Source organism: Harpia harpyja, chromosome Z, assembly GCF_026419915.1.
Source record: "Harpia harpyja isolate bHarHar1 chromosome Z, bHarHar1 primary haplotype, whole genome shotgun sequence".
NCBI classification, from domain to species: domain Eukaryota; kingdom Metazoa; phylum Chordata; class Aves; order Accipitriformes; family Accipitridae; genus Harpia; species Harpia harpyja.
In genome coordinates, this window is record NC_068969.1 from 60,110,954 (window position 1) to 60,247,532 (window position 136,579).

Here is a 136,579-nt window from a genome sequence, read left to right on the forward strand (position 1 = left end):
ACAGTGATTAATATAGCACAAGGGAAAATTATAAAAGAACTGTATTAAACTGACAATTAAAAAAGTATGCAATATCACTGGCAAGTGATACCACAATAAACGAGACCAGTGGCAAAAGCAAAAGCATAAAGTCCCTGGGAACGCAGGACTCAATGTTAGCATTTTTCGTGTTTCTGCTTTCAATGCCATTCCATGCTTAAACACACAAGCTTAAAAGCACTCAAACAGGCATAAGCTGATACTCAATGAAATAACAAAGTTATCCAGAATGCCGTTCCTGGAGGGGATGTTTTGGTGGTTCTGACAAGAGATTAATTTCTCCCTGAGAATCAACAATCATTTCTCTGGCTGCTGGCTGCTGTGCAGGCCTTTGGACAAGAGTTTCTCTTCCCTTCAGAAGAGAAGAATTCTTCTCCTTCTCTTGCAGAGCTGATATGATAAGGCCACTGGGCTTGCTTAGTTTTTTCTTTGCATTTAGGAAATAACTATCTTTCACCTGCTTGCAAACACAACTAAGTTCCTACATCTTTCAAACAACGCATGTATGTTCTTTGTCAAAACCTCTTGCAACTGTCAATCACAGGGCAAAAGCTAATCTTTTCCCAAAAGGAAACTGCTTCCCAAACACATGCTGAAGAAACTGTCTCACAGAGCAGGTGCAGAGGAGACCAAAAAGATCTTGGTACACCCGCACATAAACTGTGCATCAGGCTACTTGAGAACCAAGGAATGATTTAATCAGTGAATCATAGAACAATTAAAGTTGGGAGACACCTCTGGAGGTCTACAGTCCAACTATCTTTTCAAATCAGGGTCATTTTCAAAGCTAGATCATAGATTCTCCTATGCCTTCTCTTCTTCAGGCTAAATAAACACATTTCCCTCAGTCTCTTCTTGAACATCAAGCGCTCAGGCTCTCTAGCCATTTGATAACAGATTGTGCTGGACTCACTCCATTTTCCCAATATCTGTCTTGTAACAGAGAGCCCAGCCCTGGACAAACTGCTCCAAATGCAGCCTCGCAAGTGCTTAATACAGGGAAATAGTCATCTACCTCAATCAGCTACTTATACTTCACTAATTCAGCCCACCACAGGATGGGCCTGCATTGCTGTAAGGATATGCCGCTGACTTGTGCATTGCCAGGAACTGGGCCTCAACAGAAGAGTCGCAGGTAAGACCTGCACAGCTGAGCAAAAGGAAAATACATTTTTTTGTGAACAGGAAACCTGGGACTTAGGTTAAAAGCAGGCTGGAGTCTTTCTACCGTGAGAAACACACGTTTTGTGAATCACTCAGAAAAAGTGCTCTATCGCATTGTAAAAGCACTTGCAGCCCATGTATGTGAGGACCAACAGCAAACATCTGATGGCAACTCTATTTCAGCAAGATTTCCTGCTAGGCTCATTCTCACTGAAGTCCACAAGACCTACCCAGCCTGTGCCTGTAGACCAAGGACAGGTAAACCTGTGCTGCTGCTCCTCCAAAAGCAAAAGAAAAGCCTCTTGCCTTACAATCACTTCACCTAAGAATCAGGTGCAGGAGAAGGATGAGGCACACTGAGACCTCATCTCTGCCACATGGTGATGCACAGCCTACAACAGGTTCAGAATCACCATTTCCAGGTGACTTTTCATTCTGAACTAGGAAAAGAATAAATTCCAACACCAGACCAGACTAAATGAGCAAAGGTTCTCAATTATTGATCATCAAGGGAGAAGCAAATTTGCCTCACAAGCAGAGGAAACCAAACTAGCCAAAGAGAAATCCTCCTGCAGCCAAATACAAAACATTCCCCATATTTATACTCATCATTGGGCAAATATCCATTCTTGGAGAAAGGAGAGCACCTGTCCTAATGCCAGAGAGGAACCTCAAAATAAAATCCTTAAAAAAAAATATTCTCTAAGGGCCCACTTCTCCAGTCTGCTGTTGTTATCTGTGACCACAAGAAAAAAAAACTCATTCCGCTCACTACTCTGATTCACGTAACACCAACTGGATGGCCACTCTGAACAGGTTTCACCATTTGGCCAGGCAGGAATAATCTCTGTTACTAATCTGGACACTTGAGTAGCAAGTATAATGACCACACATATGTCCCTCACACATCTGCAAATGCGTAAGAAGCCAAAAGAAAACCCCAGAAAATGCTGAGGTTTTGTCTCATTGACTGTGATGCATCCAGGAAAGGGTAGCAAGACCACATGTATGGAGAAAAAGTTGAGAGATTCCCACACATTTCCATAATCCCCCTTAAGACATCCCACAGTAAGTTTGCACAGTTCCACAAGCCCACTCAAACATCTCATAATGAATTTACTTATTCCCAGGAGACCCTAGATAGTTTTGTTTCCCCTTTTTTTATTAAGTGGAAAGTCCTTAGTTGAAGGTCTCTGAGGCTACGCTTGGTTCCTGCAAAGACCTGTCCTTCATGGACCTAACAGCTCTGACCAACTTAGAATCATAGAATCATAGAATCATTTAGATCGGAAAAGACCTTCAAGATCATTGAGTCCAACCATCATCCATGCCCCCTAAACCATGTTCTGGAGTACCCCATCTACTTGGTTTTTGAATACCTCCAGGGATGGTAACTCAACCACTTCCCTGGGCAGCCCATTCCAATGTCTGACAACCCTCTCAGTAAAGAAATTTTTCCTAATATCTAACCTAAATCTCCCTTGCTGCAACTTAAGGCCATTTCCTCTCATCCTATCTCCAGCCACCTGACAGAAGACACCAGCACCCACCTCACTACAACCCCCCTTCGGGTAGTTGTAGAGAGCTATAAGGTCTCCCCTCAGCCTCCTTTTCTCCAGATTAAACAACCCCAGTCCCCTCAGCCGCTCCTCATAAGACTTGTGCTTCAAGTCCTTCACCAGCTTTCTTGCCCTTCTCTGGACACGCTCCAACACCTCAATGTCTTTGTTGTAGTGAGGCGCCCAAAACTGAACACAGTACTCAAGCTGCAGCCTCACCAGTGCCGAGTACAGGGGAACAATCACCTCCCTGCTTCTGCTGGCCACACTATTTCTGATGCAGGCCAGGGTGCCATTGGCCTTCTTGGCCACCTGGGCACACTGCTGGCTCATATCCAGCCGGCTGTCAACCAGCACACCCAGGTCTTTCTCTGCCGGGCAGCTTTCCAGCCACTCTTCCCCAAGCCTGTAGTGCTGCATGGGGTTGCTGTGACCAAAGTGCAGGACCTGGCGCTTGGTCTTGTCGAGCTTCATACGATTGGCCTCAGCCCATCGATCCAGCCTGTCCAGATCTCTCTGTAGAGCCTCCCTACCCTCAAGCAGATCAACACTCCTGCCCAACTTGGTGTCATCTGCAAACTTGCTGAGGGTCCACTCGATCCCCTCATCCAAATCATTGATAAAGATATTAAACAGAACGGGGCCCAACACCGAGCCCTGGGGAACACCACTTGTGACCCGTCGCCAACTGGATTTCACCCCATTCACCACAACCCTCTGGGCTCATCCATCCAGCCAGTTTTTCACCCAGGGAAGACTACACTTGTCCAAGCCAACTTATTAAGGCTTGCGCATCCATCTGTTTATTACTCTTCCTACCTCTTGAATTTGTCTCTTAGGCTCAATAGCCCTTAAACACATACCACTATAAACCAGATATACTTATGTTCCACACGTTAGTTAGAATGCTGTGAGCTGATAATGCTGTTGTAACACTGTGAATCATGCAGATAATCTTGCAAACCTTTGGAAGGTGGAAATCTTTTTACTTTAAGGTAAAACCCTGGCTGACAAACCTGTACTTAACATTTTGGGTTTCAGTTTATATAGCTTAATCTATATACAGAAAAATCCTGTTTTCTCAGCCAACCACCCAGCTTCTTTGACTGGAGGGAGGCGAGGAGAGTGTAAGTTTGATTTCTTGTGTAAGTTTGATTTCTTGTTTATGTGACCATGCGTTTTAGAACAGCATTTCATTTCCACAGTGAATTAGATAAAATAGGAAGAATAAGATAAAATAGGAAAGTTATATATGAGGGGGTTAAAAAAAATGAAGACATTTCACCAGATGAAAACAATGTTTTGCAAATTGGCAGGCCCATCTGCTGCTCTTTGTGTTCATGGATTTAATTACATAATGCAAGGCTGGATCCTGCACAGAAAATCAAGAAAAAGCAGAATTGATTCACTAGAACTGCTGAATAAGATACAGTTTTCACAGCTGTGTAGAGCCAATGACAAAACAGGTGCAGCAAGCTGGTAGGGTAACACAGATATAAATGTCTGATCCACAGCCCGGAGCTTTGGTCAGCTGCCTGTGGAAAGGCCGCCTTCACCAAATTTGCTGAGCTTCTTTATATGAGTATCTGGACTCACAGAGAGCCACAGAAAATGATGATTAATGGATGTTCTCCACCCCAAGTCAATGCAGAGGCTTATTTTTTCTGACAGCATATTACTTAACTAAGGATTCAGCTTTCTGCTGCCCATACCAACAATACCAAGGATGCTGTCCTGCAGTGCACCAGACTTACCATTCAAATGCTCATGTTTCTAAATGGCTCCCATTGTTCATTATTTCCCACAAATTCCTGTATGTCATGGCAAAGCGACTTTCCCTGACCCACCATAAAGGAGGTTCTGACATTAAGTTGGGTAGGTTGTATAGGTTGCCCACAGTTCATAGTTGTAAGTGGGCTCAGATGTTCCTGTAGGACTCTTCTCTCCACTCATCAACTCCCAATCCCCAAAGCACATCTTGTACCTATGGTAAGAAGCAAAATTCCACATCAACAGAGGCTGGCAGTTCACTTGAGGATAACAGATACAATAGCATGGCAACTGGCATCTACTCATGAGCATTTCCCCAGGATCACTGCTATGAAAACAGCCCAAACTGCCAGAAGGCTTCTGAAGACAAAGCTTGTTGCTAGAAACAGCTCCATATTGATGCAGAGCCAGATTTTCTCTGCTTCTTTCATCTTAATTCATAATTTCATTATACAAAGTTACAAAAAATTAAATACAGCCAATTACAGAATTTCAAAATGCATCCAGAAATAGGAAGGGGGCAAGCCCACAATTAGCACAGTCCTTAATGCTGTTTCATAAAGCCCATAGCAATTAAGTTGCAAAGTACTGTAATTTACATAAACAAATAAAACCAGGGGTTGGTGTAGAAATGTTTTCTTCAGAAACAAAATAGATGTCACAAACAGCTCTAATACAAGACTGTACAACAAGCTGCAGCATGGATAACATTACTTAGTGATTCTGGCTGCTGCCTGCACAGACTCGGTTTCCTTCCAGATGGGACTGCATTTGAGAAAGAGAGGCTGGAAAAGGATGGACTGTTTCTATCAGAGGTTCCCACTCCAGGCACAACAGCTAAAATATGCCGAGAGCTATGGGACAGCTAAGAAAAATCTCTTCCACATCAGTGTCTGGCCCCAGAAAGAGGATCAAAGAAACAAGATGCAAAATGGGAACATCACACCCACATTTTAAGTGACAGCCTATGACAACACTCCTGAAACTTCAGCAGTAATGTTAAAAATCTCAGCATTTACACAATTTGCTGAACAGCAAATCACTACAGTGAAAGGGTGCTCACAGGAGTCCTACAAATGCCAGCCATCCCTGCTACCTGCCACCACAGTAAGAGGTGTCTGGGCCCCGTGAGAGGAGGGAAGCATAAATCACTCTTTGAAGCCCTCTTTGAGGAATAACAGCCCTTAACTGTGCTGGGAAAAGCTATGCTGCACCCTCATTGAATATTTTGTCAACTGCCCAGTTGGTGTTGTGCCTGCTCAAGACAATGGGACTAGTTAATATCAGAGCTCCCTTACAGCCTTTGGGCCATGCTGTCTATTTTGAGTGTGTAGGGGTCAGTCCTGGCCCCAATGGCCGAAGTTTTCCTATGAACAACTGGTCTTTCAGGAGCTAGGGAGAACATGCCAGTCCTTCAGACATTTTTCAGCTAACTGCCTGACAGGTAGGGGCTCTGAGGCTTCCAGCTTACTTCAGACAGGCTGCTGAACACTAGGAGAAACTTGCCTCAAAAGTATATTCATAGGCTGCAGAGAAATGTGTCATTTCCCCTTTGCGTAAGTGAAAAATATGTGGAAATGTCACAATATCGCCACAGGAGAGAAATCCCAGTTTTAACCAGCTCGCCTCTGAAATTCATCAGCATTCTGGTGTGCTTGCTGCCACTCCAGACAAAACAAGTGCAGCTCATTTTTTCCATCTGTGCATGCAAGCCACAACAGCCAAGGCTGGAGAGAGGAATTACAAAGTGATTCTATCTCCTATCTCTTCAGCTCCCTCTCCTTAAAGTTTTAGCAGATCACAGAAAACGTACAGTATCATCAACCACAAGGAAGGCTTCAACTGGTGAAAAAGTGTGAATATTGGCATTTAAGAATAGTAAATGGCCTTTAGAAGAATTAAATTCCCCAACAATTTCACAGCTTAAAAACTGGAACAGATTCAGTTCTGCTAAAGTTCTGTAAATATCACATCATCAATTTCAAAAAAGTTTTCCAGCTGTTTTCCTCATAGAACTGTAAATACCCTACATTTTAAGTAATATTAGGCAGTCAAAGACCTGAAACACTTGCAGATGTCATGCTTCCCCAGAAGGGTCAAAATATTCCAGGGAAATGGTTTAATTATTTCTAAGTCCTGTATAATCTCTCAACAGTTTTCAAAACATGCATTGTGAATGGTGAACAACACAAGATGTGCCTGACCAGCTTCCCTATTCTGCTGGTGCCTTGCGTTTCATACCAGAATCCTCCACCACTGCAAAGAAGGCCTTCTGAGCAGAGGACGAAGCATGGTGGTATTGAGGAGCACCGTCACTTTTCACACACAGAAATCAGTCCTACTGCTTCAGTCTAGGATAGAAAAGGGGCTCTACTTTAAATTACAGATAGTCCTTAAGATAACATCAAGAAAATACCAAGCAATTTTGCCAAGATGTTTTAAGTTCAGTGTCTTCTCTGTGCTTAATTCTGTTGCTGTGCTCTTCAGAGACGTTGGATGTGTGCATGCAGTGAGTCTACTATTTCTGCTTGCATCCAGAGCCAGAAATATCTATGATCCACGCATGCTAATACCCACCTCCTGTGATCATTAAATTCTACCAAGAACCTTTCTGCTGGGGAAAAGGATCCTTTCTAGCTTTCATGGATGCAAAGAAAAGTGGGTGCCCTGTTCAGTCTTCCTGGGGTTGCAAGAGAGAGGAAAACCTTCTTCACACTTTCACAGATTTTGTAACTTGAAGACCATTGCTTTAGGCTTCCCACCACCACTGACAGCAGCGCCGGTCCCACAGGGAGTCTGTCTAGGGGTTGAACACTGGGCCTACAGTATGATTGGAGGTGACCGGACCATAGGAAACACTTGTTACAGCATGGCTAAAAATCCCCAAATGTACACATACACAGTCATTCAGTCTTCTAGAAGGGAATGGTGAGAGTCACCTATATGTGTCAGTCACAGCCTCTTCTGGAGGAAACTATGAATAGCCAAAACACAGACCTGCTTTGCTCAGGTCATTTGAACTCTGTTGTTTTTAACTTTCCTGCCACAGCTTTTGTGGCAGGCACATCTGTTTCCCCAAATCATAAAAGTCAGCAGCAGCCAAGTTCCTCCATCCCTGCCTTGCTGGTGCAGTTGCTAATCTGCTGTGGGTGAGGACAAACCTGCCTTTACAGAGCCATCATTGCATCCTCAACCAAACCAAAGAAAAACCAACCATGTACCTTCTCCCCACCTCAGGTAACAGCTAGCTGTGCAGTTCTGCTCCTGTTACATGCCAGAGGACTGTTCAAGAAGACCTCAGCCAGTCAATCTCTACACAAGGAAAACGTGCCCTACCTGGGATCACCAAAGCATGTTCAACATGTTCCCAGTTGCTCTGAATTTGTTGGCCCACGGTCACTGTCAAGGCAGGCAGCATAGGTGTTGTCTCTGTATTCTGAGTCAGCAGGCCAAGAGTCTGAGTAGTGTGTGTCCTCCAGGGGGATATCCAACCATCACTGTCCTGACTGCATGGCTCCCACAGCAGCCATTGCATTCACTGGGAGATGTCCACCACAGTGCATTCACAACTCACTCCTCTTAACTCTGAGGAGCAACATGGGGGCCCCACAGCCAAATCCTACTGGGAGCACCCAAGAGCTGGTCCCAAAGGAGAGTTTGCCTGGTAACTCACTTCTCTGGAAGACAGCCAGCAACTAGAATATTAGAAGCCATTTGGGATCTGGCTGCAGGTGGGTCCCTCACAGCTCTTCACACATCAACACTTGCATACATCCTCTCAGAGAAGCAGTTGGGTCCTGGCTGACATTAACAGGCATAAATTTCCATCCTGTCCCTGGCACTGCCATCTGCTGAGTAGAAGTATGAAGTCAGCACATGCCAATGCACCTCAAGCTCAACCAAAACCAAAGTACCAGTATGGATCTTATAATCCTTTAAAGTCTTTTCTTCTCTTCCCCCTGTGCACTGGATGGAAATTACTGTAAAAATTTAATGCTCTGAAATGTTAGAAAAAGTCAAAATCATTTAGAAGTAAATCACTGAACAGACTATAAAGCCCCTCTGCTCATGAGCTGACATGTCTGGCAGGAAGCACAGCTACAGAACTCACAGTTGTACTGGCCATCGCAACAAGTGAAGACTAAAACAAATATTTGGGACTTTTATCTTCAAAACACTTCTACAAGCATTAAAACAGTCAGAAAAGCAAAGGTCCTGGGCAGGCCTGTATCTCCTTACTGCAAATCAGTGCAAATCCAGTGGCAAAAGAACTGACCTCCTCCCTGATAGCAGTTTGGCTCCTTGCGAGAGGTAGAATTCCTGCCAATTTAAGCAGTGGATGGACATTGCTGTAGGATTCGATTTGCTGTTGGCATGGATTGAGTAAATTTTTGTATCGACTACAATGTTTAAGCAGTTCTGCTGAAGCAGTTGTATTTGAGCCTGTATCTCCCTCCTGCAAGTTTTCACACATTTGCTGAGTGTGGCAGCTGGAAAGATGCTCCACAGCACCTTCTATCAACAAATCAGCTGCATTCACACTTGATGCCTATGGACCTTCCCTCATCAGTGTGGATTAGAACTTTTTTAACCTAGACTTACTAGGCTTGAGAAGATTTATAGCCCTTAAAGGACTGAGTAACTACAATTTCAAATCCGACCTCCTTGGCACTGAACTACTTACAGGTAGTTACCTACTTGTTAGCAAGCTTCCTATTTATGGAAACTTTTCTTGGGCACAAATCATGTAAGAGGCTACCAAGCCTTTCACTATCTTTACAAGCATGGTTACAGATGAATGTAGGAGTTCATACAGTCTAGCCCTCCTGCCGTATTGGTTAATTTAGTTGGGAATTTTGCTTTGCATTTATCCACAAGACTTGGGATTGTGCAATGCTGAATTTCAACTACTAGTACCACCTGCTGGTTTGATTGGATTTTTTAAACTTCTCAGATTTATTTATCTCATTTTGGGCTGACATTTTCTGTGATTCATTTCATTCCCAAGGTGGTCTGAGAAAAGAAGTCTGATCATGGTTGTTTCTGAATTCTGTTTCCGTATAAGCTATACCATTTCTTCACATTTCAACTGCAAACTGGTAACTCACTAGCTAAACCATTACACGCTGTTTACTTTTTAACTCTCCTGTATGCCATGGACCGAGCTGAGACCACTCCACTAAACGTTAGAGGTTATATAAAGGGAATTCATATAATGAATATGCTTTTCACTATTTGTGATTGACTGAACAGCAAGTTTGCTAAACTGCCTTCGTATCACCTATTCATACACTGTCTGGCTCCAATAACACCACCTCCATATGAAAACATTAAGGTCTGCATTGCTCTTTAACCTCCAGCTCTCTCTGACTGCAGATTCTGTGGTCCTTAGGATACACTGCAAAGTTCCTAATAGCTCACATGGGAAAAGCTGGGCACTTGGGTGTCCACGGGTACGAGAGGTCTCGCCTATGAACACTTGTGCTTCTCCAGCTGAGGAAGGAGAGACTTTACAGGCTCCTATTTCTATTCCTTTTAGGGAATTTCTATCCGAAACTCTTCTCTGAATTACTTTGTTAAATCCAGAGTTAAAAATCAGGAAATGTATCGTTAGATGGATTTGGATTAAATCAACACATCTGCACACATCAACTTTATTCACTGCCTCAAAATTTGACAGAAGTCTTCAGAAAAGAGACACAGAGAATGTTTCACAGTCCTGAGGCTGTTGGGTTAAACAAAAATTCTCTTCTAATGTCTTTGAAACAGAAACTGTGCCTTCACACATAATAAAAGACCAATGAAGAGCAAAGCCACAAGTCAAATCTGCTTTTTTCCACTCCAGTGTACTTTCACATAAAAGGAAATCAATAGTAGTTGTGAGAGTCACATCAGAAAGATCTGCTTATTTAGGTATGAGCACAGCTTTCCAACACCCTGAGGATGTCTGTGCTCTCCCTAGGAGCAAGTCAGCCCAGCACGAGGGCAAGAAAAGCCCACCACAGAGTACTCAGAAGTGACATAAGCCTTTGATCTCTGATAAAGTGAAAACTTGGTGGAAGCAGAGGAAAGGGATGCAGATAGTTTTGTTATTCGCTATAGCTGAAGAACCTATCTTTAAATTCCTTTCTGTGCAGCAGTACTCAGAGAAGATATCCCTTTTTGTAGCTTGCTTTGTTCTGCAAAATTCGTTTTTCTGCTTGAGAAGTTTTCCTCCTCACAGCAGAATGGGGATCTCTTCCTTCGGAACAATATACCAAGCAATAGACAGTATAATTGTTTACCAAGGTACTCGAAATTGCTGAATGACACATATTTGGATTTCTGTCCCGCACTAAAGTCTCAAAGCAGAGGCCAGACATTTGCAGCAAACGCAGGCAGCTTTAGCATCGTTCCACAAGGCACGTGCTGACACATGGATCTCACTGTTGGCCTGCTACCGCAGTACCCATGGACAAGCCCACAGAGAAACTCACAAGCAGGCTGAGCCTAGGAACCAGAAGAGGACATGAAGTGTCAGACTTTGAGAAGGTACCCAGTCCTTCACAAGACTACACTAAATTGCAGAGGTAAGGAACTGGGACACACCTTCCTCAACTGTGCATGAGAGCTAGAGACACAAATACTGGTCATATAATGCATACCAAACTAGGACCATCCTTTCTCAAATATTTGACTGATAGGAAGAACATTTTACGTTAAAGGGCCAGACTCTCATCTTCACTCACTTTACTGGTGCAAGCATTGACCACTGCCAGCAGCTCTTCCTTGTCATATTTCTGCATTAGAAAAAATGCCAGTTCACTTCAAAAATCTATTTTCAGATCCAAATTCATTATGAATCCAAGCTCCATCTCCAATTCACAGATACTAAATGCTGTTTAAGATACTTGGCACACAAAACTAGGAGACTGAACTGGAGGAAGACCAAGAGATCTTCTCATCTTCCAGACTGCCTGAATTTTCTTTCAGAAAAGGAAATACTTCCATTTTTACAATGGAATCACTCATGACAGACATCATAAACCACGAACACCTGGGCAGGGCTTTGTACAGAGTACACAGAGCAATTAATATCTGTTACTTTTTTCTCCCTTCAGTTTCCAGAGCTCTCCTTGAACAAATGGTGCACATCCTGAAGATGATCTCTCCATGACCACTTTAGTTGTGACAGGACTGTTGATTCTGACAAGCTTTGTTACATTTTATTTGGAAATTTATGAGCTGCATCTCACTGACTGTAAAGTTACAAGCACAAGCACTGACATAAATTTTGCTGCAATATAAAACAGATTGCATAAGAAGTAAACAGAAGTTTAAATACCAGATAGTACTGAGACACTCACATCAACATTAAAGCACACTAGCTGCATTGGTAAACACTGTAATAAGCAATAGACAGTATAATTATGTTTACCAAGGTACTCTGCTGAGATCTTCCCTGGCTGTCCATAAAATGTTGCAGCCTTTGCTTTAGGTTATAGCAAATTTCATCTAGAAGGAACCAACTGAGACTGTTCAGTTTCATAAACCACCTGTGGGAAAGCAGGCAGAACACGATTCTTCCATTCCTTTATTTCTAGGAATTGAAGATAATTATTTCGGGAAGTACAGTATTTTTTCAAATGTTTCTTAACAGAGAAATTGCAAGACAAAAGAAACATCCTTTACCAAATATGTAACAAATGGGTTTAGAAAATCATGTGTTGTTCACACTTCTGTATAAAATTTGACCTGCTGGGGTGCCAGAAAAGTCCTCAGTCATAAGTATATGTCTACATCTATTCTCTGCCAAATACCAAACTCTAGAACTTCAACTGAATGAGAATGGCACAACTTTACACATGGTCTGACCTCCCTCTAACCCATTAAAATCCTGGAGGTGCTGAAGAAAACATTATCAGAATGATACACAAATTATCTGGGGAAATCTCTGTATAACCCCTTACAGGCCTTTTATGCCTTTTTTTGTATGTAGTATATGATGAAAGACAGACCAGGTGTTCACAGGTGCTGTCTTCTCTCAGCATACATCTAACAGGTAAAATAAAATGTTTTAAAAACTAAGGTGAGAGAAGAACATACAGTTTGGGGTTAGGAAGGACCACTTGCTAGCAGACATCTTTGTCCTTTGGTGAGTTGTAAGGGAGTTAAGCTGGGAGGGACACAGTTTACTGGTAAAGGCAGGAATTGCTTCACCAGTGTAAGCTGACTCAAAAATCTAGATGTGGAAACATGGACCACATAACTGAATGTTAATGCCTCTCTCACAGCTTCATACCTCAAAGCCACCTGCTGGCTTGAGGGGGCACTGCAGGGGAAATCTATTACCCTGATGCTCTGCTAACGGCAGTGGAAAGCTTTCAAAGGGCTTCCTGAAGATGATGCCTCACTGGTGCGAACAGCGGCTGTGGAGGCTTGACTCCACTTAGCAAGAGGCAGTCAGCTGGCAAAACTCAACACAAAGGGGCATGCACCTCACCTGTGCAACTTACCCCAACTGTCTCACGACAGGCTCAACACCTTTGAAATTCTCCTTTGGGAATCACCACTGGGCCAGTGTGATGAGAAATGAGGAGAATCCTGGTGAGGCTGGGAACTCTGTAGGAAAAGGAACTTGCATAAGAAAAGCAGACGAATGAAAATAAAACAGGTTGTATGTCCCCAGAAAGACAGCATGGAAAAGGCAGTGTGGAAAGGAGGTAGTACCTCCCCCCATCTGCACATGCACGTGGCACAAGGCAGACCCATCCAAAACATAAAATTCAGGGAAAAAATAAAAAAAAAAAAAATCATTGCCAATGATGAGGGTGAGGGGGAATCTCTTCATTTCCTGATGAGGAAAGTGGTGCAAGTCTTAAGGAAGACCAATAGCAGATTAATCAACAATTGCAACAACTAGCCAAAGGGTAAGTACTAAAGGACTAGTCCCATGGGATCAGTCAGCCAAACACAAGTGTTGGAATGAACAGTGGATGCCAGAGAAGGATAAATACACCCAGAAAGAGTCATCAGCTTGCAGCCTGTAGTAAAAGCTCAATTTCTGCCCATGGTCCCCACAAAGACTTTTTAAGAAAACAGCAGGTTTATGATTTTTGTTTTAAAAATATTTCTAACTCAGTTTTAGTACCAAATTCACTTCTTCTTTTGAAATGTGTGTGTGCAGAGAGGCTGATGGTTCTTTTTTTTCCATTTTCAGTCCATGGTTTATTTTTAGACCTAACCTTTTGTTCTGAGCCAGGAGGGGAAAAAAAAAAAAGCAGTGAAAATTCCCACAAGGCAGGAAAAAAAAAGGTGTTGGAGAACACCAGTTCTTGAGGAAGACCCAGAGTTACATAAGCCCTTCTTCAAGTCTGCACAAGATGATCCCTCTAACTCTGCCCATGGCATGACTTTGCCCCTCCTCCTTCCCCACAGACTGCTACAGCCCAGCCCTTCTGAAGCCTTCCTCCCTGACCCAAGATCCTTGTTCCCAAAGTTGCCAAGATCATTGCAGGTTGCTGCAATGTGCAAAAGCCCCATAGCAGGCAAGGCAGCTCAAACTTTACCTATCTATAATTGCCATCATTGCATAGATCAGTGGAAACTGGTACAGTACCTTAGAAAATTTAATTGTTTAGAAAACACTACAATCTCGAAACACCCTTTAGTGACTGTTGAGGCTTAAGCCCAGCCAGTAACATAGCACCACAAAGCTGCTCACTCACTCCTCCCGCCCACCGGTGGGATGAAGCGAAAATATAAAGAAAAGCTCGTGGGTTGAGACAAGGACAGGGAGGGATCACTCACTACTTATGGTCACAGGCAAAAGACAGGCTCAACTTGTGAAAAAAAATGAAAACAAATATAATTTGTTACCAGTCAAATCAAAGCAGGATAACAAGTAAACCCAAGTCTTAAAACACCTTCCCCCCAACCCTCCCTCCTTCCCAGGCTCAACTCCACTCCCAATTTTCTCCACCTCCTCCCCCCAGCAGCACAGGGGCATGGGGAATGGGAGTTGGGGTCAGCTCGCCACACCTTGTCTCTGCTGCTCCTTCCTCCTCAGGGCGGAGGACTCCTCATTCTTCCCCCGCTCCACTGTGGGGTCCCTCCCATGGCAGACAGTTGTCCATGAACTTCTCCAGCATGGGTCCTTCCCACAGCGTGCAGTCCTCCAGGCACAGGCTGCTCCAGCACAGGCTTTCCCATGGAGTCACGGCCATCTTCGGGGGCATGGGGTCCTCCACGGGCTGCAGGTGGGCATCTGCTCCCCCACTCCCCTCCATGGGCTGGGGGGGGACAGCCTGCCGTCTCACCATGGGCTGCAGGGGCATCCCCTCCTCTGGCATACCTCCTCCCCCTCCTTCTTCACTTACTTTGCTGTCTGCAGAGGGGTTTCTCTCACATTCCAGTCTCCTCCCCCACTGCAGGTTCCCCTTCTTAAATCTGTTCTCCCTGAGGTGCTACCACCGTTGCTGATTGGGTTGGCCTTGGCCAGAGGTGGGTCCGACTTGGAGCTGGGGAAACTTCTGTCAGCTTCTCACAGGAGCCACCCCTACAGCCCCCTGCCCGCTACTAAAACCCCACCACACAAACCCAACACAGTGACATAGGGAAAGGGGGAAATATTTCACAGAAATAACACCAAATTAAGAAAACTGCTTTACACAAAACCCACTCAAGCACTTCTGTGTACAACTGATGTCACCACTGACAAGTTAAGCTGCTTATATTGCAAGAAAAAGAAAGCAGGTTTTCACTTGCAGCTGGAGTTTAGCTTGATTCCAGGATAATACCATGGACACAAGAAGTTTCTCATTTTGGCTTCCTTAGTCTCTCATTTCAAAAAACATTTTTCACAAAGAGACTGATCCCTCTTAGTTTACAGTGCAACAGGCACTTAAAATTTCGCAGGGCAACAGATGCTGGCATTAGAAAGCTAGACTGCGGCTTGTATCAAAATTTGAATATGCATAACTACTCTAAATCACAACCTGCTTTGGCCTTCCAGGTTCTCTTCAAACCCACAAACTGCATCAAAAGCCACTTACTACCATGTGCTTGCAAAACTCGATTGGCTCTGAAGCACTTACCCAGCATGTTTTGAAAGAAGCAACATTGGCTAGGGATGGACAAAAACACACACTGCACATGGATTGTGATTACTCAAGTCCTTTCCCTTGGAAGAACAGCAACTTTCACAGTCTTGGCTCTTTCAGAAAGGTACTGCCCAGGTGATAAGGTCTGTCAACTCATTTGCTGCTTTGCACATGCTGACTTAAAGCCTTTATAAGCACAGGTGTTTGGCAGTGCAGCAAATGCTGGTTGCTAAGCTGCACGTTTCCTCTAACACACTAACTGGGAAACAGCTGCATGAGTGGAGCAACCCATTGCTCTCCCTCCTCTCCAAAAGATCCCCCACAGTCCTCACAGGCAACCAGCATGGGAAGCTACCCTCTCAAGGGCAGCTCCCAGGGAATGCAGTATTGCAGGCCATAATGCAATCCCAAAAAAGCAAAAATCTGATGAGAAGCAGCATCCCTTTTCTTGCTAGTGAGCACCCTAAGATGCCCAGTTCCAGTGCTGTGCTACCAGAACAGAAAGACAATCAACTAAGTCACCTTATGACTGAGCAAAATTCTGCCAGTGGAGACAGACTGAAGAAAAGTGTTTGTAAACACTGCTTTTCTAGCAGAGGGACATCCATTTCTCCGGCCATATTCCCAACCACCGTCAGTGGCTTCCCGAGCTGAAAGAGTCCCACAGCATCCCCAGAAAAGTCTCTCTCTTTGTCCCTGGCCCTCTTCAGGTTGTCCAGTTTCCTCTATCAGCTGCACACTGAAACTCTTGGAACAGTCAAGTGGAGCCCTTACTGCCCATCTGCTGGAAAAGTACTGTTTTAAAGCAATAACAACGTTACTGAATTTTGCAAATACTTTTTTCTCCTCATATAATCAAGCAAGCTGAGCATATGGACAAGGCACTTCAAGAGTGTTGCAGTCAGGGCCAGGAGGCTGCATTTGTTTCTGTTCAGTGTGAAGTTCTGTCAACAGAGAGCCAGCAGAAAGCACCATGCCTATGGCTTGCCTCTCCCATGGCACAACCTGACAACTTCTGGTTCACAGTCTTCAGACACATTAGGAGAGACTCCAGCTCCTGGCATCTAGACACAATGAAGCTTTTGAAGAAGGATTTCCAGTGCTTTGCTGAAACTTGCTGCATATCATCCATCAGCATCCGGTTTTTCATCTACAACAGAAGTAGGCTCAAAGACCCTTTTTACCAGTTCTTTCAGATGGTTTATATGAATTTCAGAAAGCTTTGGGAAGTACACACATTTTTCCCATTGATACGTATATGGCTGAAAAGATTTTTTTTTTCCTCAAACAGCTCTCCAACTATTTTTTTCCAAGTGGGATATGACATGGGATGGCCCAAAAGAGCAGAATCTTTCCCAGTTGGTGAACTCCTATTCTATAACACTCTTGTGCAGATACAGATTTTGCACTTTGGCTGGCTTTCCTCCTATGCTTTCAAAGGTTCCCAGTTTCCATTTGATTAAAGCACAGAAGAGGCTAGAAGTATTTTTTTTTTCCTGAGTATTAGATGGTGCATCTTTGAAAGGACTTCATAATCCTCTTCTCCAATTTACAGACTCCACTTGCTGGTGCATGCACCACAGCAGTTTTTCTTTATAATCTCTTTTCACCTCTGTAGCATTTGCCCTTTTCTTTGTGTCACGACAATGCACAGAGGCTGCCCTATGCTGCTTATGTGAACACTGCAAGAAGAAGAGCAATAAGACCATTCTGAATCACATGCTGCTAATTCAAACCAACACTAGAGCACAGCACAACATGGTTCTTAAAACAAGGGAGATGAAGAGGTGTGACAAATCAAGTGCATTTCTACATCTGTTTCCAGGATGTCATAGGGCCTTGTCATGGAGGGAGTAATGGAAACTGTGAATCTGACTACCACCACAGAGGTCCCTATGAAGAACTGTGGTTCAGCTTATTAATTCTCAGAGGCTTGGGAATTGCAAAAGAGCAGATGCTGTCATGAAAAGGCTGTGACTGTGAATTCATCATTTTAGCACCACTACCCATCCACATCTTTAGAGAAAGTCAACCCTACTCTACAGAGAAAGAATAATCTGGTACCTAAAAATTCTTATGTTGACCTTAAGAATGACTTTTGGTGGAGGGTGTGGGGCGTGGATCTTAATACATCTGTACATGTACACTGGTCATTTAATGAATATATAGAGGAAGGATTTATGGTGCTGTTACAACTCTTTTTCAGTCACCTAAAGGAAAATGCCTTTGTTACTATAAAAGCAACACTGCTGAAAACTGAGTAGAAAATTATAGAATCAGTGATAACAGCTTTGGAGAGGGGGGAATTCACAGCATTACATTTTAGGACTTTGGAAGCTTTTGTGATCTGGAGACAAGGTTACCATTTTTCTATTACATCAACACAGAAATCATCACAAGGTGTTGAATAGTAAATGCATGTCTAGGCCATAACCTTTTCAAGGTAGCATTCATTACTTTTTCCTGCCTGTATAGCCTCTAGTATAATGAATCCTTCACTCTATTAGTCACACCTAAAAGGAAAATGTTCTGCTATTACTACTGATGATTGCACTAGGCTTTTGGCCAAGTTTTGTACTATGAGAAAAGTTTAATGTCGTATTCTTGGGGCAAGAATGGTACAGGAAGGTTTCGCACAAGATGTACTGTTCCCTGAACAGCAGCTGCTGGAAGCTGTCCTGGAGGGCAAGAACAACTGAGGCAGTCTTTGGGCAGATGGGATAAGCAGTCATGATGAGCAAAGGTGAATGTAAAAACTATTCTTGATGCAACTCTGTGATTAATAGCCAAGTCACATCTCCCAAGCATGTGTTTGCTTGTGCACAGGGAGAGAATTAGCTGTACAAACACAAGCTTGCACTGCCATGGTTTATTTTTTCTGTCTGCCAGAGTAGTTCTGCACCTATCAAACACCACCACAACTGCAGATAAAGTCCTCAAACAGACTTAAACAAATGGTTAGAAGAGAAGAGATAAAGAGTGGGAGAAAGCAGTAAATTTTTCCGACAGAGGAAAATCTCCAGAGACATGTGTGTTAGTGACCTTTGCTGTTCAACACAGTCTCAGATAAGCTGTAAAAGGTCAGGAGACACATAGAGAGGCCAGAGACTTCACTAGCCTAATCAGACTTATCCAGACAAGAACCAACTTTGCATAACTATCTGGTAATACTGAGTGACTAGGCAATAAAATAGCAGATGAAATTCCACATAGATAAGCATAAAGTGATGTACATGGGTGGGAATAAAAATGCCATCGATTTCATGTATAAAATGATGGTGTCTGAGCTAATCATAACCACACAGGAATGAGATCTTGGGTGATAATACACCAAAAACACCAGCTCTGTGCTCAGCAGTAGTCAAAAACATCACATATTCAGAATTATTATGAAAACGGTAGAAGACCCTGGAGAGAACCTTATCATTATCTTCCTGTACAAAGGAATAAAACTTGAATGCTCTGTACCAATTTTTTTCTGGCACTCAGGAAAATATAATGGATTTACAAAAGGTTCCAAGATCTCTGAGACAGCTTCTGCCTAAGGAATATCCCCCCAAAATGGTTGGAACAGAGGAAGGGGATTATGACATTGGCTGCAGAGTGTTATGACACAGAATCAAGAAAAGGGGAGCTACACGAAATGACAAGAATCTCAGAGAGAGTGACCAGGAAAAACTCATTCAACTGTCTCCTCTGGTAAAAAGTTGGGGACAAAGATTAATCTGTCTGTGATACATTCAAAACAAATGAAAAGAAGTGACTTTTGAAACACGTAGTTCATCTGTGTGACTCCCTGCTACAGGATGCCAGAGGTTTACACAAGTTCAAAAAGAAACCTGGAGAAATTTACCAGTAAAAGTCAGTCCAGGGCAGCTAACTTTTAGATCTGCCATCTGCAAGAGCCCAGGAGAGAGTACTAGGAAAGAATCCTGCTTGACCCATTCTTACACATGTCTCTTGGCAATAGTTGCTGACCAGGGCCAGGGCCAGACCTTTGGTCTAACTCAGGTCAGTTGAACTTGCCTTCTTAGGCTGACAAAACTGTAAAGCTTCTATGAGGATCAAAGCACTACCCACCTTAGCAACAGGACAAGGGTTTCAGATCTGCCAGAGCCCCTTAGCAAGTTCCAAATGGTTCTCTCTGTTCTTATGTCCCATCTAAAGCTGAAGTTGAAATTGTTTTAACTGGTGGATAAGCACAAGTTGCAATGGTAACTCACTACAGCTATTGACCTATAGTTAGATAAGTATATAACTATATAACTATAGTCTAACTGTGGACTATAACTTGCTTCCCTGACCTGTTAAATGTTGTCATTGCATTTATTCCTTATGCATCAGCATAGTACAGTATCTTAGAGAAGGGGGTACAGAACGTGAAGGAAGTAGAGCTAAAAGCTGGAGGAAGGAAGAATTTACAGGGTTAAATAACTTCGGGAACACTGATGTTTTTGCAGCATGTTTTCTAGGCCATGTGCAAACCTATCTAATTAAAGATTATAATCATAAAGTCTAGCATGCTGGAACACTAGCACCTGCCAAAATCAATAATGTCAAAAAGGTGGACATAATTAAAAGCAATATAATTGTAATCCTGCCAAGAATCGGCTATGGCACACTGTACTAAGCAACTCGGAACAGAGCTGTTCCAGTGGGTTCATCAACATCCTAACTGAGCTACAGCCATTTTCTAAGGTTTGTAATTACTGCAATCAAACAATGCTATTGTCCTCTTATTCACTCTTTCCTCTAAAGAAAAAAGTGCTCAATCCGACTTAACCTCAAAGTGCACAGGTTCCATGTCTTATGAGTAATTTCAGGCTGTAGCCTGACCACAAATCAAACTGTCTTCCCTCTTGCTATGCACCCCATTTCCACTAGAAGTTTCAAAGTCTTCCACTTGGATTGTTTCAGCTTGTGCCAGAGACAGGCTTAAAGCAGAAGTGGAGCTGTGAGCAGCTGAGGTCTTTAGCAGTCTCTCCATCTCTTTTACTTCCATTTTCAGGTGCACTTTATGCTGCCTTGTGTTAGTAGTGATGGACCATGCATAGCATAGGTTATCATACCATGAGGGAGGCTGAAATCTTTACTTCTTCTAGCTGAACCAGGAAAATTTCCTTTTCTCCCTCTCAGTTTCTACCTTCCAGAAGTGGGAGAGAAGCATATTCAAGCAGATCTCATCAGCATGATCACAAATGAAATTCACTTACCAGACCAAAGAATAACAAACTTGCACAGGCCAAATGATGAGAGGTCTTCTGAAGCCCCCCCTGCAGAGTTATCAGTGAAATGTGTAGGTATTTGCCCTCATCCATAACACTGCCTTGCACACCTATGTTGCGCAATGAATCTGAGGGATCAGACTGCTGCGTTAGGGTCCTTGTCAGGGAGAGGAAAATGTCTGCTTGAGTTTGCTGATTAAAGTTCTTGCCTGTTGATATGTCTATCAAGATTTCCAAGTAGCCTTCTGTCTACCTCCCCTTTCCCAGTTCCAGGAGAGCCATCCCAGGCAGCCCTCTCCAACTTCTTGGCCTCAGGAGCCTTACACATGCAGAACAGAGCTGCTGGTGACTAACCAAAATGTTTGCGAGAGGGATCATACAGTTTGTGGCTCCAACTGCTAGGCTGCATACCAGGCATCATTCCAGGTTACATTGCTATGAACTCTGGGATGCAATCTGTTACCCACTGAGACAGAGAAGCAGGCAGGCAGGGCCTTGCGACAGCTTTCTCAGAAACCTCTTCCCAGCCTCTGGCTCACAGGCTGGTCCTACAGACCTGAAGAATACCAGTGGCAGCCATGTCTCCATAAAGTGGAAAGGGCTGTTTCTGTACAAGATGTTAATTAACATCTTTCTTACTTCTTCAGTATGGAGGGGTAGGAGGGTGAGGGGGTATGTGGAATTTAAAGCCAGTCAGACCTAAGTAAGTGCAGTGTTAGTGTCTGACCCTTTGTCCCTCAGCCTGCAGACGCTGGAAGGATTTCATTCTGTACCAGTCCAAAGGGACATAGTTTGCTTACCGTGCTCGACAAAGCTTCTGTGGATTCAGAGCAAAGAAGCAATTCATGTTTTAGCACAGCTGGACCCAAAGGATGTTCCTCTCCCCCTCGCCCCAAGTCTTTTCTGTCCCCACTGGGGTCAATTTCCCTAGCCAGAGCTTGTGATGTGTCCAGCCATTCCCTCAGCAAGGCTTCTCTGTGATGTGAAAACAACCTTGCTGTCTTTCTGGAGATGGAATAAGAGGCTGCTGGAATGCCCCACTGCAAATTGCTGCAGGTTAGGCCATGCTGCTCAGCCAAGGCTGACATCACTGAATTGCTCTCTTAGCCAAAAGCCATGTTGGGATTTCAGGTGCTCCAAGCCAAGGATCCATCAAGCAATAGCCAAAGATGTGTGAAATATAGTATTTTGCTCAGAGCCACCCCACAAGACTAGACCCATCTGTAAAATTCATGATCTGCTGAAGAGAACGTACATGCAGATGTGTGACAGGGATATCACTTCCCCATAACTTTTAAATTTATTCTGTCATAATGATATGCTCTCTCTCTCCCCCCAGCAGAGAGCTGTCAACAGCTCAAACACTTGTCCCCCATTAATCCTCACTGTGACCAATCTTTTTTACGCTTTTCTCTGGTGAGGAAACAGGGCTCCGAACAACAGCACTCAAAACTCTTCACCAGTACTTACCGAGTTTGCAGACTTAGTAAAGAGTGGTTATTTCTGCCCCAAATCAGTCTGATGGTCAAAAGCAGAAAAGATTTGTCCTTCCAATCTGTAAGCTTCTTTCTCTGTCTCTTGTCCAGGCTAAGATGCAGACAAGCTTCGTAGGCAATATGAGGATCCCATCCATTCTATTGCAAATTCTATACAAGGACATAGAAAAGAAGACAAACACTATTCGTAGCCAGAGAAAAATGTTTTCTCTGAAAGTCTAGGAGCTGTATGTTTTAGTTCAAAGTCTAGTGTAACTTTTTGTAAAAAACAGATATTTCCACTCATTTTCTAGAGCTTGGCAGTACATTAAGAATTACCTACTCCGATACTCAATTTTTCCAAGGCATGTAACTGTAATAAACCATAGAGAAATAAGAAGACAAATCAAAATATGTAGTGGTACTTTCCCCTCTACAAAATCATCTGCATGACTTCCTTGGTCTCAGTAGGCTAAAAAGTTTAATTAAAAAAAGAACACACTTATCAGAGACCACTTGCAGAAAACTCATTTTGGCATGCATTTCAAGGTAGAACCTGGCTCTCCTGGGGGCAGCTGTAATTCACTTTTTTGACCTGACTTCTGGAAGCAGATTAAGCGAAGGTATAAAGGAGTTACACGAAAGAAGATAGCTGGGAAATGTGCAGTGCCATTCTCTGCACTAAAAAAGCAATGAGACAAGGACTTGCACTCTCAAAAAAGGTACATATGCAGCAAGTTTGCAGGAAACTAAATTAAGTCTAGATTAATAAACTTTATTCTGCATTGAATTAACAGATATTTTAGTATATTCCGTAGCATTACACAGAATAGACATTTCCTGAATATTTGTAGGGGTGGTATTATTATTATTGTTGTTATTATTATCATCATCATCACCCACCCTAGTTACATGACTGCAGTTTGAATTTAAGGCCGTGGTCTGCAAAATGAAGGAATGGCATTTAAGCGAGGAACAAAATCACTGAACGATGCTGGAGTATTTGGGGTAATTTTGCCAGCTGGCCCGGTTCGCGCTGCGAATCAGAGCCGACGGAGGGCACCTCGCCGCCCTCCCCGGAGTCCTGCCAGCCAAGCCCTCCGAAACCAGCACCCAAGGCTCACAGCGTGAACAACGCTCCGCCGGAGGGTCTCGCCGCCTCCGGCCCGCCGCGGACCCGCCGCCGGCGCCGGCCCCCCGTGCCCCGCGCCGCTGCGCCGTCGCGCCCGGCAGCGGGGCGGAGGCGGGCAGCGCGCGAGCGCCACCGGGCGGCGAGAGAGGCCGGTGGCTCCCCCCTCCCCCCGCGGCAAGGCCGTCGGCGTGGGCAGCCACCCGGCGCAGGGCGTTTGGATTTCGCCGTTCGAAAGGCGCTGGCTTCCACTTTCTGGGTCGGACGGGGCTGGTCGGGGCTGTTAAAGTTCAAAGAAAGCACGGCGGTTTTGTCCGCGGTGAGCCGGGGGGGTGTAAGGCAGGTGGAGAAGGAGGGGGTCTTGTAAGAAAGTAGTCTTGTTCCGGCGCAGAGGGGAAAGTCCGGGACTGCAGGGTTTCCCCAGAACTGGATAAGGTAATTCCTGTGTAACAACTTTGCCAGGCCTGAAATGCCTCGTGCACTGAAAACGTGTCATCCAGAGGAGGTTGTATGGGTGTGAAAAGTGAAGTGCGAGTCACTACACTGCCATTATACGTGTATCTCATTAAACACGCTGCTCTCCCAAGAGGAGCTATGAGGATTCTTGTGAGAACTGTAAGGAGTGGATATGTAGCAAGAAAGACTGAAGATTTTGAAAGAACTAGAAGCTAAGCTAATCACTGAAAGCTAAATGATTGGCTTTCTCTTTTGGACCACCTTTTTGCTTAACAAAAGGTGTTTTATTTAATGAGAAGTTGATCCAAAAGACAAGGATAATTTTTTGAGAACTCAATATATTACTCAGAAACACTTGTATCATTTGCTTTATCTTAATTTAAAAAACAGCTATAGGCTGCCAAAAGAAATACATGTTTAATACTACAGCTCGGGTCAGAAATTCTCAGTAGCAGTTAGTACTTGGCAGGTCAGGGAATGCAGAAGAAACAGTAATACTGAAACTGTTTGGGTGCTGAGCTATCAGTTTCAGCTGCCTTTCTAAAAGAAATCCAACACAAATTTTTTGTTCAAGTAACCCATGACAATACTACAGCAGATTTGAATTAATGAAATGGCCTAGAAACCAAGTTCAGAAAAGATGCTCATGCCAACAATACTTCAGTCATTAGGACTGATTTACCTGTCTACCTCCACACACTTGGAAAGCAACACTAACCAGAATGTGCAGGGCCATGGGAGAAATCTATCAGCAACGCCAGTGCACATACAAAGCTCCCAGGTTACTTCTGTTAGACTCCATTGAGGCACCTTAAGTCGTCGCGGCCACAGTCTGAAAAGCACAGTCTGCGTGGAATGAAGAAGATGCAAATCTGTAATGACAGAGGAGGAGTTTTACTCAGCCTTCAATCCTCCTGCACCTGCCTGCTGGCCCAGGCCCTGGAGCTCTCTGCATGGTGACACTGGCTGCTGATGGCACCAGGCTGCTGGGCAACTGGACAGACACTCAAGTCAAAGGCCTGTTTTCTTCTGAAAATCTGAAGTAGCCACATGCCAGTCAGCTTATCAAAGCACAGCATTGCCTAGAGCATAGTTGTCTGAAAGACAAGGCAAAGGGAGGAAAGGATAAAAGGACAATTCCTTCTGCAATTTAGCTAACTGGTTACTCAAAAAAAGCGCTGCTGTGAGTGGCCTCAGAGTCACTAAGAAATACAGCAGGTGACTCCACAGTTCAAAAGCTGTGCTATGGCCAACCTACTGGTGCCTTCCCTCTAGCAGGCATGTGTTGGCTGTTTACCATCAAGCTACAGGCAGAGGTCAAACAGGCAGTGAACAGAGATGACCATGGAGATGACTGGTGTTTGATCGATTTGGAGAATGCTAAGGCTCATCCCAGTGGCCTGCAAAAGGAGAAGCTGTGAAATAAATGTGCCCTGGGGCTGAAGCGGAATCTCCTCTCTCTCTCAGAAAGAATCTAAGTCAGTGTCTGATGCCCTGCAGATTTGGCAGTGCCATGTTGCATCTCACTTGTAATAGTACTGGACTGCACCACCAGATCACGGTGCAAAACATGAGACACATCTTTAATTTTGCAGGTGTCAGTCCCTCATGAGCATGCCTGACAGTTCTGATTTTTTTGCAAAGACGAAAAGGCTTTCCAGAAGAAGTGAAAAAAGAAGAGAAAAACCTGGAATGTTCACATGCCATCTCTGTGTTGTAGCTTCTGACACAGGAAAAGCCTTTCAAAGGCACTGCAGGAAGGAACCTTCTGAATTATCTGTGCTCTGGGAGAGGTATTGAAGGGCAAAAAGTGGAAGAAACCAGTGAGTCTTTCTGCCATTACATGCCTTTTGCTAAAACTTGAACAGAAGCGACACGCCCAGAGCATTCTGGTTCAGAATTCATGCAGTGACACATAAAGGTAACTTGCAGCCTTGGCAATTAAGACATATGCTCCACCACACTGTCCCATCAGATTATCAGTCTGTTTGTGAATTTGCCTATACCGGGGCTGCAGAGCAGACTTGGCTTCTCATTGCTTTCCAACAGTGCCACTTCCCGGTTTAATTGAACCAGTGCACTTCTTCAACCACTGATTTGTAAGAAAAGCTAGGATGTGGACTAGACATGTTGTCCTAGGCAGGAATCAGTCCAGGAACCCAGCTTGCCCTACTGTAATGGGCTAAAGTCCTAGGTCTGAAAGTGAGGGTGCTTGAACCAGGAGAAAGTCTGATATTCTCCTTTCAAAGTTTGTTCATATCCTGAGGAAAGTTACAGTAACTGTTTTGGGAGCACCCCAACCAGTTCCAAATCCTCCATTTACTCTTCTTGACTAAATATGATTAACAGCCACCAAGCTACAGCATGCTTCAAATGTCCCCAGCTAGCTCCCCAGGACAGATGGGAGGATCTCTACTCATTACAAAGCTAATGTATTACTAGATTAGCCTCCTGAATTTTACACCCTTCTACTATGTTCTCATTGCTCCAAATATGCCTCTGGAAAGTTAAATAAAATTCACCACTATGAAATACCCAGGAGTTGCTGCTGGCTTCCCATAGCTGAGTGCACTGCAGACATCTAAATCGAACGTTTCCTAGGGACAACAGTTAATTTACTTCAGATATTAGCTGTGAAGTCTCACAGAATCCTGCAGTCCTCCAGTGTCTCTCTAAGGCAGGCAATGGTCAGCTGCAAGCTTAAAAAAGAAATGCTGGAATGTGAAGGGACACCGTGAATATTTAATCACTTGCATGCATCGCTCCTTAGGGTACTACAAATATTTAGAGAACATCATCTCTGTCTTTCTCCAAATGTAAGATACATGGTGGTAATGAAACTGCAGTGGGTGAGTATTAAAAATACCTCCCTGCAGAGATTTTTAGAAGCGGTTTATGTGACTTTCACACAGCTTTCTCTGGTACTGTTTATAACCAGCCCAGCCCTCTGAGGTGCCCTTGAAATATTTCATTATATCAGCATGTACCATTCTGCATACACTGCTGGTTCCCTCAGGCACAAAGCAGTTAAAAGACATCATCCTGCAAAGAGTGCATATTTTTCAGCTTTAGTTTATGTTCCAGAAAGCCCATGAAAGCCTGGAAGGAGCTCCAAAATGATCCAGAGCTCCAGGACTGACCTGACTTAGACCTCCAATCAGTTGTGCAGCCCAGTAAAAGGATATTTTCCTCATCTCTCTCTGTACTATGACATCTTTTCTGTGTTAATGTAATAACATATTGGAAATTTTTCAATAAAATATTGCTCTGGAGAGGTCTGCGAATGGTAAATCCAAGAATCCCAGGTGTCGACCACCCATATTCCCTTGCTCTCCTAGAGCTGTTGCCTTGAGCCCTGTAAATACTACTTTGTATGCAAAAGCATACAAAAAAACCCTCAGAACCTTTCTACGTTTGTAAATCTCTGACATGAAACACAAAAGTTGAAATAGGCAAAGGGTCTGAAGTAGAGCTTTAGAATACGAAGTCAATAGCCATTTTGCCCTCAAACTCAACTGGTTAACAGTGACTGTGCCCTCTGCATGACAGGCAACATAAACTCCTGTGTGACGCCAATACCTCTACTTGAAAACATTGTCTGGGAGTCCTTCAGTCAGAAACATGTGAAAGAAAGTACTGCTCCAGACAGCTGATCAGATCAGTCCTCTCCACATCCAGCATGGGCAGATGGCCAAGCATGGGAGAAAAGACCCCAGGTGAGGGTGAGGACAGGAGAAATGTGGAGTGCTTTCTGAAGAGAAGTTACCTCCAAAAATGTATTTGAGCATACAGAACCAATGGTCCTTTAGCTCACAAACAGTTTGAAATTAGTTTGTACAGGAACCAGAAAAGCCATTAATACCCTAAAGTTGAATGCCACGGAAGTGCACCATGGAAGGAATTGCCAGGTAGGCTGAGAAACAACATCCCTCATCCCAACATCAGACAGTTTACATCAGCTGTGAGCTCCTTTGAGCAGTTGTGTTCCAGTTCCCAATGTCCCATACACAGCCTTGGGATTATCAAGCATTATTCACAGCTTTCTCTCCAAGGCTTTTCTTGCACAAAGGATTGCATTTAGGTGACAGCAAATAGATTTCTTTAAAATGCTCCAGGACCTCAAGAGCAGGCAGGTGCACTGCCAAAGTATTTCACTGGAAAAATTTAACATAGGCATGCCCAGGAGGGTTTTAAAATTAATTCGCTTCCCCTTCCCTACAAAGTAGGTGGAGGCCTTAAACAAAGTTTATTCAAAATGCCTTGGAAATTTCATAATCTAGCTTCAAAATGAAAAAATAAAAAAAAAGGCAAAAAAGAAAAAAGCTACCTGATTTAAGGATTCGTGATAAAAACAGTACTAAGGCTGAGGGAACTTGGTGGTGCTTGAGTCACGAGACAAAACACATATCCCCTTAGGGCCAGCAACATTTTTGTGATGCAGCACCTGCCTGCCCAGCCCTCACTTCTCTGCATATTTTATAAGCTTCAGGGTCACAGGTGCAAAACAAGACAATAGCTTATTCAAAATGGCATCAGGCAGCAGGAAAAACAGGTGGTGGTGTGTTCCCAGCACCCTGAGGAATGGTGACAGTAAGGTAATTGGGCCAACTGATGAAGGAAATGGGGTCCATCCCTGGCTCTGGCACTTCCTCTCTGTGGTTACCTAGTTAATTATCTCCAGATAAAAGCCAGGCAAGTGCTTTGTTCATGAAACACAAAGGCTGTGTGATGGATGGTTAATCCCATGTTGGCAGCCATTACCTCTGCAGAATAACCACAAAGTCTGACTGCCCCACATGCGGCTGAAAATGTTCTTCATCATCATCCATGCAAGGACAGACTGTCCAGTCTTTCCAATGTGAGAAGTGGGCAAGGCCTGCAACCAGCTCTCCTCTACTACCCCTCCTGCTATTCTGCACACCCACAGCAGCAAAACTGAATCACTTTTGCACCAGGAGGATTTTTGTTCTTCTCTATTTAATTCTGAACAGAGGCAAGTATACCCTCGGAGCATACTTATTTGCTCTTCAGGTCCAGTCATAGGGATGCTTGAAGGGAAAGGAACTCACTAGTAGCCACATTATTTGCATTAGTATTCCTTAAAAATAAATAGGCTGGGGGATGGTAGCAAGGGCAAAGCAGTAGGAATGCAGAATTTGTTTTGTACTGTAGTTAAAGGTTATAATTTGGCACTTGACACCATCATTTGAGCACTTCAGTCATATCATAGCTGCCCCAGGAAGCCTTGAGCAAGATGGCATTCTCTAAGCTAGGTCTAGTGGGGCAAACAAGCAGTCTGTGTGGCCAGGACATGCCATGCAACTTTGCCATGCTTGCACGTCACATGTGAGACCTGCTGTTACAGCCCATCTCATACTCCAACAGCATTCTTCTGTGTCAGGAAGACGACTGTCATGTCAGATGCACATAGCCCGAGACTGGCATGACCCTGACACTGCCACATGGGTTGGACCTCATGCCTCAGTCTTTCTATGTCGCTTCACCTAACACATAGTTGTTAGGTTATGTGCTCATAGCTTTAGCTCATCTGCACACCCACAAAGGAGCACAGAAAGACACCGACGGGGGCAAACAGTACCAAGACTAGAGGAGCACAGGGGCACAATGGCAGGCAAATTAAGGACTCCTGAGGACCCTTGTCCAGCCCTTCCCAGGGCTGTCCCAGGAGAACCATCAGCCCAATGACTAGGTGCAATACCCACCACGATAAGTCATGGGGAGCAGCTCTCCAGATCAGGTGTCTGAGGGGGTCTGCTGCCTAGGGCTATGGGATATATTATGGGATGCAAGGGAAAAGCAGTTCTGGATTGCCACAGGACTTATTATGGGATGTTTAGGGGAGTAACCAAAGGCAGGAAGAGGGAGAGGCTTAGGTGATCTGGGGAGGAAAATACATGGGGAAAAAGAGGGTTAAGGGGACTAAAAGGGCCAGTTTTCTGTAAATACTTGGCTGTTCAGTACCCATGTCTAACCATGACCTGCACCTGAGCAGTGCCTGTCTTATCTTCATAGTGAATTCCTGTCTAACTCCTTCCGGGGTGAGGGGCGTCCTGTTCAGTGTGCTTGTTGGTCTGCAGGGACCTGAGTGTCAGCAACTGCAAGTCAGACCACAGGTCGGAGGGCCTGGGGTGCCAGCAGCGGCAGCAAGTGTGGCTGTGTGAGTGAGTGTGTGAGCACTAGAGAAGGTCAAGCCAGACGAGATGGTGAATAGGTAAAGTGGCCTGGGAACAAGGGGCTGAATGGGCCAGCTCTGACTGTAAGAGTGCCTGGGTGTCTCTAGGAGCGAGAGCACAGGGGATCGTCTATGGGACATGGGGATTCCTGGCAAGTTCTGTCTGTGTGATGGTCTGTACCAGCAACTGGAGTGGACCTGTGGCCTCGGAGGCATGTATGTCCAAGTGACAGCAACTGGGGAGACTGGGTTACAGGGGTCAGCTACTGGGCAGTCTGGGGGTCTGAGCCCAGCTGCTGGAGAGATCCACCTTGTACCAATTAAATTTTTCCTGTGAATGACTACAGGTGAAGTTTGGAGGCCCCAACACACGCAGACATACACAAGCACGTGCAGTCTGCGTGTTTTGTTACTGGTGCCAGTTCTGAGCTTTTGTTTCATCTTTGGATTCTAGATAGAAGAGCCTGTGTTTCTCAAAACTTTGCTCTATCCTAGATCCCTAAAGACCAATACCATCAATCTGTTCTTTGATTAACAAAATAAACTAAAATCCATGACTTCATCCACTTTCTGCTTTGTCAAGCATATACATCTCACTTGGTGCTGTCAGAGCACAACCTCTTCCATTTGGAACCAAGTGCTGGGAATTGAGCACAGCTTTGCAGGCTGGACTGCACTGATCAATTTAGCAGCAGATTAAGAAAGATGAGGATAAACACTGACTAGCCCCAACAGCAGGACTGCATGAGGATGTTAAAGAATGGCAGCTAAAGAGAGCTTTTCTCCAATATTGACAGACAGAGGAAGCTGACAGTATTCAACAAGCGTCACTAAGCCTGAAATCTGGCTGTGCTACATGGAAGCAACACTGAAAACAAACACACTTTTGTGAGCAGAGTGCTGTTCAGCATCTGGTTCTTTTGCTATATAGCATGGATATCTTTTGCTGTTCTAAAGCAAGCTGCAAATGGATCACCAGCTGGCAAGGAACACAGTTTTGGAATAGAAACCCTTTTGCACAGTAAGACAAAACACAGATGCATGAGCTTCAAGGAAAGCCAATAGCTCATATAGCTCAGCTTTCATGCCCATTAAGCAAGAAGCTGGGCTTAAGCATGGTGGAGGACAAAACCAAGACGCTTCCTGAATTACAATTCTTATGGCAAAAAAGATGTCTTGGCATACAACCCAGTGTACATGTGACAAAATTAACTGTCACTGGTGTGCATCAGATTATCTGCAGCCACCACCTACCTCATCCACTTCTCTGCAGATGTCTAGACCCTGTAGTTATAAGGGAATTTCTAACTGCTTCTGTACTGTAGTTCAGAGTATGGATCCACCATGCCTTGGCCTAACTGCTTGCTCCCACGGTGGGTTTTTTTGTCACCTGAGCAGTCCAACACTGTCCTGTTACCATTAATAATCCCCAAATGAACCAGACAAAAAAATCTTTGGAAGGAGCTGCCATTGCGTGATGCAAGATTCTCTAAAGTAAAACAGAAGGAGATAAGGGAAAGCCAACCAAAGTGTTCTTTGACAGATAAAGAAAGAAAAACTGCAGTTAAAGCAGGAAAGTCCATTTCTAAAATAAACAGAGCTGTTTCTGGAGTCCAAGACCAAGAAGACTTACAAAAGGTGGAACGAGCAAGGAGCCTGAACATGGTGTAAACCTATAAGCACTTTGACTGCAGGAGCTGAGTCTGCTGTCATGTTGTAATCTGTCAGCACAGTGCTCCCAAGACACCAATGAGTCCCTGCCAGCAGATGGGTGGGTTCTAACTGACAGTGGCTATGCATCAGTGCTAAGTTTAGCATAGTTGCATGCATCTCTGATAAAACTGATCTGTCAGAGAACAGATGGATAGATGAACCATTGACTTGTCAGTTAATGACTGCACCCTAGCTGTCACTTTGATGGTGTGTCATGGCCATTCTCTGAAAGATACGGCTTCTCTGCCCTGATGCTGTCTGGCCAGTGGCCATTCATCAAGCTATGTGTTGTCCCCGTCTTTGGATGCCCTTCTTGTTACTTCAGGGCTTGCCTCTCCCACTGGTTGTTTCATCATCGCAGAGGTGCTCCAACGACCCTGGAACACCCCAGGACACAGCTTCTTCCCCACCAGCTGTGACTGGCCACCTCAGAGTTTCTAACCAAGACTCCCTCACAGCCACATGACTCAATACTGGTCGTCTTGCACTAGCTTCTGCATTAGGGCAGTTGGGTCACTGGGACATGCTCAGCACCCAGCAACATGCAAGGGAAAATTAAGAGATATTCAATACAAAATCCAAATACCCTCATGTACTGCAGCAGGCATTTCCCTACTAGTGTCTTCCATTGTGCGCTTCTCCAATTAGCTAATTACTTTACACACATACAACGCATAGACTTCTCAGTCATCCTAAGTACCCCCTGCGAACCCTGTGCTTTTTATGTTGTCCAAGCACAACTTCAGTGTTTCCCAGTCAGCTCACCCTTCCTGATGGTCTTCAGAACCTCCTGTAGAATTCTGTTTTTTCTTTGACAGATAACAAACAGCCTTCAGATTAAGTCTATTATTAGTATGTAACAAGCAGCTGTCCTTTCAGCTCCACAGCCACAATAATTACATTTTGTATTTTCCAGGCACTTAGTGCGTTAGTCTACACGCAATTCCTACCTCTTTCCATGAACTGTGGACAATAATTCATTGGTAATAAAACCAGCCTCTGCTCCCAATTCCAATCACCAAAACCAGACAACTGTAAGTCATTTGTACTGTTACCAGTACCTATGTATGCAATTTGTACAAACGAAACTGATCATGACTAGCTTTCCTGCACCTGACTGCCTCTTCTTCCCAAACACCCCATCACTTATAACAGGCAGTTGCATGGGCCATGCTCTGTCCCACAGCTACTCAGAATGCCACAGAACATTTTCATTCAGCATTTGTTTAGCAGCAAGATGCTTATTCCCCGCTGCCCTTGGGAAAATTGAGTGAGGTGGCTGCTTGGCTGCAAAAGCCTGTGGGTTGCAATCCAGTGTGATCAGGGAGGAATTTTGCCTTGAAGCCCGGCAGTTGTTGAAGCAAAGACACACATGTGGATGCCTGACCCTGCTCTAACCAGGCACTGCACGACAGCAGGCACCTATGCTAGGAAGGTCTCTTGTTTTTCTGGGACAGTCATACACACAGATTAAACTGTACCCCGGCAATTAAAATCTACAGGAACATGCCAGTGCTCTGGCCAGCAAGGACATAGGCACCTCAGAGACCAGCCACCAGGTGATCTCTGCACTGTGTCAGAAACACAGGGCTGTGCTTAAGGTGCCTCTGCATCTCACACCCCCTCTGCAGTGTTGGGCTTCCTTGTCACAGCAGGGCACTAGTACTTCCCATGTGGAGAGCCACTGCACCAAGCACCTCCGGCTCCTAGCACAAAGCAGAAAGCTGAACTGTCATCTGCACCACTTAGCTATGCTTCATATCAAAGTTCTCTCGTTTCCCTATTTTTCTTTCTCAGCATGCCCATGTGAATGTCTGCCTTATGCAACTCTGGTTTAACTTAACCAAGGCACTACTGAACACTGAGCAGTCAAACTCAGAACAGAGCTTTCTGCAGGGCAATGTGAGATATCACAGTTGCCCATCACAGAATCCAAACTCACCTGCTAGCAACTCTTTCCATGTGTTTAGCTTCCAGCCATTCTGACTAAAACTAGCAAAGTTTCTGTAAGACTTTGTGAACCAGAGTAGAACTTTGTAAACCTTGTCTGAACATGGGGATCCTCTAATCCTGAAATCTCCGGACAAGAGCAATGGTGAAGCAGTCCCTGTCATATCAAAATGCACGCACACTTGTTTTCTACGGAAAGAGGAGACTTTCTCCAGAATGAGAAGCCAGTTGTCCTCAAGTCAGAACACACAATATCTGTTGAGGTGCCAGTGGCAGAGGGTCCAGAAACAACTACTCAGTATCTTTGTTTCAAACCAGCATGATCACCATTTTCAGGCAATGCTCACTGCTGCAATAAAATCCAGAGAAAGCCTCAAAGCTAAGCAGAGGATGCAGTTGAAATCATCATGTCTCAGATATTGCAGCTGCGGACTGTAAGGCTGAAAAGAAGCAGAGAAAGGAATCTTTTCCAGAGGATGTGAAAGCAGGACCAGAGGATACATTCTACTTGACATCCAGGTTCACCACTCTACTAACAGTCTCTTTCCAGGCTCTCTCAGAAATGAGCAAAACACATTTAAAACAATAATCCAAGTTATGCTGTCACAATCCATTTAAGCAATGTCTTTGTAACCAGCTTAAGTGGGAAAACAAAAGCATTTAGAGAATATATTGTATTATAAAATATACCAAAGCAGAAATATTGCTCTGCAGCCTGCTGAGAACTAGCAGAACAGCGCAGAAGTATTATTTGCTGCATCAGCAGTCAGCATTTTTCACAGCAATGGAGACCTTCATATGGTACAGCCTTAGAGCATCCAGAATAAAAGGCTTTCTGTTCTGTTGAATGAAGGGGTCAAAATTCAGGCAAGGGACAGTGAGCTTTTGCATCAAAGGAGAAAATAAATAAATAAATAGCCTTAACAACTTTCATGAAAATGAAGCTTCCCTTCCCTCAGGTGTGCGAAGGAAAAATTACATGCTACAGGCAGAGGCAGAAAACAAGAGGCAAGGCTGTAAGGACAGCACCCCCTCATGGAAACCATCCAGTCAGTCTTCCTATTGAAGCTAGTTGCTTGGATTTTTGTTCTGTTCTTATTTTCACAGATATGGTATATGTTTGGATACATCAAAATACAATCACTACACACAACATACAAAGCACCGACATGTCGAATTCAAACCCATCAATACAACATCTCTACACAGTGACAGTACAAGTCCAAGAATATTGTCATGTGAAAGACTAGACATGTTTAGATAGACGCGACCCACATCCTACTGTTAGTGGGGGAATCTCTCAGTACTCTTAAAAACTTTCTTCTCCACTAAGGCCAGGCCACTGCTTGAATTTCTCACAGAAAAGCTAATCAAAAGGAAGCTTGGGGGAAAAAAAATTCACGAAAAGAAAAAGCTAAATGAGGTCCATGTTAGAAGTTAAAGACATGCAGGAACTTTTTACATGAGGGTGCATAGAAAGCTGCATTGCATTATACCTCTATTCAGACACTTACTCAGATGTGGTACTGGATTAAGCTTAACTGAGTTGAGATCTATTTAATCCTGAGTGACTATCCCTGCACCAGGGTTTAAACAGCTGAATTTATCTATCTTAAGTTCACATATTCCATCAAAACGAATTCTTTTTTCTGACTGCTCCAATCTCAAGGAAACCCCAAGGAAGTTATTGCACAAAAAGAAATATTCTGCTTGTAAGTACTGATTTTTACAGCAGAATACTCAATCAATGGAATAAGAAAAATCAGTTACATACAAAATAAGAAATACTGGTTAGACCTTGCTCACATTGAATTACCTCTGGGGAAAAAAATGCAGCTGGCTGCTATTAGCTGCAGGGCAGGTTTATGCTTTCAGGGCTAGCTAACACAACTATTAGCACAATTTCGTGTTGTGAGGCTTGGGAATTTCAGTCAAACTGGAACTGTTCTTACTCTTATTTATTAGATTAGTACCACGTTCAGGTAATGAGGGGAGTTAGTTCAATTCCATGATGTATTTCTGTTGTTTAGGTCTTCCATGTTTTGCAATCTAGTTTTAAATGACTCATTTCAAACTAACACAAAGTAATGGCAATAAAAGATAAAATGTCAAAGAAGTTATTTTTTTCTGTCCAAATCAAAGCCAGAGAATAGTCTGAATTCCTAGAAGTATATTTTACATGGGACAATACAAAACATTGACTTACAAAACAATTTTTGCCACAACCATTTCAAAGGTCATATTCACAACAGATGCTGATGGTGGTGCTTTAATCATTCCTGAAGTGAGGTATACATGTCATTCCTCCTGCAAACCTGAGCACTTTCTTCATGACCTCTGTGCCATTAAAGAGATCACAACTTGTGTACAGCACTATGTACTTCTGCTTGCATAGAAGAAAGCTTCTGTCACCTCTTAACTACTCCAGCATTTACAGGGGTCAGAAAATCTGTAATCATGCTCCCATGAAACAGAACCCCTCTGTTCGAGCACATCTCCTCTAGACTCCTGTAATAATAGTTGCTGAAAATGCAAGAAGGAAAGCAGCAGGCTGAGCTAGGCCCATCACTGGTTAGTTCACAGATTGGTGGAAACAACTGGTAGTACAAAATTCAGCGAAGTGTTAGAACCACTAATAATGAGAGCATGGAAGATTAACAAAGGGACCTTTCTGGGGTAAGTCTCTTATGCTGGTATTTAGATGAAGCTAGTAAGTGGCAAATGCCTAATTTCCTCAGGATAATTATATATTGGCATTATCAGTGCAAATAAGAAATACGTGTATTAATAAAACCCTGACTTCAAACCAGCCCATAGTTGTTGGCAGTTCCTAACAAGCCAACAGCAGGAATAAAAGCCCTTCCTGCCCTCTCAGTATGTACAGAGCAGTTCACAAGCTATAGATTTGCATTACTGCATGTAGATACTGCAAGAAATTCAACTACTGTAGCATCTGCTTTGCAGCTTTACTGTATTCTCTCAACTAGGCATTTCAATTAATTTTACATAAAAATTCCCCCATACCTTTGATCTGTTCAGGTATTAAAACAAATCTGAAGGATCTAGAAGGAAAAAAGCTCTTGAAGTTATGGCACCAATGTTTGCCAAATACTACAACGGACCAATGTTTTCAAAGGCAAAACATATTCAGTTCATTAATCAAAGCTTCCTGTAAGTAAAGGACCTTTTTTCCCCCCTTAGCAGCTCACCAAAGTAAAATAAAATCAGAATGTGTGTGGAAATGCTTTTCAATTTGGCATCTGTCTTAAGTGAATATCTGTGTTCCAGAGCGCTGCAGTTGGCCCTTGCGCATCAACATCACCAGGTAAGGGTAAGACTGAAAGCAACACATACCGGTCAAGTTAAGTACCTTTATGTATCTGTGGATAAGAAGACATCAGGGCAACGGTGTTTTTCCTCTTTATAGCTGAAGCCATTTTGTTTCCTAACTGGCAGTTACTTGCCAGACACCTGTCACACACATATTGCCATTCTGTGCAGTGGAGTAATACTTTGGGCCATGCTTGTGTTTGGAGTAAAAGGCTGTTTATGACAATGCAATGCCACACCACCACTGTCTCAGTCACTGTGTTTGTTCAGTGCTATGATATGACAGCTAGTTCCTTATGTTCTTGGGGAAAAATGGGACAATAATTTCCAGCCTGACAGTATTTCAGTTAGTTTCTCTGCTTTTATTAACAAGCATATAATATTAATTGGCAAAACACTGGATACAAGCTTCACTATCATAAAATCAAAACATTAAGCAATAATCCCAAAAGGCTTATTCAGACAAAACTAGCCACCAACAGTACAAAAATTACACAGCAACACAAAGCGTAAAAAATTGTAAACTTTCAAATGAAGCTAAGCCAAAAATATGGTTTTACACTGCGACAGTTCCAGAATCTTTATTATACCATGTTGAGGGTAAAGGCTTAGTGGTTGCACTGGCTTATTGTCCCTTAACCATAACAAAATCTTGTTGCAGAAGGAAAGAACAAACTCTCCTTTTGTCCAGATTAGTCACTTGAATTCAAGATTCCATTAAACCAATGCTTTGAGTTTCAAATAAAAATAAAAAAAAATATTGGAACATCAGTATTCAAAAATCAGGGCTTCTTCCTTCAGCCACACCTAACCATTTGCATGAATGATCCCACTGGTTTCTGTTGAACCATCCAGGTTATTAGTAAAGTTACTAATGTAAGTGTTCATAGAATTGGACATTTAGTTCCTGCCCTACCACTAGGATCTGGACAGGTCATTGTGGCTTCGAAAGATTTCCAAGAAGCCTTAAGGATGATCAAATGTGGATCAAATAACAGGACCAGAGCTTTAATTTGTATATAAATAAACCATAACTCCACAGTGAGACATTACTGTTGACTTGCCGCAAGATGCAAGTTCTAACAAAATGTCTGTACTGATTGCAAGTCTTGATTAAAGCAGAGATTGAAGCATTGTTCCATGTTCCTTAATGTTGTTCTCTCTGGAACTTTTTATTTCAACAACAGATCTCAAGACCTTAGTTACAGTTAATTATATCTTTCGTAGAGATTCTAGTGTATGGGACAATTTTTTTGCCTTCTTATCAACTTTAGGCGGACTAACTGAAGTGTAGGTTGCATTAACGTTTCCAGTGAAATATCCAAACTGAAGTGATTACCTGAGGAAATACACAAACTTGATTTTTCTGTACAGTCAAGCCTTCTGTACAAAATGCATTTTACGTACTTATTAACATTCATCTTGCTGATGTACAGACTGGTTGGCTTTCTCCTATTATATTTAGCTCAATGGTAAGACACATAATGCTGTAAAATAGGCTAATTGTCTGGTTATGTTTATCATCCAGTAGGGAAAAAAACCTCAGTGAATCTCCTAGGACTAACTATGTTGTTATAAAGACAATAAGAGCCAGATAAACTTTCCAAGGCTCACAGCCTATTGGAAAAAAATAGCACCATCATAGTTGTAGTCTGATATTTTTTATGGTCCCATATCCCCAGAGGTGATAGTGTTGTGTATATATACTATTGCACAACCAATAAAAATAAATATTCCCAGGTTTGATGGTACACAAATATACCAGACATAACAATGGCACAAAACATTTTCAGATAGGCTGCAAGTCTTGCCAATTGCTTCCACAATTCACATTAAGGTTTCTTGAAAGATCATTTATTTTAAAATATTGCTGACAGATAGGTCTTGTACTTACACAAATTTAAATCCCACACTTCACTCTTAAAATAAAAAAAGGAACGAATCAGAAAACAACCCCCCCAAATAATAGCCCCAAATAAAACCCCATTTGAACAGTGAGAAAAACCATCTACATTCCTTTTAAATTTAATGGTAAGTAGGTGCTACATTTACAATTTAAACATATGCCTAATAAATGCATGTTTCAAACCTATTGCACAAAAGCATAATGCTCTTTATCCATACAAAACGAAAACATACAAATAAAAGCTACTCAAACTCAATGTAAAAGGAAGAAGCTTGTAAAAACATCTTACAATTTCATCTTATATGCCCGTAAATAAAGCTGGACCACCGAAACCAAAAATACTTGATGGTAAAATAAGACAGAAGGCTTAAAATAGAATAAATAATTTTATAAAGTTAAAATTTAAAACCCCAAATCTTATTTAAATTCAATATTATATATTCTATCTGAATTCTCTATTTTTAATGAAACTATATTTAATGAGACTCTGAGCGTGGGTGATTCATCAGTCTCATTGCTGCTGAGGATAATGCAACAAGATACTTCTTTACTGTAATTATTTACCAGCGTAAGCAATTGTGAAAACTACTTCACAGTAATGGCATCTTCATGAAAGCCAAAATAAACTAATATGATCTCACTACGACTAAGAGTTACCTACACTGAGTCCAACTCTTAGTCCAACTTTGAACAGTATCAGGGTTATTTTACTCAATACAAATGGTATAAATTAACTGTCTCTTAAGCTTCACAGAAGTGAAACAAGGCTCTGACCCAAAGAAGACCTCCCTCTGACCTTAATTCAATTGCATTGTAGTCTTCTAGTAAGGCTAAAGGAAATAAACATATGGTCCAGACACAGTCACATCCCTCCTGAGGGAAAGAATTTCTGTAGCAAAGATGTTGTGACATGTGATTTAGAAAAATAACTGGGTGGGTTTGTATTTTTTTTTTTCTTTTTACTGGTAAGGTTTTATCAGATTAAACACATGGCAAAAGCAGTTACACACAATGATGAGCAGAAAAACCAGCTGTAGGTATTAATACTGGCTTGAATTTATGTATCCATACAGGTATAAATGGAGTTTTCAATGTATTGATAGCACCGTAACAAATTCAAGTGATTCTAAAGATGGTTATAAATGTATGTTCTGTACTGTAGATTGTTACAGCAAGAGATAGATTTGAAAGGCTTCTGAATTTGCATGCTCGTAACTAATTTCTCAGTTGCACAAGTACACAGGAAAGTACTAAAATCCCAATGTACTTTTACAGAACTGCATCAATATCTAGTCGTACAAAGAGTTTCTGCAGTACACACACTCTGAGGTAGACAGATCTCACATAAAGATATATATATATATTTGGGTTTGTGTGTGTGTGTATATATATATATATATATATCCTGATTAAGGTGGTTAATCAGAATGCTGTCTGGCAGCTTTAATTTTATGTCTACATCAGGTACAGCCAGTGTCTGTATACTCAGGGTGCACAGAGGGTGGACATTTACAGCCCTGTTCATATTTTCAGTGCCTCAGTGGCTACAGCCAGTCACTTATTTACACTAGGACAGTAACAACCACATAAGTAGCTCCAGAAAGGCCCAGGAGGTCAGTTTGTATAAACATCCATACCACCTGCATTCACTGTTTCATTAGAAGATTATAAAAGTGGTAGACCCATGATGTCATTTGTTCTCTTCTGCCAGTTCAAGTAATGTTAAAGACAGAAAAAAAGCTAAAATACATACGTCTGAGTCCGTGAACAGTAAGACAAAACCAGAGCCAAGTTCGATTCCATTGCTTCTATGCATGCACACAGACAATCCCTCCCACCCCAAAACCCAGCCACCCAGCCCAGATGTAGAGTTCTGCATAACCCAAACACTCAAATGCAGCTATCCTATACCTTCATCTGCAAGGACAGCAGCCCTTTTTGGCCTTTGTGCGGCTCTCCTTTCCCTCTCCACAGCTCGGTATGCTCCCTTTCATTCCCTGCTCGCATACTTCTTGATTTCCTTCCCATTCACATCTGTGACTGTGATTAAAAATGAGAAACCCTGTTTTCAAAGGTAAACACAAGTTGGAGCACCCCTTCTGCAGCAGCAGGGCTGAAGAAGGAGGACTGAAGACTCCGAAAAAGGAAATTATGGGACAGATGCTGAGCAATGTGGTGCTTCGAAAACTCAAGAAGAGGAAGAGGATTTAAAATGCTTGGATAAACCTCTTGCAGTTAGCAGCTTCCTGTTACTACTTTCTAGCAGAAGAGGGGAAGGAGCACACCTAAAGGAAGCAGGGCAGTTACAGGCAAAGTTATTTTCTTATCCAAAGACAATTTATCAAAAAATAACAGGGTTTAATAACAGGAAGAGCAACTAGCTTTTTCAGCTGACTGGAGAACTCTTCCAACAATTAGAAGGTTAACTATTTCCAGCTACCAATAATATGGCATAGCCTGTTTTCAGTGACTTGACACCTGTGCCAGACAAATACTCTCACAATCACGCTATATATGCTATACTGTATACAGCTTGCAGAAATCACTTTCAACTACTGTTTTTAAAAAGCCAACTATTTCAAAAAGCCTTACAAAAAGTGCAGTGAACCCTGCCAAGTGCTATTGAGGTTGCATTCTATAACACAACATAGTTATATGTGTGTATAGATGTATGCACACATACATACATATGCACGTGTGGATTACCTTGCATCCATTACAGCTGATGCAAGCAGAATTATCAGTTAAGGCCAGAAGGTGCTAAAATAATCTTGTCTGACCCGCACCACCCCCCACCCCCCCAACAGCTAGGAATTGCGCAAAAGAAAATGCTATGGTTTTGTAAGAAAACAGCTAAAGGAAATACAGAGCTGCTTATAATGATCTGAGGAATTTTTAATCAGTGAAATTAAAACTGTGCAATATCACCCAAAGTTGCCCAAGAGCCAGTGTTTCAATAGCTAGTGAGAACAAATTCTCTCTAAATTAAAAACTGATTTCTGCAAGCCACAACTACATAAGAAATGTTTATTTTTTAAGAAGTTCACAAATCTAGCTCAGCTCTTTTGAGTATTTGTCATTATGTGGTGCAATTGCCACAGCAAAATATCAGGGCACATTAAAATCAACTGAAATTATTTCTATTAATCTTACCAAATCAACATGCATAAGGGCGTGTCAAAACTTTACTAAAACACAAAATGAGGGAGAGCAATAACTGGGCAGAAATGACAAACTTATTGGTTTCCCAGATTTTGAGAAGTTTTCAATGCAGCATAATAAATTATCACCAGTCACTATATTATTAGGTATGTTCAATGCTCTACAGAATAACTTGAATAAAGCCAATGCAATCAGGCATACTATATAAGACAAGAACACTTTGCAAAAATATAGTTTTTAAAGATTCAGAATGTGAAAAGTAACTAAATGCAACTTGGTGTCAAAAGCAACATTTTTAAACCACTTCACAACATTCTAACTTATTTCTGTGTAACTGTAAGAGATAAATCAGGCTGAGCTACATGGAACTGTGAAGTGTTTTCCGCATCTGTAAACTTAGTGCTGGTAGTGTCTTGTTGAGTTGCAACTTCTTTCTTCCGTACAAAAAAAGTATAAATATTTTCTGTCCAGAAATCTAGGTAACACATCCCTAGAAGAAATATTCAGAAGGACAGTCCACTATGAAAGCCCTAGTCTTCCAAAATTACTTGGCTGGCTTGTGTCACGTGATTAGTGATGCACTAAGAAGGTGCCAGATGATAGTCTCTGCAAAAAACTCTGTCCAGAAGGACAATAAAGTTCTCTTACAGCAAGTCCATTTTGGGTCTGTAATGTAGCAGTAGAGGTGCTTTCTGCAAGACAGAAATATCAGATAAGTTAAGAAACAAAACCAGAACTAATCTGTTCAGCAGGTAAAACTTTTGTTTCATAAACAAAAGCTTAACTGAACTATCAGAGTAGCTATCTGCCCTGTCAAAATTTCACCAAGGCAAAGACAAGATGCAATTTCATCTGTGGAGCTCAAACAAGAGATGAAGAACCCTTTCCTGTTTGTCTCAGGAGCTGATCACCTTAAGATTAGTTCTACCAGGTCTGTTTGACCCTTAATGGGAAAACCCATTCCCAGTAAGGGAGCAATACAGATGATGTCTAGAAAGCAGCATGAGAGCATGTGGTACTTCATATTTAACAGGTCTCACTTGATTCCTCTTCTGTGACTGTATCCATTGCTTTTTTATGAATAGGTAAACTTCTAACATCCTCAACATCCTGCACCAAGGAGTTCCGTGTCTCATGTTAAGAATTGCTTTCTCTTGTTTCTTCTGGACCTCCCACCTCCCACTTTTGTTTTACATCGCCCACCTCTTTCACTTGAGAAGTCAATTTACAGTTCCCCTTTCCATGTGACTCACAACTGCATAGATTTTCATGATAAAGGTGAACAGTAGACTTGTACAGATGCACATCAATTTGATGCTGCTCTTTGGTTCTCTTCCTCACCCCTCCCCCCCAGTCCCTAACATTTGCTTTGTATCCTTTTATATTTACCTACATTGAACTTAAGGTGCTCATTAATCACCTGTCACTCCGAACTGTAAAGACTTGCTTCAATCCTTTGTCATCAATCTGTCTTCACTATCCTAAATAACCACAATGTTGTCAGTGCATTGTTACTGCACTACTAAAATACCTTTCCAGGTCATTCAGGAGCATCATACAAAACAGATTGCAGTAGGAATCCCCTTAGTGACCTCTCTACATTTCAAAGACTGACCATTGACTTCTATCCTGTAACTCTTACGCAAGTCAGTTATTTTTCTACACAAAGACAGGAAAACGTTTCCCCACTCCCACCTGCACCTCTTCTAGATATGCATCCACAGCCATCAAGTGGTTCTACCTCAGTCACTGTAAGCTTGGACAGTGTTGCTTGTCCATTATGAATACTAATTCCTAGTTCAAATACCCCCAAATACACATACACGGACTCTGTAGGTGTGACTTGCCTCCTGAGTGTTCAATTTTGCAATTCATTCTTACACCCATTTCACTTGAGCTGCCATTATTAATGTGATAACTAATACTCAGAATGAATGTCCCCCTGTTTACTATTCGGTTTCACGGAAGTTGTTTAAAGAAACCACAATAAGCAAGTCAAAGATGTACTCAAACATTTTTAACCAGCCTTGTTTATGCCTACTAAATGCTGCTAGAAGTTTTCTTAACTAAGGCAGACAAGCATTTAAATTACTGCCTCTCCTTTAGAGGTAAAACAACCTCCTTGAACTACAGAAGAGAACTGTGTTGAAAATCTCTGCCTTTTTTGCATCACAATCCATTTCCCCACCTAAGTGGATTAAAACCAGTTTTACCTGAAATAGCTAAAAATAATACTTCCTTGTGGCTTCCCCTTCCTTCGTCAGACTTGATAACAATTTGACAGTTGATGCAGTGTTCCCTTTTCCCTAGCAGTTAAAACTTAATTTCCCTTTCTTTCATAGAATCATAGAATCGTTTAGGTTGGAAAAGACCTTTAAGATAATTGAGTCCAACCATCAACCATGCCCACTAAACCATGTCCTGAAGAGCCTTGTCTATGCGCTTTTTGAATACCTCCACGGATAGTGACACCACCACTTCCCTGGGCAGCCTATTCCAAAGCCTGACAACCCTTTCAGTAAAGAAATTTTTCCTAATATCCAATCTAAACCTCCCCTGCTGCAACTGGAGGCCATGTCCTCTTGTCCCATCACCAGCCACCTGACAGAAGAGACCAGCACCCACCTCACTACAACTTCCTTTCAGGTAGTTGTAGAGAGCAATAAGGTCTCTCCTGAGCCTCCTTTTCTCCAGACTAAACAACCCCAGTTCCCTCAGCCCCTCCTCACAGGACTTGTGCTCCAGGCCCCTCACCAGCTTTGTTGCCCTTCTCTGGACATGCTCCAGCACCTCAGTGTCTTTCTTGCAGTGAGGGGCCCAAAACTGAACACAGTAGGCCCAAAACTGAACAGTTTTATCTTCTTAGAAACAAAATTAATACTTGGCGTTTAAGGATGCTGTATTAGGTATTTATTAAAGTATCTTTTTATCGAGTTTGCAGTTACTGCAGTATAGTTCCAAATGACACCTATTTTATAAACGTTTTATTTGGCCACTACATGACTTACTTGGAACCACTGTATCATACCTTAAATCTCCATCTAGTAACAACTACAAACTTGAGTGTGTGGTCCTTGCCAAGAATCTCTTCATTGCATAATATGTCCAGCTGACAAAACAAAGATGACAGTTAATTCATTGGGACACAGTACATGAAACAACATATTTCAGGTAATACTACAAATGTTTGACAAGATTTTTTTTTCTCTGAAGACACTGGAACTGTTCATCTTGCAGTCGTTCTGCAAAAAAACAGTACCAAGGAAAGAAAAGAGAATGTCTTTTCTCAACATAAAATGCTGAAAGACCAGGAAATATTGTGTGAACGGGACTTAACTGTTTGAGTTGGCTTCCTGAACAGTACTAATGCCCTTTCCTAAAAGCTTTACATGCTTTTAAAAAGGCCAAATAAAATGATTAAGGAGACAGAATTCACAAATCTCAGACAGCTCTGTTATTTAACATACTATGAAAATTTTTTACTTAACACCAGCCAGGTGGCTTTCTGCTATAAGGATACATTTTTTTTAAAAAACTGCCTGCCACCTCCCTCATATACTGTATTTATGGGGTTTTTGCAGATACTCAACAGCTATTTTTACTTTTCTCAGTGTTTAAAGATCTTGGTATTAGAAACAGTGAGGATATAAACACAAAAACATGAGGATCATATAACTACTAATCAATTGAACTGTAATAGCTGAACATAAACTAGAACAGGGAACATGCATGAAAACAGTAAGTTCCACCAAGATGGCTTATATTAACAATGCTTTACCACACAGCCCAGAAAGACCTGAATGTGCATGCAGTCCACTTACATGACTTATCTAATTGGCAGTAACTAAAACCTGCAATAGTCTATAGCAATCAACCAAGTGCCCACAAGCTTAAATCCTTCTACTATGTACCTGTTACTTGGTACGGTACTGGTACACTGATTACGCCACAATTCATGTACTCTTTAAGAAGGTAGGGAGGGATCACAAAGAAATAAACAGTACTCCTGAAAGTTTGTTTCTTCAGTAAAAGCCAAGCAGGTTGTTAAATCACAGACTAGCACAGCAGAACGGAGGGCTTAAACACAACACAAAAAAATAACCCCCTTCACACAGTGATGGTAGCTATGTTACTCCTGGGCCACAGCCAGGAGTCAACCACTTCCAAGCCACCTGAGGATGAGACAGAAGATACAGTTTTGTTTCAGGAAGACTAGCAGAGTTTGGGGACATACTCCAACCATAAGACAGAGTGTTGGTTTGAAGTGTACAGAAGCTGGGAAGGAAGAGTGATACAGATGCAAACTGGCTGTTGAAAAGTTTCAGCAGAAAGGTGTTGACACATTGGACTGGAAAGCAGATGGTTGGATTTGAATTAAAAGTCTTAATTAAATTCAGTGAGTGACAATGTGGGGCTGGGAGATGTCAAGCTGAGAGTCAATTGAGACATCTACAGACTGTGACCAAGACCCAGCAAAGTGGTAAACAGAGGCTGCATTCGTATGTTCACCACTGTTAATTTTGAATCTGAACTAGGGGAAATGCAAAGAATTGCTTTTTTTTCTGTACCTTTCACCATAAATTCTTCCCATGATTCCAAGTATTCCCTGCAAAGGAAGGGAAAAGTAGGTATCTAATAACACTCTGGTCATGGTAGGCAGTAACTTCAGATTGAGCTTCGCTGAGAGCATAAAAAGGAACAAAATATTTGTGGTGCTTTCTCTTAAACTGGGCTTCAGTAGTGTTAGAGTGTTTGTTACTGTCTGTCCCCCGCACTGACCATGAAATCTCTGAAAGGGTGGGGTATACCTGACTACAAGCTGTCAAACAAAGCACCTTGCTAGAGTCCATTTCAACACATGTAGAAGCACATAACCAAGCCTTTTAGCTCAACTATTTGTATATGGACATAAAAAGATGCACTGCAAACTAAATGGCAAGTCCTGTATAGACCCAAGAAAGGACAAGAAAATGGCTACATAACATATAATTCAAGAAACAGTATATGCTTCTGTTTTCTGAAAATAAAATCAGACTAAAAGATGTTCCTTTGCAAAAGAACAATCCCACACTTTTCATAAGGTTTTGATACCCGCAAAATCATTTAAAAAATTAAAATATTACCTCGTTAAAAGAAGAAAGGTTAAGTTTTTTGGCAATGAACTTCTTTAGATGCAAGACTGTTGCTTGTGCTGAGCAACGAATCCATTTTCGTTTCAGTCCACGCAATTTGCTGCTATTGCATTCCAAGCAGATGCTTACCTTCAGGAAAAACCAAAAACAGTCAGGGTTGGCTGGAACAATTTTCTGCAGTCTTCATTATGTATTCCATAAGCAGTTTTTATTAATACAGCAAAGTGAAAATGTACAGTACTAGTTAGTATTCCTTAAACTGAAACGCCTGTAGTCCTATTAAAATAAAAACATTTTCTAACATCTTGTCGGTTTAGTGGTAAGCACTACTGCAACCAAAACGAATCTAGACAAAAAAGTTCAAGAAAGAATTTTTGATGTTGGAACAAGGCTGCTCCAGTCCAAATTCAAAGGCTGCCAAGAGCTCAGCAGGACCCTATGTCAAAAGCTGGCGTAAGATACACAGTAAGAATACCATTGCCATTTTTTAATGATTGCTTTTAACGTAACTTCTTGCTTTTAATGCAACTGCTAATGCCAGTTTAAAACAGAATTTTAACAATTTTAAGAGAGAATTTAAAGTTTAAAAAGAATGGAGACAAATGACATAGCAAATTGTTAAAATTCTAAAGATTATCCCCCCAAAGGTGTCTCTAATTTCTATGCTTCAATTCTCACCCCTTTTCTTATCCAGCTATTCATTACTTAGTCTAAGCTTTTTGTGAAGATTTACTTTATGCACTAAGAGGATCTAGTACTAGGTACAATCCCTTTGAAAGTTCCCTTACATTATAATTGAAAAGAAAATTAATCCAAGTTTAATTTAGTCTGGACACACATAACGTGAAAACATAAAAGGGATGGCTTGTTTATCGCAGAAGGAGATTTCACTTTCAAGCATGCTTTCAGTTTAAAACTTACTGGTTAACTTCCCAGCTTTCACACTATTTTTATGGTACATGACTAACACTTAGTATTAGAGGTTTAAAACAAAACAAATATTAAGTTAGAAGAAGTGTAAAAGGTTTTGTTCATAATCATTGATACACATTCAGCTCAATGTAATACAACAACACTGGGATACGGTCCTTCAGCAGGGGGGCCAAATAATCTGAATTTGTTTTGAAAGCAAAATACTTTGGAAACTCATAAACAAACAGAACTATCAAATCTCAAGGCAAATGTCTTCAATGTATTCTCCATTCCTGCCAAAACCCAAAGATAAAACTCATGCTTACACAAAAGTGTTGGGCAACACAGCATTGTTTGTATCAGAGGACAGAAAAAACATCTTGAAACAGTTATTTTTCTCTTGTTAGCTTACCAAAGCACTGAAGCTGAAATATAGGATAAAATTAAAACATGCGCTATGAGCTCACCTGTTCATCACTTCGGTGGTAGTCATTATCTTCTTCCTGTTTTTCCTCTGAAGTTTCTTTGTTTGAATTTTCATCTGTTTTAGTTTCACCTTACATAAGAAACCAGATATATGGGATAACACATAGCAGCAGCTTGTAATGCTAATTTGATTAAAACAGCACAGTTCAGGACTGCAATATAGAATAAACTTTGCTTTTCCCAAATTGTGCTTATCTGCTTAGGCAACACTAGCCCCACACATGAAAGGGAGGAATGCATACAGAGCACAACCTTCAGTTCAACTGCTAGCAGCCCTGAAGCTGGGTAATTTCACAGAGCCCCCATGTAGGCACTACTATGGAGATCTCCTCTGCCAAGGGTAATATGCTATGACCAGCTAAAAAGAAAGATTCAGTACACAAATAAGGGACAAAGCAACAATCCTACACTCACTGTATTGTGCTATAAAACAATTGTGACTGTAATAAGCCAACTAGGGACATACCTCCAACAGGTCTGTTCATCAATTTACTAGCCGTCATCCACCCAAGACAAAATAAATAAAGGACCATTTACCATTTCGGTGGGAATCTAGGTGCTGTTTTGTAGAACATGTCTCCCCTTTGATGTCCCCTGGAACTTCCATGCCCAGTTTGTGATAAAACTCCCTTTGCTTTTTCATTTCCGCTGTTTAAAATTGTAAATATTAATCCCTGTAATAAAGTTCTAATGCAATATTTATGAAGTTATTCCAAATCCCTTCCCTCTTAAGTGAAACAGGCTTGCTAACAAGTAGTGGTATTGTCAGTATTTACTACTCTTCTATCTCTGCTATTGTTCATGCCTCATCTTATTTTTCAAATTTAGAAGACTACAAAGTCATCTGTATAGCTACTATTACACCATTCCTATTAGAATGAGATAGTATTTAAAGCACTATTCCTTATTTTGAATCCCTCCCACAATATTTCAGTCAAACCATTGTTTTTGAATTTTTATTTACAGTTCTGGTTTTCAATATGCTATAAATAATTTTTAAATAGTCTATTTAATCTTACTGATGTTTGAGAATGTTCTGGTTTTGCAGCTTAAATAGACTAAAATACTCTATTTAAATGAAAGTTGTAACATACATTAAGACAAAAAAATTACTGAGCAGTTATTATAACGTACTTCTTTAATTGAACAGATCCAGTCTCAAAGAGGATCATGAAAACACAAATTGAAAGTTACCTGCTAAGAAATGAGTCTCACAGTAGCAGAAACTTCACTGAAACTAAAAGCTGTTCTGCAGTACATTCTACCCCTGAGAATTTTAGAAAGCTGGCATAACAGGTTTAAGTAGACAGTTTAACAAGAACAAATGAGAGTTACAGTGTGCCAGCATTCAAAGGCTGAACTACTATTCTGTTTTACGTAATACTGCTTTCCAAAGAAATATCCCATCTTTCCTCCCACCACCACCACCCCCAATTGCTGCTAGTACAGGTACGACTTTAAACTAATTACTAGAAATGACACAAATGAAGGAATACGGTTTTCCATTGTATTTCTCCTCATCTCCTCCTCCACCATTTTCATCACCTGAAACTTTTTTTTTTTTTTAAGTGTTAAAGAAGTATGTGCAAAATGACCTCTAAACAAGGTCATACCACAACTTACCTTCTTGGAGGCCTGGCACAAGTTTGTAAACAATATCTTGCATTGTTCTGTCATGACTAGCAAAGAAACAAAATCAAAAGTTTAAGTCAACCATCTTGATTCAAAACATTTCTCTTGAAAAAGTTCCAGTACGTAATTGATGTAAAATCTCTAAATTCACCTAAGAAGAATTTCAATTCTCAAATCAGTATTTATGTCAAACAAGAGAGGACAGTAATGTGAAACAAATTATGAAAAAGTACAGGCTAAGACAGAAACCCAGTGAAGTGTGAGGAAGAATAGTCTTGGACATGTCAAAGATGACGTCCCATGGAACATGGCCTCCTGCATCAAGGCGAGTATGTCACCAAATCTCAAAATTCTTTGACAACTTTGAGGTAAACTCATTTTTATTACTAAAGAATCAAGGATAGTCTGTTTCTTACCCGTACAGACTCATCTCTCATATTTCTAGATGTCATGGTTTAACCCCAGCCAGCAACTAAGCACCACACAGCCGCCCACTCACTTCCCCCTCACCCAGTTGGATGGCAGAGAGAATCAAAACGAAAAAAAAGTAAAACTCATGGGCTGAGATAAGAACAGTTTAATAGAACAGAAAAAGAAGAAACTAATAATGATAATGATAACACTAATAAAATGACAACAGCAATAATAAAAGGATTGGAATGTACAAGTGATGCACAATGCAATTGCTCACCACCTGCCAGCTGACGCCCAGTTAGTTCCCAAGCAGCATTCCCCCCACCCCCACTCCCCCCAGTTTACATACTAGATGTGACATCACATGGTATGGAATACCCCATTGGCCACTTTGGGTCAGCTGCCCTGGCTGTCTCCCCTCCCAACTTCTTGTGCCCCTCCAGCCTTCTTGCTGGCTGGGCATCAGAAGCTGGAAAATCCTTGACTTGAGACTAAACATTACTTAGCAACAACTGAAAACATCAGTGTTATCAACATTGTTCTCATACTGAACTCAAAACATAGCACTACACCAGCTACTAGGAAGACAATTAACTCTATCCCAGCTGAAACCAGTACACTAGACTACTTCGTTACCTTTACTAGGCTTCTCCAACAATGCAAGAGAACAGTTCACAGAAAAAGACCACAACAATAAAATTTTACTTTGCTCTTAAAAGCCAACATTTTAACTGTGAGCAACGTTATGTAGCTCAGAAGCCTGTATAGGCTCAAAGAAAAGAAAAGGTAATAATCCCACTGGAACTGGAGCAGCAGGACTGGTTAAGATTCTAAGCTTTAATTCCCAGCTCACATAGACAAAAATCTGTTTTAGTCTAAAATAAGTCACTGACTAGAATAAACAAAGTATTACCCTAAATTCCAATTGATAAATAAAATTAGAAACATTTCAAATGTCTGTCTTGGCTGCTGCAAGTCATTACTCCAATAGAGCTTGCAATACCAAATCCTGAATCTGATTTAAATGGAAGAGGCTTACAAGACTAGTCTCAGGCTTCTCATCACCTGACATGAGCATTTCACAGCAATGGAGACCAGTGAACAAGTACAGAAATGGTGACAAACCAAGAGATTTACAATGGACCATTACAATCTTTTAAAGTAGCACTACAACAAGAATCAAAATATCATTATTTCTAAATTCATGTCATTTCAACCAGTAGCAATCCCATTTGCACAGGCTGGGATATTCAAGTGTCACATATGGATTGCAGGAACATCTCCAAAAATATTTCAGCATAAATGAGTAAATCAGCCATGACTATTAGATTAGAGGTGAGAATTTAACAGGATTCAGAAATGTGAAATAGGAGACATATAAATAATAATGAGAAAATAATAATGATAATAACAATAATAAAATTACAATATTAATAATAATAAAAGAATTGGAATATACAAAACAAGACTTGAATAATGCAATTGCTCACCACTCGCCAACCAAGGCCCAGTTAATTCCCAAGCAGCGATCCATCCCCCAGGCCAACTCCCCCCGGTTTATATACTGGGCATGACACCACATGGTATGGAATATCCCTTTGGTCAGTTTGGGTCAGCTGTCCTGGCTGTGTCCCTCCCAACTTCTTGTGCCCTTCCAGCCTTCTTGCTGGCTGGGCATGAGAAGCTGAAAAATCCTTGATTTAGTATAAACACTACTTACCAACAACAGCAACATCAGTGTGTTATCACCATTGTTCTCAGACTAAATCCAAAACCTAACACTATACCAGCTACTAGAAAGAAATTTAACTCTACCCCAGCCAAAACCAGGTCACATGCTGATAAACAAGTAAGAAAATTTAGGAAAAAGCTGTGCTGTATTACAGAGACTAGAAGTCTAGAGTGAAGCTAGTTGCACTTTTGCTTTCATACTTACCCAATATACTGTAACGGGTGACTCTGATGTATAACAATTCTACAGGTTGGACAGGTATTGTTTTCCTCCAAATATTTCACTAGGCAGCTTCTACAGACTGGTAACAAGGACATTCATAATTAAAAAGAAATAGAAGAAGCATAATGAAAAATACCAGTTTGTTTTCATACAGTCACAGAAATGCACCTTACTGAAATTTACACGAAGTTCATTTTTTACATCATGTAAACATGACATCTAATCATGCAGAATGCAGTTTCCAATATCTTTAATTGATGTTCTTGATACGGGGAAGTAATGCCCTAGAATCAAGGCATCTGTACCTAGCCAGAGTCTTCCTAATAAAGCACACAACACAGAATCCCACTCCAGAATTCACCAGAACAGTAATTTCTAGCAGGTCAACATCATATTGCTTGCACCATTCTGCTTGCACAGATGATATTACAGGAGCTGTATGCCATTAAGATACTAAGCCTATTTGCTTTATCCATGGCCACATACAGAAGTAAAGTGTACAGTGGCAATTAACCCAACACAAAAAAATTATTGAAAAGTTGGATGCTTTTTTTAAAAGAACAGAAAACTTTCAAAAAGTGGATATGCAGGTGCTATTTTAATTCTAACTTTCACAGAGTACACTACAGTTAAACTTCCACCAGAAAAAAAACCTGCATGGGCATAGACCTTCAGTATTTATAAAATGTCCTGGTAGAAGTTGCTAAAACAGTCACTCATTATAAAGCTGCATGCTTTTGGAACTGTTTCCATACGCATACACACAATCACCCATAACTCTTTCAAAGTAAACGATTTACGCTTTCCCTGTGTCCCGTGTCCGTCCGCCCCCCTCCCCCCCCCCCAAAAAACCCACTACTCAAAATATACACTACTACATGATATCCTGACTCACTTGAAGTTACAACTCAAGAATGTAGAGAGAAAAAAAAAAGGGGGGGGGGGGGGCTCTTTCTTGAACAGCAGCAGTTCATGTAACCTTGGTGCTAAGGCACTTGTTCTTATCACATAAAATGAAACAATTTCTGTAACTATAGTGCCATCTACCTCTCAGACGAGATGATAATATGTCATGGTTTAACCCCAGCCGCAACTAAGCGCCACACAGCTGCTCACTCACTTCCTCCCCCATCCAATGGGATGGGGGAATAGGACAGAAAGGAAGAAAATAATAACAATAATAAAATGACAATAATAATAATCGGAATATACAAAACAAGTGATGCACAGTGCAATTGCTCACCACTTGCTGACCGATGCCCAGTTAATTCCCAAGCAGCGATTCACCCCCACAGGCCAACTCCCCCCAGTTTACATACTGGGCATGACATCACATGGTATGGAATATCCCTTTGGTCAGTTTGGGTCAGCTGCCCTGGCTGTGCCCCCTCCCAACTTCTTGTGCCCTTCCAGCCTTCTTGCTGGCTGGGCATGAGAAGCTGAAAAATCCTTGACTTAGTATATTACTTACCAACAACAACAGTATGTTATCAACATTATTCTCATACTAAACCCAAAACCTAACACTATACCAGCTACTAGAAAGAAAAATAACTCTATCCCAGCCAAAACCAGGACATAATACAATTAAAAAAACACCTGTTAATACCAAAAAAATTGTGCAGCAGCAAATGAAGCATAGTAAGTTTGCATTCTGCATTGTATTTACACACTTAGGATAACAGTACTATTGCTGTCTAACTGTTGCAGAGGTTAGACCAAGCCTCATGGCTTTGCACACTAAGCACAGGTATCGCACAGCAGTGTGTGCCAGTGGAGCACCAGAGCAGTAGATCCATTTGCAAAAGTGAAGCCAAACCCCAGTCTTACCAAGTCAATGAAAGCAGAACCTGACAGTGGAAGTAGGGAAAGGTATCCTGGGAAGAGCATAGGGATGTTGCCCACTCGTGTAGGGAGGGGGTCAGGAAGGCCAAGGCGCAGCTGGAGCTGAACTTGGCAAGGGATGCAAAGAGTAAGAAGGGCTTCTATAGGTATGTCAGCCAGAAAAGGAAGGTCAAAGAATGTGTACTCTCCACGATAAACGCGACCAGCAAACTGGTAACAACAGACGAGGAGAAGGCCGAGGTACTCAACAACTTCTATGCCCCAGTCTTCGCTGGCAATCTCTCTTTCCACACCTCTCGAGTGGATGGACCTCAAGGCAGGAACTGGGGGAGCAAAGTCCAGAACTGTAAGTCCTCACTGTAACAGAGGATCAGGTTCATGACCACCTGAGGAACCTGAACATACTAAGTACATGGGACCTGACGAGATGCATCCCAGCGTCCTGAGGGCATTAGCTGAGGTAGTTGCCAAGACACTTTCCATGACAGTCATATCCATGCAGTCAGATGAAGCCCCTGGTGACTGGAAAAAGGGAAATATTACACCCATTTTTAAAAAGGGTAGAAAGGGAGGATCCTGGGAACCACCAACCTGTCTGCCTCACCTCTGGGAAGATCATAGAACAGAGCCTTCTAGAAGCTATGCTAAGGCACATGGAGGATAAGGAGGTGATTAGAGACAGCCAGCATGTCTTCACCAAGGACAATTTTTGCCTGACCAACCTAGGGGCCTTCTACAATGGAGTGACTACATCAGTGGACAAGGGAAGAGCTACAGATGGCATCTATCTGGACTTCTGTAAGGCCTTTGACATGGTACCCCCCAACATCCTTCTCTCTAAACTGGAGACATACGGATTTGATGGATGGACTATTCCGTGGATAAGGAATTGGCTGCATGGTTGTGTCCAGAGAACAGTGGTCAATGGCTCAATGTCCAGATGGAGATCAGTGACAAGTGGTGTCCTTCAGGGGTCCGTATTGGGACCAGTACTGTCGTCTTCAGTGACATAGACAGTGGATCAAGTGCACCCTCAGCAAGTCTGCAGACAACTCCAAGCTGAGCGGTGCTGTTGACACACCTGAGGGACGGGATGCTATCCAGAGGGACATGGACAAACTCAAGAAGTGGGCCCATGTAAACCTCATGAGGTTCAACAAGGCCAAGTGCAAGTTCCTGCACCTGGGTCAGGGCAACCCCCAGTATCAATACAGGCAGGGGAATGAAGGGATTGAGAGCAGCCCTGCAGAAAGGGACTTAGGCGTTCTGATGGATGAAAAAGCTGGAGAGGAGCCAGAAATGTACACTCACAGCCCAGAAAGCCAACCGTATCCTGGGCTGCATCAAAAGTGTGGCCAGCAGGTCAAAGGATGTGATTCTCCCCCTCTACTCTGCACTGGTGAGACCCCACCTGGGGTACTGCACCCAGCTCTGGAGCCCTCAGTACAAGAAAGACATGGACCTGTTAGAGCAGGTCCAGAGGAGGGCCACAAAAATGATCAAAGGGATGGAACACCTCTCCTCTGAAGAAAGACTGAGAGAGTTGGGGTTGTTCAGCATGGAGAAGAGAAGGCTCCGGGGAGACCTTACTGAGGCCTTTCAATACTTAAAGGGGCTTATAAGAAAGATGGGGACACGCTTTTTAGCAGGGCCTGTTGCGATAGGACAAGGCATAATGGTTTTAAACTAAAAAAGGGTAGATTCAGACTCGATATAAGGAAGAAATTGTTTATGATGAGCACGGCAAAACACTGGAACAGGTTGCCCAGAGAGGTAGTAGCTGCCCCATCCCTGGAAATGTTCAAGGTCAGGCTGGACAGGGCTCTCAGCAACCTGATTCAGTTGAAGATGTCCCTGTTCATTCCAGCGTGGTTAGACTAGACAACCTTTAAAGGTCCCTTCCAACCCAGACCATTCTACGATACCTTCTAAAACAACATCCCATCTCAGTACACCTTCCAGTTTGGACTAGGTATGTACTAACTCCCAAACTGAACTTGTCAGTAGTCGGCTCAGGTTCTAGCAGGTTTCTTAGTGTAAGCACAGCATCCAAATAAATGCAACTAGATAGCTTATGAAGGGTGCTGCAGTCTTCTAGATTGGTTCTTTTTTCACAGGGTCAGGTTGGGATTAATAAACTCTCCTGAAGCTGGAAGTCCTAGGAGTATGGGACAGCCAATATGGGAACCATTCTAGTGTCTGAAACAATACTATTACTAGAGTTTTTCAATTACATGGAATTTCCAAAGTCTCCAATCTCCATTTACACAGATACTTGGGCACTGACTGTAGGCCTGAACTGAGATGTACATTTCCTGGTTACTTTTACAGTACACTTAAATGTATCAGAGAACATTTATTAGAAAAGAAACAGGCAAGGTTAATCCTCACTCTTTTTTTTTTTTTTTTTAAACAGTTTCCCTCTTCTTGACTTTTTTCATTTCTATATCTAGTTCAAGAAATACAGCTGGACTTTCATTGTCCTCATGCACCCTCAATACCTTTCATAACATACAAGGCTTTCCATTTCATAGCATACGGAGACAGCTTTCACACATTCACACATAAAACACTAATGAAACTCAAATTACAAATGTGAAAGATTAACAAGACCTGCATATATCTGCTAACCTAGAATTCCAATCAAGAAACAGATGTAAACTACAAAAGACTTAACACCGAGTTACTACTAAGGAAGTTTATGTCTACTGACTTATAGGCCTGCCTGTCTTCAACAAACTAAAGATACAATGAAGAAACAAGTAGGAAAGGGAGCAAAAAAGCTTGGTTTCCCCTGAATTCTGTTTTACAAAGGAAGTTGGCCCTGTCCCTCCAAGGGACTTGCCCTGGTCCTCCAAATGACACTCACCAAAGGACTCCAGAACTACATTTACTACTGAAGTGAAGAGCCTCTGAATGTCTGAAGGACAGGAAATTAAAGAAAAATGAGAAAGATAAGAAAAATGTGCATTTCTGAGTAGAAACAGAAAGAAAATTTCAAAGTGATATAATTCAGCAGAGAATTCACTATCTTAACAGAGAGGGCACTTTCAGGATAGATTTTGCAAGGATGCTTTTCCAGGAACATATATTATTAGCATTAAAATACACAATACAAACAATGCCAACTTGTATAAAGTTTTTTTAAAAAGAAAGGGCTGTGTGCCTCTTCTCAGAAAACTGTAATTCTACAGGACACACATTGAAGTAGTATTCTGAAAATATAAACTGTCAAAATAAGGGAGGGATAAGCCACAAAGGAAAAAAAAAAAAAAGAAAGAAAAAAAAGGAAACAGAAGCAGAAGCTAGCAAGGAGCATTCCCTGGCTTTTGAAGCAAGCACTGTAGCACTGTGGATTAATCTAAAAATTTCCTCCATAAGCAAATGTGAGAATGGTGTAGATGATGTCAGCTGAAGGGTTTTTGTGGTTTGTTTTGGGGGGTTTCTTTGTTGTTTTTTTTTTCAAAAACAATGAAAAATGACCCACTAGCTCTATGTCAGCCATGTTAACTTGTTATAATACTGGTTTTGTATACAATCTTGTTAATAGCAGCAGTAAAGAACCTGGGGCAAAAACTAAGTCTAGCTTAAGGATCTCTACACTCCAAAAAGAACACTGTGGAAATTAAGATGTGAAACAGATGCAGAAGAGACATGAGAATAACCAAAATGACATGGAAGCATGACAAGAACAACAAGCTCATTAAAGCTGATGATGAACAGAACTTGTAAGTGAAATGAAATACAGTGGAAAACATAATCTCTGACAAATCATAGGCATTGTATTTTCCCTTTGTAAGACATTTTAGGTGAAGAATAAGTCCACTGAAACTTTCATTTTGTGGAGATGAAGCCACTGCCACCAAGTAATTCCCTTCCAAGAAGGTTTAGGGCTATGAGTCATTAAGTTATTCAAACAACATACTAGCTTTATCAGAATAAAACACCGTGACAGAAGCATTTTAAAACACAGAATGTTTGAAGCCGCACGACAAATGCTATTTAATAGATTAATACAGGTGCATATAAACAAAACAAATTATATTCTAAGCTCTGAACAGATAAAACTGGACAAATGGAAGCTGCTGGGTGACAAGGACATGTTGGTAAATTGCAGGGATTCTGAAGACACAGCTAGAAAAAGTACTTTTGGTAAAACCCTGTAATGTAAGGTGTAAAGCCATCAATGTGGCTGCTACAGAGTGTATTTAATGTCACTACAGCAGGCCTTCTGGACTGCATGTTAATTCGTCGGCTGATACCTACCTTGGCAAAGGAAACTGTGGATCAGAACAGATTCAAGACAGAAAATAGTTTTGGAGTTACCACTTTGGACTAAAAAGGTGCTTCTCAGAAGGAATCTTTCTGAATCTTTAGTTGGAACTGTGCTAATTTGTAAGGTTTCCATCAGAATAATGCAAACCCTAGCACTCCTATATCCCACAATGTCAACAACAAAGATGCTGGGATGGACTTACACCTTCAGTTTTCTGGAAGCCTAAGGCTTTACAAGGTACTAGGGCATACTTCACTGATGTGAAACTAGAAATTCACAAAGCAATGTAACAACAAACAACTACCTCATCACAATACTATGGAATAAAAGCTTATTTCTAGGGTACAATATAATATACTTATTCTTTATCAATAAATGATGGCTGCTTTCTGCAGAGGAACAGGGTAGCAAGAGACATTTGTAAGGCTCCAGGCAGAGAACATAGGCTATGTCAACTGTCAAAGAAGAGAACTAGGCATTCCACATTCCTTTAGCAGGAAGACAGACTGCATTCTTGAATGCATATGTTACCACTAATTGTATATGGCTTCAAGTTTGTGCAGTACAGCTTTAATGTTCTCTTCATTTGCTTTGTTAAAACAGCAAATCATCTGTTAAAAAAGCAGTGTCTAGTAAAGCATGCATTATTTTGGCTGATACACAATAGATTTTTTAATTTCAACTAAAAACCACTAAAACATGTTGCACATCAAGTTAAAAAAAAACAAACCAGTTTCTTTAACTTAATTATACTTCTACTTACAAGTATGTAAGCATTCTGTTACAGTAGTAGCATCAATCAGGTATCCATTGCACAGACGACAGGTTATATGGGCATTAATGTCCCAAAGCTTAATCTTTCTCGTTAGCATCTTTGGTGTCTGCAGAAAAGACATATCATAAAGTAACACAGCTGTAGTGATCAGGTAAAAGTCATTGGGAATAAATGATTAACTAGAATTAACCCTAACAGCTTTAGGCTCTAATACATTGTATATGCGTGTGCACACATACATGCACAATGATAGCATTAACTTTTAAAGGACTTCACAGAAGTGAAACAGTGTAAAACCCACACTATTTTGCAAGTCAAAATTTCAATAGCATAGAAAACAGTTGTTCTAGCATGCTATTAATAAGTTCCTTTACCAACCAGGGGACTTGGGTTTAAGGTGAAACCCTACTATTCTAGTGGTCTGAGTCACCACATTCAGCCTACTAATGGAGAAAAATTCACAAAAACATGGAGAGAGAAAATCCTCAAAGCAATTTGAGAATGGAAAACATTTTGATAATTGAAAAGTCAAAATAACTAGGTCTGATTTGGCATAGTAGGTTTAACCACACTTTTAAGTGTTTCTTGTGCCAGTATGGTTAAGCATAATTTTGAAGCCGTGTCTCAATAATGGAGCTGACCAGCAAACCTTCTGAAATCCCATTTTATTTAAACTCAAGTTAAAGAACATTACAGACTGAAATAGTCTTATCTGCAGAGCTGCAGTTTGTTGTACTAAGAAACTTGAACTAGAAAGTTTTTCTCTCTTCAGAGCAAGGGATGGCATAGCCATCATTAAAAGGAATAAAAAGCAGAAATTAAAAATGAAACGGCTTATTTAACATTTTTTGCAGTAACCCTAATTGGTTTTAGAGAAAACACCACACAAAGCCCATGCCTTCACAGACAAACTGTTACCTTTTAAATAGAGCTATATTTTATTTTTCAAAATATATTGAAAAGAAAATTGTACTGTTACCAGAAGTTTACAGCATTCGAGTTCATTAACAGAGCAGGCTGAACTGGCTTACAACCTATTACATTTGGTCTCTGCACTGCAGAAGTCACTGAATTACACTTTGCATTGCAGTGACTTTACTGTTCCTGGCTCACAAATACTAGTTTCCATCTAGCTTAGTTTGGAATACATTTCAGAATTGGAATGGTGACACACGTTCCCCAAATTTCACACAGAAATATCGTAACAAGATTGTCTGATGTTCAATTTAATTTGTCAGATTCTTTTTCTGTCTTTAATGAAGTGGTACTAACCAAAAACAACTATCAAAAGGCAAACTTGCACACTAATCTGAACTATAGCAGCACCAAAAAGTACTTTATATTCCATTATAACCTATAGAAAAGCACATCCAACAGCCACCCATTAAAATCTGCATTGTCCTGTACAAAAATGACTAGGAAGCCTTCCAGTTTTCATGGCTAAGTAGTAAATGACACAAAAATAAAACTTTTTTTTTTAATGGTATTTGAGATTTCTTAATTAAGCTAATGTCTAGCCATTACAGAAGAATGATAGCGCAACTTGGTTTTGCAGTACACAAAATAGGTCAGAATCTATGCTAGGAAACTGAATTAATTCTGTAAATTTTATTTTAGATTTATTTCTACCAACTGAAAACCAGCCATATATTAAACTTTTGGAAGTTAGTGCATCAGGTCTCCAGTTAAAGAAGCTACTGCATGAAGTAAGTACATTTCTATGGCACAGGGGAAAAGCTATTTAACATCACTCTTTAAGAAGAGTTCAGGAGACAGCTTACAACCACCAATTAAATAGAAAGTCAATATATTGGAAAACATAATTCATGACAGGCAAAAGAGAACTTAAGCTATGAGGGTACTTAAAAAGGCAATATCAATACAACTCTAGTTACTTGCCTAGGCAGGAAATCAGAAAAAGGTGTTCAGGATCACCACAGACTGAATCCAAGTACTAATAAGGCAGAAGAGCCAAAGATATTACAGTGAAAACTGAAGCAAGAAATTATTTATTTTCTAAAAAAAGCATGACAGTTTTTCGCCACTACAGTAGACAAGCACTGTCACTAAAAAAAAAAACCTGCAACAAACAAAAAACAGTTCAGATGGGGCATAATACTATGAGAACAATGAATGAACCATACAATGAAGAAGGTAAAAATACTACAAAATGGTAATAAAGCCCATTGTGCCCGAAAAAAAGGATAGCAAAGATAATACACACTTCACTGACTGAATGGGAAACAAAATCATACACTTCTTGGCAATGGAAAAATACATGTCTTCTAGAATATCCACAGAAAGCCTGTCAAATCAATCTTATGAAAATTTTATACATCTTTCAAGAATGACAGAAAAACCCTCTCATTAGATGTTTAAAGAAACTGGGAACTATTGGAAGCAGCAGCAGAATGGAAACAGGTTTTTCCAGGGCATTAGACACCTGTTCCAAAACAAGCCAAAACCTACAGGAGGAGATTTCTCCAGAAGGCCTGGCCCACACTGCTATCTTGCAGCTGCTAAAGCAAGAGAATGGTCTCTTCTCTGCGTATGCAAAGGCCAAGACAGATAGCTTCATCACAGCTTGAATCTCAATAATCAATGCAACTTTTAAGGTCTGTAAGCAGTCTGTCAGTGTCAGACTCCACTTTAGCTTGCATCTTGTGCAATTGAGACCTGTGTCCTCTAGTCTCAGGAAAAACAAGAAAATTGGAAAGCCTCTCATTTTTCAAAACAGTTAACCTGTAACAAGACGAAGCCTCATTAAATATATTAAAAAAACAAAACAAAACAAAAACCACCAGACCAGTTCATCTCTATCTAGAATGGAAGGGAGGAGCTAGCAACAAAATGGCATATTACCAAGATGTCAGTTCAGTTCGACAACATATTTAAAGACTCAGACTTTGAAGACAACTTGAATTGCTTCCCAGAGGGGGAAAAAAAAAATTATTAGCAAAACTACTGATATATATAAAGAAGAAATAGAAGGACTAACGTTACAGCCTCACATAAGAAATTAAATTCACTAATAACAGCAACAAATTAAAAATGTTAAGTAATTCCACATTCATCACCTCTCTGTTCTGTATCGCTTCACAGAGAAATAAATAACATAATTGCAAATGTTACCATCAACCACTTTTTTATCCTTATTAATGTATTTGAAAAGGATGCACAGTCATACTACAAAATACCAAGCTAAGCTATCATTCACAACACTTAGGAAGAAACTCTCCATGCAGGTAGGTGGCTAATACAGGATGTCTTCCACGTTCCTATCTGGAATATGTAAACAACTATCAACTCAGAAGGGGTACTAGTCTATTTGAACCACACATCGGCTCTTGGGAAGGAGTCCCAACACTCCCATATTGCTACAGCCTACTGCCAAACAAAAGTTAAAAGTCACTTTCATCATACAAGACAGCCAAGTTCTTATCACCCCAACAAAAACCACACCAAACATAGTTTTCAAAGAACCATATATACACTGAAGTACACTGCTATAGGGGAAAAAACGTGGATTAGATATAAAGATTAGAAGCAAACAGAAAGTACAAAGAATTTCCAAGACATAAATGCTGACTAGCATATTATAAATAAATCCCCAAGCCCTATTTCTATATCATCTTAACTCCACCTTACTTATTATAAGGCTACACGTTATTTCAACATTACAAGTACAGTAATGAATTAAAAATCTATTTATTAAAAATTTAAGATTGTACATCACTCTAATCAACTTGCAAATTTCAGTTCAAATATTATTTGAGTTTATCAACCAAGCAACTGAAAACCTAGGGGTTTTTTTTTTTAACTGCTAGGCTTCCATGAAAGCAAGATGACATCTATCTTGAGAAAATCTCAGTATCCTTCAGAAGTCTCAGCATCTGTTTTTACTATTTAGGTAGCACTCTCAAAGAGCTACTTTTACCATATTAACATGTAGTAACATAAAGAAAGGAGGAAAAGCATGTTTACCAGCTGCTGGATTTCTCTGAACAATTCTGAATTAAGTGACATCCTTCTGCTTAGCCTACTGACAAGTTTCTGCACATGCAATTAATCCATGTTAGTAATCTCATACAAACTGGAACTAAACAGCAAGACTACACAATGTCCAAAACATGAAGTTTGACTAAGAACTTCCAAGCTTAGCCAGCTTGGTTTAACCAACTTACTTTTCTCTTTTCTAGGCAAACCCAGGTTTCCCTTTAATACTGTCCTTTTGAAAAAAGGAATGAGATTTTCCCAAATCTGAACTCCAGGTGGTATCTTCCACAAATCTCGTCTTCCCATCTCTTAAGCAGTGATACATTGAAAAGAAAGCTAAAAGTGAATTCAGAATGGGAATGGAATAGGAAGAAGTTACTCCTAATTCCTCAGTTCCGTTATCACAAAACACTTCTCAAATATAGATGCTTTTTTTTAAAAAAAAAAACCACCCAAAAAACCCCCAAAAACCCAACACACAACAAAACACACCAGCCTGAACCTCACATGTTTTTACAGGAAATGTAAAACACAAAAAAGTGGCCCCTCAGCAGGTTACATAGATTCGTAGGATAATGTAGATTGGAAGTAACCTCCAAACTGCTCTAATCCAACCTTGCGCTCAAAGCAGGCCTACTTGAACTGAGTTGCTGTGGGCCTATTCCTGCTCCATTCAGAAAACCTTCAAGAATGGAGATTCCACAGCCTCTCTAGGCAACCTGTTCCAGGGTCTGACCACCCTCACTGGCAAAAAGTGCTCCTACTGCCTCATAGGAATGTCCTGTGTTGCAACTTGAGTGCAATGCCTCTCATCCTACAAGTGTGCACCTCCAGGAATAGTATAGTACAGCACCAGCTTCTTGACGTCTGTCCACAGGTGTGTTGAAAATAGCAATCTCTTCCCTTATTCTTAGCATCATTTTCTTTAGGACCTTTGTAAACACAGCATAAGAACCAGCAACACCCAAATCTCAGTCAATAGCTGAAAAGCCACTTTTAACCCAAATTTTTAGTAGTTCACACTGGGAATTATTTTTGAGTCAGAACAAAACAAATCAGCACTGTACTGCTTTAGAGAAATAGGAAACCTTCTAAAGTTTTGGAGACCTGAAACATGCCTAAAAAGAAATAAGAGGTCCTGTTTAAAAAAAAAAAAATTGAAAGAACAAGAGCCCTGAAAAGACTGGGTTAGACCAATCTTTCTCTTGGACAAACAAAGCCTACTTTCCTAACATCTGCCATTTATGAGTCCTGAAATGGATGGGAGACATAATAGAAGAGCTCTCCAATTCAATTTTGAAGAGTCTGCTTTCCTAACAGCTGTAAAGCAATGAATCATTCAGAAACAACATACCAACAATGGAGAGAGAAGAGACAGTCCCCTTAAGTGCCGGAACATGAAACCCCAAACACATAAAATGTTCCACACATCCAGCTAATACGCAAAGATGATCACTTGCACAAAGATCAGTATTTCTTCATCTTGGTTCCAACTGACATTATTTTATACCACACTGTTGGCACAGTGTCAGCCTCCCACTGCCTGGTAAGTCTTACATCACACCAGGAGGAAGCGAGTGAAGACAATTACAGAGGCCTCCGGACTATATTCCCAATTAAAAAAACCAAAGCAAATAAACAAAACCACACACAGAGTCAGGAGAGGTTGGCAGGGGATATGCACATGTCAGATAGTCAACTGGTTTTGTTCATGCTATACTTCATCCACTAAGGCAGCATTCTATTAAGATGATCAAGCAAAAAGGTAAGCAGTGTATTACAGATCTCTCTACTAAAACTGTGTCACCAACAAGACAAGCCTGAATGTCTCTGTACAAGCTTTCACCTTTCAGAGAGATTTCAGCACTGAAAACTATTAGTCATGCAAGCTTACAGAGAGCATCAGCAGAGGGACTCCTTAGAAGTATGGCCTTATCATTTATATATACACTATTCAGGAATATTTTGGCCTACATGAGGCATACCTCTTAAAACAGCGTTTCTTTTCAGAGTCTGCCATCCAGAGACCTGAAAAGACAGAAAAATAGTCTGAAAGTTAACATCCAAAATTACTCAAAACGCAGCTGCCACAAAGAAATACTTAGCTCCCTAAATTCACCTAACAGTATCTAAGTATCTATATTAATTTAAGATAACAGCAGGGCAGGCACTTCTGAGTAAGAAAAAGAAAGAGTGAAAAGACTGCCAGAATTAGATTCTCGGGGAAAAAAAAGGGGGGGGGAGGGGGGAGATGTAATACAGTCTCCTATGAAAGGACACAAATAGACAAGGAAGATTACTCAAAAAATTCAAGTAGTCCTCTCACAATGCGATAGCAAAATGAAAAGAAATTCATTATCTTCACAAATGACAGGGAAAATAACCAAATAAATAAGCAGAAACCTTGAACCACAATCTATGGACTAGGTAAGTGATCAGTCTGTAAGAAAAGAAAAGATTTGGGATTGGAGATCCACAGCCAGATGACTATTTTTCTCAGTTTGCAAGCTGTATTTGCAAGTAATCTGCCCTTTGTAGTTTAAGTTTCCAAAAATACTTTCAAGGAAATAATTCATATTTCCAGAATCCCTAGATATTTTCCAAAATAAAATTATACACCCCCCCCCTCCCAAAACACCAAAAACCCCTTTGCATCACCTTTAGCCAAAGGATAATCTCACATGAATAGATTAGCTTGACAGAAGGCGGCAATTTTTCTTATTAAGTTGATTCACACAGGAAATACTCAGATGTTACAGAGACGGGTAAAGAGTACTATGACTTCAGTCTTCTTGCTCCAAAAAAATCAAAGGCATAGCCTATAATTACTGACTTTACTCTTATAGTGCTAAGGGAATTATAAATACAAGGATACAACAAGATATTAATGACAGCACTAGGCAAGAACCTCAGTACAATGCAAATAAAGATGAACTTCTTAGGACTGCATTCAGAGAAATAATTACTACTAACTGAAAGCAATGCAGTTGCATGAGATGCTGTTTTGTTGGAACCCACCAAAAAAGTCCTCACTAAGGATGGAAAGCCCCTCATATGGACAGGACAAGAAACTCCAGAAAGCATTTGCCACAAAAAAAGATCTATTTCTGCAGCAAAATGTGGAGAACAGAGCAGTCAATGACACTGCTTCTGAAGAAACCAAGTCAGAGGCTTATCACCATTGCCAGAGCACATCAGAACATAAACTTCTGAGTAACAGTCTTTCAATAGGAATTGTCATGCATCTTCCCTCACTGCTACTGAAAAGAACAAGCTAACATTTTGGTTCAGCTGGAAGAAGAAAGTGGCACTCAACTTGTGAGGAAAAAGCCAACAACCAAGTTGGTCCTAAATCACCACCATATTCTTCATGTTCTGGTTACAGGAAGATAGTGATGCACTATAAAATCTAAAGACAAGGAAATTCAGTTCATTTTTATATCTAGACAGTTGTTGGAGACCGGGCAAGTGGACCACTCTACTGATCCTGCACACTAACAAGTCCAAAGTGAGCACCAATATTCCTAAATGGATTTTCTTCAAAGGACTGTTCAACTGCTATGACTGCTCTTCGTAACTTGACAGATAACAAACTGTAATTCTCATTTGTACCACCCAGCTTTGTAAAGCAAAACAGGAAGTTACTCTTACCAGGTACAAATCCAGAACTGAAGAGAATGCCTGAAAGATTTACAAACCACTACAACCTTGCTCTATTTTAAAAGGACAAGCACATATATTTTTCTTTTGCTGGAATATAGCATAATAATATTAATTAAAAAGCAGAAGTATAGTGGTCACAGTGGAGAGAGCCTGAGAAAAAAAGTTCTATGTGGCAAATGCTAGTGATTTTGCTGAATAATTACTGAAAGGTACTAAGGTCATACAGCACTGAAAGCTGAATGACAACAGTAATAGAAGCAGCAGGTATACCTCAATTCACAAGGACAGTGTCATTAAAGGGAAAGTCACAGCTCTAAAGACAAAACATTACACAATGGAACTTTGCTCAGACCCAAAACTTAGTGTAAGAAAGAAAATTTTCAAATCTGATGCTTATAATGGCCTGGCTTATGCCAAGCATAAGCCTCACATGCTTTTCTTCGTAGCTGCATGCAGATGAAAGCCAGCAGACAAACCTAGGTCTACAGCTAGTTAAATTAAACTGTAGAAAAAAAGACAGTCCTTGCTATGGCAGCCAGTTTAATTATTCTCAAATACATCAAATAAATATTGATAAATTAACTATTTAAATATTAATTTAAACATTAATATTAAATTCTTAAATACTATTAAGTATTTTCAATTTTAACAGCTGTTTCCATCTAATTCCACAATCTACATTAGCTGAACAGGCCTGCAAACACCTCATTCCATCAAGATAGGATCCAAAAAAGGCTCCTAACATGGTAAACATACCCATATAACTAGAGAACTAATGCCTGGTTAAAGGGAAGTCTCATTCACACTTTCAGCACGATGCAATTGAAGGCAGTTTTGCATGGTCATGAGGTCAGAGATTAAGAAGAAATACAAGCACAGAATTGTGCCTCTTCAACTAGCTGGATTAAAACACAAAAATAGCCTGTTATTGTAGCCAATTGCAATAGAAAGATACAAATTGTTAATGGCTGAACAGACAGACCTCTGCTCCATAAGGAAATGCATTTAGCAGTAACTTATTAGAATAACATCATGCTGACCTGCAACAAATCAAAAGAATTATGGCAAAGTGAAACAAATTAAAAAAACCCACCAACATAATATTAAGTACCTTGCATTTCTGCAAATCTTTCCATCACAAGGCAAGATATTTGAGTGTCAGAAATTTATTTCAAGACAACTGGAGAAGTAGTTGTAGTCCTACTTTCATTGCTAACAAGGTCAATAGAGCCTATACAGTACCCTACAGAACGATGAGGACATTACCTCAGGTAAACAACTTAAGATGCAGAACACCTTTTTTAAGAGATGGAAGGATAAAGAAAACAGTATTTGTGTTTGCTTTAGCTTCAGATATCAAAGTTGTTTATTTCAACTGTTGTCAGGTTTATGTTGTTGAATTTTTACTTTCAAATTTAATGTATCATCTACTGAAAAAAGAGAACAGTAACTTCAAACACACTAGCAGTGAGAAGGTTGTGCTGGGTTTAGCAAAATGCAATAACAAAATAAAATTCTTCTTCCAGATTGAGCTTTCAAATATTGTAAACTTCAACAAAATTCTCTATGTTGTGTTTGCAAAGCACTATTTAGTAAAATAAACTACTAAACCCAAACCATTTTGTTGAGCAGAAAAAAATATGGCTAAAGATTTAAATTTGCTTTAGCAAGCCAAGTTATGGTTAACAGCCCATGTGCAGGCTTTTATGACTTACTTCAACCACATAATTATATGGTAAGGCAGCAAATGTATCCATGTACTCTTTTTAGTATCATGCCAGAAACTTCTCACACTTCAGTGGAACTCCTCACAATTCGTTTTTCCCATTTGTGGGAATGTACTACCACCACCAGATGGCACCAGTGCCCTAACTTCAATAAAGCAGGTATACATCTTAACACAGAAAAAGGACACACTCCCCCCACCCAAACAGAAGAAGAAATTAAAAACAGCCTTTACACATTTGTTGTATCTGTCTTCTTAAAAGAAAGATCTACTGAGCACAAACACAGCATGCAGTTAATTTGAATCAGTACATAGTATTTTGACATCATTGTGAAATCAGAACTACCCCCAGAATACAGAGAGCAGTATGCTTCCTGATGCATTTGTTCAGGGGGGGCTTGTTGTTATTTTAGGTTTACCTTCTGTTGAGTGGAATACTGCATTTCAGTTCTGTGCATGTTTCATGGGTGTGCTGAGCAATTTGCAGAGATCACATCACATATGAACTAAACAGGTCAGGTTTCTCCAGTTCCAGTGGAAATTAGGGTATTAATTTTTCATCATCTCAGAAAAAATAGAGATGGCCTGCAAGAATAGTACGCTACTTCCTTCACTTTTCTGAGTATTTGCCTCATTGTTACATGGCTAAAACACTACTAAAAACTAATACGCAATTGGTCCCAAAGAAGGATTTTAAATCATCTAATATTACTTACAGCAATGAGTGCCATCCTCTATTACAATACTCTTGCAAGGAAAGCCACTTTACCTTTCAGCCTACTTACAGGATTTGTTCTTCTCCTCTGAAAAGATTCAAGAGTGATGATTGATTTCTCCACTGGTGAACATGGTGGACATGAAAGGCAGAGCACCAAAGCAGACTTAAGGGAAAATCAGGCTGCACCTGGCAGCCCAAAAGGCGATGCTGCGGCACCTCCTAGCCCCCAGATACAACTAGTAGTGAAGCTGAGCCCGTATTTCCAGGAGGCACACACACACAGAGCACACATATACAACACATACACAACACAGTCAGTGACAACAGATCAACCAAGAAAGACACAAACAGCACACATGTGAACACGAACAGCACCAACAGCCTCACCCTGCTCCCCTCTCTGGCTGAGCAGAATGGAGGTCCTCTAGTGAGAATACATACATACAGGTGCAAGGTGGATGCACGCAGCAGCTGGACTCAGACCCCCAGTCTGCCCAGTAGCTGTCCTCTGGACCCCAGTCTCCACAATTGCTGTCACCTGGACATACATGCCTGAGGCCACTGCGCCACTCCAGTTGCTGCTATAGACTGCCTGGGTCTGGTTGTTGGTACGCACGTTCACACACACGCACACACAGAGCTTGCTGGGACTCTCCTGCTCCCCCAGTAGTTTCCCCTGCTCTAAGCCCACCACGGCCTCACACCCTCAGAAACACACAGGCACACATACACACAGATGGCTGAGACTCACTCCACTGGTCTCCCAGCAGCCAGTCCCCTGTGGTCTTGCCCTTAGAGCCTCACATTCACCAAGACTCCCACCCTTAGAGATCCCCAGGTCCTACAGTGTCCATGGCAGCCAGCTGGACTCACCTGGTCACTCCAACAGCCAGCTCCTCCTCCAGCCTCCCTGCTAGAGAGGCACACACACCTGGCCACTTCACCTACATGCAGGCTAGCCTGGCTTGCTCTTCACTAACACTCACTCACTCACTGTAATTACTGGCACTAGGTACACACGGGCTGGTCCTACCCCAGCATCTGGCACTTGGTTTCACTCACTCCAGTCTCTCCAGCTGCTGGCAGTCAGGCACACATTGCCTCTGTCCTGCAGTCCCACTCCAGCTGCAATACCCAGACCCCCACTTGCTCCAGTTCCTGGCACGATGGATGTACGGGCCTCAGTGACCTAAGGTCCCACTCCTGTTGCTGGCACTTAAGTCCACTCATGCCAGTCCCTCCAGTTGCTGGCACCCCGGGACCTCTGACCCGTGGTCTGACTTGCAGCTGCTGACACTCGGGCCCCCACAGACACACAAGCACACTGAACAGAACACCCCTCACCCAGGAAGGAGTTAGAAAGGATTTTGAGAAGGTAAGACAGACTGCACTGAGCAGACACAGGGCATGGCCAGACACATGTACTGACCAGCCAACTACTTACACATGCCTGGTCTTCTAAATCCCCTTGCCCCTCTGTTTTCCTGTGTTTGTTCCTCCCCAAATCACCTAAATGCCTCTCTTCCCCTGCCTTTGGCTCCTCCACGAAACATCCCATAAGTCCTTTGCAATCCCAAAATGCTCTTCCCCTGCACCCTATATGTCCCATACCCCTGGCAGTAACACCTCCACCCCCCAGTCCAAAAGGCACTCAGGCATTGGCTTGTGGTCATGGATGTCATGTCTGGACAATGGGGCTGATGGCTTTCCAGGGACAGCAGCCCTGGTTAGGTTACACACCTGATGGGGTGTGCCCTCCTCTGAGTCCTCAATTTGGGTTCCCTGCCTGCCATTGTGCCCTGTGCTCCTCTGGGCTTGTGGAGGTGGGCCTTTGACAAGCTGATGGCTCCTGCAAGTAGTTAGGCAGGGTATGATTATCCCGTCTCTCCCACCATTGCCTCTTTGCACTCCTTTGTGGGTGTGCAGATGAGCTTTACCAAGTAACCTAATAGGTGTCTCCAATCATGTTCACCGAAGCATGTTCCAACTAAATTGGAGAGAGATGGGTTTTATGGATGGACTGTTAGATGGATGAAGAATTGGCTGGATGGCCACCTCCGAAGAGTTACAGTCAATGGCTCAATGTCCATGTGGAAGCCAGTAATGAGCGGTGTCCCCCAAGGCTCTGTATTGGGACCTGTACTATTTGGTGTGTGTCGCATCCCAAGGTTGGCATGACTCAGGTTTGTGGATTTCCTTTGTCAGGATTGAGGTGAAATGACACAAGGGGAGTTCAACAACAATCAACATTTATTCAACCAAGCTAACCTTGCCCAAGTACAAGTGAACTTATCAATATGAACCTTGCATCATGTCATTAAGCCACTATTTGAAAGGAGAAGGGAGGTATAGAAAAAGAAATGGAAAAAAGAACATGAAAATATGTAGAAGAAAATGAGAGCCCTCCCATTGAGACACGAGGTTCAGAGTGGACCCCCTTGCCTTCTAGACTTCTTCTCAAGGAATAGCACAGAGGTGGCTAGATCCACTCCTAGTCCCAGACTTGGTCAACAGTTTTATGTTTAAAAGGATGAGGTGTAGGGACTGTTGGGGGGGGGGGGGGGGGGGGGTAGCGGGCTGTGGAGAAAGAGAGAGAGAGGAAGAAAGAGAGAAGAAAAGGATTTCACCAGTCCTGGGTCCAGCATTGCTCCAGCCAGCCTAGAGGTCCAGTTCCAGAGGGCAGACTAAGACCTCCTCCTACCTTCTTTTACTCCTAAAGGGTCCACCCCTGTAGGTGGGGATTTGCCATCATTGAGCAAGTGCAGTGTGAGCTCAGGAACGTTCCAGAAATGAGTCGGTAGTCTCACCATGCGCAGTTCACATTGCTGGGATTCTCTGGAAAGGGGTTGGTGGGCTTGGGGGGCATCATCAGGGAGTTGCTTCTCCCTCCCTGCAGGCATGACCACTGTCTGACCTTTCCTTCCAGTGCATACATTGTGCTGCTTCTCATGGTTGCTTAAGATAAGGAAGTGTGGCTTTGGCGAAGCGCAGTCCCACCCCCCATGGGGCCTTCTCCTCCAGCCACATTTTCCTGTTCATACAACTCCTGCACTTTTACAGAGGCCATCTTCTCCACCAAAGTTCTTCAACAAATGTTTGAGACATTGGCTACAATTTGTTAGACCATCACAGTATCTTCATCACTGACATAGTGGGATTGAGTGCACTCTCATCAAGTTTGTGGATGACACCAAGATGAGTGGTGTAGTTGATAAGCTTGACAGAAGGGATGTCATCCAGAGGGACCTTGATAGGTTTGAGGAGTGGGCCAATGTGAACCTCAAGAAGTTCAACAAGGCCAAGTGCAAGGTCCTGCACCTAGGTCAGGGAAATCCCCTGTATCAATCCAGGCTGAGGGATGAAGGGATCGAGAGCAACCCAGGAAAGAAGGACTTGGTGATACTGATGAGAAGAAAATTGGACATGAGCCAGCAATGCATGCTTGCAGCCCAGAAAGCCAGTTGTATCCTGGGCTGCATAAAAAGAAGCATGGCCAGCAAATCAAAGGAGGTGATTCTCCCCATCTACTTCACTCTCATGACACCCCACCCTGAGTAATGCGTACATTCATAGAGTACAGCTCTGTGTCCCCCAGTACAAGAAAGACATGGACCTGTTAGAGCAGGTCCAGATAAGGGCCACAAAAATTATCAGAGGGATGAAACACCTCTCCTATAAGCAAGGGCTGAGAGAGTTGGGGTTGTTCAGCCTGGAGAAGCAACTTCTCTGGGGAAACCTTATTGTGGCCTTTCAACATTCAAAGGGGGCTTATGAGAAAGATGGAGAGAGACTTGTTACCGGGACCTGCAGTGACAGGACAAAAGGCAATGGTTTTAAACTGAAGGAGGGTAGCTTTAGATTGGATATAAGGAAGAAAGTTTTACAAGGGTGGTGAGACACTGGAACAGGCTGCCCAGAGAAGCTGTGGATGCCCCACCCCTGGAAGTGTCCAGGGTCAGGGGCTTTGTGCAAGCTGATCTAGTGAAAGATGTCACTGCCCATGGCAGGGGGGTTGGACTAGATGATCTTTGAAGGTCCCTTCCAACCCAAACCATTCTATGGTTCTATGATTCCAAGCAAAGTAAGTGTAAGCTGTTCTTCTGCCCTGCAAAAGGGAAATACTTAATCAGAGGGTGCAGAACACAGGATGGACACTCACCAAGAGGAGTTCTTCTTCCAAGAAGTTATTTCTCAGCTTGCCAACGAGCAAGTATTATTTTGTCTGTACCAGACCTATCAAAATAGGGCATTCTACTGCATGCTTAGAAACAGTTATCCCTTTTAATGTCTCACAGCAATGCTTGTGGAACATATGAATGCCAAACCAGAGTAAACTGCTGACAATTAGATACATACTTCAGCTGCAGTTCAGAAAAGAAGACAAACATACATGCACGACCAAGTAGTGTAACTTTACTTCCGTGTGCTCAGGTCTAAGATAGTGCAGATGATCCCTTAAGGAAATCCACTGGAAAAATCTGCTAAATGAACATTTTGTGAAGTCCCCTTAATATTTACAGTTCATCCCAATTAAAAAACACAACAGTCATCATGCCTGGAAGTCATCATATGTATTTTTTAAATCCAGTTAAAGCTAGATGAAAGACTATTTCCCTCCTCTTCCAAATCCAGATAGTCTAACAAATATACTTAAGCATAGGGTGAACCTCCAAAGACTTTTAACTCAGCTGTGCTATCTTTTACTCTGTGTATTGGAAACTGGAAACGTGCAGGAAGAATATAGCTTCTCGAAGTTCATGTTATCTTAAAATATGACATTTAGAATAAGGAGCCTTAATTTACTATCACATGTAAAATACCAGCTGCCTTTACTACTAGAAAAAGATGGGTTTAACCACCTAACCATCTCAATTACACAGCACAAAGTGCACATAATTATTCAGGTAAGCCACTACCCTAATGTTTCTTTCAGGGACTTGCCTGCCTGCCACAACTAAGTGTGACTTAACAGCTTGATTCTTACAACCAACATAACATTCTCCACTATTTGAGCTTCTAGCCAATTACAACCCAATCTCAGTTCCTTCATAATCGCTATTTCAAAACACAGGTTTAAGTTAATTTCACTAAAGATCGTAGAATCGTGGAATCATTTAGGTTGGAAAGGACCTTCAAGATCATTGACTCCAACCTAACACAATGTTAACCTAACACTACCAAGTCCACCACTAAACCATGTCCCTAAGCACCACATCTACACATCTTTAAAATACCTCCAGGGATGGTGACTCAACCACTTCCCTGGGCAGCCTGTTCCAATGCTTGATAACCCTTTTGGTGAAGAAATTTTTCCTAATATCCAATCTAAACCTCCCTGGCGCAACTTGAGGCCATTTCCTCTCATCCTATCCTTGTTACCTGGGAGAAGAGACCAACACCCACCTTGCCACAACCTCCTTTCAGGCAGCTGTAGAGTGCAATAAGGTCTCCCCTCAGCCTCCTTTTCTCTAGACTAGGCAACCCCAGTTCCTTCAGCCGCTCCTTGTAAGACTTGTTCTCTAGAGCCTTCACCAGTTTCATTGCCCTTCTTTGGACACGGTCCAGCACCTCAATGTCTTTCTTGCAGTGAGGGGCCCAGAGCTGAACACAGTACTCAGGTGCGGCCTCACCAGTGCCAAATACAAAGGGACAATCACTTCCCTAGTCCTGCTGGCCACACTATTTCTGACACAAGTCAGGATGCTATTGGCCTTCTTGACCACCTGGGCACACTGCTGGCTCATATGCAGCCGGCTGTTGACCAACACCCCAGGTCCTTTTCCGCCAGGCAGCATTCCAGCCACTCTTCCCCAAGCCTGTAGTGTTGCATGGGGTTGTTGTGACCCAAGTGCAGGACCCAGCACTTAGCCTTGCTGAATCTCAGACAGTTGGCCTCGGCCCATCGATCCAGCCTGTCCAGATCCCTCTGCAGAGCCTTCCTACCCTCCAGCAGATCAACACTCCCACCCAACTTGGTGTCGTCTGCAAACTTACTGAGGGCACACTCGATCCTCTCATCCAGATCATTGATAAAGATATTTCATAGAACTGGCCCCAATACTGAGCCCCGGGAAACACCACTTGTGACCAGCTGCCAGCTGGATTTAACTCCACTCACCACCGCTCTTTCGGCTCAGCCATCTAGCCAGTTTTTTACCCACCAAAGCATATACCCGTCCAAGCCACAAGCAGCCAGTTTCTCCAGGAGAATGCCATGGGAAATAGTGTCAAAAGCTTTACTGAAGTCTAGGTAGACATCATCCACAGCCTTTCCATCATCCACTAAGTCGGTCACCTTGTCATAGCCTGAGATCAGGTTAGTCCATCAAGATAAAAACTAGGATATCACAAGGCCTATATAAAACTTATCTTATCAGAACGTGCTTACCTTTCATGAAGGGATTAGAAAGTCACCATGCCTTTGTTCTTACATACTCCAATATTTTGGGGTTGGGGGGGGGGAGAAGGAAGAAGGAGCATGGGGGTGCTGAGACACTTCACTGTTCCCTAATAAATCAGGAGCTTTCTTTAGAAGGTATAACTTCATAAGCTGCAGGCAAGTTATTGATTTCTTCCCAGTATCTTGAATGTGTCAGAGGTACTGCCTCCTGGCATCAAGAACACTTGGCCTACAAAAGACATTCACAAAGCCAGAGTCACACAACTAAGCAAAAGGGAAGGTGAAAAGAGAAGGACAACTGGAACAGAACAGTACCTAAAGCTCCAAACTGCTATCGCATTTTTCTCTCTGAAATATTCCCCAAGTCTATTTCTTTTAAGCACTGTTCTCAAGAACCAGCAAAAAAGAACAACAAAAAACCCCCACCTTACTTTGTGAACAGCAAGTAAAAGCCCCTTCAAGACAGACATCTAAAAAGTTTTAATTAATACAAGAGTATTACTATCCCCACAAGAATACTGGAGAAAATTTAAAATAAACCCCAAAGCTCATGAACCCAGTTTTAAACTGACTATGTGAGCTGGTAACTGGAAGGGTTGTTTTAGTTTTGTTTTGTTGGGTCTTTTTAATCTCTAATCTTGGTTCCATAACTAGACAGATGAGGGAGATCTTTTTTCTCTCCCTCCCTGCAACCACCTAGCAACCAAACTAAGATCTGCCTAAATATTTCTGTAGTAAAATTGACTGTACGTAGTAAGTATAACTTGATCTTCAATATTACTACCCAAGAGATTGCTTCAGTGATGGGTTTTACACTAGTCAGATTTTTAAGTCAGAAATTGTTACTATTCAGTAGTCATTACACATTACTCTTAAGTTTTTAAGAATTTAATTCATGATCAAAAGTCAAAGAGTAGTTGGTGACTAGACAAGTCAAGCAAAGTATGAATAAAGTGATCTTTAGCCAACTTCTTTGAAATAAAGTCTGTCACATTATTTTAGAGAAGTTAGATCATGATTAATGACAATGTCAGCCATCAGGTAATAAAAAACAAAGAAGAGACTCTAATATCACATCACTTTCATAAAAACATCCTCTGAAAATGACCATGTACTACTCATTTCTTTGATCTATTATGTTCAAGAGTACTTTGGTCTTTTTTGAGGAGACTTGACTAACAGGGTAAAGAGAAACTACTTGGGGTGTAGTCACACCATTACTAACAGTTGCACTAAGGTACCTTAAGAAATGTCCACCCCAAAGCAAAACACATTCACTTTTACACAGGTCTCATTCATTTCAATGCAAAATACAAGACACCACTGTTAATAAATGACATGTAAAGTGTGACACAAACGTTTGAGATAAAGTAGAAGTAATAATCAGGACATAGTAGCATTAAATCTACCTATTTAATCTTTATTCACCCCACATACTTACCTGTTATGGTGTAATGAGGGACTGATCTATCGAATACTTTTCCATAAAACACCTCTTTCTGTCTACACAAAATGAATTATGCCCTGGAGTAAATTATCAAAACAGCAAAGATGACACTTCAAAATTTCTGTCTTGCATGTTATTAGTAAAAGACATAATGAGAAAAAAAGGACTTCAGCAAGGCAGAAGAAATAGCAATGCAATTGACAACCAAGTGATTCAAAACTGGGTCCTACACCCCTTCACACAGATTTTGGTACCTTATTTTCCATCATTTCATTTTGCAGAGAAGAATGAGGAACATCAAACACCACCTCCTCCCAGCTGTTACAGGAATTAACTTTCTTCAAAAATTCACAAAAGTACTATCAAAATGTTAACTATATTTAAAAAAAAAAAAAAAACCAACAGAGCCATTCTATCTCAGTTTGGCATCTAATCATAAAAAACTCAAAGTTACTAGTTACTAGTTACAAAGTTACTGACACACAGGTGTCATACCAGGGCTGTATACTAAGACATTTTAATATAAGGTTTTATTTAAATATTTTCTCTCATACATTACTTAGATTGGAGTCTGTATTAAAACTGACTGTATTAGGGTCCTGAACAGTCAAACAACTACTACCTGCTTGCTAAATTTTAGCTAAAAATGGTCACACAACCAATCCCTCAAAATGTCTGCAGCAAGAGATACACAAATACCTGAATTATGGCAGTTATTTATTTTCTTTAACTTTTCACCTGACAACAGATGCTTATAAAGCACTACATTAAGGAAGACACTTTGAAAATCAAGTAAATAATTAACTGTTATTCCTTTAATAAAAACAACTAAATACAATAAATACCAGTTTGCCAGTAAAAAGACAAAAGAGAGAGTTGTAATATGCAGTATTTTACTGTACTTTAAAAGCTCATCTACATCTTTGTCTACCCATTAGCATAACGTAACACTGCAAATAAGATGGATATCATCCCTGCATTGAGACTCATATTTCATTTTCGGTAAATGTTGAGCTTTATTAGATTCATAGTAGGTCTGAATTCATAGTCACCATGACTTAGTAATATAAAATCCACCATATACAGTGCCTTCCATCCAAACATATGAAAGCACAAGTTTCAAACATTAGCAATATTTACTGCAGCCATAATCAGATATATATTAACCCAGAATGTGTCATGGGTTAGTTTCAATAGCCACAGTCTGCTGTCAGTGCAATTTTGTAAGCCATTGGTGAAACACCTTCTGAAATAACATTCAATTCTAGTTGAACACATTAAGGAAGAATGGCATGAAACTGGACTAAGTACCAGGAAGGGTTATCACAATTAGAACAGCATGAATGAAAAAAACCCTCTGTCCTTCCTATATTCCCCTATCACATCCTGGCCTGAGAGGGCAGTATGACTGCTACTTACAAGGAGAAAGCAGATAGAGTTATTTATTTAAGCTAAACACATACTATGGAAAGAAAACACATGTATAAACTATCTAAGAGCTAAGTTTAGGAGGACTTTAGAAAAACATTCCCAAATATCTGTAAAAGTCTCACCCTACCCTTCAGTTAATGTAGGTAATCAGAAGCCTTGTTTACTTACCTAGTGACAGTGGGAGATAGTGGACACATCAGCAAAGTTAACTAAATGATCCAGACAATACTTCAGACTTTTATTGTTTCTCTAAGATGGAGCCCCTGATACAGCAAGGTCACAGCAAACTCACAAAGATGACAATAAATATGTGTTTTTCCTTCTCGGTATGCCAACTGCAGACCAACGAATGCAAACTACGCCATACCTTCAATGCTTTGATTTGCAGTGCATCCATTATTAATCCCCTCTTGTAAAGACTACCTGTAACTTCTTCAAATCTTTCGTGTAGAAGCCTGCTATAGAGTTTTGTTGCAGGAGTATATATAAGGAAAGAAAATGAAAGCACGTTTAAGATGTACAAATGGAAATTCAAAAGAGCACAGAAATTAAGCACCCTGCTTCTATCAAGCTGGAGACGGATTTTCGCATTAGCTGCCTTCAGCTCTGAAGGTGAAAGCAAACACAGTGCAAAGAAATGCAAGACTAAGGTTTTCCTGACTTCAAGCAATGATGATTGAAAATTGCCTTATATGAATATGTATAAAGCATCAATACTAAATCAGAGCTGGCATTTTAAAAGGTTCTGTTTAGGAAGAAGAGCAATAAGAGTAAAAAGTAAGAGAACAGCAGATTTTTAAAGCAAGCAAAATGTATATACACACTAAACGCAACCTGGCCTACTTACTTGATTGCTTCCCACCTACCATCACAACTGTAAGCCCCAGCGTGTTATTCCCCATATCCTTCCTCCTTCACTCTTTCTACTGCCTCAACTCTTTGTACGGAGTCAGGCAAGGGATAAATATGTATTACATCCACCCAAGACACATTGGCAAGTGTAATTATGGAAGACATCACATTCTCATAATTCAGCAATAGGACGATTTTCAAGTGGCAACAGATGGCAGGCATCTCTTATCAGAAATAAAACATGATCAGAATACATGATATGAGAATTTTTTCATAGCTTTTCAGTTTTCTTTCAATCAGAGTATTAATTTAAAAAGCTACCTTAAGTGCAGTTACAGTGATCTACCTTGAGCTTAGAAATTTCCATACAGATTTCATTGTACCACAATGTGTTAAAATCAATACTCAGAAGTCATTGGAACTAATCCAAATGACTGCAGCTATGTTACAAAAGAAAAAGGGGGAAAATAAAAGTAAAATATAAAGATGTAAAATGGAAAAGAAAAAAAGCTGACTGTTGATTGGCAAAAGCACTCACCCCAGAGAAAGAAACATTAATTACAAAAATCATGCATTCATGTAACTAGCCAAAAATGTACAAAACGCAAGATTAATCCAATTCTCAGAGTATTTAAGAGGGGCTAAAAAAAATTTTCTATTCTTTTCTTGAAGCATATTAAGATATTGGGGAAAGGAAGGTTGTTTATATGGTGGTTTGGGGTTTTTTTCCTCAAATAAAGTAGCCATCTCAAAAGCAGCGTACTACAGTCAGCATTCCTAAATTGTATCGGTTGTGTGTATTAATATCATAAAGCTAGACTGTAAACCTCAGAAAGAAAAAAACATTGATTAAACTTTGCTAGGTTTCTTGAATGGACATTTAAAATGGCAGTAAACATACTACCACAAAAATACAGGGACATTTAGTATTGTGAATTTCTATCATTTAAGACAGGATAGAGTTAATTGACTTTTCCTACATCAGTCACTAAGAGGCACCTAGCCAGCCAGGCAAGTTTCAGACCTAAGATACTGAATCACCATTAGCACCAGACGCCAACCACCAGGATCAGAACTCCAAACTTTAGAACCAGTACTGAAGTTCTTCATCTTTGGAGGAAAGGTGTCTTTGGCAAAAGATCGGCCATGAGCAGCAGTGTCTCTGGAGACTTGCACACTGAGAGCATATGAGGTGACTCTACTGCAACACCATGAAAATTTTAGAGTTTCATTGCACCTGCAGCACCAGCTGTTAAGGAAAACAGGATCCTCTCATCTTCAACCCCAGCCTTCCAATCACTTCTTCCTTTTAACCTCTGAGGCAAGTAATATAGTGGACAGAGTAGGAATCAGCAGCAGAAAAGCAGAGGGAAGGGAAAGGGCAAGACAAAAAGGTTCTGAAAACCTCAAAACTCTTTTAAAACTTGGTGTCTTGCACTGGTTTTGGTTGCTCTGCTTGTACTCAACATCACTGAAATTAGAGATCATAGAATCATAGAATCATTTCGGTTGGAAAAGACCTTCAAGATCATCAAGTCCAACCATTAACCATGCCCCCTAAACCATGCCCTGGAGTACCCTGTCCACTCACTTTTTGAATACCTCCAGGGATGGTGAATCAACCACTTCCCTGGGCAGCCCAGTCCAATGTTTGACAACCCTCTCAGTAAAAAAATTTTTCCTAATATCTAACCTAAATCTCCCTTGCCTCAACTTGAGGCCATTTCCTCTTGTCCTATCTCCAGACACCTGACAGAAGAGACCAACACCCACCTCACTACAACCCCCTTTCAGGTAGTTGTAGAGAGCAATAAAGTCTCCCCTCAGCCACCTCTTTTCTAGACTGAACAGCCCCAGATCCCTCAGCCGCTCCTCATAAGACTTGTGCTCCAGGCCCCTCACCAACTTGGTTGCCCTTCTCTGGACACGCTCAAGCAGCTCAATGTCTTTCCTGTAGTGAGGGGCCCAAAACTGAACACAGTACTCGAGGTGTGGCCTCACCAGTGCCGAGTACAGGGGAACAACCACCTCCCTGTTCCTGCTGGCCACACTGTTCCTGATACAGGCTAGGATGCGATTGGCCTTCTTGGCCACCTGGGCACACTGAGATGTGGTACTTAACTACAGTGTCCATTATCATCACAATACTAAGCCCATTTAGAGGAAGATTTAGAGGAAGTTAGGATGAAATTTTATTACCAAGAATTTTATGCCCTCCTTTTACACACCCCAGCAGACTGAGTACCATCTTGGGGCGGGGGGGGGGGGTATTAAATAGAAAGAATCATAGGACAAGCAAGTATCTTTCATAATTTTTGCATTCATCTGTCAACAGGGATGACAGTTTTTAAAACTCACTTGACTATTATGTGCAAACCTCTACAAGTTTGTATTTAAGCTCAGCTGGTACCTTACCCTCCACAGAAACCATTTTCACACAGCTGCTTTCACTGGTTTTGAGTTGCAGAAGTATTCCAATAGTGAGGAACAGCAAGCATTCAATGTATCTGTCAATACTCTGAAATCCTGTTACAGTGATATAAGCCATTTCCATTTCATTCTGGTAGAGCTTAGGCAGCTGCAGCATAAGCAGAGAAGAACTAAGATGGGAAAATGAGGAAATACACTCTCTCAAAGCACATGTTTCATTTAGTATTAGATAACCTAAAGAAATCTGTCCCATTTGTAATATAAACCAATCAGAAAAGGTTGTTTAATGGTCTCAAAGCTCTAAAATATCAACACAATTATTTTTAAGTTTTTAATCAGATGAACTTACTACTGGTTTTGTGGTTTATCATATAATACCTGTAATGCACAAAGGTCTTTCATATAGATTAGTAAGGCATATGATTAAAATAAAGTTTAGTTAACTAAACTTTTGCTCAGAAAAGCTTTTATAGATTACACTTCAGTAGACTTTCTTGCAAGAAATTCTTTTGCCATTTTGAAGGAGAAAACATTTTTCCTTATCTGCCATCTAGCTGCCTTGATTAGCAGAACTTTAGAATCCCATCACTATATTGCTCAAAGCAGGTCTTAATAGAGTCTCATTAAAAAAGCATCTTTCATACGGGTAGTGCTGTTACAAGGCTTAGGGATGCTTTGGGAATGACTCATAATTCTGTGGATAGTCTTCTGCTGGACTGATAAATTCACTTATTCATAGAAAGGTTAAAGGAGAACTTGAGAACCCTCAAGGGAAGAGGATGCACTGCAGAGGGAAAACTGAACTTCCTTTGGCAGCAGCGACTCATTAGCTTGCCTCCACAGCCTGTGAAACCACATCCTTCAAAACTCCTAAGCAAGGTGCATTCCAGACACTTCTTCCAATTAAAACACACTTGGTTGTTCAGATCATGAGTTGTTCATGGTAGGGTCCTAACACAGTCCTAAGAGCGGACTAACAAATACTGGGATGCAGGAGAACATCTATGCAACAAAAGCTAAAATTTTCTGCAAGATAACCTGGATAAAAATGTCTGACTGGCTAGATTTGATCCTACTAAAAAATTTTCCATTTCTGACAGAGAATCACTAGTTTAATTACATTCACACTACTCTCTACATTCTGCTATTTCCTTTGTTTAGTGCTGAGGGTACAAGATCATTTCCGATCAACATGCATTACAACCACTGATAAAACTGCGGAGAGGTCTTACAGTGTCAAAGTTCTTAAAGTCTTCAAAAATACTATAAAAACACAGCATTATCTCAGGAGTGACCTTCATTTCATTAATGAATACCACTACCACCACCTCTAAATAAAATCTGGCTCATTATCAGAGATCAAAATCACTGCTAGAGGCAGGAGGCTTCTGAAGACTACTCTTAACCTGAGTACTAGCCCAGATTAAGTCTTGACAAAATGTTATAGACATATTTGTCATACACTAGAAGAATAAGTTCCAACATCCTCCTTGTTGAGAATTTAGAGACAGAAACTACAAGCCATTAAAAAGGCACTTTGTTTCAATTCAGTACACATGGATTAGAAGGAGACAGAGATCCTTGATTTCCAGTAATTAAGAATTAGCCAAAACTAGCCCTGAATCTCATAAAGAACAAAGTCCTTTAAAACCAAACCTTCAATGAGATTCTACTATCTGAACCTACATCACTTTTTTTAAATGTTTAATATTCATGCACTTCAGAGAAAGTCATTTAAGACTTAACCACAGCTGAAACAGACTGTAATCTTCATTACTATGTCCTCTGCAGAACAGACAAGCAACTCAAAATACCAAGTGACTTTTAGTTGTCATTTGAACTGATGGTGTAGATTTGCACCAATTGCTCTATGATTCCATGCAAGATAACAAGGGCTTCAAAAGTTCACCATGGAGAAGCAAGAAGCCTTATGGACCCATGCCATCAACTCCTAAAAAAACTCAAGTTTTGGTGATCTTTCCCTTCCTCTTACATACATATGTTTTAACTTCCACTGTTGAAAAATCCTAATCCTACAATGAAAACATCTAGTTACATAAAATGTTATATGTGATTCTACAACCCCAGCAACCAACCACTTATTAACAAAGACAAAGAAAAGGTATTGTTGGTAGGTAACTTGAGTACTAGGATTTTTACACCTTTTATCTGAAGCAGTTACAGATCTCCATTGGAAACCACAATTCTCCCCACTCTCATGCAAATATTGCCTATTTTTGAAAGAGCGATGATAAAGAATCTTCATATAGGAACCAAAGACAATTCCTCTTGGTATTTAGTAAAAGGCCTTTAAAAATTCAGGGTTTCAGTCGCCTGACTCCACTTATTGGTCCAGACACACTGGCAGCCCCATAAACAGTAGCTGTCTAAATGGAAATCCATAGTGAGAAGCCAGAAGCTACCAGCAGGTAAGAACTAGGAAGGTGCTACAACTCAACTGAAGGCATATTTTATGAGCAGTCACTTTTCTTTTTAACATCCCCACATAGTTTAAGCCCAGATTACAGCACTCGATGATTAATTAAGCCAAAAAAACTTAAAAGATTTGAAAGGATCTGAAAAATTACATATCCATGCCTTTGGTTAAAAAATTTCAGTGATCAAACCTTTTGACTTCACTGATGTGTCCAATAATTGCCTCTGTGCTGCTACTACAGAAGATGAGGAAGTGTTGCTAGAATTGCCCCATACCTTGCAAATGGTTAGTATGTGTTCTGTATTCTTTCTGGATTCAAATGTACACCCAGTATATTACATGAAGTTAGCTACCCATAAACCATGCAACACAAATTAAAAGGAGCTTGCAAGATCTTTCTTCTTTTGTTCTTGAAACCCCAGGAGGGCTTTAAGATGCACTCTGCTCACACTTCTCCTATTGTTCTAACCTTCACCTCTTTCAGATACAAATTGAACCAACAATGTAGCACAGTTATCTAGCCTCCTTTCAACTCTGCTGCTGCAGTTTTACCCCAGACACAATCCTAGCCTTTCAATTGGCTGCAAATGTGAAAACAAACCTGATAGTTAGCATTTTTTATTTAGTATTAAATTATATAGCAGGATTTTAATCAACAGAGCAGAAAAGCTTTTTTTCTTTCCACCAAAACCAGTCCTCCATATCTTCCAGGATTTGATTGCCCCAATTACTACCTTGAAGTCTTTAAACTTCTGTTTTGACAACTTTTCCCCTCTTTTTTTCTTTTTTTTTCTCTCTCAAAACACATTTGTTGAAGTGAAAACATTGAGGAAGGGATACAAGAATGCAATACAAAATCAGAACCATCAGAGCTGGGACTTGCAGGTGTTACAATAGAACAAAAGCACCAGAGGCTTGTACTTGTTACTTCCAAAGACTGCCAGATTTCTCTCTGTTAAAAAATACGGTAGAATGTGCTATTAAAAACTTCCTTTTTCTTAACAAGGAGACATATAAATCATTTCAATAATACATCAACCCATTAACAGTTGGAATAAAGCTACACTTGTCAATCACTGCCAGCAGGAAAAAAAATTACAACCTCTGAAGTTTACCCCAATAGCTTGTAATTCTTTGTCAATATACCTGCAACGGGCTGGAATCATAATCTAAAAAATATACTTTACTTCACTACTGTGGCATATTTTTCAAGTAACCAAGCAATTTCCCCTTGTTATCTTTAAAAGCATTTCACTTTGTTCAATATAAAGGAGTATGCACTGCTAGACATTCTGAACTTAAGAGAAACAGTTAGCTTTGAGTCTTCACTAGCATAAATCCAACAGATGTTAAAAATGAAAATTGTACAGGTTTTAAGCATTGGATCAAATTTAGACAACACTGCTAATTTTACAGCAGACAGTATTCTGCAAGTTCTTTATGTTTAGAGGATACAAAGTACAGTGAGTATAAATAGCAGAGGAACTCTGGCATTATGCAAGGCACACAACTTTCTTTTAACTAGATATTAACACAAATTAAATAGAATCTGTTTTCACAGTGACCATTTTCAAAGTTTTATAGGAAACACCTGTTGCAACTGCTCATCGTCACTTTAAGACCTCAAGTACAATAGGAGAGAGGGAGACACTCAGATCACTTTGCACTGACACCATTTATGACAAAGTCTGAGCAATACCAAATAGCACTGCAGAGCAGAGCCAGTTTTCTTGACAAGTTCTCATTCATTTTTGGATTTCAAACACCGCCTGGCTCAGCATAATGGGAAGAATATGACAGTGCCAAAATAACTTGTGAAGTCTAGTATACCTGCATCCTGAGCTCCACCAGCTTAATCAAGGACTCAGACAACATCCTGTGCCAAACCAGTTCTGGCCTGCTGTGTTTCTATTCCACAGTTCTCGCTCTGCTATGCACATCTGCCCCTTTACTTGAACGAACACACCAGTCTGAGCACACACCCAGCCTGTTCAAAGAGATGATTCAGTCCAAAAGTAAGCTAAGATACAGTTGTATTTGCCCAAAAGTTTCAAAGTACAGAAACAGTCAACAGGGGATAAAAATCCACATCAGTACACTTTTACTTCTCATTGATAAAACTGACTGTACAAGTCAAGACAACCTAATCAAATTCAGCACCATTTTACCTGCAAAAGGCTTGATTATTTTTAATAAGCAGGAACACAACAGACCTAATATTTGGAGACAACACAGTAACATCTGACTTTTCTGTTACGAGGACTTGCTATTTGCTTCACTAAATACCTTGGACTGTGCCAAGTAAACTACTAAAACGTATTAGTCCTGGGCTGAACAGACTAAAGCCAAAAGTTTCAAGTTTTCTGTGAGACATGAATTGTCATTTCCACTTCTTTGCCGAGTAGAATCTTTAGCATAAATGAAATACTAGGAACTTTATAAAGTTAACTATTTTTAAAACAAAATTAATCTTCAGTTGAGTATGCTTATGACACTAGAGACTAATATCTGAAGTAGCCAATTCTATCTTTCCAGGTGCTTTTAGGAAGAAATCTACAGTACTTCAGTTATGTGTTACAGTACTTCAATCACAAATCTCGGTTTTAATGCCTTACAAGATAAACATATTGTGAAAAACTATTCTGATCACAACAGTAGCATGGAACTTTTCAAATCCTACCATGACACTTCTAGCCTGAGTTATGTCACCTAACTTTAAGCCAAGCTACACTGCTGCTTGTTTGCTATCTTCCTCTCTCCCTCCCCTTCCACCAGTGATAGCCATACTAAAATACCAGGAGAAAATCATCACTTATTAGAGAAGGTGCACTTGTCATGAAGCAGCATTGGCTCTTACTCTAGCAGACCCTTCTTTAGTGTCAGCCCTATAGGCCTCATGCAGCACACATTTCTCATGGTAAGTCTTTCATTCAAGTATCATCCATTACACATGACAAATTACCCTTGAAAGACAATGGACAGCCAGTCACTGTGCTGAAGGCCCAAAAGGCATTTCCATCAACCTGCAACGAAGCAGCTGAACTGCCAAGACACCTTGAGGCCCTCTATTCCACAGCTGTGCAAAAAACCCTTAGGGCCATCTGCCCTCTGCAGAATCAAAGGCAATTGATAAGCACTTGTCAACCCTACAAAGGCAGGGAAAAACCAGCAACCTGGACAAAGCAAGTGTGTTCAGCAGAACTCTCCTTCTCTCCTGTTGTACCAGTGTAAACTGCACTCAAACCGACTGAGAAATAGGCTTCAATATAAACAGTGCTCACTTAAAATGAAGACTGCGATTAGAGTGACAATAGCACGTACACTTGTACTAGAAGAACGAATAGTTTAGAAGAGTTAGGAAAGAAATGGCAACATTCAACAGGTAATAGAAAGGAAATTGAAAAATAGTTTGAACAAAGGAGGAACAAAAGGAAGGTTATTCTCCTGGAAGAAAGAGAAAATTAAACACCAAAATGTAATCTAGTTTACTGTGTGGTGGTTTTTTTGGTTTTTTGTTTTTTGGGGGGTTTTTTGTTTGTTTTTTAAATTCTTTCCCGTTTATAATGAAATAGACTATAAGGACAGGGAAAAAAACTGCACTCATGCAATAAGCACAAAAAACATTCTCCCAATACAGTAATTTTTGCAGCTCTTGGCTTATCTTGACATGCCACCTTTACCATACTAAAAAAGAACAAGAACACGAAGAGTAGCCCTAAGCTACTGATATTCTAACCCGGCCATCTTAACAGTTTTTTACCTTTACAGCTTTTCAGCAATTAAGTGCAATAACTTCAGCCATTAGAAGCAGCAGACAGCACAGAGGTTTGAAAGTATGTTTTACCAAAACAGAGAAGATATTCACAACTATATTTCATCACCCATGTTTCTCATAGGCTGTAAGTTCTGAACTTATCTTAAGGTGTTTGGGATCAGTCACACTGCATACAGGAAGGATTCCACCTCACACTTTAGGCAGACTTAATGAAATCATTACAGTGACATTGTTGAAGAATAACTCAGAGATTTAGAACAGTTTGACTATTTTATGCAAGATGTATTTTGTATATATCAAATTAAAAAGTAAGGCTCTAATCAGAAAGGCACACAGTTGGCATTCATAGAGTAAGGACACCCTGGAACAATTAGGCCCTGATGTTTTGAGGATGCTGCGTGTACACTGCCAAGTTGGCAAGAATACTCAAGGTCCATCAGAGAGAAAAGAAACATTAAGGATAATTGGACCTAATTAATATAAGATGTGACTGATAAAAAGAAACATTCTGCTCCAGAAGGTGCCAAAGGCCAGATGATTGCCAAAGAAGCATGAACTGGGGGAAAGGTAACGGTGGCAGGGGGAGATTGCGATGTCTGACTCAGTTCCAGGCTGGAAGAACTTGCCCCCCGAAACCTGCAAGGAGCATGTGTGCTAATCTACATAGCAAGCAAGGCTAAATATAACTGGCCAATAGTAGATGAGATGGTGACTACTAACCAATGAATGTAAATTTAGGCAGGTTTTTACTAATCACATAACAGAATAAATACATTGTTTTTCTTTGGTGTGGTGTGCTAGCTTTGTGGAATTACCATCTAGGACCCATCTTTGCGCAAATATGAAATAAATAATGTCTCTCCTGAGTGTGTGATTATTGGCTCATTGCACACCGGGAAACGAATCTGCTTTTCAGACAACAACATAAGCCTGATATCTCTGAAGTTTCCTTAGACTGATATGTTTGCTCATGTAAAACAAGTACTACATTTTCAAGTCAGAGTGCAGAAACCAGCATTCTCAAGTACCTGTCTAACTGACCACAGATTTTTTTTTTTTTTTTAGTGTTTTTTCTGGAGGGTGGGATTTTTGTCATTTAAGAACTGGAACAACCATCCTTTCCCACCCAACCCCATTGCAAATGATTGAAGAACACTCCAAATTTCCAGTTCAAAAAGGTTCACAACATTCTCAACAGGATAACAGTCTTTGAAAACTTAACACTTGTAGAAAAAATTATACCTTTAAAGCCCTCACATTCCATTCATTTTCATTTCTTCCTCACCATCATTAGATCCAGTGTTCTGCATGTGTGTAAGAAGGGAGGGAAGAAGTTAAATGTTTAGTGATACAAAAACATGCATTATCTTCCACAAAGAAATGACACTTCACAGAAAAGATATCTGCAATTATCAAACCTTTTTTCATTTTGTTGGTGGGTTTTGTTTCTTTGTTTTGGGTTTTTCTGATGTTTCACTGGCCATGTTGCAGTAAGGAAAGATTTCCAAAATTTAACTGTTAAGATATTTTTTCACTGCATAATCTAATAATGTGTCACAGTTCAAGAAAACCTCATAGAACATATGGAGTATCATTCAATCATTCTAAATTTTGCATCAAAGCCATTATTAATAGGTAGTTCTGCAAACTCTGACCAAAAAACAGAGCAACACCATTACAACATCACTATCTTGTCTGTCAGTCCTAACGCTGCAACATGACACCAGTTTAATGGACAAGGACTCTTGACAGAGAAATCCAGTGGAAAACAATAGCATGAGAAGATTCAGCATTTATAAAACTGAATTCTTTGCTGTGACCTGATCGCTGCTGTGACCTGTGATCTGACTTCTGCTATTTTATTTAAAACAGAGAAAAGTTGCTTGGCAGTAGGCAGGAGCTGAAAGGTCTAAATTATTAAGGCAACAAAATAGTCTCACCACGAAACTAGTTTCACTTGTGTAAGGGCTTTGAGAGCTTCATTTCTGCGGTTTTAGAAATTATTTGCTGCAACTGTCCACCCTCCTTGCTAGAGGAGGACACCTAGAAGCAAAAATTCCTTATACATCAAGGTGCTTATTTTCACAGTACCAAATATTAGCACAAGCCATGGACGAAGGCAGCTTTATGCCAGTACAGGCTCAATGTAGTTGAAGAGCAAGGGGAAACTCTTCAGAAAAAAGGCAGGTGGAATGAGAGCTAGATCGACCAACTTGACTGTCAGCCGTAATTCTCAAGTGCTGTTCTTACAGCATACATTAGTAAGATCTCCCAAAATGATGGTCTGCATTTCCCTTCTTATGTTCAGTAAGATCTACACTTTAATAAGGAATAGCCATGAAAACGTTCTCTAAACTGCCAAATACCAACAGCTTAACAGAATCTCAGAGAAAGTAAGCAATTACCAGTTTCCCTTACTACAACTTACTCAGCACCTGCTGCAGCACTAACACAAGCTTCACATACTCCAGCTAGCGAAGAAATTAACTACCTCCTGAACAGAAGTTTCCCTTCCCAGCCCTGTACATAGTCGTTTTGTCATATGCTCAAGTCTGTCCCTCCAGAGTCAGAAGTATAGAAGACACATCTTTGAACAGAACAAAAGTTAAATTGCTCTTCCTTATCCAGTCATGGTAATTAATGGTACTCTACAGCCTCTGGGATAGTTTAGTTTTAGTCCATGAACAAGTTGAAGACACGCTCTGTATTTAGATCTTTGCACAAAACTCCTCAGAATCCCTTAAAACAAGTACAGATGTCAGCTTTTATAGGTATGGGAAGATTGTTGGTGAAAATAAAGAAATGAAAACAAACAACCAATAGCCAAGCAGCTAGCTCTTTCCAACTTCATGTAAACAAAGACAGCACTAACAGACAGATGAAACAAAGTAATAGACTTAATAAAAAATAAAATGAGTAGAAGAATGGATCAGTAGACCAACTTTTTTGGTGTTTTTGTTTGTTTGTTTGTTTTAAAAGAGACACCGATGTAGAAAACTAGTATGAAAACAGACAAATAACCACTAAATGGCTTTTATGCTGTGAGGAGTCAAGCATTCACAACAGTACTTCACAACAACATAATGATTCTATGATACGCTGCAAATCTTTATAATCTACAGCAGCAGATCAGAAAGCAGCAAGCTACGAAGAAAGCAGTGGCAAGTCATCCATGAGCTAGAGCTTTTTATATCAATCTTTCATTCATTCTCTACGAAAAGGTATCAATCATTAAAAACATACTGAACTTACAGAATTACCACGTAATTGACAATTACCATTTAAAGAGATGGCCATTACCAACAAAACTCTTCAGCTGCACATTCGTACAAACTATACAAAAACTGTAGCAAGAAAATATTCTCTGAAAAGGTTCAGTGTAAACAGCATCTGACAGTCCACGCAAGAAATAAGTAAATGAACAAGCACTACCTTTGCTATGTATCATAGTAATTGCATTCCAGGCATATGTGAAGTCTCCTCCCAGGAATTTTTAAAGGCAAAGTCACTTTCATAGACCCTTATTGCTACCTACAACAAATTGCAAACACTAGGTGGATATATGACATGTGGAGTAAAAAGGGAAAAAACAGTCTTTCAGTGCAAGGTATTAACTACTGCAGCCTACTAGCAGTAGCTACAGGCTTTAATTTGGTTCCTCTCTGCAATTCACCAAGAATTGCTTTTGGAGACCAAACTATGGCATAAGGGACAATGAAAATAACTTACAAACATTAATAAAAATGTAATATGTTGTTTAAATAGATGACATCTTCACTGACACTCTTTCCCTCCATTCTTTACAACACAACTTAATAAAATACCTCACAAGAAACATGTATCATTAAAAGTTTGGCTGACAAGGTCAGAACAGATCCTGTCTCACAGTGAACTCCACACAGCAAATCCTGGGCATCTGAAAGACTTTTTCTCTCAGGATGTACCATGTGTAGACCTCTTCATACACTGTGAGCATTTGAAAAAGTAATTTCAGGGGGAAAAAAGTTCATTCCTTTGTTTTTGGATTAAAGCTGGGAGGTGAGCGAGCTGAATTTTTTTTTTTTTTTCATTTGCATGCTAAAATTGTCAATGTCTGCAGATGGCGATAACGGATGGCTAACTTGAAAAAAGGTTACTTATCATGGGAAGAAATAAGTGGCTAAGGAATCTTGGGGATAAGCAAAAGCAGCTCATTCTTCCCTTGTCTTCACTCTTCCAGTGAATATAACTTACAGTAACATCAGGCCTAATAATGGAGGCTACAGAAGAGGAATCTGGAATCTTTTCACTTATCCTTATGCTCTGTATTTCCGCATTCTAAAGATAAAATAAATCCCCATGACACTTTCCAATCACCTCCAGAGATTCAATTCAGTGTCGACTCATGCTTGTGATTGGAGAATAAATTGGAGCAGTGGCTTTGGAAGCCTACCTCAAGTCCCACTAGGCAAGTCATCTGACCCATGTGGCAGAGTGATGGAGCGAGGAACTGAAACATGGGGACAGAATGTACGTTCCCTTCCCAAAGTAGCAAAAATACTTAATTTGTAGACCAGAATCCATTTACATACTTCATCACAGAATGGCTTATATACAGTTAGTCCTACACTTTCTTGTGTCCCATTGCATTGTTAACTTCAGTAAAAAAGAAAAAAGGCCAGAGTAAAATATCTTTTTGTCAAAAAAAAAAAAAACCAACAAAACAAAACAAGGCATTATCCTCTCTGTATCTGTAACACTTTGTCCAAATTCAAGCCATTTTTAGTCATAAAATCATAATCACACAACCCATGAGCTATTATCATCTGGGCATGATAACCTTACATAATTTGAGTAACTGTTACAGATTAGAGCAAACATATTCCTGATAAACAATTTCTGGTGGTAGCATCTAAGACTATGCCTAAAAAGTTGCACTAAAAATGACTGCAACTAATACAGTCCTTTTTATACCTACATATTTTGAAGATATTAACAAAATAAAACCTTCAAGTGCCAAAATTCATTTAATACCACTTCGATCAACACACACAGACTGCTTCTGGTAACTTCTGTCAAGTCTCGAAAGAATCTCACATGCAAGAAAGTAAACTGAAGAAAATTAGCTCCACTAGTTACCCAGAAGCCTTTTTATGTGGTCCAGTGCCATTTATGCTACCTCAGATATAAGCCTATACAAATCTAGACTAGTTTTCTTATGGACAGTGGTTGAAATAAGTATGAATGAAGCATTTTATTAATATAAACACAAGCCTCTTCTGAAATTGTTACAGAATGATCTGGTCTTGAGAGGGACTTCTACCTCATTCTAGCCAGTCAAGAAATAGAAGTACAAGATTAGAAACACAAGAATAATAAATTGTTATGCAAATACACTACTCACTCTGGTGCCACCAAGCATAACGCTACTGTTAACCAGGATAAATGTTACTAAAAAGCACCTTTCAATTAAACTGCTCCTGCTCAGTAACAGTTAGATTGAAACTTCTGGTAAAACAAGGTATTACCACAGTATTTCAAATGGACTCAATTTTATATTTCACTGCAGGAATAGACATAGATTGTAGCAATGAACTTCAGAATTTAAAAGTACAGATTCAAGGTAAGGTAATGATAATTTATGAAATCCAAACACACTGGGAAAAGATGGTTGGGAAGGAAGAAAGGATTTTCCAGGAAAAAAAATACAAAAATATTGGGCATTTCTTCACAATTTGCCTGAGAACAGTATGAGCATAGATCAAAGAACTTTCCTTTACCAAGATTTTAACTAAACACCTGTGAATTAATCATCATCTTATGGCAACCCAATACAAAAAGCAGGACATTAAAGCATAAATTGATTTAAGATGCAAGGCTACTTTGCAATCAGCCTTAGGAAACTGCTATAGGAAAAGGCAGTTTAGTTACTTCATTCAACAAATCAAATAAATCCATGCAAATAAATCCATGCAACTGTTCCTAAAAAAGGTAAATGTTCATCTTTAAACCTGATGGATTTCACTCACAGAGCATAATTTTTTACTACACTGTTTCCCAGCAACACAAAAGAGCTTTTCTGCAAGTGCAGATTTCTGCACAGGGCAAGAGCAACTTGCACTTGTGGGTAAGAAATTCTAAGTGAGCATTTAACAAGTGGTGGTGTTATGCTTGCTTTTCCTTGAAAAAGATTCAGTAAAGCTTGAAAAACAGTCAGGAAACAGCCAACTAGTATAGTGCTAAAGCAAGAAAGACTAAGGGAATCCCTTCGTTGTAGCACCGCAACTGTGGGGCTTTCATAAGCGCAGACAGAACCAATCAGACAAGCACTGTACGCTGGTTTGGGGTCCACACCTTAGAAAAAAGGAATAATTCAAAGATGGAAAGAAAAGTATTTCACGCATTAAAAGGACTGATTTGATTACAGTGTGTTAGCACTCTCTTAAGTGCAGAAATAGTGTTAGAAGTATCTTTAACAGATACAGGTTTAACAAAAGTTAGAGTCTGAAATATAAATACTTTGATTTAGAAACAAGGGCATGTATTTTCAGCTGTGTGCATGATTCAGTACTTAAACAAGCACATAAAAAATTCCCTTACCTCTTGCTTATTTTGAATCCTCAAATCAAGATCGGAGTTCTTGTGTCTAGAACACACTTTATATTTTAGGAAAAAAAATATAAATGAAACAAAACCCAATTATTATCACAATGGAACAGTATGAAATACAATCATCTGAAACACAGAGTTAAGATAAGATCTCAGTCCATACACAACTTTTAACTTACAAATGTCTCTATGTCAAAATGATTTTTGGGAAAAGTCACTCTGAAAGAACAAAGCATGCCACCATGTTACACACACAAAAAAATCTCATTCCCCAAATAAGTTCTGCTGATTGCCACTGCTCAGTACAACAAATAGATTTGTTATAATAAAAATAAACATCTTGTCTACTAAAGTAAAATAAATTTGGCAATGTCCTTCAACTAAGTAATCAACTGACCTATGGCTTTCACTATGCCAATCTGCGTACTAAAACTAATAGTTCAGATACAACAAAATGTCAGAGACAATTATTCATAAAGAATATATAAGTTAGTCAGCTGTATTGTACCTTTCAGCTTGTTCTTTCAGGTGACAAACTAGAAAAAGCTGTACAGCACAACACATTACCTGACAAAAAATGGGCAAACACTGCACTGGCAATGCTTACATATTTTCATGAATAAATGACATTTATGGTTACAAACATTAATACAACATTTGCATGCACATTGCAAGAGAAGATAGCAGAGATGACCTGTTCTGGCATAACATCACACATAATTCACACAAGATTTGCATTATATCCAGTAACATCACAATGATTATATAATAATCAACTAAAGATAGTATCACTGACTATGTTATGCAGAGAGTAAAAAGAAAGTTCTTAACTAAACCTGAAAAACTTGACAAGATGCCATTTGCAAGTCAGCAAATAACACAATACTCATTCTGGTAATCTGAAAAAACAACTTTCTTGTCTTAATTAAGCAAATACAGCACAGTACATTCTCGCCAACATACAACATACACACAATGCTTCCTACCTTAAATCAAAATGAATTTATGCTATTCACAAAGCAAAGATATCCTCAGTTTCCAACAATAAGGATAGCCTCAGTTTCAAACAAGAAGGATTCTTATTGCCACCAAACCACAAGCCCTTTTAATGTAGATATACTTCTATGTTATTGTCGGTCACAAGGTGAGGATACAAAATAGTTATCTGCTAACGTCAACCTAAATATATGTCTGTAGGGATAATAATAAGTCTCCTTCTTGCCAATTTGCAGAGAGATGGAAAATAATGGTAGAGCTAGTTTAAATAAGTTCTTCCACTAGCAGCAAAACTACAAAAAAACCTGGTTTTCTTCACAGTTGCATATTTCTTCCTTATAATCTTACCCTGCATTGTAGTAATGCCAACACACATACCTCAATTATCTCCATTTCTCCCCCCCACCCCCTCAACAATTTCCCCCACTGGCTCCATCAACTTAAAATTGTGATTTGAAAAAGAGGCAGTCATAACTGTGAGAGCAGTCATCTTTTGGCACAAAGAACAAGTTACTTGAGCTCATCATACTTTGCCATTCCCCCCACTTTTGAATAATACATGCTATGTTTGACAAAGGAATAGAAAGACCCTGAAGTTCCTACGTAAAATATGAAGCTCCTAGTATAAAGTACTGTTTCTGATTAAGGAAAAAAAAAGAAAAAAAAGAGAAAATAGTATCATTGATCAACTCACTGCTGCTTTATTCCTTCCTACAATGCTGGCTCTTCAATATGATTACAGGACTTCAGGTCTCTGCAGTATCAAACTTCAATCAAACTTTCAAAAGCAAATAAGGCTTTCAATCTCACTACTTCTCACCACACTGAGTATTTCACTTTCATAGTCTGTTGATTTAAATATAGATGCACTTATTCAGTAAAATTAACTTGAGAAAATCTAATTCAGATAGGAGCAGCGAGTTTTTTCTTGGCTCTTTAGAGCAATTATAGAACAAACACTGTTTACAGTGTGTCTTCAGTTAGCAGTGAAACTGTGTTACATATCACAATAGCAAAGACTGCTTTTAATGCAGAATAACCCCTTTCTCTCTTCCCTTTTATTGCATTTATGACTGTCACATATTAGCTACACTTAAAGCCTAATACAGCAAGCTTGCATTTTAAAAAGGGAGGTGCAAGGAATGCAAAACTATAAATTTACTTCAAGACAGACCTTCAAAATAAATCTTGCCTAAACTAAAAGACAGACAGCTTCTGCCTGGCTTTTAACCTACTCCAATCAAACTGCCCTGAGCAGGTTTTCTCTACATTTCCTCTAAACATACCTAACCTAGCAAATCAGAGTAATTTCAACCATCATTAAACATCTTTACTAGCAATGACAAAAAGAGGACAGAGTTTAAACTACTAAACCCTCAGGAACGCCAACAGTCTTAAATCCACTGCATCTCCAAATACCATTATCAATAAAAGCTTCCATTTAGTAACTCTACTTCCTCATGTGTACCAATAGCAGTACACAGTAGTTCCCAAGCAAAAAAATAGAGAAAATGTTTATTTTATAACATACAGGATCATTACACTTTCTTGTAAGCTGGTATCATCTCTTAAGACAGTAGCTGAAAAGTGAAACACTATCAACATGCATGCTTTTCAAAACATCATGTCAACATCCACTTTGTAGGTCATATCTAGCTTAGAGCTTCAATGGAAATGCTTCTACTTCTACTTACAGAGTTTCCCAGAGAGTTCAGGAATTTAATCTGAAATTATTTCAGTCCTGGGAGATCATTACCTGACAAAAGCGAAAAAGGCCGCCTAGATTAAACAGTCATATGGGCAAAAGAAAATGGAAGCTATTAAAGCAAATGTAGAATGGTTCTTGACAAGAAAGCTTACCTGTATCTCAAATACAAAGCTTAGAGATGACCTCCTCTAAATCATGTAGGTACTCAGGAGAAGTAAGAGTAGGTTGGGCAGCTGCAGCAACTAGAAGCTGTACTTTACAGTCTCTTAGTAGAAGTCTTTCATAGCATGGTAATTAATTTCTGCCATTCTAGGCATTAGTATTAGGCAACCATAGTTACAATCTCTTAGTCGACTTTAAAACAGCATTTAGAAGCGTTCAGTCTTGATTTTCTATGGTGACAGCAGAGTAACAAGATCAAGCTGGCTAGATCAGCCCACATAAAGAAATCAAACAGATTTTGCTCAAAAAGTGATTTACAAAATGCTTTAAAATTTATTTATTTCCAAGCTTTCTGTTGCAGTACCCCATGCATCTCTTTAGAAAACTGCCTGACCCTTTTCTAATGCATCCTACATGATCTCACCAAGTACCTTCAGTTCTGCACAGGTTCTGTATTTTAAACACATTATAAAGTATCTACAAGTACAACTTACATTGAAACAGTAGAGCTACTGGAAGGGTACAAGGTTTCTATCTCTATTCACCTTCTCACCAACCAAAGAATTATATGAATTGCAGAGCACCTTTATGAGACACGATAAGTATCACAGTTCGGATTCTCATCTGATCTGCCACTAAAAGAATGAACATAAAGTTCAAAAGTATGCTACCCAACAATAATAACAATATATTTAGCATATGCCTAGTTGTTCATGCTTTATAAACAAAACCAATTTATAATGGAAGATACATACACGGGATGCTCCTTAAACATAAGGTTCATCTCAACCGTTTTGTGTTTGTTGTGTTTTTTTTTTAAATTCAAACCTTTTCATCCACAAACTTAATTCTTCCGTGAAGCTCTGGAAGACAATTACGTAGCATTATTTTGAAAAACACCAAACAAAATATTTCCAGAAGAACATTCCAGAGCATATAATACAGATAATAAAACAGAATTTCTTGAACTGATTTCTCAGAGGCACACATTTCATACAGAAGACAGGAAATGGCTAAACTAATTTGACACAAAGCATGCATAGAGTGATAGTTTGCAACAATTAAAAAAAGAAAAAAACCAAACGTGAAGTAACAAAAGAACATCCAAGTACTTCATAAACCACAATCATCAAGCCTCCTGTGAGCCTTATTAACTTCAGGACATGCTAAACTTTCCACACAGGACACTCTGAAGCAATGGCTGACACTTTCAGACTAAAAGAGTCTAACTTAATAGACCCAAATCTGACAGCATGACAACTCACTAAAACTCAGTGGTCGAGAAAACAATCAGAATTTTGTAATATCAAAAAAAAAAAATATATATATGCTAAGACCTTAAAACAACTCAGACCACAAGCGTTCTATATTTTACCCACGAGTACCACTTCACTTCCTACTTCTCACAAGGCTTAAAATCCCATATGCCACTTAGATACACAGTACCGAAGCCACACACCTGCACAGGTGAGGTCGTACACGCAAGGGGCATGTCCCTTCTATTCTCTAGCTTACTGGAAACGGTATCTCCACCGCTACCAACCGCCACCCCGCCCCTCAAACCGACCCCTTCTCCCAAAGCCGTGGAGTTTTGGAGCCCTGCAAACCCACCACTGAAGGGGACGAAGCATTCAGGGACAACTCGGGACAGCTCCATCCACCCCGCTCCCCACAAGCACCACGGCCTTGCCCGCGGCTGAGCTGCCTGTCCCGGGCCCCTCCACAGAACAGGCAACTCTGCTCGGGGGTAGGAAGGGGTGGAGGGGGGGGTGCCGGGGTTTCCTTTCCCCCAGAAGACAAGAGCCACCTTCCCCTGGGGCGGGGGGGCAGCTGTCCAGACAGACAGAAGAACGAGGACAGACGCTCCCCTGGCCCACAGAAGACCCCCTGCTCCGGGAGGGGTGTCTGGGGAGGGAAACCCCACACAAAATCCAATCTCCCCTATTAACACCGCCCCCCTCCCCGAGGATACAGCGTGCTTGCTGCAGCACGGGAAGTTCAAGCACAGCACACCGGTGCACCCCCCTCAAACCCCGGACACCTGGGAGGCAGAAGGCCCACTCCTCCGTGGACCCCCCCCGCCGTGGGACAGCGAAGACCCTCGCCCCGCACCCTCCCCCATCCTCACGCACACCCGTGCCAGGAGGCCCACCCGCAGCCCCCCACCGCAAACACCGGCGGGCGGGGCGGCCGGGGGGGGGCAGGCCCGCGCTGCCCCCAAGACCCTCGCCGGGCCTCACCCGGCCCGCGGCCCCACAGCGGGGCGGGGGAAGGCCGGGACCTCCGCCCCGCTACCGGCGGACCCCCACGCCACCCCACGCAACGCCGCGGCCACGAACTGACCTGACGGGGGAGGGGCGGCGCCGTGTCCGTTAGGCGGGGGAGGGGCGCGGTCGCGTCTCGGGGCTGGCGGGGGGGGTTTGCTCCCCACCACCGATCCTCTGCTCCCCGGCCCGTCCTTCCCCGGGCGCCACTGCAGAGAGAAAGCAGAGGATGCGAGCGAGGTAACGCGAGACAGAGGGAAACACCAGCCCCTCTTCTCCTCCCCCGCCAAAAAAAAATTAAAAAAAAAAAAAAGAGGGGGGGGAAGGAGAGTAAAATTAAAAGGCTCGGCCCGGAGTTTAAAACAAAGAGGCGGAAATAGCCGAGCGCGGCCCGAGTGGAGCCGAGCGGGGGCGCCGCCGCGCTCCGGGCGCATGCGCGCGGGGCGCTCACCCGGGCACGGCTCCGGCTGCCCCCTCCCCCGAGGAGCGGGGCTGGCCCACGCGCCCTCCCCCGCCCTCCCCCCCCCCCGCCGCGCGCGCGTGCCGGGGCGGGGCGGGGTCCGGGCGCGGGGGCGGGGGCAGGGGCCGGCGGGCTGCCCGTGCCACCAGTCAGCAGGATGCGGCCGTCCCGGGAGGCTGGCCCGAGGGCCTAGGGGGGCTGTCCGGGTCCCCGGGGTGCCCAGCCTTGACAAATCAGTTGAACTTGGGAGCAGGGTGAGGTTAATGGAGGTGACTGAATTTTCGGCAGGGTAAGGCCCTTCGTTGCTCCAAGCTGTCTCAAGGTTTTCCTCAAAAGCACATCAGGTGTCTTTTTAACCAGTCAGCACGGAAACTTGAATAGGAGCTGGGAGCGCTGGTGGCAAGACATGCAGCTTGTTGGCAAATTGCAGGTGACACTCCCAATGGATTTAACGAAAGATTTTGGCATCCTGAGAGTTGAAAGCTGTGAGGTCTTTGGTCAAGGAGCACGCGTAAAGCTTGGGAAGGCCATACCAAGTTCAACTTCACACCAAGTGGCTGCATGCCAAGGTTGGAAAGACGAGTACTAGAAATTCACCTGTCCAAACTCTTAAGACACCAGAACAAGCTTTACGTTCCCAATTATGCATATATTTTGAATGTAATGCTTTAAAATACCTGCGTATTCCCTTCTTTCTTTCCTCCCTGCCAAGCAAGAATGAGCCACAAGACAGTCTTCCACCTTGTCTGAGAATGCAACTGGCAATGGGCTGTCTGACATAGCACAGCCCTAGAAGATGTTTTCCTCCTTGTCCAAAAAGCTTCTAAGCCTTTATCATGTACCAAGACTTCGGGGTCTGTGCTTGGCTGTAGGAGCTACATTACCTAGAAGCTAAGCCTGCTTTAATAGGAAATATGCCAGCACTGTAGATTTGCTCTGTTTAGCTTAAAGGGTAGTATGGTTAAATGGATGCATCCTGTCTGTCAGAAATTTAAATTCTGTTTTCACTTTAACCACAAATGACTTTGCATGGGGCCTTTGCTTACAGAGATACATTCTAGAAAGTAATGGGGCCTTCTGCCTGGCTTCTGGAGTTGCAGTTCAAGTAGCCAGAAGCAAAAGTAACAAACTATGAGAATGTGCATGAAATTATATTCTGGATGTGGGCTTTTTTTGTCGTTGTTCCTAATGTTTCCAGAGCCAAACACTGCAGATTGGGAAAACCATTAAGGCCAGAGTCTATGGGGTTTGCTTTTCTCTTACTATAGATATTTTTTAGAAGATGGTACCTGAAGCAAGATGATATGGCCATGCCTACTCAAACAATTAATGCACTTTAATATACCCCTTGTGACAAGATTGCTGTGACCCTGAGAGCCAAGGCAATGGTTTGCTGTGTTTCCAACCTCATTACCCTAACATCAGTTCTAAAGCCTTTGGCAATGCCATTAAAGAATGTGTTAGCCTATAAGTGATATTTCTAAAATATAAGCTTAGCCAGTGACTAGAGTATCTAAGATCATAACTGAGTAGTTATGAGTGCCTTGTCTGAATTGCAGCACTTGGTATTAGGAGAGAAGTGAAACTTTTTCTTAGCATTGTAGCCAGTGAACTAGAATCAAACTACAGAATTTCAGAGAATGACTCGGGAGGAACTAGAAATAGCATTTAAAGGATTCTTTCTGTGAGCTTTACATGTGTTAGTCCTCACAGTTTTCACACGAACAAAAGCATAACATGAACACAGGTAAATTGAAGCTCTGGCTTCTGGAAGCATGTATCTCCTAGCTAAAACAATTCATGGAGGAGAATCTATCTGAGACCTCTTGACAGGAAAAAAACCCCAAACATTTCAAGTAAAAGAAGTTCATCGTCTTCTTTAGGACTTCTAACAGTGAAAAGTTATTGGTCAGCATGAACACATTAATGGCAATGGCTAGAAACCCAATAAAACAGGGTATTTTCCTGAACAGCAGTAAAGCACAAAGTAGGCAAATATATGAGAAAATTATTCTAATTTAAGACTGACCATAATACAGTGTTTACAAACAGCAAAGTTGAGAACTAATATTTAGAGTAGTTGCTCAGTTCCTTTCCAGCAAAATAGAGCTATATCGATCCTGTAGGTCTGTGGACTAGACTGGTTGCATCCAAGGGTGCTGAAGAGAGCCTCTTGATACCATTGCAAGGCTACTCCCTCTCCATTACCTTTGCAAAATCATGGTGACTACGGGAGTCGCCCAGTACTGGAGAACGGTAAATACTTCACCCATCTTTGGAAACAGCAAGAAAGATAGTTCAGGGAACTACAGCCTCACTTTGGTCCCTGAGAGAATCATGGAACAAGTCCACCCATGCCTTTTCTGAACACATGAAGGAGAAGAACCTGTCTTGCCAAAAGTAAATCAGGGTGGACCAACCTGATTGTCTTCTATGATGAAATGACTGGTTTTGTCAATGCTATGAATGTGGTGGATGTTGTATACTTAGAATTTAGCAAGGCTTTTGATACAGTCTCCCACAATATTGTTGCCCCACATTAGGACATTATGGCCTGGATAGGTGAACTATTGGATGGGTGAAATATTGGCTGGATTGTTGGTCTGAAAGAATTGTGGTTAATGGGTTGTATTCTGTCTGAAGGGTGGTGACAGCATGAAGTTCTTCAGCGGTTTTCCCTGGGACCTGTTTAACATCTTTGCTAATGACTTGGACACACGGAAGTAAGTCTGTGGACAACACCAAACTGGGAGTGCAGTCTATGTGCCTGAGGACGGGGCTGTCATTAGGAGGGACCTAAACAGACTGTAGGAATAAAATTCAACAAATGCAAAATTGTGCACCTGAAACAGACTTAACTTCCTGCAGCGGTACAGGCTGGGGTGTGACTACTGACTAGCTGGAAGGCAGGTCTGTTGAAAACACTTTGTGAATTCTTGGGAACAATAGGCTAAACATGAGCAACCAGTGTGCCCTGTCACTGATGAGAATTAACAGCATTTTGGGATGTAGCGACAGGCCAGTAGACTGGGGGACGTGATTGTTCCTCTTTACATGGTACTTGTTAGAACATTCTGAGTCTGACATAGTGCATCGAGTTTTGGGTGCACCAATATGAGAAAGATACCGATAAACTTAATAAAGTCCAGCAGAGTCCAGCAGAGGCCACCAGGGTAGTAGCGGGTCTGGAGAACACGTCCTGCAAGGAGGAGCTGAGGGAACGGGAATAGTTCAGCCTGGAGAAGAGATGGCTCCAGGGGGACCTAACAACAGCTTTCAACGCTTACAAGGGGATCACTGTAGGCAAGCGGAGCCAGACTCCAGTGAGGCAAATGGCAGGAGAATGAAAGACAGTGGTAATAAAGTGAATCAGGGAAGATTCTGATGGGACAGAAAACAAAAAACAAAAAAAAGATCACTATGAGGATAGTTAAACTTTGGAAGAGGTTTCCCGGAGAGGCTGTGCATTGTGCATCTTTGGAGGTTTTCAAGACCAGGCTGCACAACGCCCTCCTTTAAGGAAGAAGTTGTACTAGAGGCGTCTGGATGTCCCTTCCCATCTAAATGTTTCTGTAATTCTGGGATTAACTGTCAAGCAGAGAAATCAAAATTGTCCAGGAAAGTTTAGATTAACAGAAGAAAGAGTATCTAAAATGGTTGAATCATCCTGCGAAGCCAGAGCAACTTCCTCAAACTGCTCAAGAACAGCATTGCCTTTTAGATGATGTATGAATAGGCTGATCTAGGTGACTAAACTTTGTCAGTGAACTGTTGGCTGCTTTTTCCATGCTTCATCTTTCACCTTGGCTGCTTTTAGCTCCCAACAGGCCCTCACTAATTATTGCCTCTCTGAGTAGAGTACCTACCTGTTAGTTGCAACTGAAAACTTAGATGATTTCTAATCACCACCTTTCACACTCAGTCTTTCCCAGTGATAAATCTTCAGTCAGCACTTAGATTTCTTTATTCACGTCAAATGGCAAGAAAAGCACTGTAGTAGTAACCAAAGATCTCAGAGCTGGGCTCCAAACATCCTGCAACCTAAAATCAAGGAACCCAAACATTCACCAACTTTTGTCTTCTGGGTGAATATACCATGCACTAATCATTTGAGTAACCTATTCTTATGGGAAGTATCTACAAGATTTTGGCATTAACAGCACAAAATGATCACTTCAGAACAGACACACTATACATGCATTTATAGAAGTATACATATACATAGTTATAGATACATATGTAAAATCCTATATTTTGACATCTCCTTTTTTACACCTTTTACACTGTCAGGTTTCTTTTGTGGATATCTGCACACACATGTACCACATTTCCCTCAAATGCATGTATATTACAGGCCTGCATTGTATTGCATTAGCCCACACTGAACCTTTGCGTCGAGTATAAAACATTCCTCATCACCAACTTTGCAAAGTTAGCATGCATTTAATTTAAAGTTTCGGTTCCTGCAGACGCAAGACGCAAGTTCCTGTTCATGCAAGAATATCCAGATTTATTTTACAAACTTGTACAACATGGAGATTTAGAGAAATGCTTAGACAATGTGACTATGCTTCTTAATAACAACAGAATTATATACCAATGCTGTTCTAGCATTAAGTCAGTCATGATATTTTGGGAATGGAATAATGATTTTTAAAATCTTGGGGAGACACCACTGACATTTCTGACTGACTCTGTGGTGTTTCCAGCCACATAAGCCTCCATTCTTCTGCTAATGAGCAGAGAAGTCTTTTAACAATAAAGAGATGGTGCACAGCATTTTATGGTAGTATTACAGAATGGATGAGATTGGAAGGGACCTTTGGAGATCGCCCAGGACAGCTTCCCTGCTCAAAGGAGGGTCAGGTAGAGCAGGCTGTCTTGCTTCCTCTATTTATCACAAGATCAAACACTGCCATTCTTACATTGTAGGTTCTGCATGAACATCCCAATGACTGAATGATAACTTCATTCTTGCTGAGGAACCACTGGGAACCAATCTTCTGAATGTCACTTTTACCACAAGTAAATCCTGGCTTCAGACATGCAGTCTGTTAATCCTCTTATTTAAAAACAAAGACCTAGAGGTCCTTTACAGGAGGAGATATGATTTTGCATCTCCTAAGGACACAACTGCATGGGCAACAGGCCAATCAACTGGAGGAACTGACTAAAGAACATCTGTTGCTTCAGCAGTGAAACAGCTGAAGCAGATGAAAGGTATGTTTCGTGTAGCCAGTGCATGCCATGTCATGAAGCTCCAGATGGCTCAGTATGAACTGTTTGCTAAGTGGCCTTTCTCATACTACCATTAAGCCCCCTTTATGTGCTTCAAGCTCACTTCCTCCCCCTTTCCCAAACCATTTGCTAGGAGGATGAGGTAGGACCATGAAAGGTCATTTGATCTACCAAGGGATATGATCAATGCTATCTGCATTGTGTAAGCTTCTGACAGGTGAGCCGTGAAGACGTACAGTGTCTGTCCTCTGAGGTTTTCAAATAGGTTTGACAACCTAGCCTTGCTTTGTTGGTCGATTGTTAGAAAGTATTTCCCAGTTTTTGACCTTGCTTTTCGTGCTATGATTTTAGCAGACAAAGCAGTTCATACCCTTTGTCTCTGCAAATACTTGTGACATATCTGACATAACCTCCAGTCAGTCTTCTCTTGACTAAGTAACCACTTTTCCCCTCATTTTGCATCCTAAGTTTTGGTCTTGCAGACTTTTGTGTTTCTTTGCCACAGCTTTCCCTGTTATCTGCCCCAATAGACCTTTCTATCTCTTTGAAGGACCAGCCATTTCTTTCCAAGACAGACAGACACCTCGCCTTCCTTCAGGAAAGCGCCTTTAACAAGATCTGCTTTCGCCATCCAGATGCTTTGCTCTAATATGTACAAACCCAGAGGTGCAGTTTATTGACACAAATCTGACTTGAGACCCACACTCTCCCAGAAACACTATGACAAACAGGGAAGTATAGTCTGTCATACAAATCTTATGCTGGGGAGCTGTAAATCAGAGGCAACTTGGAGGTTCACTGCCCCACACATTTCAGATGCATTCCAAAGTATTAATCAACATTTTGTTATAGATTTACTTTAGTTTAAGCATAATCTTTAACAGTTTTTAACTCTGTAACTGTTATGCAACCTCCTTCATCTGTAAAGCAGTAAGATACTTCTATTTCTATCAATAATCTTTAATCTTTGGATTTGGGGGAGTTGATATCTTTCTCATGTTGTCCCTGCTGTAGAATTGACAAGGCATGCTGTCTCAGCCTCTAGCTGAACAGTTTTATCCCTATTCTGATCTGCAGCATTTTTTTATGACTGAAGGATACCATAAACCCCAGAGAGATTTAAGCCCAAGAGACAGGTATTTAACTATACCGTTAGTCATTCCAACCCACCCGAGCTCTTCGATCATCACTGTTACTCAGCTTTCAAATTCCTCCATTTCCCATGGCAAAAAAATCCCTGGTTTTCTCTCTAGTGTCAAACTAAAATAAATCAGGTTCATTAAGCCCTCTGGTCAAATCCATTCAACTGTACAAGACAAACTGATTCAGCAATCATTTGGAAAAGATGAAAGACACTATTTTAGCAAATAGCAGCCACTTAATGTAACTCTAGGCTTACAAATATTCCCACTGGTAAGTGAAAGATTAAGGCTATTGCTGAGCATGTCAGCAACTGTTAACTAGCAATTAGAAACTTCTGGTTATGTATTCTTCCTCACCAGAAGACCTCCTAGTGCTTCAAAGATGAGCATTAGATAGAAAAGTGGAAATAGAGAGGGATTTAGTGACTCAGGAAATAAGTATCTGTTACCACTAGCTGCTTACATAAAGACAGCTTAGATCCCTTCAAGGTTTCTTTTTAAACACAAAAAGCCTCAGCTATATCCTTACTGTTAAATGATGAGATTTACACTGGGGGCGGGGGGTGGCAGGGAGAAGCAAAACAAAAACCCACACTCAGTTCCCAGGAGTTCTGCATCTGGAATGTTCCATTCTCAGAACTTGGAGCTTGTTCCAGTAAGAGGAAAGCTGTCAGGAACCTACTGCATTCTGCAAGTCAACTGCATGTCCCTTTGACTGTCAGCTGTAGTTACTGCATTAAAGCTGAGGAGGAAGTTGCTTTCCTGACCGGTGCAGTTCCTTATGACCATCAGTTATCATTTGGCTGCTAACATACCAGACTATATATATACAGAACAGTGGTGAGATTTTTGATTACCTGCACATGTAGAAACCATCACCACTTAAATTCCAGCAATTCAGTTTCAGACACGCTCCCAGAGAACCTGTACAAAATCAAAAGCAGAGATGGAAGATCAGAAGTAAATACTGGGAAGAGGAGCACGCTACAGGAGGAAGTGACGGACACTTGGAAAAAGGGCTCAAAAAATTTCTTCTTGAATTACCAGCATGTGCTGCTACTAAATTGCAGGGGTAAGAGTTTTTTAAGCAGGTGGGCTCCAGGCTATTGGAATGCAGTACATATGTCCTTTCCCTTGGGGATTTTGGAGCTTTGATATGAAACTGAGGTGCAAGAAGCAATGATACCACAATGAAACTTGGCAGAATGCTACCTATTCATTGTGATGAGCCAAGGCACACTTTGTACAAGGCGTGCTTGGCTCACATCTCTTCAGGTTTCTGACGTCTTTTTCCAACAGGTTACCGCGAGACCTATGCATAAATCTGACAGGCTTAGAAACCATGTTAACCAAGTGGATGCAGCTGTATGTATCCACCCTGCTCACATTTATCTGCTGCTGTGTTGTCCCATGCATACCTTCAATCCTCCACATGTTTTGCAAGTCACAGTACTGGTTATAGGACAGTGTGTAATTCATGGTCCACCTGCTACTCCAAGTAGTTTTCTGTATATGACCAGTTCTGGCTGTGGTTCCTCCAAACAGGGAGAAAGTAGCCACTCTGACTTGGATAATGGCCATCCACTGCTGACCAAAACCAACCTATAATAGAGCTTTGCTGATTTCCAGTATTTGCATTTTTTTTTCCTGGGGTAAAATCTATCTTTAGGCAGATGGATTTTATTTGTTAAGATTATCCAGGAAAACAAGGAGGTTCATTTGTCTTCCAACTCAAGCATATCATGTTCATATATATTTAAGATTTGGATTTTTTTCCACCATATACATATTGTGATAAGACAAATATTCCTTTACACAAACTGTGCCATGTACACTATACATTTATAGAGTCAGGTACAGTTACCAGTCACTTCTTGTTCACTGATCACTGACATTTCTATGGATCCTGACTGAAATTTCAAGTAACGGTTCTTAAAAGAGTTGCATTATCTAGGAAGGGTATGAGTTAAGAGATAAAGAGGCATATTCAGATATCTAGTTCTCCCCTTTAAAACACTTCTTTCACAGAATGGAATACCATGAATCCTAACTGGGTCTCCCTTGAAAGAGCAGGTGGAGTGCAGTCATGCAGCACGTAATATGTTTCCTCAGGGTCATGTAGACAAGAGGACACCTCAGGCAGCACTCTTCAGCTGGAATGAACAGTTAAAAATGAAGGAGCAGGCAGAACATCAGCCATAATATCATCTGGGAATCTCTTGAGTGACTGAATATGTATTTTTTTCAGTCAACAAAGTTCCTTTGATTACATCAGACAACAAGAGAGGGAGGGAGGGAGGGAGGAAGTGAGAACAGGTCCACACAAGTGACTAATACGGGAGTGTTGATCTTGCCTGTTTGCATTTCGGGCTGCGCGTCCCCTCAGGAGCCCTGATGAGCCTCTGGAACTGTCTGTAAAGCAAATGAGTGTCTTGGCTGCATGCAGTGAAGGAAGTGAGTACCAGTCAAGTACCTCAGTCAGTGAGAAGAGCCCATAGTCCTGAAAGTGGAACTGATGCAGTGGGGACAATAGCAGGGTCTTATGGGGCCCAGGAAAGGGACACTCTGAGGACTAGAGTGCATTCTCCAGGGAACTGTCCTGTTTCAAAACAGCCTTCATCAGGACTTCACCTTACATGAACTTAGTATAATCACCAGTTGCTTCTACGTAGATTTCCAAGACAGAAACCGTTTAGCAATTATATGGAACTATATTTTGTAGGGTGACAATAGCCCTTACCTGTGATTAAAGTAATTTCAGTGAACAATTCAAACCTGTTAGCCCACAGAGATCATCTCTGACAGCTCCCAATCAAGTTTTCTGTCTCTTCCTGCATATACAGCAGCTATGTTTGATTCTTGCATCCTGATTTGCTTTTGCAAGCATCTAATTTTAGCTTCACATTTACTGTGATCAGGTCTCACTGGAATTTCCCTTGCTGTAGGGTGAATCACTGCACTGTAGAGGGATTAATGTGTACAGTGCCCATCTACTTTTCTTCTACATTTTTTTATTTCTCTCTTTCTGAATTCCCCTGATCATATAATTCCAGTTTGGTCTGCTAGGTGGTTCTCAATTTCTAAAGAGAAATTTGCTTCAGGTTTCTTAATAGTATCTTTTAAAACACAACTTTAAAATCAAACCAGCCAATTATCTTTTGTTACATTGGCTCAGTCAGCACAAACCATTTTTGCTGCTTACTATAGTAGTCTTACTAATACAGAAGCTTTATCCCCAATATTCTCAACAATAACTAGAGATCTGTATCACCTGTTGTGTTGTGGACTGAAGTGGCACATCCTTGCTTCCATGGGAAGACACATAGCCTATGCTGTGATCTCCAGCATGGCTGGGGATTCCTGTGGCCTTTGATAGCCTCCTTTTTAGGCTTTTCCTGAGCCTCCTTGGACTTTCCTCCCTAAGCGTTCCATTTCTCTGAAGGTTCCCCTAGAGCATTTTGCACAATGGTATTACAAGAGATTTATAAATTGTCTTGGAATTATCTGGATGATGTCCAGTATACTATCGGAAAGCATTCTCCCTGGTAAGTATTCTCTCCTGGAGTATACTCATCTACATGGAGTTAGACAGTTAGTCAGGAAAGACCATCACAAGATTTATAAATTTAGGATCAGCTTTCTTGTGGCAGAAAAAACATGGGGACATCCTGATGATATACTAAAGCTTGTCAGATCAATGTCAATAGCTGAGAAGGTTCTGCTGATGTACTACAAGGCAAATGTTTCAAGATGCTGCTGCAGCCTTTGAGGTGAAGCATGCTGTTGATCTAGGAATCAGGAGAGAGACAGAGGGAGAAAAGAAAGTTCAAGACGACTCATTTACTACCATTAAGACCTCAGCAATTCATATGTTCAACTTGTAATCATACCTATTTGTGAGACTAACACATTCCTATTGCACCAAGCACAACCAACAGCCACCTCACTCTGAAGAATTAGTCATAGTCCATTATGAAAAGAGCTATGTTAGGATAAGCTGCACCAGATGGCTGGACTTGAGTGTGGCAAGAATAGGCTGCACCTGCAGGCGTGGGGAACCATGTCCTGAAATGGAGCAGCTCTAGATCGGGTGGGCTGTGACTTCCCATTGTGACTGTCCAAAGGGGTGCAGGGATTCTGTGTGAGACCTTCCGTGCTAAGTGACACAGAGGATATAGTCTGAGCCATCCCATGCAATAGATGTGTCTGCATCACACAGGTGATTCTCACAGCCTTTCTCAAAGCAGAAACTACTTACACCACCACCTAATTATCACGAAGCTCCCCAGGAGGGTGTGAGACACTCAACTTTAGGCAGAGGCTCTCAGGATTGGAAAGGATTCAGATGTTTCTATGTGAAGGGGAAACAGGATGTTTTAAACCAGCTTGATAGTGACCTGGACTTAGCAAGAGCTGTACCCACACCTAGGAAGCACTTTTTATAATTTAACATCCAGTTAATTAATGTGGCCCAGTGAAAAACAACTCCACCTTCCCACAGTGAAGACAAGGCACTTTGGTTTATTGTAAGTCAATTTCTTTCTGTTTGATCCTCATGATCTTGTCTCACAGGGGAACCAAAGTGCCCTGCTTTTATGGTGTTTACTTGGAATAGTTCATACTTACTACTTTACCTGGGAAGGAGGAAGAGATGTAGTCTGGAGACAGAGAGAAATGTTTAATGCTGAGTATAAGTCAGTCCCCAAAGTAGCTATTTCTTTGGGATGGGGTATTGATGTCTTGAAGCCAATACTTTTGTGGGATAATTGTGCAAAGGCAGTCTTGGACATCTCAAGTCAAGGCAAATCTCTTGTAGATATTAACACTGGAAGTGTTTGGACTGTACTATTCTTTATTACCACAGAACATAGTCATAAATCTTTACCTGGTTCCTCCATCTCCCCATCATCTGCTACTGTGTAGTATTTCTCCTTTTTCTTTAAGAAAAATATTATCTGAAAATACAGGGACAAGTGAGAGGTAATTAAGGACAAGGTCCAGTCATTCCATAAACATATTTGCAACTTAAGGTCCTGCAGAGTTTGAGCCTTCCATGAACCTTTTTGGGCTCCAGGGACTTGGCGTGGAAGGCAGAGAGCGGAAGGAAACCTTCTCCCAGAGCACAAGCAGGGAGAAATCTGCGCTGTTTTTTTTTTTGCAGAGACGACACAGCTACCATGCTTGGGAGCTTGCATTTAAGGTTGTCTGGTTGCTGAGTCAAGTAGACCCCTGCTGCCATGTACCCAAGAGGGAAAGGACAGTCTCTCCCAAAGAAAGAAACTGTAGATCAGCAATTGAGGCACACCCAGATCAAAATCTCAGCATTTCCACAGATCTCCTCTATCATTCTGGCTCTACTTCTTCTTCTGTGCCTCCACATCTCAGCTAGATGAGGAGGAGGAAGAATGACTGATCTTTCATTCAGCCTGTCTGAAGAGACCACATTGGTCTGATCAAAGGTTTCCAAGCTTTTCTGAGATACTACTAAGCCACCATGAGGGAGAAGGCTCCACTCTGTTGCGGCAGGATACTACTCTGAAATGGTTTGCATGCCACTACTAGGACATATAATTTGGGAACCCCTGAACTAGAGAAAGAGGGAGAGAGAGGGGTTCTGGATTCTTAGATCTAACAATTAAATGGACAAATATTTTGCCTCCACCTTGAACACTACCAGTCAAATGAGTGTCACTCTCTAGGATGCCATTTTTGTCCTGGGCGACATTTTGAAAGGACTTCAATTTTTAGGACTCAGCAAGATTAAAAAAAGTATGGGCCAAAGAGTCAGACCATCCTTGGAATTTTGCAGGGTTGGTGGGCAGGTAAGCAGGAGTCAGGATTCCAGCAATGCCTTCAAACCATTTAAATGAATAATTGCCCCTTCTAAGAGGAAGAATGGTTGGCCAGAGCATCAGAAAGTTTGGGGTTTTTTTCTGAGCTCAGGCAAGAGGTAGAAATCACACCAGCTCAACATTTCGCAGACAAGAAACTGGCTCCCAATTATCTTGTAAGTCAGAAAATGCTTCATTCTATGAAGAATGAGGGGAAAACAGAAAACAGGTGACTACCACAAGGGAATACTATATATCGACCATCTCACCTACCACCCAATCCACCAAGAAAACTACACAAAAGTGAAAGATGAAAAGAGAATAAAAGTTGCTTTTGAAAGTACTAAATACAGTTTAGTTATGGTAGTCTGATTTTCAAGCTGACACCATTTTACCTCCTTTTTATATCTGCCCAACTCTTTATTTAACAGTATTACTTCAGACATTTAAATACATAACAAAAAAATAACAGTTCTGTTCTGTATCTAGGAGACAAGGCTGGCTCAAGGTTATGTATAACCATACAAAAGTTTAAAAAAATTGTTGTTCTCCTAACAAAGGGCTTTAATTGTACTAAACCTTGGTACCTACTCACAACCTATGGGAACAGTACACATATTGCCCACTTTCTGAACAGCTTCCTAGTTTAGGTCAGTACAGTTAGTACCTGGGGACCAGAAGCAAATGGGCATGTCGGCTGGCCGTCCTTGGTAAGGGGGAGATCATGTCTGGTGCAGAAGCAGGGTTGAAGCTGGAAGGCAGGGCTGGCCACCATTTTATCTGCATACACTCACAGCCATCCATCTCCATATTTGCCACCCCTTGCAGAATCTTACCCTCAGCAGAACCATCTATGCTGTCTGCTTGTTCATGTCAGCCCTGCAGGAAGATATATTACTCAAGGCAACAAAAATCATTGTGGGTTTTATATTTAAATTATTAAGTAGTTGTACATTTTCTGTCTGCACCACTGTAAAAATAAGATGCCACACCAAAGTCATGGACAGGTTTCCTATAATCCACTCCCTGAACTCAAATATTATAAACCAGGCCAAGCACTTTGTTAAGTAATGCACACCTCAAAACCAACTCCACGCTTACTCTTCCTCAAGAAGCTTATTTCAAACATTTCTCTTCTTTATTCCTTGCTCTTCCTTATTTTCCTCATACTCAAATTCTGCTTTGTAAGAGGTTTGCACACCACACTATGTTTTCATCAGGACACGTACAATGACTTGAAACTAAGGAAAATTTACGTTTATTTAATACTTTGGTTGCAGCCAGAGCTTTGGTAAGTTCTGCTTGCCACTGCACCAACATGTAGTATATCCAACAAGTATATCCTCAAGGATGCTTCAGCTTCAGCCTCAAAAGCAGTTGTGCAGAGTCGTCACTTGCTGGTCTTTTTGAATGGGAGCACAATTGTCAGTGGACATGTTAGGTCACAGGTCAGATGCTAGATAAGTTACCTGCTTCAACATAAAATGCTTTTGAAATATTCTCAGCCAGAATACAAGCTGAAGTTTTTCAGCCTCATTGTCTTTTAAGGACAGCTCTGTTTCAATGTGTACATTTCAGGTTGAAAGAGCAGGTCTGCTTTTATAAGTTTATGTGTTCCAAGGCCCTACATCAGGCTTTGTAGTTCTGCAAATAGAAGAGGGTTTGAGGAGAAAAGGATTATCTTTGGAGGCTGTAGGTGGGCTTCCCTCGGTTTCCTAGACTTTATTACCCTTAGGACAATGAGACAAATTAAAATAATTTGTAAGGCCTCAACTCTGGGTGAGATTTTAGATAATGTAGGAGAACAAAAAAATGCTTTCCCAAATGGTACAGAGACCTAAGGCTGATCATCAAGAGGTGTACCTGCTAATGCATGTCTCCCCAAACCTTCAAGCTACTGAAAAAATATAGCCAGAACCATCCACTGCATACAATAGGCAACCTGGACAAGCTGCCACAGCCACAAGACTTACTGACAATTTATTAGTGACGATGGAGATAAACATCAGTGTTTCCATTGATGGCTGCGAGGACTTCTCTGCGAAAATAACAAATCAGTAAGACCACAAAGGGACAGACCTAACTAGAAGCCATGGGGGAAGGTTGAAGTCCAGCAGAACCAGCTGCTAAACCAAGCAGAAGGTTGGGAGGGATTAGAAACCATGTCCTAAAATGAATTCTGAGCCACTGACAGGCTCCACTGACAGCCCATGTCTCCAAAGACGATCTGAAAACTGGAGTCCTGGAAGCTTACATGGAAACTGCAGCCTAAGAACAGACATTCAATCTGCTTAATAAGGTGGAAGATACTAATATGGCCAAGAGGTATGGAAAAGGCTCACAGGTTATTACATATCAAGGGCTTGGCAACTGCCAAATAAAATACAGAGGATTGTAGCAGAAACATTTCATCACCTATGGGTAGGAGAGATCTCAAGTGATATCTTTTCCAGACAAGACACAATTTCCCAGTTCTCCTCCACTGTATCAACCTTCCCTCCCTCCTCCAAAACAGAGCATCAGTTGCCACTTTTTATAGTGTCAACGTCATTTTGCCTGGAAAGATGCTGTGAGGAGTCATCCCTCCTCCCAGCAGGGCAAGTTAGTTCATGCACTGTTTCATTCCAGCATAGATCAGTCTTGATGCATTGCCTTATTTATGTCCTGCATTGGCCTGAAAGGACTAGCCAAGCTAACATGTTGGTAGTACTCGCTAGACAGGATTTCAAAGCAGCAAGCTCATTTGCAGGGATAAGCAAACCAAGTTTCTCTTTGCTTAGGAGAATTACTGCCCTTATTTCTAATGTGGATGTGCTATGATCACTCTTTGCCAAGGAGGCTGAGGTAAAGCTAGGTCTCTTGCCTCACCGATGCTAAAGAACTCCTGAATATATATGTGGTATGGGAAAGGCAGAAGGTGATTAACACTTTCATCCATTTCCCTAAGGTAATGCAGCCCAATCATGACCAGGATGAGACTGTCTTCACAGAGTGGTGTCAGCTTGCCCATAACTGCTTTCTCCAGACAGAGCAGTCAGCATCAAGCAGGATTGCTGATAGACATCACCTCCTGTAGTGGCTAGGAGAAGCTGCTGTGATGCCTTTTCCCCTGTGCTTGGCTGTTAGTGTCTAAGGGCAGCCACTACCCAGGGGAGCAGGAGGAAGCTAAACAATAGGTGTGAGCATGGGATTATAGTGAGTGGGGATAGTGTAGGGGAAGTTTGTTACATCAAAGAAGGTAGAATGGATGCCAAGGTGAAGTTCAAACCAGATTTCGGAAGGTGGCTGGTTCCTGGATGTGCTAGGGCAGAGAACTAACAGTGCGAGAGAGGCTGAGCATGGATATACCCACATGGTTAGAGTTGCAGTGCCATGTCAGAACGGGACAGTGACGGCATCCCACAACCAACAGGCAAATCAGCAGTCAAGCAGTGAAGTACCAGAAAGTGCTGGGGACAAAGCAGAAGAGTGCTGAGGAAAGTGTGGAGGACAGCTGTGGTGAAGAAAAAAATAGGATTGCACAGGGCTGACAGTCTAGTTACAGGAACTGGGCAAGGGAAGATGCCCAGTGAAGAGTGATGTGTGGGTTTGATCTCGGCTGGCTGCCAGGCTCCCATCCAGCTGCTCTCTTACTCCTCCTCACCAACAGGACAGGGTGAGAAAATAAGATGGAAAAGCTCATGCATTAAGATAAGGGCAGGGAATTTGCTTACCAGTTACTATCACAAGCAAAACAGATTCAAATTGGTGAAAACTGTATACATTTATTGCCAATTAGAAATAGAATAGGATGGTAAGAAACAAAGAAAACAGTAAAACACTTTTTCCTCACCCTACCCCTTCTTCTCAGCCTCAACTTCATTCCTTCACTCCCAAATCCTCTACCTCCTCTCACCCCAGACACGCAGGAGAATGGGGAATGGGGTTGTGGTTGATGCATAACGCTTCCTTTATGCTGTTCCTTCCTCCACACACTGTTCCCCTATTCCAGCATGGGGTTCCTCCCATGGGATAAAGCCTTTCATGAACTGCTCCAACGTGGGTCCTCTCCACAAGGTACAGTCCTTGAGGAACAGACTGCTCCAGTGTGGGTCTCCCAAGGGTTGCAGCTTTTGCCAGAAAAACTGCTCCTGCATGTGGTCCTCGCCATGGGTCACAGCTTCTCCCAGGAGTCTGCTCTGTTGTGGGCTTTCCACAGGCTGCAGCACCTTCCTTCAGGGCATCTCCACCTGCAGGTGGGGTCCTCCATGGGCTGGAGGACGGATATCTGTTCCACCATAGTCCTCCTTGGGCTGGTGGGGGACAACCTGCTCCACCATGGCCTTCTCCATGGGCTGCAGAGGAATATCTGCTCCAGCATCTGGACCACTCCTCCACCTCCTTCACTGACCTTGGTGTCTGCAGGGCTGTTTCTCACACTTTTTTTTTCCTTTCCTTCTTTGCCTTTGTTGCCCTTTCTTAAGTACTTCATCCCTGAGGTGCCACCATCTTGGCTGAGGGGCTGAGCTGTGCCCTGTGGTAAGTCTGGCGCAGAGCAGCAATGACCTCTCCTCACAAAAGCCACCCTACAACACCTCTGCTACCAAAACCTTGTCACATAAACCCAATACAAGTGAAAAACTCTACAAGTTGGGTCTGGGTTTCTCCGTGGGGAGATAAGGAACACTTGCTAACCAGAAAGAAGGGAGGAAAGCTGGAGAGAGATCAGGAGTGTACAGGAGCCTCAGCCACTGATGGAGAACAAGAAAGAAGGAAAGAAGTGGGCAAAACCACAGAAGACTAAGGAGGAAGGGGGGAAGGAGCAAACAATAAGGAGTGCAGGGAGGCAGAGATGTGGAGGAGTGGCAAATTAATGGACCCACGGCTGCAGGGATTGAGGAGGACCGGCCATGAGCAAAGCAATGGGCTGTGTGAGAGGAGGCTGGGACATGTGCACCCTGAGATCTAGTAGGCAAACTAAGCAGGGAAAAAAACCCCACAAATTAATGCTAAGGGAGGAAGAATATTGGAGAGAAAGGGGAAAGAGTTAATACAAACTGTTGTGAAAGTCCATAGAAGGGGAGGAAGGAGAGGAAGAGAGAAAGTGAAGGAGACAGCATATGATTTTTGGATGTTTTTTTCTTAAGTTTTACAGAAGATGTAGTAACTATACATAAAAACTGATTCCCTATTTATCACTTTCAGGTATCCATACTGCACACATACTCCTTTCTTGCATGCGGCTTGAAAGTAGGTGAAATGAAATGGATGTTTCCCCTTCTGTTTGGCATGTGACCTGTGACTGAGCCCAGGAGGTTCTGTGGCAGTGGCATAAGGTTATGTGCCATGACCTAAAGCCAGCCGGCTTGTTGGATTTGGATTGCATTTCCAAATTGACACTAGTGTATTGCTTTCTTTTTTAATTCCCAATGCTGCACTAAGGTACAGCTGAAGCTGTGAATTTACATCCGATTTTGAAAGGACATTTCAGCATGTGGGCCACCTTCTAAAAGCCAGCCACTATAAAGCCCAGAGATTTCTGGGCTAAGCTTTTCCAGATTTCTTTTAAACAGCTTTAGTTAAGGAATTGCCAAGTTGGGGCACTCAGCTAGCCTTTGTCCAGCTCTGTGTACAAACCCCTGCAATACTTTCAGGCTTATGACTAAAATAATTTTTTAACAGTAGTTTATACTGGGGAATCCTAAGACTTGAATAAAGTCTACTAACTGCCTCCTCTTAGTCCCCTTCACACCTGCAGTATCTGTCCTTTTCTGTAACTGCATACATGTAGAAGAACTATTTACATCAAAACCAAAAATAGAAATAAATCAACAGTCTGAGTGGAAAAAATGCAAGTAATTCCTCTGGAGATCTGTAATTGCATATGTAAAAACTATTCTGTAGTGGCCACAATGGTGCACAGGAGGAGAACCTGTCTCCTGCTGTCATGCACTCACTGGGTGTAACAGGGAAAGTGAAGCCCTGGCTCCTGTACCTCTTCTTCCACCAAAGTTTAGTAAGGACTGCAAGTCTTTCTCTCAAGAGGGCTGCAGTAATATGGTGTCTCCTGAACCAGCCACTTGCTATCACAAACCTTTTGACAACTAGAGACTGAGGTCACTACTTTATTGATGAATTTTTTGGAGATTGGCAAAGGAAAGCAAAGATTTTGGGAAGACAGAGAAAAGACAGAGACTGTTTATATAAGCCATGTTTCTTTGAAAAACAAGGATCAAAATGAGAAGACTACAGCTCAATGTAAGACATGCAATTTATTTCAGTCAGGCATTCCCATAAAGGAGCAAATCTGAATCATGGCTTTGTGGTACACATAGCAGTCATCCACTGATTAACAATCTCCCCCCAGGGTTAATGAGTCAGCCAAATCACCCACACATTATGAAAACTACAGATAAAATTTAGAAGTGCTGTCATTTTCCTTGAGGAAAAGGCAGTGCTGATTAATGAATCCTAGTCTGCTGAGGTCCCCAGTCATGGACAGGAACATATTTATCCCTTCTGTGCACTCTGAAGATGATGTTATTCACCAGTGACTAATGATTTGGGGTGTTTTGAAGAGGTGCAGTACAGGAAGTATTGCATGCTCACCCTAAAAGTCAGGCATCTGGTTTTGGTTTTTAAATCAATACCTTTAGTCCCTTTTTAAATATTTTGGTCTTTAATTTTTTTTTTTTCCACAAGAAGAAAAACTAAGTTAGCAACCTACTTCCATTCTTAAACCCCATTTTAGGTTCCCTAATGTTTTTGGCTTGAGTGAAAGAGTGCCATGTTTCTCTGAGAGCAAAGAGGATTGCTTAGGCTGCTTGAATAAAACTGCAAGCAGTTCTGAATTACAAAGCGTTGTGCTAGCCTGCTTTGAAATCTTGATTTTTTCCCTAACATTTTTCTGCCTTCTTTGTACCTCAAATGCTAGCTTATTAGCACTGTTTTGATCTTTATGGAGAGTTAGTCCTCACTGTTAACCTGGGGGAAAAACAGGCTGACAGTAAAGGACTTTGGAGAAGGTGAGCAGTTAACAGGGCTAACACCAATTATATGGCTTCTTTAGCCAGCACTCTGTGAAATCAGGTTCAGCCACTAACGTCAACCTAAACAGGTTTGTGAATACAAAGTTTTGTACTTAAATCTCTGCTTAAGACATTTAAATTAAATTTCCATTATATGTAAAGAGAGGTAAATCTTCTCATTTACCTCCAGTCTATTGAAGTGGGCAGTCTGCTCAATGGGCTGTTGCATGGACTGAGGACAGTGTTGGGACCATCCAAGCACAGGACTACAGCTGTTCTAGCCTCCTCAGTTAGAGGTGGGCCTCCCAGCAGATTACCACAGGAGAACCTTTCACTTTGGTGGGATGCAGGTGAGGGTGTGAAAAGGTCCCACTGTGGAGCCCAAATCTCTGGCAAACAGAATTCTGTTGAGTGCTGCAGGTTAGAATTTAATGGATTACTGAAGATAAATCTCTAATGGTTAATCTATACCCATTTATTTAAAGATTCAGCTTGGCTCGTATAACACTGGGTAATTCAAAGATTTATTGCATGCTGCAATATACAGTTCCCATATGGGTGCTTTTGTCTTTCCAGAGTTCAGTGTCATTATAGCATTTGCGTACTGAGCAGCCATCCAGCCCTTTGTTAAAATAGCCTGTTAGGCCAATAATACCAGCTCAATTACCATATTATCTGAAATACATACAATGCTCAACTCTAGTTAAAAAAGCACAGCAGTAAAAACATTCTGCAAGAGCTAAGAGACCTATGCTTGAGTAAGGGGCCTCAAAAATTCCTCCTCGTTAGCCCCATATCTAACACCAGATGGACACTGAAAACCCCGAAACTCTCCTGAATACAAAATAGTGCATGATTATCCTTTGAAGAGGAGAAATTCTCACACAAAGATTTTCAGTACATCCTGATTTAGTAGCAAGTGTAGCCTTCAAGTGGTGCAGCATGCAGGAGTTATTGTGCCCTGAAAACAGGAGCTGTGAAGAAACAGCTCTGCAGGGAACAGTAGGGAAAGACAGAAGTTACTTCTACTTGACCTGATCTGATCCTTTTGGGTCCCTGGGTTGTAACTTGCACTCTGTGCAGGCAGAAAACATGCATTGTTTGACTTCTTTTCCTGACTGTCTTTCCCTCACTGAAAATCTACTTATGGCCTTCCTAGAGGTGCTAAGAAATCCATTTCCACTGCGGGTTTCCAGAGGTACTCCTCTGTCTGTGGTCAGGAGACAGCCTCTCAAGCTGTGCTTCCTTATCTGGGACAGGACCTAGCCCAGAGCTGGGATGTCGCAGCTCTTCCCCATGTTCTCTTCCTCCCACTCACTCCATGAGCCTCCAGTGAGTGGGTTTAAATACTGACAGGGTTCTTGTATTTAGCCACTCTCCCCCAGTATGTAATCCCCACTGACAGCACAGCTCCATCTGTGCCTCATTTCCAAGCACATGGGGGAGGATCTGCAGGCTGCAGAATTATTTCAGTGGCATAGGACTTCCACAAGCTTTTGCAACCCTGAGTGGGCAAGAGTTTGAGGGCATGGAAGGTGCTGTCCCACCTTTCTCTCTTCCCTCCTCCCAAGCTAGCCTCAGTATCGAGGAGCAAACTGCAAACACAGGATAAACCGAAGTACCAGGCTTCTACAAAGCAACGACAAAGATTAATAGTGTGATCATGCCAAGAGATTTGTGGGTTAGCTTACTGCAGTTCAGATTTAAAAAAGAAAATTGAGAAATGTTTTTGCATGATGAGAAATGCGTGAAAGACTCACAGTGATAGGGTATTTCTATGGTGACCAGTGCAGCACCACATTTAGACTATAGAAATAAGAAATGTTAATGGCGGAGTCCTGGTTCCTGAAGCAGCCTGATCTCTGGGGAAGCTGAGTATACTTTAAAAGGAGCAAAAAGGTGTTTCAAACATATAAAAAACCCCAAAATACAGACAGAAAGACAGTCCCAGCCACGTAGAAATTTGGAGCTGAAGTATGAGGGCTCTTGGATTCCCAAGTACAGCTCTGTGACTACAACAGTTTTTTCCAGTATTTCTCATGCAACAGGCAGAAAACAAGAAGAAACAATGGGCACATTTGTGAAGCTGGATACCAGAGGAATACAAAGGCTGTATTTTCAGCTTCTTATTAGGAAAACATCACAGCTCATATTTTTCAGCATGCACATTGAAGTTTTGTTACTAAGGAAGCAAAGGCTAATCATGTGACACAAGGCTCAGACCCAGGAAATAGAAAATAATTCCAAAGTCTACATCTAGATATAAACCACACAGTATTTCCTAGAAGAGCTGTCTGTAAAGGGAAACACATTATCCCTTAGCTCTGTGCTGATTTCCTCTGAAGAACCTTCACATTCTGAGCAAGCCAAGCTTACAGTATTCCCTTTTTTTGACAAACTGAAAACATATACTCATGTTAGATCTCAGCTCTGTCCCTTTCCTTGCTGTTTTTTCTCAAGTAACACCTTCATAAACATCTTCTTGTCCTATTTTTCTCCCTGGAGTAGACCATTAGCCCTTCCTACCTGCTTGTACCTGGTGCTGCTACTACGGTTTCTGCCATCAACTTTTCTTACCCCTCTCCAGTAGACAAGGCATCATCTAGGTTTACTTATAGAGGCCCCAGACTCCCTTTCCTCCTGTAAGGCTTTCTTAAAGCTTTAGACCTGGATGAATCCCACCTTATTTGCCGGGCTGTAACATGACACGTTAAAAGTCTCTTTTTTAAAACACTACTGACTTTTGAGATCAGGATAAATTCAGGGTTCATAGTTTGATGGAGAACAGGCAGTAGAAACGTATTTGATGACCTGAGGCCAAGGTGGTTGTCACCAGTACTACAGCTTCGGAGTGAAGAAGCCTCACAACAAATTATCTCCTCTTGCCTATATTTATTTGTTCTCCAAGGAGTAGATTCAGCCAGCACACCGAGTACTACCCCTGTTAGTTCTGGAACGCTAACATGTTGCAGAGGATATTTCAGGAAAATAAGCAGAGCTGAAGCAAGGTTCAGGCACCTGTGAGATAGTACCGTAAAATAATTTTGTTCACAAGGGACCTATGGAGGTCTGTGATCCACCACTTGCCCCATCACCAGCCATGGAGCTTAAAGGAGTGCCAGGCTGCCACAGGCCTTGTCCAATAGAGCTGGGAAGATCCACAAGAGTGGAGATCCCATGGCTTCTCTGGCTCTCTCTTCCTGGGTCAAGCATCCTCCTGGGGGAAAAAGGGGCTCCTTTTGTCTGTGGCGGGTGTCTTTGGTGCTGTCGCTCCGCACCTCTAAGAAGAGTCTGATTCTTTCCTTTCTGTTCCCCCACCCCAAGGAAGCTGAAAGACATCCAAAAGAGTCCTCCCTTCCCTTCTTGTCTCCAGACTGAACAAAGGCCTTTCTCTCCGCCTCTTTCCAGATGTGCTGTGCTACAGCACCTTCCTTATCTCTGTGGTATCTGCTGAACTTTTTCCATGGAGAGAATGGCTGCCCTGCTCCGGGAAGCCCAAACTGGACACAGATCCCCAGATACAGTCAGGCTCAGTGGTGCTAATGCAAGGGTAAAGATCCGTATAATTGGGTTGAGGTGGCACAGAAGCAGGGTTAGGCAGCTGAGTCTTTTGGGGCTTTGTGAAGCAGTGGCCTTCGTTCCCCCCTGGGTTTGAGAGGGAAATTCTTGGGTCAGAAGCTGGTGTGCACGAGACATTGATTTTTCCAGTAAGAGACAGCAAAGTGTGAATGACACAGAATAAGGTGTATAGAAGAGTTCTTAACACTGTGTCAGCCCTGCAGGGGAATGCTGTTTAAAACTCTCCTCAAGGGATGCGGGAGTAGATGTGTTCCTTTCTACTGTCTCATACCTAAAGTTCAGTCTGATTTTCTTTGGCCTCATAAGAGGAAAAAAGTGATAAGTTTAAGCTTGTCATCTATTCTGTGCCATGACACCCCCTAAATAATTGCACTTACTCATTTTGTTTTGCATTACTGGCAGATGCTGATGTGTGAAATAGTGATCCAGAGTCTTGCATAATAAAATGAATATTGTTCCACTGCCTGTCTGCCCAGGACAAAGGGTTTTCTTGTGCAACAGAAAACAACTGAAAGGCTGCCTAACACTGCCACCTTGGGACATCTACACACAACATACTAATTCTTAAACGTCACTAAAAGTCTTTTAGTTCACATTTTTATAAGTACCTTTCAGAAACTGCACAGAGACTTGTCTCTGTAAAATGATCTAAAAGCTATCCATTTTGATTCAAACGAATTATTTTCAGGACTAAAGAATTCATCTAAAAATGTCTTTAAAACTTGTCTCTCAAAAACACAGATTAAATTTTAGACATAAAAATGTCTAGAAATTATTTCAGATTCTTTAAATAAGCCATTGGATTTGGAGCTTGATTTCAAAGACGATCAGTTACAATTGCATTCTAAGTAGCTTAAGTAAGATCTAAATTTGAAAAACTAAAATCAACTGGTTTAGCAGAGTAAACCCCAAGGGTCAAACTCAGCCCTACTGTAATCATTTTAAATAAGAGGTACTTGCAAACAACCCTAGAGAAGGAGAAAACAAGACCAGTGCTTTCCTTTGAGCAGCAAGATCTTACTGCTCACGAATCTACCGCGTCAGTTCCCATATGATGGGGAAGTGAGAAACCACATATAATTACTGTCTGCAAGATGTTTAACACTGGTCTGGGAGCCACTAGGTGCCTTTAATTGCAGAGAGTTTGCAGATCCTGCCTAATATAAACACTCGCAGCAATTAGTTGCAGCTCACTCTCACATCTCACCTGAGCAACTGGCTCTCAGTGGCCCTGCTGGAACAGGGGGTTTGAACCAGATGATCTCCAGAGGCCTCAGCCCTTCTGTGGCTCTGTGATTCTGTGATCCCTACCATGGCAATAAGGAGAAACTGTCAGCAGCCAGCCTGAGACAGCCCTCCTCCCCACGCAGGGCAGAGCCCCAGTCAAATGCCAGGTCAGGAGGTCCCAGCTCCTTATTCCTGCCCCTGCTCTACACCAGAACCCAGCAAGAAGCCTACCAGCAGGCTGAAGGGAAGAAGATGAAGCATTTCCTGCCAGGCTGAAGTCACTTGGTAGGAGCTTGCACTGAGAAGAAAGCTGAAGAGGGTGTGAAAATGGTGAGGCGCTCACCTCAGCAGGGGGTGCAGTGCTGCAGGGCAGAACTGCGACAGCCAAGCTGAAGCCTCATGCGTTCCCTGGCCTCACCTGGGGTATCAAGGAGACCCAAGCTTAGAAGCCCAGGAAACACAGGCTCCCACCTGAGATGGAATAGAGGTGTCTTTCAGGTGATACAGGCTGCTTCTCTGAAGGCCTGTGCTGGCAATGAGGGTAGTTTTACGTTGTTATGACAGAAGAGAAACTATGCTTGGTGCTGAAGAAGAAGTTCTTGAGGAACTCGTTGCTTGCTATCACTGCATATGGGAGGAAGCCCTTTGTACAGATTCAGCCTTCAGCTGGCCTTGGTGAAATAGCTATGGTCAGTACATGGGACATGTTGACAAGGCAGGGAAAATAAAAGTCCACAGGCTCACAGGCAGCATGATGCATGGCCCAGAGCTACCTGCACTGTCCTGGCAGGACCATTGACAGGAGGCACAAGTGCAGCCAGTGTGATAAACATGAGAAACCCTTCCAAACACCACAGGCTTTGGGAGCCCTGGTTTTGGGAGCCCTGACTTGCCTTTGTAATAACATTTCCATGCTCCAGACAACCTCCCATACCCACCCACAGCAAACTACCAGCAGGAAAAACAGGCTGCACGTCAGAGGCAGAACATTCAGTTTGGCATAGAAGGAGCTGACATGAGTCTCAGTTCATTTTCCATACCCTTTAGGACATTGTTAATGTGAAAAAATACATTCCTACCCTGAAGTTATTTTAAAGAGCAATTTTACAGATTATATGTACAAATGACCTGAACATGGCTGATGTCATTTATTATGTTCTTTAATGTTCTTGCAACAAAAAGATCTTGTCATTCTGCCTTCTATGCAAGCCGTGTTCAAAAGAGTACTTAAAAAAATATTAGCCTAACAAGTCATTCTTGCTGGACATAAATTGAACAAACATAATTCAGCTGCTGACTCAGATTAAATAGAAGCAAGAGACAAAGTTCCTGAACACCGAGTGATTTAGAGATGTGGGTAGGGCAACAATACATTGTCAAATTTTATGCTAAGTGTGAGTCTGGGTAAAAAGACCCACAAGGGAAAACATATTGGACAATGCAGAGACTGCTGTGAACTGGGATTGGGGTTTCCATACCTTATTGCAGTCCAGGTCTCTCTGCAGTGAGATCTAGATCTCACGGTACTGAATGACTGTACATAAATGTCAACTTTTCACTAAAAAGACCTCTCGAAAATGCAGGAGTAAAATTCCAGTCTTCCAGAAAAAATGTGGAAATCAAATGAAGAAAGCCTAAAAGCTTGGAGACCAGGAGGCAATGATAAAGTTCACATTTTATTTTTCTTAAATGAATGATTTACCATTTGGGTAGCATTGGGGAAAATGGGGCAGGGTAGGGATTAGCTTTTCTTGATTAGTGAATGTTTAGGTCAGGCAAATGTACGGCTGACCACTAGGCCAAAAGCCTGTTCATGTTTTGCTATTGTTGCATTGTCTGCAAAAGGATTTTATGAACCATGTTGTCATACCAGATGTGCTATTGTCTGAAAGTTGCTCTTTTCCCAGTTTGCTCAGAACAGAGCAGAGTTTTATAATAGGCATTTTTCCACTTGATGGTTCTTGCTCACTTGGCTGCCAGGCCTGTGAATTGTCTTCCTAGAAGCCTTTTTTAGGAGGATTTGGTGGAGATAGTTAAGTACTTTGCTGTACAAAAGGATTCATTATTCTGAAATGTGCTTTTGCTCCTGGTTTTAAGTACAAGCCAAACCTTTCAGCATGCTCTGCAGAGGGGATGCAGCAGCAGATTTGGGAAGCTTTTCTCCCCATTTCTGAAGCAGTAACCCTGCAACAGGCTAGAGACCTTAGTTCCCAATGTCTGCACAGATAGATGGAAAATACTCCAGCAAAGAGGGAGGCAACTTCCCATCAGAACCTTCTATGGCTTAATTAAAACCAACGCACCTCTATCAGATGTTTTCATCTTGATAATTGGGCAGATTCCACCAAATGTTTTTCCCCAGACTTTTAACATCAGCAACGTATGACAAACATGATAAAATAGTGTTTCTTTTCACACTGGTGCTATGGAAAAATTCCTATAATTTCATGCAAATTAGTTTTAGCCTAGCAGTTGCCCTCCGGTGTGTGTGGTATGTATTTCCCTGTATTATTAGTGAGACTAGTTAAATTGTGGTATTTCTGATGTGCCTTAGAGCTACGGGTCAAAGGGGAATTGACTGCTAGTATGTGACTGACTCTTATTCTGCAGCTGTTCAATCTATTTCCAAGGTAAGCCATTAGTACATTTGACTCTGGGATCCAGAGCAATCCACAGCAGGAGAAAGCATCCAGAAGAAAGGCAAAGCATAGCCAATGTCACAGAGCATGAGAAGCTTTGGTTTGGGCAGTGCTTGTTGTTCGTGGCCCATGCACATTCTCAGCAAGGGGCAGTCCATGCTGTTACGTTTTATCTACCTTCCCCTATCAATGGGCTTCATCATAATAGGTATCTCCATTCATGGTTTGTTCACTATTAACTTCAAAATAGTTACTCTAGTTTAAGCATTGAACATTATCTAGCTGTTCAGTAATATTATTCTACCTAATCTTTTATTTCCCTAATTAGTTAATACACTGTCACTTGAAATGGTGCTCATCTGCCAAATTTGAACCAGATAAAGAAAAGAACATGGACTATTAATATAGGACCTAAATACATGTTTGAAAAGCTCCCTGAGAGCTTCAGTGATTGTTTTACTACGAAGCCTTTTATCTAAGTGAACCTAGATGTTGAACTTAAAGGTAGGAAAGTTAATTGGACTTTTTACTATAGAATTAGCATAATAGGTCTACCCTTCAAGCTGCCAACTCTGCTATAAAATAGTCAGAGGCCAAACAAGAAAATGAGCTAAGTTTGAATATATGAATGCCTTTGGTTTTAAGAATAATATCAACAAGTCTCATGCAAGATACCTCCCCTTAGGAAAATGAAAATATGGGAGAAAGGTTGTATAGCTAAGTTGCAGAGAGTTGGCTTTTTGCCTTCTCAAAGGTATGTGAAATATTCATTCCAATATAGAGGGAAGCCTTATTATTGGACAGTCTTTGCTTTTACATTAACACATGCAGATTGCTATAGATATAGCAGGGCTCAGGGGAGAAAACCTGACCTATATGTATTAAAAAACAGATATCAGAAGCTAGGGCCTTAACCCCAGCCCCGGGATCTAAATAAATTGCACCAGTGTAATAAGTGCTGAGCGTACAGCAGCTGACTGCAAGGAAAGCCTATGAGCATTCTGTGGTGAACCAAAGTCCCAGGGAGCCTCTCAGCCTCTTGTAGAAAACAATAGTTTACATCTCATTGTAAATATCATCTCTGCCCTAGCTGGGGGGCAAGAAATAAAGGAAGTCATGGAGGAGAAAGTGAAATTTAAGATGCAGCCTTCACCACTCAATTTTTTTTGTCAGGCCTCTTTCTGGATTTCAGTGCCAAATTGAAAGCTTACCTTGACAAACAAAATTCCTTGTGCCCTGTTGACTGTTCAGTAACTAGGCAGACTAAACAGTTTTACTGTGCAGCTCATACTGACTGTTCTTGGAGACAAAGCAGAGGACAACAGCTTGATTTATTGTCAGCAGGAAGCCGCCTCTTCCACTGTGGGAATCTGGTGTCTCAGGAGGCAACAGGAGCTTCTGCTGTAATTCCCAGTACTTCTAACATGAGAAACATAAGGGCATGCTTTCTTCCCAACAGTGTTATTAATTTTCTGAGTGCGTAGGTGAAAAGTAAGCAACCTCACCTTTATGAAATGCGTGTACACTTTTCCATTTACATTAAAAATATAAGATCTTACTGGAAACCTTTCAGTCAGCAAGGGAGCCCATCTAAAAATGCAATTGATGGTGTGCTCCATGTGGAAATGCACGGCTGGATTTTAGAGCATTAATGTAGTAAAATTTCAGTAAATGATTTTCATGTGTTTTTTTTTCTTTGCATTAGTAATGAGTCGGCATAATATATTGCAACATCAGCTTGAACGGCTGACTGCATTGACTTTGCTGTCACAATTTACATTTTTTTTACAAGCAATCAGTTCTACATGGATTATCTTTACTGGCCTCTGTGCTATGAAGTTTATCCCATGCTTTTTGTATGAACAACTCCTTATGCTGTCTCTGTGAAACACTATAATGTATTTCCTGAGCACGTGTAAAGACCATAATGACAGTTAAATCTGAATGAGATTTCTCCTGGCATAAAGAATGCATTCAGGTCTATCACTTAGAAGTATTGCAAACTATGCAGTCTATCGGGTTTTTGAAGTCAAATGATTATTCCACCTTCCTAGTCTGAAGGCACAGTATGTAAAAAACCCACCATTTATACAGATGCTGATTATTCCCTAAAAGTATTCAAAATTATCTGTAACAATTCTGAATTTTAAAACTTGTGCTGTTACGAACACTTAAATAGTGTAATTGCATTTCCAGCTATACTAGCATATGTGACAACACAGAATAGAAAACGAATCTGCCTCTGGGTGGTTAATTTCTGATGTGAGTTTAGCTCTATAGCATCAAGAGAAACTTCAGTGATTCTCTAGGGCCATAAAGGGAATTTCAAAGTATAACAACTGGGATCTCTATAAAATAATTCCACCTTCAGGTCTGTTAATTATGCCTTGAAACAAGAACTGGGTATTTGCTCAAGGTGGGACGTAACTGTGAAGTTCAGCATGCAAACACAAAAAAAGGTACTTAGTGAAATACGATCCTAGTCTAATAAAGTAAGAAAGACCTAAACTACATCCCACACATTTTCTTAGCAACTCTGTGATCCTGTGAACCAAGAATCATTAAGATTGGAAAAAGCATGAAGAAAATAGGCATGTTTTTTAAGCAGCTGGTTTTTACTTTCTGGTCCGGTGTAATAAAAATCCAAACAAATTGTTCTTTCTACAGAAGCTGTATTTTCCATGGGTTTCTGTCCAGTATCCACTCTGTCATATTAATCTCTTCTTTTGGTCTCCCTCTAACACTTAGAGTGCCTCCCATGACCCTGAGGTCTTTTGGGTTGAGTGGACAGGGGGTCAAGAGGCAGTGTATGCTGTGGCTGGCTCTGAACAGGAATCAGGGTACCAGCTGCCCAGCCTACTCCTGCTTCTGAGCTTTTGGGGAGCTGGCCAGAAGAGAGAGTACCTGACCTCCCTCTGCCTTCTCTTACACACAGTACCAGGGTTCTGTCTTCCTAGATAGCAAGTTTTACAAAATTTGTAAGACATCAAACTTATTGGGATTTCCACCCTTCCATTCAGCATGACTGAAGCTGGCCAGCAAATATGAAAGCTGTCAAAGAGGGACTAAGAAAATGGATACATGCAGATAGCATGAATCCATAACCCCCTTTTCCATAGCAAACTCTTCTAAAAAGGCTCAGAACAGCCTCTCATGCAAGAATATTAAAACACTGAAGAGACCACTCCTTTAGCAATGAAAAGAAAAAAAAAATAAGAGTGTAATCTGCAGTAAAACCTCACATAATAAAAACCAAACAAAACACGACAAAGGGACAGCCCATACTCAGAAAGATGAAGCATGCAGTTTCCAGCTAAACAGAACTGTAGCTCCTTGTGCCTTACAGTCAGCACAGAAAAATACATATGTCTGATAGGGAAAAAAGGAGGGGGGGAAAGGAGGAAGTTGTTGTAGTATAAAAAAAAACACTGGGAAATAACTTGTGGGGGAGGTGGGGAACAAAAGGAGAACCTTGAGTGATTCTTTCTGCTGAATTACATCATATTATATTAGGGAAATACTAAATCCAGAATAAGAAATTTTTATACAACGAGTGTGCAAAGTTTGCAAAATGAAGTGCAGCTTTCCCCCCAAAACTATCCTATATTTCCTCTGTAAAGATCTTTTTATAATTCCGTAGGGAAATAATATAAACTGAGTTCAATTTCATTCTGAAATGTAGTGCTTTAAGTAGTAGATTTTTGTCCCAAGTGTACTGTTTGGCCCTCTTTTTGCACAGCACTGTGTCTCGTTCCACGAAGGGGGTGAATCTTTCGGATTCCCTGACAGCCTGCATAATGGCGGAAGAGCCAGTCTCTGCTCAGCAGAGCCGTGGGGTGGGTCAAGTCACAACAATGACTCAGAGGAACAATTTCGCTGGTAACTTCATTAACTGACAACTTTAGTGAATGAATGAGGACAACTTGGCAACGATTAACCGATAACTTTCAGCAAGTGAATAAAGGCACTTTGGCGATGAGGCTATTCTCCTAACAACCCATTACAATTTGTATAAAACTTATATGCATGAATACATGAGAGAAGGAGAGAGCAGGAAGAGAAAGAGAAAGAGAAAGAGAAAGAGAAAGAGAAAGAGAAAGAGAAAGAGAAAGAGAAAGAGAAAGAGAAAGAGAAAGAGAAAGAAAGAGAAAGAAAGAGAAAGAGGAAGAGGAAGAGAGGAAGAGGAAGAGGAAGAAAGAGAAAAGGAAAGGGAAAGGGAAGAGAAACAGAAGACAAGGCGATAGAGAAAGGGGAAGTATCACCATCCTTGGATCCCACATTGTTGTAGAGTAGCAAGCTTCGTCCGTAGGTGATGGGGGTGACAAAGGCAGAGGTGTGGTGTTGGTTTTATATAGTTTTTCTTATGCCTGCACAATTGATTGTTCCAGAAGTTTCTCATCTTTTCTGGTTTGCACCTGCACAGTCAGACAATTTATGTCGCTGGGCAACAACAGAGAAAGTAAGAGAGAAGCGGCCCACCGCCCCACCTCCGCAGAGCTAGTTCCGTCTCTCTCTCCTAGTTTCCCTCTCACAGGGTGTGCCCCTTGAGTTGTTTGAGACATCCTTTCTATGAACGGTTTGTGACACACTGTTCCCAGTGTGCACTCTGGTAGAGTTATCAGTAAATGACCACTCAAGAGTTACTCATACAGATCACAGATTTTTCCCCTGGCAAAGTGTAGGGTCTTCTAGTGCAGTACTAGGGAAAACACTGCTTCTTTCGCAAATACTTGCTAGCTCTCATTTTCATTAGTGTTGAATATATGCATGACAAATACAGTCACTGCACCATTTCTCATCTTTCTAGGCTGGTTTAGGGCCCAGTTGGTTCCTTTTATGTTTACTGGTCACTTCTGGTCAACAGCTACTTCAGAAACAGAAGAAGGACTAAGACTACTCTTAAACAGGATACTTACTTCTGAACATCTCTGAAGTTTTCACATGCCACTTCCTGCAGCCACCATGTAATAAAATATTGATTTGCTCTTTTGCAATTACACAAACTGACAGGAGTAAAGTAAACATGCATGCCTCCATGTATTGCAGGGTGTGGGTGTGTGAACATACTGTGTGTCCTGTGGGTTCTCCTGCAGTGGGATTAAGAAGTCCCATGCTGGGTATTTTGAGCATGCAGAGATGGAGGCAAAACAGAAGACAGGGAAATGTGCTTATAGTCCTTTGCATGGACTTGTCTAAAATCCTCTGTCAGCCTACATACTCCTCAGCAGCCTGCGTATTGTAGCTGTTCTCTACATCTGCGAAGTGGTATAAAGCAGAAGGAATGCATTAGTGAATCTGACAACTGAAAGGCAAAAAAAATAAAAAGAGTTTTGAGAACTTCTCTGTAGTTATTAGCAATCAGAAATGGCAACATTCTCTTTGATTTTTTAAATAATGTTTGGGAAGGGAATTCCATTCCAGGTAAACATCCAGCTGAAAGAGTATGAAAGAGAGTATGCACCCAATCACATGGTAAATTGCACTGAAGAGAAATTGCAATTACCACAAAACAAGTCTTCCAAACACCAGAAATTGAACTAAGATGACCAAACATGCAGGAGAGGCACAGATAAACCATCCAACCTTTTTTTGTCTTGCAGAAAGAAGGGAAAGGAAAGAGGAAGGGGAGAGAGAGAAAGAGAGAGTGAAATGCAGAATAGGGAGCCACTGTCCACAGGCATCACTGCTTTCTGGGAATATGAACAATGATAGAATCATAGAATCATAGAATCATTTCGGTTGGAAAAGACCTTCAAGATCATCGAGTCCAACCATTAACCATGCCCCCTAAACCATGCCCTGGAGTACCCTGTCCACTCGCTTTTTGAATACCTCCAGGGATGGTGAATCAACCACTTCCCTGGGCAGCCCAGTCCAATGTTTGACAACCCTCTCAGTAAAAAAATTTTTCCTAATATCTAACCTAAACCTCCCTTGCCTCAGCTTGAGGCCATTTCCTCTCGTCCTATCTCCAGACACCTGACAGAAGAGACCAACACCCACCTCACTACAACCCCCTTTCAGGTAGTTGTAGAGAGCGATAAGGTCTCCCTTCAGCCTCCTCTTTTCTAGACTGAACAGCCCCAGATCCCTCAGCCGCTCCTCATAAGACTTGTGCTCCAGGCCCCTCATCAACTTGGTTGCCCTTCTCTGGACACGCTCTAGCAGCTCAATGTCTTTCCTGTAGTGAGGGGCCCAAAACTGAACACAGTACTCGAGGTGCGGCCTCACCAGTGCCGAGTACAGGGGAACAACCACCTCCCTGCTCCTGCTGGCCACACTGTTCCTGATACAGGCTAGGATGCGATTGGCCTTCTTGGCCACCTGGGCACACTGCTGGCTCATATTCAGCTGCCAACCAGCACGCCCAGGTCTTTCTCTGCCGGGCAGCTTTCCAGCCACTCTTCCCCAAGCCTGTAGCGCTGCATGGGGGCACTTGGCCTTGTTGAACTTCATACGATTGGCCTCAGCCCATCGATCCAGCCTGTCCAGATCTCTTTGTAGAGCCTCCCTACCCTCAAGCAGATCGACCCTGCCTCCCAACTTGGTGTCGTCTGCAAACTTGCTGAGGGTGCACTCAATCCCCTCATCCAAATCATCAATAAAGATATTAAACAGAACAGGGCCCAACACCGAGCCCTGGGGAACACCACTCGTGACCCGCCGCCAACTGGATTTCACCCCATTCACCACTACCCTCTGGGCTCGGCCATCCAGCCAGTTTTTCACCCAGTGAATAGTGCACTTATCCAGGCCACGAGACGCCAGCTTCTCAAGGAGTATGCCATGAGAGACAGTGTCAAAGGCCTTGCTGAAGTCTAGGAAAATAACATCGACAGCCTTTCCCTCATCCACTAGGCGGGTCACCTGGTCATAGAAGGAGATCAGGTTGGTCAAGCAGGACCTGCCTTTCGTAAACCCATGCTGACTGGGCCTGATCCCCCGCTTATCCTGGACTTGCCATGTGAGTGCTTTCAAAACAAACCGTTCCATAATCTTTCCCGGTACCGAGGTCAGGCTGACAGGCCTGTACTTCCCCGGATCCTCCCTCCGACCCTTCTTATAAATGGGAGTCACACTGGCAAGCCTCCAGTCCTCTGGGACCTCCCCTGTTGACCAGGAACGCTGATAGATGATAGAGAGTGGCTTGGCAAGGACCTCTGCCAGTTCCCTCAGTACTCTTGGATGGATCCCATCAGGTCCCATAGATCTGTGAGTGTCCAGATGGCGTAGTAGGTCCCTAACTAATGTGATGTGTTGTGATATGTAATAATTATAATCATATGGCCCTTGCACAGCATCCCTGCAAAGCAGATTTAACAAAGTTCCTTGCGTGCTTTACCTGGATAGCTTACTTCTGGTACTGAGCATCTCTTCTCATCTTCATCTTGGCTGCAGTGCACCTGGACTCACAGCAGTTGCTTTCTGGGACCATCAGACATCCAATCTTGTTTACAATATGTGGATCCTTACTCCATTCTTTAGCTCCCATATAACACATTTCTTTGTGCAGAGAACAAAGGATAAATCCAGGAATGTTTTTGAGAAAAAGACTGCCTTGGCTTGTCTCATTAGCACCGTGCCTGCAATATAGTAGCAGCTGCTTGTGTGTTGAGGAGACCTCTGATGACTTTGGAATGGCACATCACCCTTGTACTGAGGATGAAGCAAAGATGTTGTACTAGCTGTGGCTGTGCACCAGCATAGCAAGTAAGAATGAGCAGGAGCTGTGAAAATATGGTAATGCTAGAGCCCTGATTGCTGATGTGGAAGAGGAAGATGGTTTTAAAAGCTTACAATAGGAAAAAGAGAAAAAAGAAAAACATGGGAGAGGAGGAAGCAAGAAAAGCTTTGTGGTTATAATGACCTAAGAACAGAAGTCGGGGGTACAGAGCAAAGCCGACTGTGCGGCAGGGGAGCAGCGTGCTGCACCAGTGCCTAGTGCTGCCCGTGTCACACCCGTCCCATGCCTTCTTGCTAGCCAACACCTCTCTGCGGGTTTTGCTGCTGCTCCAGCACGCGGGGCGCGGGCTGAGCGGAGCGCAGCGGGGGGGGGGGGGGGGGGGGGGGCGGGTAGCCGGCCTTCCTCGGGACAGGTCCGCCCTTTGGGGGACAAGGAGGCGCCACACAACGCGCGGGTGATGCTGCTGACCGGGTGAGCCACGCTTGGGCTGGCGAAGAAATATTTGAAAAACAAGAACGAAGACAATGCTGCAGCAGGGAAGCTAAATGTTAAAATTTCCTTTTGCTTCGAAATGTAAATTGGACACCTACTTTGTTTGGATTTTGCACTCACTTATTTTAAGTGAAGCATGAAATATGGTCAGATATAATGATTCTAAAATAGCTTCAGCTACCCGTGTTTGCAAAGCCATGAAATTGATTATGTTTTCCATGGGGAAAATAATAAAATAAAATAAAATAAAATAAAATAAAATAAAATAATAAAATATGATTTCCATTTCTCTTCTTGAAAGATTCATCCTACAACGCACTAATGGAGCTGTCAGTGCACAAACAATTCATTTTTGTGTAGGCATATTGATAATTCCACTCGCTTGTCTTATGTGAGTGGGTAAGTTTAGTATAGACATAAATGGAAAAAACCTGGCTCAAGGACAACTAAACACCAAAATAAGAAAACACTTTAAAATATCAAGTAATGTTTTAAGTCCTTCACTGAGTTATCTTAGGCTTCAGAAAAGACTGGCAGCACAGATACAGCAATCAGGAGTGTGTTTTATTTCACTTTCGTGGAATCCACAAGCAGAACTTTCTAAGCACATGTAATTTATTTTAGTCAGAAAAGTCTTATTGAAGAGTTGGGTCCACCCATTTGCAGAAATATTTACAGCTACAATGACAAATCTGTACTTTGCCTTGGAAAAAGGAACATCCTCACAAGGAGGAGCGAGCCAAAGTGTAGACAAGTGTTTAAAACTGTGTGCTGTAGAAGAATACTCAGAGATAAGACTGCATAATCAACTAGTCTTTCACTGGTGTTCAGAGTGGCAGAGATGACTGTTTGCTCCCTGCACGTCTGTCAGCTGCTTGCAGTTCTCTTAAGGGACATGTTGGTTTTCCAGGCTCACAACTGCCAGAGATGGGAACAAGAGTAACCATTCCCAGGAACTGCCTTGCTGTGAAGAGAATCAGACCCTGGACAACTGGTTTGCTACCCAGGATTTTGGACATGCATTTTGCATGCATACTTTTCTGATTTGACTGGCCCGTTTTGCTCTGTTTGGCCAAGTGAGCAACTAATCTTTACATCTGGAGGAAAGC

General features: G+C 41.5%; 1 protein-coding gene across 12 annotated transcripts; it reads right to left on the reverse strand.

Annotated features, from left to right (window-relative positions):
* Positions 1–37,425: 37,425 nt before the first annotated feature.
* Positions 37,426–100,568, reverse strand: PCGF3 (polycomb group ring finger 3). 12 transcript variants are annotated; one of them, XM_052776671.1, is made up of 11 exons: positions 76,070–76,088; positions 67,226–67,255; positions 65,560–65,602; positions 59,567–59,684; positions 52,665–52,761; positions 50,306–50,361; positions 49,220–49,330; positions 48,664–48,752; positions 47,276–47,413; positions 45,181–45,261; positions 37,426–42,844 (listed from the first exon to the last, which is right to left on the reverse strand). In XM_052776671.1, the coding sequence occupies exons 4-11, from the start codon at positions 59,673–59,675 to the stop codon at positions 42,797–42,799; spliced, it is 729 nt and encodes a 242-aa protein (XP_052632631.1). In that variant the 5' UTR covers positions 59,676–59,684; positions 65,560–65,602; positions 67,226–67,255; positions 76,070–76,088; the 3' UTR covers positions 37,426–42,796. The 12 variants fall into 12 exon arrangements, with proteins under 12 accessions (XP_052632631.1, XP_052632635.1, XP_052632627.1 ...); XM_052776675.1 differs by lacking the exon at positions 76,070–76,088 and adding an exon at positions 46,721–46,758 and having other exon boundaries at positions 67,226–68,063; XM_052776667.1 differs by lacking the exons at positions 67,226–67,255; positions 76,070–76,088 and adding an exon at positions 100,251–100,317.
* Between the last annotated feature and the right edge of the window lie 36,011 nt (positions 100,569–136,579).

What these genes read in the sequence shown, in the direction of transcription:
- PCGF3 (XM_052776665.1), bottom strand. Translation starts at nt 59,699, where the DNA reads ATGTCTTTTCTGCAGACACCAAAGATGCTAACGAGAAAGATTAAGCTT. An exon ending in AACAGAATGCTTACATACTT is followed by an intron (nt 52,762 to 59,566) that starts GTAAGTAGAAGT and finishes CCTTGTTACCAG; the next exon opens with TCTGTAGAAGCTGCCTAGTG. An exon ending in TTACTAGATGGAGATTTAAG is followed by an intron (nt 42,845 to 45,180) that starts GTATGATACAGT and finishes TCTGTCTTGCAG; the next exon opens with AAAGCACCTCTACTGCTACA.